Genomic DNA, 132,195 nt, shown 5'->3' on the forward strand with positions numbered 1-132,195 from the left:
TGCGAACTGCGAGTGCCATCAAGCACCCCCGACCTAAGGGGGGGCATGAAACTGGAGGGGCCTGGTGTAATTCTCACCAAGGAATGGGAGGGATGCGGGGGCATCCATGGGAACCGGGGTAGGTTCGAACTTCCCCGGGTCACTGGCTAAAGTGACCCTGCTCAGTTCAGTCTCGAAGGGGGGAGATGTGACGAACTGGGCCTGTTCTTACTGTGGTGTGTGAATGCTGACAGGGGAGTGTGGCTGGATAGTCTGCATTGGGGGATGGGAGTCTGAGTCTGCCCGAGGGCGAATACCTGGACGTGTAGCATGGGAGCCCAGGAAGGGGTTGGAGGCCAGGTGACTCCTTGGCCGGGGAAACTGAACAAAGGCTGTGGGAGGGGTCGCTGAAGGCAGAGTGCTGGAAGCGGGCTGGAGAGATGGCTGGGAGGCAGGGATTGCTCTGACCTCCCAAGGGGGGCTGGGATGCCCTGGGACCCCCAGATGGACCTAACTGAGGGGGGGCCCTGTTGTCTGTGCCTGCAAGACCTATCTTGGACTGTATTCCTGTCATCCAAATAAACCGTCTGCTTTACTGGCTGGCTGAGAGTCATGGTGAATCGCAGGAAGCTGGGGATGCAGGGCCCAGAGTCCCCCGATACTCCGCGACAGAAGGGCTTTGCCCCGGGTGCAGAGGGGGCCCCAACCAACGCTCCTGCGCTCCCCACATTGGGCCGTGCCCTGCCGCTGTGTCCCGAATTGCTGCACTGGGACCTTGCTCCCCAGCTGAAAGTCCAGGCTGTGATTGCCCCATAGCTCTGGGCACTCCTACGCACATTCACGGCCACAGCAGGAAGGAACCAGCGTGTTAGGCAGCGAAAGTCACACACACGTGCCAAGACCAGGAGACCAGAGCTGGGCAGAGGCCAAGGAGCTGGAAGGGAACACGGGGGGGGGAGGGGGGATGTGGCATCTCAGAGCTTCGTGCCCCCGGGGGCAGCACGCATTGTAGGTACGTCTAGAGCCGAATAGCTCGGAGTGAGGGGCAGATTTAGCCTGTCTCGGCACCGTGTGCACCTTGTAGCCGTACGGATAATCTGGAGTGCAAATTGCACGTGTCACTGGTCCCAGGGTCGCCCTCGGGGGTCTGCTTGGTGGAGAATTAGGACGATGATGGGTGAGACCCACCGAGAGTCTTGAGGAGTTTTATTAACGCCACAGTCGCTCTCAGCGACATCCCAGAACAAGAACAGCCAGCTAAGGAGAGCGGCCGGACGTGTCACACAGAACCTCACGTGCCCGTGAGGCTTGGGGTTGCCCGTAAGGGGAGATGAGGGCACAGGTTGTCGCCAGATCGCAGGCCTGATTACGCCGTGGCCTCAGGTCCTGATGGGCAATTCCTGCCCCCTGCACTGGGGGGCCCGACAACTGTACGTGTCTGCACAGCAAAATGGCTTTCTGTGCCCTGCCGTTACAGGGTCTGACCAAACAAAGCCTACCCGGGCCTACCCGGGCCAGACGGTGGCTCACCAGAGGATACGGCTAAATTCTCGAACCGAGGTTACTTACTTGGGTGAAATTCTATCAACCCTAATGTGCAGGGCCGGTGCAAGGATGTTTCGCGCCCTAGGCGAAACTTCCACCTTGCGCCTTCCCTGAGCCCTGCCATTCCCCATCCCCTCCACCCTGAGGCGCCCCCCTCCCCGCGTCAGCTCCCCACCCCCCCTCCGCCCTGAGGCGCGCCCCCCTGCAGCAGCCCCCCACCCCGCGGCAGCTCCCACCCCCGCTCCGCCCTGAGGGGCTTCCCCCGTGGCAGCACCCCCCAACCCGGGGAGCCGTGTGGCAGCTCCCCACCCCAGCTCTGCTCCACCTCCTCCCCAAGCACACCGTCGCTGCTCCACTTCTCCCGTCTCCCAGGCTTGCGGCACCCATCAGCTGTTTGGCGCCGCAAGCCTGGGAGGGCGAGAAGCAGAGCGGGGCGGCGTGCTCAAGGGAGCTGAGCTGGGGCGGGGAGTTCCCCTGCGTGCCGCCCCCACACACACCTTACTTGCTGCAGGTGGCCCTCCCCGCACCCCCCTGCCCCAGCTCCCTCCGCCTAAATGCCGGCGACGACCGGGGCGGCCGAAGATCTGGTCGCCACGGTCGCCGCCGAAGAAAATGCCACCCTCCAAATGCCTAATAGGTTGCACCGGCCCTGCTACTGTGGCCTCAGGCTGTTACCGGCACAGGGCCTTGGCTAAACACCAGACTTCAGGCTCACCGCAACACCCCCTTTAGAATGACCTTCACCCGGCTTTGAGGGGGGCTCATGGGATGATGAGGAGGTGGTGCTGTAGTGTCATTTGCACTGAGGTAGCAAGCGTCCCAACCCTGAGATACAAATGGTTGTAATGCCTGGGCACGGGTCAGGAGTCAAAGGGCAACCGTGCGTGTGTGTGTGTGTTTGTGTGTGTGTGTGGGCACTTGTGTGCACGCATGTGTGACTGGTGCACGTGTGTCTCCAGGAGGAGCAGCTCCTAAGAGTGTGGACCCTCCAGGCTGAGGGGGCCAATCCAGCAGGGAGTCAGTGTGCAGCAAGCAGCGTGGGGCACAGTGGGGTGTCACCTTTGAAGGCCCAGGGATTGCTCCCCCCACACACACACGCTGCTCCCTTACTATCACCACCCCCACGAGCCCCCACACAATGGTCCCCACCCTGCCCCCCATGACCCCTTCACACACATACCCTGCCCCCCCCCCCACTTCCTCCATGGCCTCTCTCCCACACTGCCCCCCCCACCCTCCCCATGACCCCCCACACAATGATCCCCACCCTGCCCCCCATGACCCCTTCACACACATACCCTGCCCCCCCACACTTCCCCCATGGCCTCTCTCCCACACACTGCCTCCCACACCATCCCCATCCCCATGACCCCCCACACAATGATCCCCACCCTGCCCCCCATGACCCCTTCACACACATACCCTGCCCCCCCACACTTCCCCCATGGCCTCTCTCCCACACACTGCCCCCCACACCATCCCCATCCCCATGACCCCCCACACAGTGGCCCCCTACCCTGTACCCCATGACCCCACAGCCCCCCATGGCCCACACACTCACACGCTGTCCCCTCACCCACACAGCCCCCCCATGCCCTCACACACACTGCCCCCCACAGTTCATACACACCTACATTGCCTCCCCTCACTGCCCGCCCCAGGGACACCCCCCTCCACACACACACATACACAGCTCCACCCTCACCTCTACTGCTCTCTATTGCACACGTACACACACACAGAGAATCTCTCTCTCTCACACACACACACACACACACAGTGTCTCTCTCTCACTCACACGCGCACACACACACACACACACAGCCCTTCCAATGTAAGCCGCCACCAAATCTCTGTCTCCTCACCTGAGCAGTTCACTCCCCAGTTCGGGTCCCATGGAAGGTTGGGCAGGGCAGGGCAGGGCCTGGCAGGAGAGGGGCTGGATCAGTGCAGGGAGGTGATGGGGCCCGGTCCTGGCCCTGGGGCTAGACGAGCAGGCGGGGGAGGAGCCAGTTATTTTATTTACCTTCGCAGGTGCAAGTGGCACCCTGGTGGCAAATAGCGCGTGGCAGCCAGGCCGCTCATTCCCCAAGCAGCTGGGGAGGCGAGCAGCTGGGCCCTGCCTGCTGCTGCCAGCAGCGTCTTCTTGTTAATGAATCATTTCCGCGCACTGTCCTTATGCTGAGCTTTACAAACAGAGCGAGGCACGCCTGGTACTCGTCAATTGGAGAGCGGCGCTGGGGCAAGAGGACTTCGGCTGGGGCCGGCTATTGCATTGCATGCTAGGGTGGTTGGCCGCCAACGGGCTGAAGGCAGGGCTGGGGGGAGTCTGACCAGCAGGGTAAGCAGATGAAAGGAAAGTTCTTTTTTGACATCATGCAGACACGGCCTGTGGAACTCTCTGCCACTAGATAGCCATGAAGACAGGAAATCGGGTAGGCCTGGACATTTACTACGGAGAATGAGAACATCCCCTGTTGCATTTGATTGGATACAACCCTGCAGCTTCAGGGCATAATACAACTAGCTAATTGACAAATTAACCTGGCAGATTTAGGAAGAAACCTCCCCCCTTGGCAGGTTGTTCCACAATGGCCCACTAAGTGAGTTCTTGCACTTTCCCCTCAGCGTCTGGCATTGGCCACTGTCAGGGACTGTTAGGGCCAGATGGGCCCCTGGAGGGACGTTCCTGGTGTGGTGGTTGCCAGGGCAGCCTGGCCACCGGCCTGCGTGACTGGGGGGCCTCACCAGCAGAACCCAGTGCCTGTGCCGGGCCGTGAGCTGGGACAGTGGAAAGGAGATACCCTGCAATAGGAGAGACCCCAGTGTGCCCCGTTTAATGCTAATTAATAAATTTGCACCTGATTGCATGGGGGAGGGTAAATCCCTACAAAGTGTAGGCGATGCCAGCAAGATGCGCCCCCATATGGAGGTCTGTGGGGTTCACAGCGCTCCCCCAGTGACCCAGGCTGGGCTCTGATGGAGCTTTCAGCCCTCAACGGGGCATGTGGGGCTTGCAACAGGGCCTGGCTGGGCAGCACCCTTGGCACTAGTGTATTCCCGCTGGCCTGGGGGAGACTTTCACATGGCAGGAGATGACCCCAGCAAACCATCTGGAAATCCAGAGCTGTGCCTTGAGGTGGCACTGTGGCAAAGGAGCAGGTGCCCGCCTGTCCCGGAGCCAGTAAGAGGTATGCCCGCTGTGCCCAGCCCAGGGAGTCTCGCCAGGAGCCCTTCACGCGCACTCTCTCCTTTTGCTCTGTTTTGGGCACTCACATTTTAGGAACCCAGCACTGGCAGTGTCTGACTCCGGCTCCCTCTCAGCACGGGGTGTGTGAGGCAGGTGTTGAGCGTCTAGGGGAGCGGCACCCCCAGGTCTGCCGCTGGGAACGGTGCCGCTGTTTGTCCCCGGGGAAAGCGGTGGAAGTGGCAGAGCCTGGGACTCAGGGCCAGGGCAAAATCCACCGCCATGCAACGCAGGAGCATGCCTGTCTGCCGGGGGCGGGCTGCCATTTACATGAAATGGGCTCGGGCTGCTGCCAGCCCTGCGTGCCGGCTTCCCAGGACAGAAGGGATCTGGGCAGCACACGCATTTCTGCCGAAAGTCCTCCCTCCCACTCTGAAACAGACCATGCCCTGGGGCCCAGCCCGCCCCGACCGACCCCCTGGGTCTCTTCTCCCCAGGTGGCCTGTCGCGTCAAAGCCGCTAGAATCTGGCTGGGAACGTGGAGATCCGAGCCCTGAAAGCCAGAGAGAGAGACTGAAATAGGCCCAGAGGCAGCGAAGACCTGGGAAGGGCCTGCAGCCTCTCTCCGCAGCGGAGTGCCCCCCACTGGTGCATGGGATTGCCACATACTGTGAGGAACCCCAAGACGCTGTAGGCGAGACAGAAATAGCTCTGGTGTATATTATTGGGGAGACGGAGTGGTGGGGTGACCCCCCGATGCAATCGAGGTGCAGGGCCAAATCCTCAGTTGGTGCAAATGGACATGAGTGGAACCACGCTGATTTACACCCACTGGGGAGTTGACCCCCCAGAATCCAGAGGCCCTGCCCTGCCTGCCTGCCCCTGAGCTAAACGGCCACATACCAGCCCTCGGCAGCTATGGAAATGAGGTCCCTGGTGTGCCAATAACAGGGCTTCTTCAAAAGGAAAGGCTGGCCCTTATCAGCCCAGATGGGTCAGGAGATTACAGGCGATGCCGGGGAGGGGGTGAGCTGGTGCCTGGAACACGGCGTCCAGTCCTGGGCACATCGGCATCGGAACGCGGCTGATAAACGGGGAGGAGTGAAGAGAAGAGCAGCAAAACGATTTGGCCCGGGGGTCGATTCGGGACACAAGATTAGCACAAGGGAGGAGGCTGCAGGGGGCCTTATCCTGAAGGCTGGGGAGGGCGGGCCAAGGGGCATTCGCTGGCAGGGCTGGAATGAAAGGAAGAAAGGCAGAAACTTGCTGCCAGTGAGTTTGAGCCCCACGGGATCATCTGCCCTGTGCAGACCATCGGCAGACGGGGAGAGCTCAATCCTGCAGGGGCTCGGCACAGGACAGGCAGGAGGGGCCCAAGAACCCGTCTCTTCCTGCTCCCTTTTCTGGCTCGCGACAGAGGAATTGCCAGGCGCTATTAGACCAGGGCCCATGTGGTCCCATCTCCTGTCTCTGGCGACAACCAGTTCCTGCTGCTGCAGGGGAAGGCACAAGAACTACCCTAATGGACAAACCTGCCCCTCAGGGCAGTTCCTTCAGCTCGTGGGCGACTTGTGCCCTGCAGTAGGTGGGTTTCCTGGTTCTTTTTATCCTCTGTAGTGGAGTTATGGATGGTCTCACAGTCTGACACTTGTGTGACTCCTACTTGGCCCCAATGATCCCCAGTAGCAGGGAGTTCCGCAGGTTGGGCGCTGTGTAAAAAGGGCTTGTCCCTCTGGCTGCTTTGGAAGTGTTGCTTGTCACTTCTGCTGAGTGGCCCTGTGCCCTTGTATAGTGAGCGAAGGCAAGTGGGAGGCCTGACTTCCCGCCCCTCCACCACTCGCGGGTCGGGTGCCCACTGCTTCGCCTCCTCTCTAGACGACACAGCCGCAGGTCTTTCAGTCTCTCCCTGTCTGGAGTCTGTTCCTGTCCTGTCGCCGATCCCCTTCTCTTGCTGCTATCGCCTGTCTGAGATGGGCAATGCCCGGTTTTCCCGGCCAGCCCACGCAGCTGAGTCATATAATGGAGCTAGGATGGTTTCCCCACCCCTTAGGCCACCCCTGGCCTTTGCTTTGCTTGTGTGACTGCACCTGTCCATTGCCCAGAGGGGCTCGTGGAGCTGTCCACCCGGGGGCCCATCTACATGGCGAGTTATTGCTTGGCCAGCCGAGGTGGGACTCTCTAGCATGCCGGCTTTCTGGGCAGCAGCGTCTCGCGTGGACCGTGTCAGCGGCGCGAAAGTCCTGGAGCGCGGCCAAGCTGCCCTATACCAGCAAAACGATCCTGGTGACAAGGCCGGAGATTGCCAGTGATACCAGTTCAGTTAAACCAAGCGTGGCCCTAGCAAACACCAACTCTCCCCTGGGGACAGTGACATGCCAGTGGAGGGGTCCTTTTCCATGGGCCTGTGAGGTCTGCTTTGGCTCCTTTCGCTGTCCAGATCGCTGGGGCAGGCAACCCCTGGTTGGTTTCCTGGCAGGCCAGGGCTCTGATCTGGCAGAATCCCTCATGCAAACGCCAAGGCAGATTGGCTTTCTTCAGACAAGCTCCCCTGGATGCCAGGTGCCTGGCATGAGCATGTCTGCTGCTGCGTGCCGCGGGGTTGGGCAGGAATGCGCCCGCTGGCATCGGATTTCACTCGCGTGGGGTCCGTTTCCTCCAGATTTATAGCCAGCGAGTCGCTGTCTTTCTTGAACACACCTGGGGGGGCAGAGGCCTGAGCCAGGGAACAGAACTATGTTCTAGGGTATAACAATGTGTGAGGATTTTATTGTGCCCTCGCCATAAACCCGATTACGCTCAACAATAAAACACCTCAATCAAAACAGGGCAAGCATTGTTAACTTGCGGGGGAGAACTGCCTATACCTTACAATCCTAGCCTCTGGCTACCTCCTTCCTCCCTCCCTCCACGGCTTGCGTGCACCAACACAAGGGCAAGGCTTGCACGCAAGAGCCTGGTGCCCCAGTGGTGCTAATCCAGTGCATGGAAACGCTTTAGGGAAAGGGAACGACCCCTTCTTATTGTAGGCAGCATGGGCCTGTGTCACGGAGTATTGGGGGACTCAGGGCCCTGCACCCCCAGCTTCCTGCGATTCACTGAGACTCTCAGCCAGCCAGGAAAGCAGAAGGTTTATTTGGATGACAGGAATACAGTCCAAGACAGGTCTTGCAGGCACAGACAACAGGGACCCCCTCAGTTAGGTCCATCTTGGGGTCCCAGGGCATCCCAGCCCAGCCCCCCTTGGGAGGTCAGAGCCATCTCTGCCTCCCAGCCATCTCTCCAGCCTGCTTCCAACACTCTCCTTCAGCGACCCCTCCCACAGCCTTTGTTCAGTTTCCCGGGCTAAGGAGTAACCTGGCCTTCAACCCCTTCCTGGGTTCTCATGTTACACACTCAGGTATGCGCCCTCGGGCCATCTCCCATCCTCCAATGGAGACTATCCCAGCCACACTCCCCTGTCAGCATTCACAGACCACAGTAAGAACAGGCCCAGTTCGTCACATCTCCCCCCTTCGAGACCGAACTGAGCAGGGTCACTTTAGCCAGTGATCCGGGGAAGTTCGAACCTACCCCCGTCCCATGGATGCCCCCGCATCCCTCCCATTCCTTGGTGAGAATTACACCAGGCCCCTTCAGTTTCACGCCCCCTCTTAGGTCGGGGGTGCTTGATGGCACTCGCAGTTCGCATGTGGGAAGGTTTATGCGGCCTGTGCCCTTTCCCCACCCCCATACCTTTGGGGCTCCAACTGGGCTGTGGTCTTCTCCCACCGCTCCAGTCTGGAGGTCTGTGCTTTGGGCTCTCTTGGTTTAGAGCCGCCCTTTTAACCTTGGCCACCCTCCGGAAAGGCTCCTCTATGCTGGGCAAGGGTCCTAAAGCTGTTTTCCCCTTGTCCCAGGCCTTCCTCCCCCTCTGACAGGGGTCACAGGATCCGCAGTACTGTCGGACAGTAACAAAGACCCCAGGCCAGTAAAAGCTCCGTAGCAGCCTCTGCTGGGTACGCCAGGTTCCCTGGTGCCCTGAGAGGGGAATGTCATGGGCCCGGCACAGCAGCTGGCGGCGATACTTCTGGGGTACCACCAGCTGCCTCCTGAACCCCCCGACTCCATTTTCCCTGGGGGAGCCCATTCTCGGTACAGGAACCCCTTCTCCCACAGGAACCTTTTCCGGCCACCTCGTCCCATGGTCTGTACCGCATTGAGGTCGGCCAGGTCCCTTATCTTCCGCAAGGAGGGATCTCTCTGTAACTCGGCCTGGAACTCAGCAGCTGGGACAGGGATGGCCACCTGCTCTTTCTCGCCCGCTGGGTCTGAAGCTGCAGCCTCCCTGAGCCGTGTCCCTGGGTGTTCCCTCCCCATCAGGTTAGGGTCCTGCGCCTCAGGCAAGGCACCCCCCCCAAGGCCAGGGCGCAGTGCCCCTCGCCGGCTCTGACTGCGGGTCACAACCAGTGCCCTTTGGGGGTTGCTTGGCCAGTTCTCCAGGTCCCCCCCCATCAATACCTCAGTGGGCAAATACGGGTGTACCCCCACATCCTTGGGGCCCTCCTTGGCCCCCCACTTCAGGTGTACCCTTGCCACGGGCACTTTGACTGGTGTTCCGCCCACCCCCGTTAGGGTCAGGTAGGTGTTGGGCACCACCTGATCTGGGGCCACCACCTCGGGCCGGGCCAGCGTCACCTCTGCGCCCGTATCCCAGTATCCACTGACCTTCCTCCCATCCACCTCCAGGGGAACAAGGTACTCTCTCCGGAGGGACAGCCCTGCGCCTACCGTATAAACCAAAAACCCTGAATCTGGAGCATCCAGCCCCCTAGAGGAGCTGGCCTGGAGCTCTCCTCCCTCCTTAGCAGGTGGTACTCTGCCAGCCCCCCTTCCCTGGGAATGCTGCCTCTCGCCGGGCTGGGTCTCTACCCAGTCAACCCTCTGTGGGTTCGGTCCGCCCAGCCTGTCCCTGAGCCTGGGGCACTGGGCCCGTATGTGGCCTTTTTGGCCACAGTGGTAGCAGCCCATGTCCCATGGGTCCCCCCGGGTGGGTCTGATGGTCCTGACACCGGATGTTCCCCTCTGATGGGGTTTTTCTGTATTTTCCCACGGGGAGGTCCCATGGTGACTCTCTCTCTGCGTTGTGGTGGGACTGTTCCTTTGGGACTCCTCCCTTCTATCTCCTGACCGGCTCTTTACAAACTCATCGGCCAGCCGGCCTGCATGTCGCGGGTTCTCTGGCTTTCTGTCCACCAACCACAGCCTCAGGTCGGATGGGCACCGCTCATACAGTTGCTCCAGTACCAGCAGTTTGACCAGGTCCTCCTTCGTCTGGGCCCCATCAGCCCACTTGCTGGCGTATCCTTCCATGTGGACGGCTAGTTGCAGATATGAGATCTCAGGGGTTTTATCCTGACTCCGGAACCTTTCCCGGTACATCTCAGGAGTCAGCCCAAACTCACGTAGCAGGGCCTTTTTGAATAGTTCGTAGTCCCCTTTCTCTGCCTCTTCCAGTTGGCGGTACAATGCCACGGCTTTGGGGTCCAGTAAGGGGGTAAGGACCCGGAGTCTGTCCGCGGGATCAACCCGGTGCAGCTCGCAGGCCGTCTCAAAGGCCTCCAGGAAGTCATCCATGTCCTCCCCCTCCTTGTATGGGGCCAGGATGCACTTATCAAAGCTCCGTGCAGTCCTGGGTCCCCCCTCACTCACGGCAGCCGGGGGTTCGCTGCCCCTCAGTCTCGCCAGTTCCAGTTCATGCTGACACTGTCTCTCATTCTCCTGTCTCTCTCTTCATGCTGATGCTGTCTCTCATTCTCCTGTCTCTGTCTCTCATTCTCCTCCCGTTCATGCTGATGCTGTCTCTCTTCACGCTGATGCTGTCTCTCTTTCTCCTCCCGTTCATGCTGACGCTGTCTCTCTTCATGCTGTCTCTGTTGTTCACGATCCTCCAGCTCTCTCAGTTTTAGCTCTTTCTCCCATTCCAGCCAATTCCGCTCCACGGATGCCGAACGTCGCCGGGAGGATCCTCTGCTGGCCGGGAGGGTCACGGCGCCTTCGGTATTTGCTGGGCTCCTCCCCACCCTTCCCCTAGGCATAGGAAGGAGGGGTCTCGGGAAGCCCTCAGCAGCCGTCTGACCACTCCCAGCTGGGACAGACACTGGTGCCTGCGCTGCATTTGCCAGGCTGCTTCCCTGAGACACAGGGATCAGTTCATTCGCGCGATCTTCCGCCTCCAGCCGGGCAATGAGCTGTTCTTTGGTGAGCCTCCCAATGCACAGCCCCCTCTGCTTGCACAGCTCCACCAGGTCGCTCTTAAGCCGCTTGGCATACATCTTCCTGCTGGCCACTCACCGGCCTGTGTGCTCACAGCTCCCCACAGTTCCCAGGGGGCCCCCTAGTGTGCCAGCCCTTCTCGAGGTCACCACCTCTCTGCCAGGGTCGAGCTGCAGACTCCTCCGCCCCTGGGACCACTCGCTGCGATCCCCCCGGGGGACCCTGTTACTGCAAAAGTCCTTCTCGCTGGTCACACACTCCCAGGGGTAATAACCGTCTCTCTCTCACTCTTCAGCACGCCTGGTCCCTGTCAATCCCCCTTCGTTTTACTGCTCCCCAGTCACTTACTGCAGGAAGCGCCGTTCACGGGGTGCAGTAGATCCCACCGCTACCACCAGTTGTCACGGAGTATTGGGGGACTCAGGGCCCTGCACCCCCGGCTTCCTGCGATTCACTGCGACTCTCAGCCAGCCAGTAAAGCAGAAGGTTTATTTGGATGACAGGAATACAGTCCAAGACAGGTCTTGCAGGCACAGACAACAGGGACCCCCTCAGTTAGGTCCATCTTGGGGTCCCAGGGCATCCCAGCCCAGCCCCCCTTGGGAGGTCAGAGCCATCTCTGCCTCCCAGCCATCTCTCCAGCCTGCTTCCAACACTCTCCTTCAGCGACCCCTCCCACAGCCTTTGTTCAGTTTCCCGGGCTAAGGAGTCACCTGGCCTTCAACCCCTTCCTGGGTTCTCATGTTACACACTCAGGTATGCGCCCTCGGGCAGACTCCCATCCTCCAATGCAGACTATCCCAGCCACACTCCCCTGTCAGCATTCACAGACCACAGTGAGAACAGGCCCAGTTCGTCACAGCCTATTGGCCAGAAGTGTCCCAGATACCTTATCTAAGGGCCTCAGAGGCATCGGTTAGCGCAGGGGAGATAGCTGGCAATCTGTCTCTAATTGTGGGTGCTGGGTGCGTGAACATCTGGCCTCTGATTGCTTGTTCCTCCAGCCCTTGCATGTTCCCTGGTGGGAGGGAGACTGGGCAGATGGTCCCAGTTCATCCCAATCCCAGTGTCCCACAATGCACTGCACAGAGGGGGAGTGGGACTGGCTTGCAGGGGGTGGCGTGTTCTTTAGCCCGGAGCTCTGAAAGGGTTCCCAAGTGGCTGGGAGCGGGTGGGGCTGGGCAGGGCTGGGTTTATGGTGGAGGAGACTCATGAGTTGGTGAGTTCCGTGCCCAAACAGGCTGCTTCCTTCCTCGATGGCAATGCTGTTTATTGTGGCTGGAAGGAGCGAAGTCCAGGGGGTGCAGGCAAGGAAGGGGATGCCTCGAGACCCAGCCGGGGAGAGGGGGCAGGGTTGGCACTAAGGTTTGCCCATAGGGATTGTTAACAAGCTGATGCCTCTGGAGCTGGGCTCATTCCGCCAATGAGACATCCTAGGACCACTTCAGGAGACCCCGGCCATCGCACAGGCTCTGGCCCCAGCCCTTCCTGGCTGGCAGATGGAGCCGGGAGCACATGGGACCATCAGCGTCTCCTGCCAGGAGGGAATGCCACACGCCCCTCCAGACACACTCCAAAAGCTGCTGCATGGGGCACCCTGGCCAGCCCATGGCAGGGTGGGTTAGCCAAGCTGTCCCCTCCCCTCAGCCAGTGCCCCCTGTAACGAACTGGGCCTGTTCTCACTGTGGTCTGTGAATGCTGACAGGGGAGTGTGCTGGGATAGTCTGCATTGGAGGATGGGAGACAGCCCGAGGGCGGATACCTGAGTGTGTAACATGAGAACCCAGGAAGGGGTTGAAGGCGAGGCGACTCCTTAGCCCGGGAAACTGAACAAAGGCTGTGGGAGGGGTCGCTGAAGCCAGAGTGTGGAAAGCAGGCTGGAGAGATGGCTGGGAGGCAGAGATGGCTCTGACCCCCCAAAGGGGGGTGGGCTGGGATGCCCTGGGACCCCAAGCTGGACCTAACTGAGGGGGGCCCTGTTGTCTGTGCCTGCAAGACCTGTCTTGGACTGTGTTCCTGTCATCCAAATAAACCTTCTGCTTTACTGGCTGGCTGAGAGTCATGGTGAATCGCAGGAAGCCGGGGGTGCAGGGCCCTGAGTCCCCCAATACTCCGTGACACCCCCTACCAGTGGACTCAGACTGGGACTGGCAGAGACGGTGCTGCTCTCGCTGGGACTGGTTCCTTATCCGGGGCCTTCCCTGGGAACTCCCTCCTGCTGCACCGTCTGACACCAGTGGTCCCTGAGTCCTGCTCTCCCAACGGTTAGCGGGAACGTGCGGAGACGGCTTTGCTCCTCCCTCTGAGACCCCAGCCCTCCGTCAGGATGGGCGCCTGCTTCTCCAACTCCAGAGCCCTCCACGAGGCACAACTCTCTGCCCCTCTCCATCTCGTCAGGGCTGAGCTAGGGCCGAGCGTGAGAGGCCCCCATTCACCTCAATGGGGTGTTGACTCTGGAGCCTAACTGTTATGTATCGCCTCGCTCTGGGATTGTGTGCACGCTCCCCCTACAAACATGTGCTCCCAGCTACGGATCGAGCCACGACTATGAGAACAACTCAACCCCAGTTCCAGCCCTGGTGCGGGGACAGAGAGGAAGCCCCATTGGCAGGGAAGTCACATGACAGTGAGGCCCTGAGGCCTGAGCGAATCCAGGGGAAGCTCGGACAGCCAGGAAGAAGAGTTGCCCAAAGGAACAGTGAATGTTGAATCTGATTTATACAGTAGTCCAGGCAATATTTAAAATGCCATCGTAATGGACGTTTGCCTGCCCAACAGTTGCACTGTGCGCGCCTTTCTTTACCTTGTGCGGCTGCGGCTTTATGTCACGACATACAGTCTGCACTGTAACTCATCCACACACGCACGCAGGCACGTTCGCGGCGTCTCTAGTCCACGCTGCACTGCAACTGCTGCGCACTTTTCAAACCAGAGAACAGCGCGGGATGATGCGGAGTTCTCTTCAAAACAGAGTATCAGAGGGGTAGCCGTGTTAGTCTGAATCTGTAAAAAGCAATGGAGGGTCCTGTGGCACCTTTAAGACTAACAGAAGTATTGGGAGCATAAGCTTTCGTGGGTAAGAACCTCACTTCTTCAGATGCAAGATGCAGATGACTTGCATCTGAAGAAGTGAGGTTCTTACCCACGAAAGCTTATGCTCCCAATACTTCTGTTAGTCTTAAAGGTGCCACAGGACCCTCTGTTGCTTTCTTCAAAACAGAGCCGCTCCGAAGGTACCATGAAAAAAGACAAAGTACTATGGCTGTTACAATGCCGACGGGTGCAAAGACCCTGACTCTGAAAACCGGCGTCGCGGGGCTGATGAATATACAGCAGAATGCATTTTGTGTCGTCAAGCATCTTCCGTTCAATAAGTCTCGTCAGTGAGTTTTCGCTGGATCTGCCATTTCCAATAGGGTGCTATTTTATCTTCTGTATTTTTACATAATGGAATTAACAAATGCACTCATGCACGCAAACATCGAAACGTATCAACAAGCCAAGTCACCTAAACCCGCTCATGCTATTTAAAAATAACTCACATTACAACTGGAGATTTTGCAATATTGTTTATTTACGCAACAGGCTTCAAATGTGACCTGATGATTCATATGACGCTCCTTAATTCCACTGAAAGTGAGATAATGGCTCTGCAGTGAATGAGTTTTAGATCACAGTCGGTCAGTCATTAGTGCCATTAGGTCATGTGACGAAACCTCCCAGAATTGATCCAACCAGAGTTGGCAAGCCTACCAGGAAGGCAAGTGCGTGTTGGCTTCGGAGCTGGATAGCGATGGGGCCAGTGAACGGGCCGGGGGAGGGGCAGTGGCTGGGAAGCGAAAGGGCCCCTGGAAGGGATGGCACAGCATGGCTGTAGCATGCTGGGTCATGGAGAAGGAGCCCGAGGAGAGGAGAGGAGGCGACAGGCATTGCAATCCCTTTGAGGAACATCTTGTATTAAGTTGACGTATCACCATGGGCCAGGGCCGTAGGCAACGGCCTGGGTTACGAGGCTCCTCCTGGAACCAAAAACAGGGTGTGTGTGGGGTTGATTAAGGCAAATCACGCAGCTTATAAATACTGCAGAGAGATGCCACCCCCCAGGGAGGCTGGCATATACTGGGTCAAACCGGCTTTTCCAGAGACCAACACCCACAGAAAGGGCTTTGGGCATAAAAAGGCCGAGTTAAAACTAACTCAAGCCCTTCTTTCGATCCAGCAAGTGGACAGGACCTTCTGCCCAAGGGGAGCCCACACAACAGGGAAGGGTTGGACAGACTTCGGCTCATTAGGGTCATTCCCGTAAGACTGAGGGTGACCTCCAGGAAACGTTCAGCAAGCAGATAGGAACTTCTTGTGGCTGTAATGCTCTTCCCCTAAGAATAAATGCCCTTGGCTTTGGGCAGGCTGGCTGGTACCTGGGGTACACGGGGGTAGCATCTGGAGAAAGGTGAACCCCAGGGAGGTGCAGAGGGACTGCAACCTAACTCCGGTGGGAGCCCGAAGCCTCAAGTGGGCGTTCTTGAGACAACCCAGGGGGAGGGTCAAAGGTGCAGTTAACTGAGCCTGTGACAGGCAATGTCCATGCGGAGCGCGATGAAATCCCCTCTGCCCCACCCCATCCCACCCGCTGGATGCCGGGGCTGTGTCCACACCAGCCTCTTCCTCTCACACTTGCACCTGCCTATAGGATGCTGACTGCTGCACGTGCCTTGCTGCCCGACACTGCCTCCCTTGCAACACCGCAGCAAACTGCCTCCTGCAGACAAGACCCAGGGCACGGAGAGAAAGCTGCCCCCAGAACCAATGCAGCCATGTCCCGGCTGCACCCAGCACCCCTGCTGTAGCGTCTTTTCTGCCTACTGCTCCCGTCTCCTGCAGGGGCAATGTCAGTGCAGATACCAAGCGGGACCTCTGCCAGGAACCACTGCAACCACCAGGTTCCTGCTGATCCGGTTCCAGGCTAGGTGCACCCCTCACCCCTCCTTGATCTGAGTGCGCCCAGGGCCAGTGCTACCATTAAGGCAAACTAGGCGGTTGCCTAGGGCGCCAAGATTTAGGGGTGCCAAAAAGCGGCACCCCCAATTTTTTTTTACAGCTTTCCTCCCCGAGCGCGTGGTTGCCACTCCACTTCTCTCGCCTCCCAGGCTTGCAGTGCCAATCAGCTGTTTGGCACCGCAAACCTGGGAGGAGAATTAGAACGGGGCAGTGTGCTTGGGGAGGAGGTGGAGCAGAGGTGAGCTGGGGTGGGGAGGTGCTGCATGGCTCCCCAGGCCGGGGGGGTGGGGAGCTGCCCCGGGGCTGCCTCAGGGAGGGGGGGAGCTGCCGCAGGGCTCCCCACCCCAGCTCACCTCTGCTACGCCCCCTCCCCGAGCACGCCGTCGCTGCTCCATTTCTCCCGCCTCCCAGGCTTGCAGCGCCAATCAGTTGTTTGGCACCACAAGCCTGGGAGGGGAGGAGAATTAGAGCGGGGATGGCGTGCTCGGGGAGGAGGCGGAGCAGAGGTGAGCTGGGGTGGGGAGCTGCCGCATGGCTCCCGGAGGGGGGGAGCTGCTGTGGGGGGGGGGCACCTCAGGGCAGAGGGGGGGGTGGGGAGCTGCTGCAGGGCGGGGGGCGGGGGGCGCAAGGTGGAAGTTTCGCCTAGGGCACGAAACTTCCTTGCACCAGCCCTGAGTGCGCCCCCTCTCTTTGGGCTGGAATCCCATGATTCTCTCGCTCTTAGATTGGTCCCAGGCCTGCAGAACCCACCCTGGTTCCCCAGCAGATCCTACTGGGCTTGGTACCTGCAATTCTCCCCTGGCTTTGGGAGCTGTGACCGGTGCCAAATACAGTGCTGACGGCCTTCAGAACCCACCTGCAGTTTAGTCATCGCAAGGAACAAAGCATAGCATTGCAGACAAGGGCTAGAAAACGCCAAGAGCTCGCCATGCAGGTGCTGCCCCACTGGAGAGACCCCAGACAGCTCCAACTTCCCAGCCACCCCAGCCTGGAGCGTGACTTCACCTTTGCTGCCCCATGCTTGAGGGCCTCCTTTTAAATCCAGCCACAGGGCTTTGTTCTCTCAGCCCAGTTGGACCCGCTGCCCCAACCCAGCCTGGGAAGCTCTGCACGGGGGCGAGCCTTGGCAGAACAACCAGTTTCTAGCTATCTAAAGGCCTGGGGGGGTTGAGGGGAAGGCCCCCCTCACATCTGGCTGGCAGGGCACACAGGAAAGGACACTGTCCTCATGCCAGCGGCCCCCCTCTGCTGCCTGCTAGCAAAGCTCCCCAACCTGGGACCTCTCACTAATGAGCAGCTCACACACAGCTCCTTGTTCTGCAAAGGGCTACTGCCAACCTAACCGACTGCCAGTCCCCTCGGCTCCAGGAATGATCCCTCCTGCTCGCTGCGCCTGGCATGTGATTTGCTGTTCCCCTCTGAAACGGCCCTGGGCTCCTTCCAGCCTGTCTCAGCCGGGGCAGGCCACATCAGAGCACCGAGCAAATGGAAGGCACCGGGAAGGGGCCCAGCGGCAAGTCTCAGCTGCCCCAGCCTACGGCAAAGGATGAAGTGACTTGGAGTCCCTGGGGGGACTCTACGGAGCGTGGAAGAGAGAGGAGGTCTCCTGGCCACCATCCCTCCCTGTGCCAACGCCCTGCTCCCATCCCGTTCGCTGTCCCCAGCACCCACGGGTGGCTAGGTGGGATACAGGATTCAGCAGCTGGGATGGAGCCAGGCCCATGGGCCTGCGGCACCTGAGTCCGGGACACGCCAGGGCATGGACGCTGGTGACCCCAAGGGGCAGGGCAGGGCAGTGCCATCTCTAGGGGGCAGGGTCCCAGAGCCCCTTCTCCTGCGCCCAGCACCCGCAGCCGTCAGCAGCGAGTGGGGCCGTGCCCGGTGGCTCTGCCCCAGGCCGGGCTGCGTGGGTCACTGCTGGCCGGCCCGCCCTCTCAGCCCTGGCCCGGGGGGGAACTCGCTCCCGCGGGCACGTGGCAGAGCTCTGCCCCGGCGCAGCCCGGCCCCAGCCCCTTCCCCGCCGGAGGCGGAGCGAGCGCCCCGGGCCCGCCCCAGGCCAGGGCGGGGCGAGCCGAGCCGAGCGCTGGGGCTCGGGCAGGAGCCGCCGGCTGCAGCCCGGGCAGCGGAGCGGGGCCGGGGCAGAGGACGGGGCGGGAGGCGCGATGGCCGCGGACGGGATGGAGGCGCGGGCGCTGCAGTATGAGCAGACGCTGGTGAGTGCAGCCGCCTGCGGCTCCCCCGGGCAGCGCTGCCCGGGCCGGGGGAGGCGAGGGGCTCCGGGGCCGGGCTCTGCAGGGGCGAGGCGCTGCGGAGATGCCAGGGTGGGAGCTGGCGGCTAGTGGGCTGTGGCTGGGCGTGTGGGCACCCCAGGAGGGCGCCCTGGGGATGAGTGAGTGCCAGGGCTGCGGGCACCCCTCAGAAGGGGTGTACAAGCCGCCCCACAACACATGGTACATTGGGAACGGGGAGGTGCCAGGGCTGCAGGCACCCCCAGGAGAAGGCTCCGGGGCTGGGTGTGTGTTGGGCACCCCTAGGGAAAGATGTGGGGTGCCAGGGGGTGAGCACGCACCATTGGCATGTGGCTGCTGTGTGCTCTGGTGGCTGCCTCAGTGAGTTGGTGTACTGGGCATCCCCCCACCCTCCTTGCCACCGCCCTGGGGCCAGCCCTGCATTGGAATAGTGGGGTGGGGACAGCCGGTTGGTGCCAGCCTGGGCTATGCCTCCGAGGGGTTTCAGCTGTTTTCCTCTTACCCGCAGGGGCTCAGCCCCTTCGATGCCTGCTCTTGGCACCCGGCTGCCCCTTTCTCAGGTGCTGGTTGTGCCACATTTGCTCTGTCAGTGCCCAGGACCCCATCTCCCACTTGCTACCTCTGCCTCCGGCACCAAGTCCTGTTAACAGAACAACTTCATCTAGTGGCTCAACTTTCTCTGTGTGTGTGTGCGTGATCTTCAGGGTCCTGCGAGGGCCCCTGGGAAGGGTAGAGGGAGCTTGGCTGCGAGGGCCCCTGGGAAGGGTAGAGGGGGCTTGGCTGCGAGGGCCCCTGGGAAGGGTAGAGGGGGCTTGGCTGCGAGGGCCCCTGGGAAGGGTAGAGGGGGCTTGGCTGCGAGGGCCCCTGGGAAGGGTAGAGGGGGCTTGGTGCCTCTAGGAGAGCGATGCCGGAGATGCGTTCCCACTATGTGCTTTCACGCCAGCCAGGGTGCGAGGTTGGCATGTCATTTGCTGGCCCTGACCTGGGGGCCAAACTGGAGGTTCTCTGTGCTCCTCCAGACCCTCCTTCATAGAAACTTGAGGTACACGTGCCCCCACTAGGTCCCCTCTCCCTCATCCCCCCTCCCCAGGGCCAGGGCAAGACTGCTCCCTGCAGTCTAGTCCCTAGGCCTGGAACAATTTTAAATATCACAAGTCATGGGGTTTCCCCTTCATCCTTGGGGGACCATTCCCTGGCCACGTCCACCCTTCCTGTGGGCAATCCCTGGCCAGATCCATTCCCCTGTCGGGGAGTTTCCCACTGATATTCAGCCTAAATTGTCATTTGATCCATTTTGTCCCCTTATACCCCCTCTACAATCCCCCATTAACACTAACACTTGCAGCCCATTCCCTTTCTCCCCCACCCCCCGTAGCGTGCTCTGCAGCCCGGCAAGGCGGATTTAGCTCCTTTAATCTCTCCCTCCGAGCCCCTAAGCGTCTTGCTGTTGCATAGCGGTGGGTCCCTGGCTCCCTGCTGCTGCCTTTCTGTTCCCACAGCCCCTGTCTCTGGGGGTGCCTCTCCTCTGCATCCAGACCCCTTCTCCAGCAAGTTCCACACTGCCCCCTTCTTACTCTTCTGCTCCCGAGGGATCGTACCCCCTCTGCCTTTAACCTTAGCTCCCATGTTTATGGTGCTAGCACTGCACCCTAGATGTCTTCATATCTCATGATTCCTGGAATGACTCCTGCCTGTACTCACCAAGTAAACAAGCGGCTTTTCTCAGCTCCTTACAGCTGAACGTCTGGGAGACCAAAGTGCGACGGGACCCAGCCTCCATCCCAGGTCCAGCCCCTCTTTCTCCTCCTCCCTCTGCCTTCCCTGAAACCTGGGAATGGAACATCCCTCACCTTGAGGTTCCCCGTCCCCCTGCAGCACTGCCCTTCCCCACCTCTCTTGCAGCACTCAGCTATGTCCCTTGCTTCCCTCCTGGCAGTTCCCTCCTCTGTCCCATCCCTCCAGACCCCAGCATGGCATTGCCATCTCCCTGGGTACCACGTGTCCCCACATCAACCCCTCCTGCTCCCTGTTCCCTGCAGCTCCCAGGGCAGATGTGCTCCTCTGGGTCCCTGGACTTGCTCCATCAAGGGGTGGGATCGGGCTGGCTCCGGAAGGCTTCGTCTTGTGCCCGTGAGCTCATCTTCCCTTAAACAACCCAACGCACTGCAGTTGTGAATATAGCTTTCCTCGAGGGTCTCACGCACCGTAGCCTGAGTAGGCCGAGCTCATGGGACACACCAGAAGCTCCTTGCATCCCTCCATTTCCCTCCTCGTAACATCTGTGTGCCACGCTCCCATCCCCCTCTATTTCAGGGGCTCCCCCCACCCCTCCTGCACACTTGGCCTGGCCTGTCTCCCATTACCCCTTCCCCCATGTGGCAGGGGTTCCGTGTTCCCCGCAGGCTGGGGCCCCCCAGAGCTGGGTGCAGCATCCCCGGTGGCGTCTCTCCAGAGCCATGTAGAGAGAGGACTTTCCCCTCCTTGCTCTAATGCCCGTGCAGCCCTTTCTCCGCTGGAAGAAGCATGCGGCACTGCACATTCCCTGCAGGGTGCGCCGCTGGCAGGATGCTCCCTGCCGCCCCATGGGCTCCGCTGTCGAGGTGCTGAAACTCCATGTGCCTGGATGGCCCTTGGAGGCTCAAGCCCCAAGGGACGAAGTAGCAGCTCACCTGTGTCCCTGCTGTCGTGCTGTGTCCTGTGTGAGCTGGACTTCCACGCTGCACCCCAGAGGTGGCTGCATTTCTGCAGTGACGTCCTCTAGGTCCCTCAGGAAGGAAGGGGCTAGCGACCCCTCTGAGGTGCAGTTGGGAGATATTGAGAAGGAAGGAGGAGGCTGTGGGGGCACAGGACTGAGGGCTTTGCCGTGTGGAAGGGGCACGGAAGGTGGCGGTGGTGGGGAATCGTGGCTCAGAGAGGAGCAGGCACCGGGGTTTGGGGCCCAGTCCCATGTGGGGCAAACCAGGGGCATCTGAGCCAGGCCACGTAGCTCTCGCCCTGTGAATCCCTCGGTGCTGGTGCGGTGCATTGAGCCCCTCTGCGGGACTAGCTGTTGGGGGTGCCGGGTGTAATCTGAGGAGAGGAGTGCGAGGTTGTGCCGGCTCTGATTCCTTCTCTAGGGGCAAACAAAGCTGCAGCCACCTCTAGAGAGGCCCAAGTCCCTGGGGCTTGCCCCTTGGGGGGGAGGGAAGGGGGAGGGTGTTGAGCTAATCCTTCTGTAGGGGCCTTTCCAGCCTGCTGGGCAGTAAGCGTGAGCTACCTCGATAACCCTGCTGTGCATTGGGTTGCTCGGTGGCCTGGGCAGCAGGGCAGGGCTGGACATGCCCGCAGGCCAGGGTGGGCGGGAGCCACCAGCTCCTGCATTGTCCCAGCTCTGATTAAAAGCACGCAAGCCTCCAGCCCTCCTGGCTGCGAAGAAAGTTCTCCAAAAGCACCCTAAGCTTAACCGACACCATGCCGCCTGCCTGAGCCTGCAGGCAGGCAGCCCTTGTGCCTCTGCTGCTGGCCAGAGCCCTGCCGAGCTGCAGCACAGTGTTTGCTGTGGCTGGTCAGGAGCCCAGCCAGTTCCATGCTGCGTCTGCTTGTGCCCAGCTCTGAGCAGCAGAGACAGGCCTGGGAGGGCACTTTCGGATTTCAGACACCTGCCAGCCGGAGGCAGATGGAGGGGGCCTAGGGGCAGCAGCTAGTGTGGATCCCAGCAGCCCCCTCCCCTTTCCATGGTGGGGGGAGAGGCCTCCCCTGGCCATTCTCACTGGACACTGACTCACCCTCTCCCCAATCTTTTGTACTGGTCTCTGGCCCAGGCTACCGGGGTTACAGCCGCTGCTGCATGCTGGGGAGGTGGCATGGCAAAGGGTCCAGCTGGAGACCCTGCAGCTGCCTCATGTGGAGCACGGTGGCATCTTGCACCGGGCACCTGCATTGCCAAGCCCCAAATCCCCACCGTGCTCATCGTTTGGGAGACCCGGCCCCGTTCATCTGCCCCGGGGTCTCTCCCGGCGGTGCCCTGCTAGGAAGAGGTCGTCTGCGGGGACACGCACGCAGGCTGGCTGGTGCCGTTCCCAGGGCGCTACAGCCCAGTCTTGGGGCGAGGCAGGTGGGGTGAGAGCCATAGGGGCAGGAGAGCCATTGTTTTGCAGGGGCTAAATAGCCTCATGGCACATCTGCAGATGGGGCAGGCTGCTTTGGGGAACGGGGCTCTTCCCAGACCCCTGTCATTGGAGCACGAGCATGCTGGGCAGCTGGTACCAAACGCCCAGGGGAGTGCGGCTGACTACTCGAAGATCCCACGCCAGGGCAGACTCCCTTCATCCCGCTGCGTTTTGGCCGACACACCAGAGATTGAACCGGGGACCTCCCGAGCTGCTGCGGCGTGAGCTAAAGAGCCCGGGCTTCGTCGCGGGGGCTGTAACAGGCTCCGCTCTTCTGCACATGGGCACACAACAAACTCCCAGGTGGGCGATGCCACCAGCGGGCTTCCCTCGGCGGACGGCTGGGCAGGGCCCAGCTCCTTAGGCGTTGGGGGCCTGTGTAGCTTTGCTGCTGGGTCGGAGGGCCGAGTGGGCCGTGCAATGGGGGAAGGAGGGGATATCAGTGGAGGCACTGTCTCTGGAATAGCCCCCCAGCTCACCTTGTCCCAAACCCCTCCATCCCCGGGCAGCTCCCTAGTGCTCCCCACCCATCTTGGGGAGAGGTGGGGCTGCACTTGTGAGAATAGAGATGGGGGGGGCACAGATCACCTCTGCTGTGCAGGGGATAGGGTCGGCGTCTGTGCAGAAGCAGCCAAGCTGCCCTCTGCCTTGTGGGAGAATCCACATGGTGGGAGGCCCTGGGGGGCTTGTGGGGTGTGAACCCCCCTGAGACATAGTGGCACCGACCAGCCCAAGTGCTTATGTGGCCCCCAGCACCGTGGTCCCTGTGCTGCACAAATGCTGCTGCCTCCCTCCTGGCTGTACCCCCGGGAGCCCAGGTTGTAATCCCCAGGTCACGCTGCATGTTGGGCCCAGTTGCTGGAGCGGGCGGGGTGCTCTGGAGACAGGTAGTGCCCCCCCCCCACATCTCTGCCGATGCCACCAGTCACAAGCCACACGGTGCTGCCTCTCGTGAGCATGTGTGAAATGGTTTCTTTCCCCCAGGCTCCCCTGCTGGCCAGGGGACAACTCTTCCCTTTTCCGGCTAACCCGGCTCCATCTCTGAAAGCCAGGGTAACCGGGCCACCACATATGCCCTCCGCAGAGCCCCCCGACAGACAGGCCTTTGTGTGAGCGGCCTGCATCGCGCTGGGCTCAGGGCAGGCCACCGTGGTCAGCGGAGGGGCGCTGCAGCTGCCTTGTGCCGGGCTGGGGGAAGCGCCTGTGGGCACAGGGCCGGCCGAGTGCATGACACTGATGCTCTGTTTTCTCCTCTGAGAAATTTCACACCCGAGCTGGTGATTTGAACCAGCTCCTTTACAACACGGGGAAGTTCAGCTCCAGCTGGGCCCAGCCGGTTTGAACGAGTGAGCTGTGGGAATCGCCCTCCCAGCTGCGTCCCGGTCCCACTCCCACCCACCCCCAGCAGGCAGCAGGAGGGTGTCAGCTGATCAGTACCCCCCACCCCCCTCATCTGCACCCTCTCTTCCCAGCTAGCCTTCTCCCAGCGCTCTGTGCCCTGTGCTTGCCCAGCGGATCAGCTGTCCTGGTCCAGCCCGTGCAGGGGACTCTGCCCCTACTTTGGGATGTCTCTGGTGCCAGATCGTTGGGACTGGATGGATCGTGTGGGTCCCCCCACACCCGTGCCGAGGGGCTCCCTGTCTTTGCAGATCTCCCACGGAAGATCTCTGCTGAGCCAGCTTCCCCGGGCCGGTGGAGCCTGCCCGGGCCGGTGGAGCCTGCCCGCCCCCAGAACGGTGCCTGTGCCCCCCGCCTGGGGGTTCCAGTGCAGGCTGCCCTAGCGGGGACCCTGAGTCTGGCTGGCTGTGGCCTCCTCACCCCATCCCCCGCTGGCTCTGCCCCACCCCCGTTGTGCCTTTCAAATCGCTATGGGGGTTCAAGTGCTCCTTCAGGAAACCGTCTGTGTGCTTTGTCCCCCCATCTGTCCTCTCTCCCCTAATCTCCCACCCCCAAAATAACCCAGTGGCCTGACCAGGCCCCAATCTCCCTCCTTGGGGCTGGGACAAGTCCCCTCCGCCCCCTCTGATGGCTCCATCCTTCTCCATTTTTCCCATAACCTTGAACTCTTATCCACTTTCCTTATCTCGATGGATAAGCTGTTCTCCCCTCTGCCCCGGCAGGCACTGCCTTGCGGGTGTTGTGCAACCCGTCACGGGGGGTGGCTCAAGGTTACCGTGGGCGACGGGACGTTTGGCTCTGGGAGACGCACGTGCCCCCACGGGCTGCCCCAATCTCCACCCGACGGCCTGGCAGAGGAGCCCGCCCTGGGGAGGGCCAAAGGCTGTACCCCACCCACCCTGTGCGGACATGGGCGGGCTCCCCCACTTCCCCCCGAGCCCTCCTGCAGGTGCTGCACGGAACACCAGGTGCTGGTCCGGCTCACGCCCGGGCTCGTGGCTCAGAGATGCGGCTCCGGGATGGAGGGGCTTACGTTTCACAAGCACCTCTTGTTCCCCTCACAACAGCTCAGGGCGATTCCAGCCGCCAGGGCGGAGGCTGGTAATAAAAGCAGCGTGACACAGATTGCTGCCGCTGTTCCCTTTGTCCCCAACGCTCCTGGCGCCCGGGGTCGCAGCGCGGCCCAGAAGAAAAGGCCTTTTCTGTGAGAAGCCGAGCGCCCCTGTGCGGAGGGTGGGGGCAGCCCCGCCATGCTCACGTGGCTCCCCAGCCTCTCTGGGACCCCTGGCACTCCCGCCTGAGCCCCATGGCCCCCGAGTCTGTGTGGGCTTGGGACAGATCCTTTTTCCAGCCCCCTACGGGTCCCTGAGATCTAGGCTGGGGAGCGGGGAGGGGCCAACGTCTTCAACTCTGGGTGCCCAAGGTTAGGGTCCTAGAGCCTGTGGCAGGCACTTGGAAGGCAGTGGCCTGAGTGCTCCCAGATCTCCCCACCACCATAGCTCAGCCCTCTTCAAATTCAGGCTGCTGCTTGTGCCCGGCTCTGGTTCCCGCAGCCTGGCCGGGGCCCCCAGGGCTGGCTGCACTGGCTCCTTCCCGTGGGGCTCTGGGGCGGGCTTGGTGCCAGATTCTTGTCTCCCTGCTGCCCATTCACATGGTGGCATCAGGGACGAGGGGCGGGGCGGCTGCTCCGTCTTCTGTGCCATGGCTGAGCTCAGGGCAGGGCCTTGGCCAGCCGTGAAGTCCCTAGTGACCGGACACGGCTGGCACACAGGGGTACCCATGACGATGGACCACTGCAGGCGGGATGGGGGGGCATCGGCACTGGAACACGACGTGCCAGTGTAACCGTCACGTGTGCCCAGAGAAGCAGCAGGCCTGGGCGCAGCTGCGCCAGGGTACCTGGGCACAAGAAGGATCCCTCCAACCCAGACTCACCCTGGCACTGCCCCGGGAGACAGCTACAGAGAGCTTCCTCCCTTAATCTGCCCAGCCTGGCACGCTGGCTCCAGAGCCAAAGAAGAGCTATGGAGCAGCGGTGCCCAGCCCCTCCCCTCTCGTTGATCTCCGAAGCCTCCTTCCTGCAGCCGGAGATGCAAATCCCAGCTCTGGGAGGGGAGTCACAGGGTGCTCCATGCCCCTATCAATGCTAGGGCATCTTGATGGGGCATTCGGGGGCTGGGTGACTGACAACCCCCTCAGTCTTCCGATCCCCAGGCCCGGAGAACTGGGGCATTTTCGCTGCACTGGGCATGGGGTGGGCCTCTTTGGATGGGCTCAGGTGCTGCCCAAAGGGGTAACCTGGGGCCCGGAGCTGAGTGCCTGCTGCCCGTGCACCCGAGGCAGGACATTTAAGTGAAAGGTCCAGGAGAGATTCCCCCTGCCCCCGTGTCCCCAGCTCCCCCTGCCCCTCCCAGAGCTGTGATTGTTCAGCTGTTTCTCTGCGGAGGCTGGAGACTCGCTGCTGTTTGTTTTCAAAAGGCCTTTGTTGAAAAATAAGCCGGGGGAAGGCGGCGAGCTGTGCCCAGACCCCTCCTGGGAGCCCAAACAAAGCGCCCGGCCATTGGAAGAGCGAGCAGGGAGCGCGGGGATGCGGCTGGGCACTGCCAAGACCACAGAGGAGAATCCTCCGTCTTAAGGGAACGAGGCTTGCCCGGGACCCCTTTCTCAGAGAGGATCGGTGCCCCCTGGGGGTGCTGTGAGCCAGGCCCTCACCCTGCTCTCCGGGGCGAGCCAGCAGGCTGGACACAGGGATCACTGCAGCTCCAGTTGTGTCAATATTTGTACTTGGGAAAGAACAAAACGAATTAAGTCCCAACAGGACGCAATCCAGAGTGTGTCTGGATCGGCCAGAGGGCGAGTGAGTGGCGGGGGTGGGAGGGTGGCAGCTGGGCATATCTTGGGCAGAGGTTCCAGTCTGTTCAGTGAGGCCTGCTCTGCCACTGCCCCTGCCCCATGTCTTGCCTGGGCACCCGACTGCCTTCCCAGAGAATGGGAGCGGGTTTGAGTCCGTTCCGGGGCAGAGCTTTGTGGGCCCACAGCCTGGGAGAAGGGAAGGATTTAGTCCACAGAGCCTAGCCCAAGATGCACCAGGGAGTCCCATTGTCCCCTCCCCAGCTGCCCTGGTGCCTGCATTGAGCATGAACTGCACCCACCCACCCCAAGCAAATGCTCTGCACTTAGCCCCCTGCAGGTGTGGCCTGTAGCTCGCAGCAACCTTGGGTAATGCACTTAGCCCACAAAGGGGAAGGTTCACTGGAAGGGTGAAACCTGGGAGCAGGTGCAGCCAGGAGAGCCCAGGAAGGGAGCGAATCAGAGAGGGGTTTGCCAGGTGTCTCGGACTCACAGGTCGTGCCCACTCGTGGTCCCTGTGCCCCTTTCAGTGAGACAGCCCTTCTCGGGGGTCCACTCTCCCTCGGGGTTGGCCCCTCCACCTCCTGGAGCTGCACCTCTCTGAGCCTTAGCACGCCTGTTTCTCGCCATGGGCCCCCTCAGGGAGTCCACTCGCTCTGGACCCCCAGGGCCTCCAGACCGGAGTGACTCTCAGCCAGTGTAAACCAGGAGGGTTTATTGAGAGTTGAACACAGCACAGGAAACTCTCAGGCCTGGCCTCCCTCAGCCCAGCACACCCCAGTCTCCCCTGCATCCAGGTGGGCTTTGCCTGCTCCCCCTCTCCAGCCCCGAGCCCCCCTGCTTCCCAGCTGGGCATTCGAGATCCCCGGCCCCAAGCCCCGCCTCTGTCCATTGTCTTCTCTCCAGGTAAACAGGGTCGTAAACAGGGTGGCCTGGGCCTCCTCTCCTCTCAGCCCTCCTCTGGCTGGAACCGGCTGGTTAGGTCACCGGGGTCCTCGGGGTCCTCTCACCACAGCCCATTGTCCTCCCACTGGCCAGAACCGGCTGTGACTCCTGCACTGGGTCTCCGGGTCGCCAGGTAACCAGTCACTAGGGTATCCGTCCTCCAGGCCATCAGCTGGGGTCCCAAGTTCCCTCTCCGGTCCTCTGCAACAACAACTCCCTCTCCCCTCACCTCGTTAAACCAGTAACACCCGGGGACACTGAGTACCATTCCCTCTGCATGCAACCCACTGCATAACACAGAAAAAAACCCAAGAAACTCCCCCACTTCGTCACACCAGGGGACATGGCAGCACAAAGACCCGACGCGGTTGCTCTGTGTAACAGCCCTGGGATGTGGCGCTCACCTCGAGCCCCCCAGTCCCAGAAAGCAGGTATTGGAGGGGCAGCTAGAGTCGAGGGCACGTAACGGTCTCCATCCTGCCGTGGCACTTGCTGGTGCTCCGAGGGCTGGCCGCTGGCGGGAAGGGGAGTCTGAACAGAGACGGCTCAGCCAGGAGAAGGACGAGAAGGGCGCTCGGGTGGGGGCCACCCTCCGCTCAGATCCTGCAAGCAGCTTTGTTTTCCCTTTGAGCAGTTCTGCAGCTGAAGTGGCTGGAATTTGGCAGGGGTCCGGCCCTCCCCTTGTTGTTCCAGAGGAAGCCGGCTTTGATTCGACCGAGTGATGAGCTGTTGGCGATGCTGTCGTGCGGCTCCGCTGGGCGTGTGTTTGGCGGGGCTCGTAAAGCGCCTGGCGGGGGCAGGATACCCAGCCAGGGATTGGGGGGTGGTTCTTCTCCCCATAGGTGTTTCTCATTTTACATCCCCTTTAAACAAGGACAAAACCCCTCGTAATGTCCCCCGGCAAAGCGCCGTGAGTGTCGCGTTACTGCTGGTCAGGAAAGGTCAAGTTTTGGCGGTGGGTGCGCCTTGCCTTGCCTGTCATGGCGGTGATCAGGGACAGCTTTGCAGGCTCCTTTCGAGTCCTACTCTGATTTCGCCACACCGGAGTGCCGCGGCCCCGAGCGTTGGCGTTTCCTGCCTGAGCTACCAGCTGGCACCCAAACAAAATAGCGCGTCGGGGAGGAGTTCAGAGACTGGCATGGAGCTGAGCAGGGGGTGCTGCGAGTGCTGTACCAGGAGGGACTGAGAGGACCTGGATTTACCTGGGGGAGGTGACGGTCCCACGGGCAAGTGGCAGGAGGGAGGGGTTGTTTACACTGGTCTGAGGGGACGTAGGCGAGCAGCAGGAAGTTGTAACAGCCTCTGTCAAAAGTACTTCTATAGCCCCCATCTCCCTAATGGGGACTTGAAAGGTTGAATGAGTTTATCCTCACCGGTGCCACTACACACGTTACCCACTGGAATGGCCAGTCCTTCACTTCAAGCTCACTAGGCTCCGGGCCTCATCGATCTGGTGGCAGGGAGTTCCACAGGCTCACCATGGGTTAGGGACAAAGACATTTCCTCAATTGTGACATGAGTGCTAAGTCCCAGGCCAAGGTCTTGGTGGGGAAGTAGCCTCATCCCACCCAGTATTGTTGCCAGCAGCCTCCTTGGGGACAGCCAGGCCTGGCTGGACAGAGATTCCCACCCAGCCCAGCCCAGCTGTTATCCCCATGGGGCAGATGGGGAGCTGAATGACTTGCCCAAGGACACGGGGAGTCTGTGGCAGAGCAGGGAATTGACCCCAGCTCTCCTGGGTCAGTGCCTGACCCCCTGTACCATCTGTCCCTACCCTTGCAGGGCGAGCTCTGGGGTTAGTGCGCGCTGTGGGGAAAGGCATGTCACGTGCGTCACAGGAAGCCGGCCAGCAGGGCCCCTCGCCAGACCTGCTGAGTTATGGGGCTAATCCCATGCTCAGGCCCTAGAGCCCCAGGGACTAGCCCCATTCATCCTGCTCTCCTTCCCCGGTGCTCTGGGGATTTCTACCCCCTGCTCCCAGGCCTATTCCCTACCCGCTATTCCATTGCTGCCCACGGGGCCCAATTCTTCCATTTCTCCCTGGCACCCCTTGTGGCTCTCTGGCAACAGTGCATGCTCCCCGCTGTGCAGCGTGGGCCTCTGCTCCCCGCGCCCCTCCTCGCCTCTCCCCCGATGCCAGCCTGCGCTGGGGGCAGGCTGCACTCCCCTGCGGGGCGAGGGGCAGCGCTGAGACTGGGGGTGGACCCAGTCCCATTCAAACCAGATGTTTCTCTTAGCCGCCCTGCTGCCACCGGGGGGTGGGGGGGCAGGACTCTGCCAAGTCAGGCCAGTCCCGGGTCCCCCCTAGGTTAACTCCCAAGGGAGCGCCTCGGGAATCCCTTTGGGTCTGACCCCATTCCCCATTGCTAGTCTCCCTGGCACTCTGAGTGCAGCCCAGACGCTAAGCAGAGCCCAGTTCTGGCCTGGAGTCTGCATGGGCCAGCGAGGAGCAAGGTGGGGCGAGTCCGGCCTGCCTTCTGCAAGTAACGGGCAGGGCAGAGCTCCCAGGTCCTCCGCCTCCTGGGACCCATCACCCCTTCGCTTGCAGGGAGAGCAGAGCCGAGCCCTGCGTGGGCTGAGCTGTGTCCGGGACTGCTGGGGCTGGGTCGGACTAGGCCCTGTGCTGCGCCGGCTCAGGCGGGCCCATCCAGCCCGGCCCTGGGACTGTGGGGGAATCGGCATGGCCCTCACGTAGCTCCTGTGCACTTAGTGCCAGAACTGTCAGGCCCCTCGGCTTTTCTTCCCATGAGCAGCCGTCTCTAGCTAAAGCCTCCCATTGTTCCTGGCACTCTGTATTCTGGCCCTGCCGGGGAGGGAGGAAGTCCTTGGCATTGCCCTTACAGTACAGGATCAATGCCCGCCTGTGCACCCCTCCTGCTGGAGAGAGAGGGCACAAGGAACTCGCGGCAGGGGCCGTGCCAGCCTCAGCCCCCGGGCTCCTGTCTCCGCAGCTCTAACCGGCCTCGCTTTTAAAGTCTCAAGTGCTGGGGCTTCTTCTGCTTATTGGGGGGAATTCCCCCGTGTCCGTCCCGCTGTGTGTTGGGGAGTTTCCCCTGAGACGCGGCTTGGCCCGTTCCTTCCAGTGCTGCCCCCTCTCTGCCCTCAGGGTGTCTGTGAATACCGCTCCTGGCCTCAGCCCTCTGCGAATCTCGGGGAGGGACAGTCCCCGTTGTCAGCTCCTTGGCCTAGGACCCAACTCTCGTATTTCAGAACGACGAAAGGAAATGGTTTTGTCCCTAAGAGCCGGTGAGCCTGTGGAACTCCCTGCCACCAGATCGGTGAGGCCCAGAGCCTAGCGATAGCTAGTACCTACCTGCAAGGACACTTAATAGGGTGAAGCTTCACCCCCGCCCCCCTCCCCCCAACTGCCGCTTAGAAACGACCTGCCGCTGGGGGTGGGTTAGTCCTTCACGCGCTGTCTTGCACCGTCAGCCCTAGCTGGATCCATGTGGTCACTTCACCCAGGCTTCTAGGCAGCTGGTGGCCGGCAGTGGCTCTCTGGTAACTGACCAGGGCTGCATCTGAGCTCCCAGAATGACCTAGCGGTGAAAGGCTCCATCTCTGGGTGTGGTCCTCAGTCACCGTCCACTGATCAGGGCCAGCACCAGGCTGCCTCACCGGTTCAGGCACCAGCAGCTGGATCAGCTCAGCGGGGGGGATGCAAGTCTGTAGCTCTGCAGGGACCCCACGTCTCGCTCTGTGCCTGCTGCCCCTGTAACCCATCCCCCGCTCATTCTACAACTTCCCCTCCTGTCACTCTGCATCTGCCCCCCAGAGCCCATGGGGACCCACTCTGCTCTACGTCTGCCCCCCTGGTCTGCCCCTGCAGCCTGCAGGGACCCCCTGACTGGGGAAGCTGGAACCCCCTATCTAAGGGAAGAGAAAAGCTCTAATGAACCTCCCCCTTGAAGACCCTTGGCAGCGTAAGAGATCGCCAGCGCTGGAGCTGAAAGGAGCAAGCCCTGGGCCCCACTCCCAGTGGGGACACTCGGAGCCTAGGATGTTGCACCAGGCCTGGGGCCCAGTGGGATGGGGCCTGCAGGGCAGGGAATTGGCTGGAAGCCCACTCGGAAAGGCTGCAAACAGCCTGCTTAGCCCATCGCTGGCACCCAGTGGCTGCCCATCCCCTTGATCGTGGGGAGGCCTGTTTGGAATCCACCACCCCCCTGACCTGGAGCTGGCAGGATGGGGAACACCCCCCCCCCCTGATGTCAGGCTGCTGCTGGCGGGTCGCTGGGCGGGCGGTGCCGTGTGCTGGTGCCAGCCCACTCCAGCTGGGCACTGGGGCCCGTTTCCTGTGCTGGTGCTGGGAGACGCATTGCACTGGGGGAACAATTGCTATTGATTGTGAAGCTTCCTTATCTGCCTGGCATTGTTCTGGCCAGGCCGGGAGCCCAGCGCCTACCCCTGCCTCTGTGTGCATGTGGATTCCCCTCTCTGCTGTGGGAAAGGCGGGGCTGAGACCTGGAGCTGGCCCCATGACTGGATCCAGCCAACGGAGAGCTCCATTTGCTCCCGTTGCTTCTTGCCCTGCTTTCCTGGCAGCGTTTCCCAATGGGAGGAGCCCAGGGTTGGGGGTCGGGACTCCTGGGTTCGAGACTCCCAGCTCCCCCACAGACTCTGATCCCGAGCCAGTTGCTCCCCAGCCTCGGTTTCCCCATCCACGCGGGGGAGGGTAGCTGTGCCCATGCAGTGCTGGGAGCCTGAAGGGCCCCATACGGGCGCCCGGCCTTGCTGTCCTGTTGCTCCCCCTCCCTAGCTGCTGTCTCATGTCTTGGCCCCGCGCCTCGTGCGGCTGGGAAAGGGCTGCAGCCAGAGGCCCCTGCCGCTGCGCGGGGTCGCCTGTGTCTGGATCTGGGCTAGGCCTGCCCCGGGCAGGCTGGGACATGTAGAGTGTCATTGCCCACTGGGCTGGCCTGTGCCCTGATTGCCACAGGCTCTGCCCGTCCCTACATGGGCCCAGGGCTGTTCAGCACATGCCCTGCCTCCATAACGCGGCTATGAGCTCAGTGCGGGGTGAGGTAAAGGCACCACGTGGGGGGGGGGAAGGAAACCCTGCAGGGCAGTCAGGGAGGTGGAGAGTAGGGGGCAGGTATGCTGCCCCTCAGACCCCAGTGTCTGGGGTGCTGGTGTGAGCAGCTGCAGTGGGGTTGGGGTGGACCTCATGCTGAACTCTGGGATGTTTGGGGAAGGGCTAAGCCACTGGCTTCTCCCCCCCAAGCTGCCAGTGCCCCCAGCTCTGCCTGTGTTGGGGGGCGAGGGGCAACCCCCTGCCTTCTCCCCCAGGCCCCTCTCCAGGGTCACCGAGCCCTGGTGGAGGTGGGGGCCTACAGGGCAGATTATCCCTGCATCTGGCCTGTTGTCCGCCCTCCTGACGCCGCGCTCTCTCTGCCAGATGTATGGCCGCTACACTCAGGACCTGGGAGCCTTTGCCAAGGAGGAGGCGGCACGCATCCGGCTGCAGCAGGAGCGCTGGAAAGCCTTCCCGAAGGAGCGTGCCCGCGGGCCGGAGCTGCTGGAGTACGACCAGAGCCGCTGCGCCCGCTGCCGCAGTAAGGAGCCCGCAGGGGACAGACACACGGGCCAGGCTGCCCCATTGCATGGGGGGGGGCTCCTGTGAAACCCACAACCACGGGCCTCCAGCCCAGTGAAATCACAGCCTCCCCAACACCCTACAGCTTCCCACAGGGAGTGCTGGCTGCACAAGTGTGTGCGCTCAGGCCTAGTGTACATACGACCACACCCTGGTGCACGCCCAGGCCCTCGTGCACACCCCAGTACATGCCCAGGCCCTCGTGCACACCCAAGTACACGCCCAGGCCCTTGTGCACACCCCAGTGAACACCCGGGCCCTCATGCACTCCCTGGTGCATGCCCGGGCCCTCATGCACACCCCGGTGCACACCCAGGCTTTTGTGCACATCCCGGTACATGCCCAGGCCTTGTGCACACCCCGGTGCATTCCCCGGGCCCTCGTGCACAACCATCACTCCCCCTTGCACCTCCCTCTTTCCACCCATCCCACTCCCTCTTCCCTCTCCTCTCATCCCTGCCTCTCTCCTCTCGTCCCGTCTGTGCAGCTGGCTCAGTGGTTGTGCCGGGCTCACAGCCCCCAGCCGGGCACTGTTGAGCTCACCAGTCCCCTTTCTTCTCTGTTTTCTCTCGCTCCCTGGCTCTGGGTCTCCTTCCAAGTCTCCATCCCGGCCCACCCCGCAGATCCAGAGCTGGGCCGTGCCTCCTGGAGGGAGAGCGGCCGGTGACCCGTAACAATAGGCTAAGCATGCATGACCTCGCCCTGTGCAACACGGGGATTTGGGCTGTGTCCTTGGCGCAAACCGGGCTGCTGGAGAAAAAATGACTCACTCGTTGTCATTGGACACTCACAGATGAGGACAGTGACACCTGCCCATCTGGCCACCAGCAGAAATGTGGCCTTCCCAAAAATAACTAGTGGCCCCTCCCTGCCTACACAGTGCCCACGCCGGGGGGGACGATTCCCCCTCCCTGCCTGTGCCCACACCGGGGGGGATGATTCCCCCTCCCTGCCTGTGCCCACACTGGGGGGACGATTCCCCCTCCCTGCCTGTGCCCACACTGGGGGGACGATTCCCCCTCCCTGCCTATGCCCACACCGGTGGGGGGGATGATTCCCTCTCCCTGCCTGTGTCCACGCCGGGGACCCAGATCCCCTGTTCTGAGCACACAGTCCCCGTCCCCATGTGCGTTGGAGCAGGGGAGATTTGTGACTTGTTCTGGCTGTTCCGATTACGCGCCTTTCCCTTTGTGACAGGAAGTCCTGTGACTCCTCACACAGCCGGGTGAGCTGGGCTCATCTGCTACACTCAGGGGGGATGAGCGCTGCTGGGCTGGGGGTGGCGGGCGAGCTGGGCAGGCGTGTATTAAGCGCAGTGTGGGTGTGGGGAAGACCTGACTGCCCTATGGCTGGGGGGAGTGTGAGCTGTGTACCTGCTTGGGGCGGGGAGGACATGGAAAGTTGGGGTGTGTGGGTGGGTGTTCTGCAGGCAGGCTCTGCTCTGAGACAGTCAAATGTAGTAAAAATCTTTAAAAAAACCAACTCAATACTGACAGGGGATTTCAACTATCCCCATATTGCCTGGGTACATGTCACCTCAGGACGGGATGCAGAGATAAGCTTTCTTGACCCCATAAATGACGGTTTCTTGGAGCAGCTAGTCCTGGAACCCACCAGAGGAGAGGCAATTCTTGATTTAGTCCTAAGTGGAGCACAGGATCTGGTCCAAGAGGTGAATATAACTGAATCGCTTGGTAATTGTGACCATAACACAATAAAAATTAACATCCCTGGGAGGAGGAAAACACCACAGCAGCCCACCACGGTAGCATTTAATTTCAGAAAGGGGAACTACACCAAAAGGTGGAGGTTAGTGAAACAGAAATTAAAGGGTACAATGTCAAAAGTGAAATGCTTGTAAGCTGCACAGAAACTTTTTAAAGACACCATAATAGAGGCTCAACTTAAATGTATCCCCCAAATTAAAACACCCAGCAAGTGAACCAAAAAAGAGCCACCGTGGCTAAACAACAAAGTGAAAGAAGCAGTGAGAGGCAAAAAGGCTTCCTTTAAAAAGTGGAAGTTAAATCCTAGAGAGGAAAATAGGAGCATAAACTTTGGCAAATGAAGTGTAAAAATATAATTAGGAAGGCCAAAAAAGAATTTGAAGAGCGACTAGCCAAAGACTCAGAAAGTAACAGCAAACAATTTTTGAAGTAGATCAGAAGCAGGAAGCCAGCTAAACAACCAGTGGGACCACTGGACGATGGAGGTGCTAAAGGAGCACTCAAGGATGATAAGGCCATTGCGGAGAAACTAAATTAATTCCTTGATTAGTCTTCACTGCAGAGGATATGAAGGAGATTCCCACCCCTGAGCCACTCTTTTTAGGTGACAAATCTGAGGAACTGTCCCAGACTGAGATGTCATTAGAGGAGGTTTTGGAACAAATTGATAAACTAAACAGTAATAAGTCACCAGGACCAGCTGGTATTCACCCAAGAGTTCTGAAGGAACTCAAATGTGAAATTGCAGAACTACTAACTGTGGTATGTAACCTATCATTTAAATCAGCATTGGTATCAGATGACTGGAGGATAACTAATGTGATGCCAATTTTTTAAAAAGGGTCAAGAGGCGATCCCGGCAATTACAGGCACACGGTAAGCCTGACTTCAGTACTGGGCAAACTGGTTGAAACTGTAGTAACAAACAGAATTATCAGACATATAGATGAACATGATTTGTTGGGGAATAGTCAACATGGTTTATGTAAAGGGAAATCATGCCTCACCAATCTACTAGACTTCTTTGAGGGGGTCAATTAGCATGTGGACAAGGGGGATCCAGTGGATATAGTGTACTTAGACTTTCAGAAAGTCTTTGACAAGGTCCCTCACCAAAGGCTCTTAAGCAAAGTAAACAGTCATGGGATGAGAAGGAAGGTTCTCTCATGGATCAGTAACTAGTTGAAAGATAGGAAACAAAGGGTAGGAAAGATAGGAAACTATTTACCTCTCTCCATTCTGGTCAGTTTTCAGAATGGAGAGCGGTAAATAGAGGTGTCCCCCAGGGGTCTGTACTGGGACCAGTCCTATTCAACATATTCATAAACGATCTGGAAAAAGGGGTGAACAGTGAGGTAACAAAATTTGCAGACAATACAAAATTACTCAAGATAGTTAAGTTCAAAGCAGATTGCGAAGAGCTACAAAGGGATCTCACAGAACTGGGTGACTGGGCAACAAAATGGCAGATTAAATTCAAGGTTGATAAATGCAAAGTAATGCACATTGGAAAACATATCAAATGAGGGGGTCTAAGTTAGCTGTTACCGCTCAAGAAAGAGATCTTGGACTGATTGTGGATAGTTCACTGAAAACATCACTCAGTGTACAGCCGAATGTTAGGAACAGAATGTTAGGAACCATTAAGAAAGGGATAGATAGCAAGACAGAAAATATCATATTGCCTCTCTATAAATCCATGGTACGCCCACATCTTGAATACTGCGTGCAGGTCTGGTCACCACACCTCAAAAAAGAAAAGAAAGGAAAGGAAGTATTTCTTCACACAATGTACTGGGGGGGCTGCTGGGCTCTGCAGGGCTGCCGGGCTCCACAGCCAGGTCTGATTGATCACCCACCCCACCCCACCCCACCCCTCCACGTCTGCCAGTGATGGTGCCAATTGTCTGGCACTAGCCAAGTGCTGACTCCCTGCTGCAATCCATTGGACTGCACTAATGGCAGTGGTCACTAGAGGGCGGACGAGGCTGAGAACCTGGCCCCAGACCCCAGCACTTTGCAGGCCAGGAGCATGGGGCTGGTGGGATCTCTGGGGGAGGCCAGGCCCTGGGGTGGCAGTAGGATGACCAGATGTCCTGATTTTATAGGGACAGTCACGATTTTGGGGTCTTTTTCTTATATAGGCTCCTATTACCCCCCACCCCCGTCCCGGTTTTTCACATTTGCTGTCTGGCCACCCTAGGTGGCAGGCTGAGCGGAGCAGCTGCCCTGGGTACAGGTGTGGGGCCAGTTGGGGCTGCCAAGCAGAGATGCTGCCAAGCACTGCGGCTCTGGGCTGTGGAGCTGCTGTGGGACACCTTGCTGTGGGCAGAGCAGCATTGGCACCAGCCCCTGCTTTGCTCAGACGTCTGCCAGGAGACCAGCTGGCTCATTGAGGGAGCCATCAGCCATCGGGGCTAAGCAGGTGCCCCATCCCTTAGGTCAGCAGACTGCCTGCTTAGCCTTGGGGCTGGCCCCTCGCTGGCTGGGTCTCTAGAGGGCACAGATGTCTGGCTGGGCAGGGAGCTGGTGCTCAGCTGTGACTGAGTCTTGCCACCCTTCTGCGCCATTCAGAGCCTCGGGAGCCATCCCTCTGGCCTGGCTCACCCTCACCCTCTCCACCACAACAATGCCCCCTCCTCTGCCCTGCTCTCCCCCAGCAGGGGGCGCCCCGGAGCGTCTCGCCGTCACAAGCTGCTGAGGGCTTTCTGTGCTGCGAGTGAGGCCGCGTCAGCCTCACTTCCCCGCACACCCCGCTCCCCGGAGACCTCGCAGGCACTTAGCCAGTGTTTAGCAGCGCCGCACTCTGCCGTGTGCGCCAGGGCTGGGAGGAAGAAACACGGACGGTGGGGACCTCGCTCCCAGCCCGTCTCCCCACATCCAGCCTCAGTGGCATCACTGGCTATGGGGCAGCCTGGCACTAGGGGGTGCTGTGCTGCTGCCCTATGGCACCCTGTCCATCGCTACACACCCAGCCTGGCACTAGGGGGCACTGTGCTGCTGCCCCATTGCACCCTGCCCATCTCCATGTACCCAGCCTCGCACTAGGGGGCGCTGCACTGCTGCCCTATGGCACCCTGCCCATCGCTATGCACCCAGCCTGGCACTAGGGGGCGCTGCACTGCTGTCCTATGGCACCCTGCCCATCGCTATGCACCCAGCCTGGCACTAGGGGGCGCTGCACTGCTGCCCTATGGCACCCTGCCCATCGCTATGCACCCAGCCTGGCACTAGGGGGCGCTGCACTGCTGCCCTATGGCATCCTGCCCATCGCTATGCGCCCAGCCTGGCACTAGGGGGCACTGTGCTGCTGCCCCATTGCACCCTGCCCATCGCTATGCGCCCAGCCTGGCACTAGGGGGCGCTGTGCTGCTTTAGCTGCTGCCCAGCCTGCTCCTTCCCCCACACCCCAGCTTGGTGTTGAGGGGCCCTGCAGTTCTCACTCTATCCCAGCACGGCCTTGGAGGGCGCTCTGCTGTGGCAGGTCCCTGAGTGATGTAAATGCCAACGTCCAGGGTTGTCTGGCTTGTGAGACAAGTGGACTGTGGGTCTCCATCTGCGGCCATCTCTGCTGGACTGTCCACAGCTCAGCTCCCATAATGAATTGGCACCAGGGGCGTCTTTGTTCAGCACTGGGAGAGTGGAGTGCAGCAGGGTCGGGACTGAGGGGCACCGGCAGAGCGGTGGGCGGGGGGAGTCCAGGGCTGGGACAGCAGGGGGCTGTGGGTCGGGATTGAGGGGCACCGGCAGAGCTGTGGGTGGGGGGAGTCCAGGGCTGGGATAGCAGGGGGCTGTGGGTCGGGATTGAGGGGCACCGGCAGAGCTGTGGGTGGGGGGAGTCCAGGGCTGGGACAGCAGGGGGCTGTGGGTCGGGATTGAGGGACACCGGTAGAGCTGTGGGCGGGGGGAGTCCAGGGCTGGGATAGCAGGGGGTTGTGGGTCGGGACTGAGGGGCACTGGCAGAGCGGTGGGCAGGGGGAGCCCAGAGCTGGGACAGCAGGGGGCTGTGGGTTGGGACTGAGGGGCACCAGCAGAGCTTGGTGGGGGAGCCCAGAGCTGGGATAGCAACAGGGGATATGGGTCGGGACTGAGGGGCACCAACAGAGCTGTGGGGGGGAGCCCAGAACTGGGATAGCAGGGCGGGCTGAGGTTCGAGGCTGAGGGGCACCAGCAGAGCTGTGGGGGGAGCCAAGAACTGGGATAGCAGTGGGGGCTGTGGGTTGGGACCAATGTTCCCTTAATTTTTTTACATCCATGTGTGGAATGAATTTTGTTATGTGCACCAATATGGAGGCGATGTGTGGCGGCGGTGGGGCCGAGGGGTTCGGAGTGTGGGAGGGGGCTCAGGGCTGGAGCAGAGGGTTGGGGTATGCGGGGATGAGGGCTCTAGCTGGGGGGGTGGGCTCTGGGGTGGGGCCAGGGATGAGGGGTTTAAGGTGCAGGCTGCTCTGGGGCTACGGTGGGGAGAGAGGACTGCCCCCAGCCCTCTCTCGTTGCAGCAGCCTGGGACTAGGGGAGAGGCGCCTCTCCCTGCCTGCGCAGCCCTTGATGGCCTGCTACACAGCCGCGCAGCTTAGAGGGAACTTAGGTCGGGACTGAGGGACATTGGCAGAGCTGTGTGGGGGAGACTCAGCACCTCCTGGAGCCCGTCTCTGCTCCCCTCTGGCCAGCCCTGTGCGAGGGTGTCCCTTCTCCTGGAGCTTCTCCCTGTGCCCTATTGCTCTGACTTCTCTCCTCCAAGCCCCATCTCTCCCCCAGCGGCACAGGCTGGAGCCCGGCCTGCGAGGTCCCTGTGGCCAGGGCAGGAGCCAGGGTGAATAGCCGGAGCGGATGGTTCTGCCCATCCCCTGTGCCCGGTCCTGAGGAGCTGGCACAGAGCTCAGTGCAGAGATCCGGGCTGCACTAACCCCCGAGAGTCTGCAGGGGCTGTGTCCCAGCCCACCTGGCAGCCTGGCGCTCCCCCAGCCCCCAATCTCCCCTCTCCCCCACCGCCATGGCCCATTGCTGGAGAGCTTGGATGGCTGCAAAGAGTCTCTGGGGGGGGAGGCAGCGGGATTGTCGATCCGTCTGTCTGAGCCGTGCCGGGTTGGGGGGGCGGGTTAATCTTGCCTCCAGGATGCCCTGGCTGGGCAGGGAGGATGGGCCCTTCCCCCCCGGCTCAGCTCCCGCGCTCTCCCCACAGTCTGCACCGTGCGATGCCAGAAGTTCCTCATCTCCAAGGTGGGCGAGGACTGGATCTTCCTCATCCTGCTGGGGCTGGTCATGGCGCTGGTGAGCTGGGCCATGGACTTCGCCATAGCCACCTGCCTGCAAGGTGAGGGGGGCCGGGGCCGGGCTGGGGCCACTTGCCTCTGTGCCCTCGGACAGAGCCAGGCAGCTGGTCTGCTTGGCACGCTGAGGGCACAGCCAGGATTGCCCAGGGCCCAGGTGGGGGGGCTGGGTACCCTGTCAGCCAGGGGGATGGGCCCAGGTGGGGGGATGGGTAGATGTCAGCCAGGGGGATGGGCCTGGGGGGGGAGGGAGGGGACTGGGTAGATGTCAGCCAGGGGGATGGGTCTGGGGGGCGGAGGAAGGGGGCTGGGTAGGTGTCAGCCGGGGGATGGGCCCAGGGGGGGGATGGGTAAATTGTCAGGGAGCTGGGCGGCGGGTGGGGGGGGACTGGGTAGGTGTCAGCCAGGGGGATGGGCCTGGGGGGCGGAGGAAGGGGGATGGGTAGATGTCAGCCAGGGGGATGGGCCTGGGGGGGGAGGGAGGGGACTGGGTAGATGTCAGCCAGGGGGATGGGCCTGGGGGGCGGAGGAAGGGGGCTGGGTAGGTGTCAGCCAGGGGGCTGGGCCCAGGAAGGGGGCTGGGTAGGTGTCAGCCAGGGGGATGGGCCTGGGGGGGGAGGAAGGGGGCTGGGTAGGTGTCAGCCAGGGGGATGGGCCCGGGGGGGGGAGGAAGGGGGCTGGGTAGGTGTCAGCCAGGGGGATGGGCCTGGGGGGCGGAGGAAGGGGGCTGGGTAGGTGTCAGCCAGGGGGCTGGGCCCAGGTGGGGGGATGGGTAGATGTCAGCCAGGGGGATGGGCCTGGGGGGGGAGGGAGGGGACTGGGTAGATGTCAGCCAGGGGGATGGGCCTGGGGGGCGGAGGAAGGGGGCTGAGTAGGTGTCAGCCAGGGGGATGGGCCTGGGGGGGGAGGAAGGGGGCTGCGTAGGTGTCAGCCAGGGGGATGGGCCTGGGGGGGGAGGAAGGGGGCTGGGTAGGTGTCAGCCAGGGGGATGGGCCTGGGGGGCGGAGGAAGGGGGCTGGGTAGGTGTCAGCCGGGGGATGGGCCCGGGGGGGGATGGGTAAATTGTCAGGGAGCTGGGCGGCGGGTGGGGGGGGACTGGGTAGGTGTCAGCCAGGGGGCTGGGCCCAGGTGGTGGGATGGGTAGATGTCAGCCAGGGGGCTGGGCCCAGGAAGGGGGCTGGGTAGATGTCAGCCAGGGGGATGGGCCTGGGGGGGGAGGGAGGGGGCTGGGTAGATGTCAGCCAGGGGGATGGGCCTGGGGGGGGAGGGAGGGGACTGGGTAGATGTCAGCCAGGGGGCTGGGCCTGGGGGGGGAGGGAGGGGACTGGGTAGGTGTCAGCCAGGGGGCTGGGCCTGGGGGGCGGAGGAAGGGGGCTGGGTAGGTGTCAGCCAGGGGGATGGGCCTGGGGGGCGGAGGGAGGGGACTGGGTAGATGTCAGCCAGGGGGATGGGCCTGGGGGGCGGAGGAAGGGGGCTGGGTAGGTGTCAGCCAGGGGGCTGGGCCCAAGTGGGGGGATGGGTAGATGTCAGCCAGGGGGATGGGCCTGGGGGGGGAGGGAGGGGACTGGGTAGATGTCAGCCAGGGGGCTGGGCCTGGGGGGGGAGGGAGGGGACTGGGTAGGTGTCAGCCAGGGGGCTGGGCCTGGGGGGCGGAGGAAGGGGGCTGGGTAGGTGTCAGCCAGGGGGATGGGCCTGGGGGGCGGAGGGAGGGGACTGGGTAGATGTCAGCCAGGGGGATGGGCCTGGGGGGCGGAGGAAGGGGGCTGGGTAGGTGTCAGCCAGGGGGCTGGGCCCAGGAAGGGGACTGGGTAGGTGTCAGCCAGGGAGGTGGGTCCGAGGCGTGGCCAGGCAGGTATGGGCTCAGTCCCGCGTTGTGGTGGCTCCCTTGAGCAGAGGCTCCAGGCAGTGGAAGGGTTTGGCCCCTTTGGATGGGGCTGTGTCATCCTGAATGGGGCCCTGTCTGTGCCCTCCCTCCCCTGGGCTGAGGGGGGCAGGGCAGCCAATGACCCCGATGCCAGCGAGCCCCCTCAGTGACCACTCCCCATCTCTCCGCAGCCCAGAAGTGGATGTACGGGGGCTTGGACACCAACATCTTCCTGCAGTACATGGCCTGGGTCACCTACCCCGTGGTGCTCATCACCTTCTCGGCCGGCTTCACCCAGATCCTGGCCCCGCAGGCCGTGGGTAGGAGCCAGCCCCTGCCCCTCGGGATCCCCCAGCCCACTCTGCGAGACCACGCCGGGGGAAATCACCCCTCCTGTGCCCAGCTTTCTGGCCTGGGGGTGGGGGGCTAGACCTGGATCTCCCCTCCCCCGCAAAGGGCCGTGAAGGAGGAGGGAGTGGGGGCTACAGCCCCTCTCTGGGTGCTCACCCATCCCCTTCCCCAGGCTCAGGCATCCCCGAGATGAAGACCATTCTCCGAGGTGTGGTGCTGAAGGAGTATCTCACCCTCAAAACCTTCGTGGCCAAGGTCATCGGCCTGACCTGTGCGCTGGGCAGCGGGATGCCCCTGGGCAAGGAGGTAAGAGAGGCAGGGGAGCTGCTGGGCCATGTCTAGAGGGGGGCAGAAGGTGGGTGCCAGGTGCGGTGGGCAGGCAGCCCTACCGGGGGGGGGCATGTACCAGGAGTGGTGGGCGGGTGGCCCTACACGGGGGGGCATGTGCCAGCTGAAGTGGGTGGGTGGCCCTGCCAGTGAGCGAGTCTTCCCACAAGGCTCACTGCTTTGAGGCTGGGTGCCCGTGGTAACCAGTTCCTGGCACTCTTCCCACAGGGGCCCTTTGTCCACATTGCCAGCATGTGCGCCGCCCTGCTCAGCAAATTCCTCTCCCTCTTTGGAGGCATCTACGAGGTGAGAGGCCGACGCTGTGTGGCCTGCGGGTGCTGACCGAACGGGTACCAGGGGCCGGGCCGGGCTGGGAATGCAATGAGAGCGGGGGGCTCTCAGGTCTGCAGAGGGATCCCCTGGCTGTGGGGCAGGAGGTTTGTCCTCTCTGACCCTGGTCTCTGGCCACGGCTGGGCAGGGCGGGGAGAGTGGCTCTGGCCGTGGCAGAGGAGAGGGTGGGCCCCACGGGGGGGGTGTCTCTGGCCGTGGCTGGGCAGGGCCGGAAGATGGCTCTGGCCGTGGCAGAGGAGAGGATGAGCCCCATGGAGGGTGTCTCCGGACGTGGCGGGAGAGGGTGAGCCCCACGGGGGGTGTCTCCGGACATGGCAGGGGAGAGAGTGAGCCCCACGGGGGGTGTCTCCAGACGTGGCAGGGGAGAGGGTGAGCTCTGGGAGGAGTCTCTCCGGCCGTGGCTGCCTGGGGCGTGTCCCCACAGGGAGCTCCCGCCCGGGCGCTGCCCTCCATCGTCTCCTGCTCTCCCTTGCCTTGCAGAACGAGTCCCGCAATATCGAGATGCTGGTGGCTGCCTGTGCCGTGGGCGTCGGCTGCTGCTTTGCTGCCCCCATTGGAGGTAGGGCCTGCCGTGCGGGCTGTGGGGCTGGACCCCGCCCGCCTCTCCCCTGGCCCTGCCCTGCCTGATCCCACAGCTCCCCATGGCTCTGAGCTAACCGAACCCTCCAGCAGGGCAGCGTGGGAGCTGTGCCTGGCCAGGGGGCCCCATCCCCCACACAGGCCTTCACACCTCGCGTCCCTAAGACCCTGATCTGGTGGGAACAGCCACCCGGCCGGGGAGGCCGGCACACCTGGGCCTGGCTGGCCATCAAACTGGCCAGGAGCGAGGCCTGGGACAGGCCACAGCCTCTGCCCCCCAAGTCACTGATATCCCCACTTGACACCCCCCATGCGACGGGGGATGGACACAGGTGGGTACTATGGGGGGTGCAGGCCAGATGAACACAGGGCTTTGGGCCCAGCCCCCCGCTTTCCTCTCTCCTCACAGCTGTGGCCGGTTTAGCCCCCGATCCCCCGCACGCTGCCCTCGTGTGGCCTCTCGCTTTCCCCTCCAACTGCAGGGAAGCCGCTCCCCCACCGCCCTGCCTATGCCCCAAGCACACAGCCCCAAGGGCACCATCCCAGTCTGTACGGGCCCCCCACCTCAATGCTGCAGGTACCCTGGGCTCCGGAGATGCTCACAGGCCTCCCGGGTACCTAGAGGGGTCCCCAAGGCTCTGTGCCCATGGTGGGGGTGGCAGAGGCCGCTGCATGGGGGGCACTCCCCCCAGAAGATGTAATGTCTCCTCCTTTCCCCTCCGCTCTGCGCTCCAGGGAGGCCCAGCTCCGGCCCCACGGCTCCCTTGCAGCTTTGCGCTCCTAGGTTGGTGACGTGTCTGACTCTTTGCTTGTTCCCTCCATGCTGGGCAGTGTCCCCGTCCGTCCGTCTGTCTATGCTTGTCCCTCCTGCTTGCCCAAGCCAGGCTGTCAGTGCCCTGCCCCCCAAGATGGGCTGGCCCCTGCTTACACCCCAGCACTGCCCACTCTTTCGCACTGCGCCCCCAGGCGGGACCCGCTCCCTGTTGGGGGTGGCTGCCCAGCTGGCTGGAGAGGGAGCCCCTTGGCTCTGGTAGCGGGTGGCTCGGGGCCGTCTCCCAGCTGGCGTCCTCACCTCAGGGTCAACCAGCTGCAAATTGCTACTGTGCCCATACGGAGCTAACCACACGGACCCACGGTGCCCACCTAACCCCAGGAGCTGCCCATGTAGTTACAGTCCAGTCCCAAGTGGCCTTGGCACATGAATGTAAAGCCTTGAGAAGAGGAGATGCCCCAGGAGGTGTGTCTGGGTCTGGTGCCCCCTTGGCCAGCCCCCGCGTGGACTGTGCGTGGGCAGGCAGGGAGGCACGTCTCAGGGCCGTGGGCTGTCTGGAGCAGAGCCCCCGGTGTGCCAAGGGGTCATGGTGGCACCGCTTCTTCCCCTCCCCTCTGCCCCTCCCAGGCATCCTTTTCAGCATCGAAGTCACGTCCACCTTCTTTGCCGTCCGCAATTATTGGCGTGGCTTCTTCGCCGCCACCTTCAGTGCCTTCATCTTCCGCGTGCTCGCCGTGTGGAACAAGGACGAAGGTACAGCCTGCCCAGCCCCCCAGGGAACCGGCCCTTCCGGCCTGCACCGGCTACTGCCCTGCTGGGATTGAGGGGCACTGACGGGTGGGGGGAGCTGGGGGTTGGGATTGAGGGGCACTGGCAGAGCTGGGGTGTGGGGGGAGCCGGGGGTTGGGATTGGGGGGCACTGGCAGAGCTGGAGGTGTGTGGGGAGAGCCCAGGGCTGGTGGAGCCGGGGGTTGGGATTGAGAGGCACTGACAGGGGTGAGGGGAGCTGGGGGTTGGGATTGAGGGGCACTGGCAGAGTTGGGCGGGAGCAGAGTCCCACACAAGCCCCTGGGGGTCTCCAGCCAGGCCCAGCCTCATGGCATGGGCCCAAGGGGCCGCAGTGCTCTGAGTGGCGAGCGTTTGCTATGGGCAGGAGCAACTGCCCAGTATGGGAGCAGGGCGTCCGGGTGCTAGGCCGCCCTGGAGGTCCCTGGGTGACACGCTTCCCCCCCCGCCATGGTGTCTCGTCCCCCCCAGAGACCATCACGGCTCTGTTCAAAACCCGCTTCCGGCTGGACTTCCCCTTCGACCTGCAGGAGCTGCCCGCCTTCGCTGTCATCGGGTGAGTCCAGTGCCCTCTGTCACTCCAACCCCACTCGGAGGGGCATTGCTGCGGGGGGGGGGGGGGGGAGAGATATCAGACTTCCCGTGTGGGACTGGGAGGGATATATGAGGGGGCTCACCCCTCCTTCTGGGCCCCCGATGCTGTGGGGGGGGCATCCTCAGTGTCTCTGTACCGCCCCCACCCCCATCCCTGACAGGACCACCCCAGCAGTAGCTGCCTGGTGGTGGCTCACTCGGCCGCCCCTCCCCCCAGGATTGCCAGTGGCTTCGGAGGGGCACTCTTCGTCTACCTCAACCGCAAGATCGTCCAGTTCATGCGCAAGCAGAAGACCATCAACCGCTTCCTGATGAAGAAGTAAGTGGTGCCCGCTGGCTCCCTCCCCTGAGACTTGGGGCCCGTTGATCCCAAAGCAGGGGGTGCTGAGTACAGCACGCCCAGAACCAGGCCTAGCTGGAGAGCAGGTGGAGGGAGAACCTGTGATGAGGTAGGGGAGCACCCGGACTGGGGGGAGTTGGGGTTGGGGAGCAGGGCACTGAGCTGGGTGGGGCGCTGCATGCTGGCTGGGCTCTTTGGTTCCCTGTGAAACAGCATGGAAGCTGCTGGGCACAGGGTGGTGCTAGTCCTTCCCCGAGGGCTGGGGGCAGTTGTGGTGGGTGCAGTGGGATCACTTGCTGTGTATGTTGCTCCCACGCAGACGCCTGCTTTTCCCCGCGCTGGTCACTCTGCTCATCTCCACGCTCACCTTCCCGCCTGGCTTCGGACAGTTCATGGCCGGCCAGGTAACCTGCTCCCCTCCCCTAGCCTGGCAGCCCTGCCCAGTGGGTATTACTGGCATTCGTTTGGAGAACCTGCTGCTCTGTGCTTGCCCCAGCTGGGACTTGAACCTGGGACCCCGGCATCCGGAGCCAAAGCTCCAGTAGTGTCGGCCCTCATGTCTCCCAGATCTCCAGCACCCAGAGGGCAAAATGCTGTGATGGGCTGGGGAGGGCACCCAGCCCCCACGGGGTCCCTGACAGGGAGCACCCTAGGGAGGGTGGGGATATGGGGTGGAGGCACTGCCCCGGGTTCACCCTGCCTGCCACGGTCCTTCTCCCCAGCTCAGCCAGAAGGATACCCTGGTGACCCTGTTTGACAACCGCACCTGGGCCAAGCAGGGCCTGGCTGAGGAGTTCGAGTACGTTGGCATCTCTGAGGCCTGGAAACACCCGCACGCCAATGTCTTTGTCACCCTGGTGGTTTTCATCCTCATGAAGGTGGGTCCCGCCCCAGGGCTAGGGCTGCCTAGCTCACACCCCCTCCCCTTCCCCCCACCAGGGCTGGGGTGTGGGAGGGGCCCGGGCTGACTGGGTGTGGTCTGGCTGGGGTGTGGGCAGGGCCCTAGTTGGATAGGTGTGGTCTGGGTGGGCATGGCCCTGGCTGGCTGCGGTCTGGCTAGTTGTGGGCAGGGTCCTGGCTGAATGGGTGTGGCCTGGCTAGGGTGTGGGGAGGATCTGGCTGGATGGGTGTGGTCTGGCTGGGGTGTGGGCGGGGTCCTGTCTGGATGGGTGTGTTCTGGCTGGGGTGTGGGAGGGGCACTGGCTGGATGGTGTGGTCTGGCTGGGATGTGGGCTGGGCACTGGCTCGATGGTGTGGTCTGGCTGGGGTGTGGGCGGGGTCCTGTCTGGATGGGTGTGTTCTGGCTGGGTGTGGGCAGGGCACTGGCTGGATGGGTGTGGTCTGGCTGGGGTGTGGGAGGGGCCCTGGGTGATTTGCTATGATTCTGGCTGGGGTGTGGTCAGGGCACTGGCTGGATGGGTGTGGTCTGGCTGGGGTGTGGGCGGGGTCCTGGCTGGATGGTGTGGTCTGGCTGGGTGTGGGCAGGGCACTGGCTGGAAGGGTGTGGTCTGGCTGGGGTGTGGGCAGGGCACTGGCTGGATGGTGTGGTCTGGCTGGGGTGTGGGCGGGGTCCTGGCTGGATGGGTGTGGTCTGGCTGGGTGTGGGCAGGGCACCGGTTGGATGGGTGTGGTCTGGCTGGGTGTGGGCAGGGCACTGGCTGGATGGTGTGGTCTGGCTGGGGTGTGGGCGGGGTCCTGGCTGGATGGGTGTGGTCTGGCTGGGTGTGGGCAGGGCACTGGCTGGATGGTGTGGTCTGGCTGGGTGTGGGCAGGGCACTGGCTGGATGGTGTGGTCTGGCTGGGGTGTGGGCTGGGCACTGGCTCGATGGTGTGGTCTGGCTGGGGTGTGGGCGGGGTCCTGTCTGGATGGGTGTGTTCTGGCTGGGTGTGGGCAGGGCACTGGCTGGATGGGTGTGGTCTGGCTGGGGTGTGGGAGGGGCCCTGGGTGATTTGCTATGATTCTGGCTGGGGTGTGGTCAGGGCACTGGCTGGAAAGGTGTGGTCTGGCTGGGCTGTGGGTGGGGTTCTGGCTGGATGGTGTGGTCTGGCTGGGTGTGGGCAGGGCACTGGCTGGAAGGGTGTGGTCTGGCTGGGGTGTGGGCAGGGCACTGGCTGGATGGTGTGGTCTGGCTGGGGTGTGGGCGGGGTCCTGGCTGGATGGGTGTGGTCTGGCTGGGTGTGGGCAGGGCACCGGTTGGATGGGTGTGGTCTGGCTGGGTGTGGGCAGGGCACTGGCTGGATGGTGTGGTCTGGCTGGGGTGTGGGCGGGGTCCTGGCTGGATGGGTGTGGTCTGGCTGGGTGTGGGCAGGGCACTGGCTGGATGGTGTGGTCTGGCTGGGGTGTGGGAGGGGCCCTGGCTGGATGGTGTGTTCTGGCTGGGTGTGGCCAGGGCACTGGCTGGAAGGGTGTGGTCTGGCTGGGTGTGGGCAGGGCACTGGCTGGATGGTGTGGTCTGGCTGGGTGTGGGCAGGGCACTGGCTGGAAGGGTGTGGTCTGGTTCGGTGTGGGCGGGGTCCTGGCTGGATGGATGTGTTCTGGCTGGGTGTGGGCAGGGCACTGGCTGGAAGGGTGTGGTCTGGTTCGGTGTGGGCGGGGTCCTGGCTGGATGGATGTGTTCTGGCTGGGTGTGGGGAGGCTCTGGCTGGCTGGCTGACCCCTGACTCATGTCTCTAGTTCTGGATGTCAGCCCTGGCCACCACTATCCCAGTACCTTGTGGAACCTTCATGCCCGTCTTTGTCATTGGTGAGTACCGGCCCCGGAGGCACTCCTGGCCTCGCCCTGAGCCCAGCTCCCAAAGGGGCAGCGCCTCCGCGAGCTACTGACCAGCCCCTCCAGGCAGAGGGGACAGAGCAGGTTTGCCCACAGTCCCCTCGTGCTGGCCATTGTCCTCCGGCAACAGTGGCAGCTCCTTGGTGTGGCTGGTGCCCCGTGAGTGTGATGGGGTCTGATGCCGGGGGGTGCCCATCGGGGCAGGCCCTTTCCCGGAGCGCCAGGCCTGCTCAGAGCTTTGGGAAGGAGCTTCAGGATCTCCCAGCCCTGGTATGAGTGGTGGTTCAGTGTTCACTAGCGCTGGGTAGCACAGCACCCCTCCCTCTGCCCTGAACAGGCCCTCCCCTGCCCCTGGGGGAGCACGCAGCCAGCACCATCCTCACGCCAGAGCCCCATCCACCCAGGGAGGGAAGCAAGGGGCAGGGAACAGCCATAGGGGATACAGATCCTAGCACCACCTTGGGCCTCCTCTCATGGTGCTGCTCCGGTTCCCACTACTCCAAAGGGGCTGGGACATCCGCTTAGCTGTCTCCCTAGGGCACAGCAGCTGGCAGCCCTGGGCAGGGCCCTGCTGTGCAGCTCAGGGCTGGGGGAGCAGCGACTGCCCCCCGAGCAGCCGCATCGCCACAGGGATGGGCACCGTGCCAGAGGCACCAGGATACAACTGATACTCTCCCCTCCCCAAAGCTGCCTGGGCTGCCCCCAGACCTCCTCTGACCCCTGTCTCCTTGGGCAGGGGCGGCCTTCGGGCGGCTGGTCGGGGAGAGCATGGCGGCCTGGTTCCCGGATGGCATCCACGCCGACAGCAACACCTACCGCATCGTGCCTGGGGGCTACGCCGTGGTAGGTAAGCGCCACGTTTCCGCGTCCAGGGAGAAGCCACCACGGGCTCCAGCCGGTCCAACGGCCCAAACAACCTACTCGTGGTGCAGGTGCATCTCCCTCCTGCCAGCCCCTGCAGTGGGCCAGGCTGTTCAGAGAAGCCCAAATCTGTACGACCACAGAGACGCATCTAGGCACCTCCCTGGAGGGGGATGTCCCCAGAGTGACGGGGCCAGGGAGCCAGAGTGGCTGGTGGCTGGTGCAGACGGGTTGGCAGAGCAGCTTGAGGGCTCCCTGGGGGTGTGCTGGGGGGGGCTGTGCCATGGGGCGTCCATACTGGTCCCCCTCCCTGGGGCTGTTGGAGAGGGGCTGGAGCTCAGTGGGGGGTGTCACTGTTGTGCAGCTCCAGGGGTCTGGCTCAGGGCCATGCCAGCCCTGCCGGGGCTCACTGTGGCGCGCTCTGCCATGCACAGGAGCGGCTGCGCTCTCCGGCGCTGTGACCCACACGGTCTCCACCGCCGTGATCGTCTTTGAGCTGACGGGCCAGATCTCCCACATCCTGCCCGTGATGATCGCCGTCATCCTGGCCAACGCCGTGGCCCAGAGCCTGCAGCCCTCGCTCTACGACAGCATCATCCGCATCAAGAAGCTGCCGTACCTGCCGGAGCTGGGCTGGGGACACCAGGAGTAAGTGCCCGCCTGGGCTCCCTTCCCCGGGGGGAGCCGGAGCCTCTGCAGGAAGCCCCTCTCAAGGCCAAAGCTCTCAGGAGCTCAAGGGACCCAGTCCAGGAGCTCAGCTCGGTGCCTAGACGCCTCTGTGGTTCCCAGGCCTGGATGACTGCAGGGACCATGCCCCAGCCTGTTCACATCCAGGGATGGGAGGCGGGATCCACCCAGAAAGGGCCCCCACGGCAGTGGTGGCGGCTAGATGAGCCGCTCACCTGCCCCCAAAGGTGCTGGGGGAGCGTAGCCTCGACAGGAGCAAAGGGGCCGAGGGGGATCCGCGCAGCAGGGCCGGGCGCTCGGCAGCAGCCCTCCGGCGCCCTGCTCAGGGCCGTGCCTTGCTCTCCGCAGGAAGTACAACGTGCGGGTGGAGGACATCATGGTGCGGGACGTGCGTTACGTCACCCTGAACTGCAAGTACCGCGACCTGCAGGAGGTGCTGTACAGCACCAAACTGAAGAGCCTGGCGCTGGTGGAGTCAGCTGGTGAGACGTGGGGGCTGCACAGGGAGCAGGTGGCGCCGTGGGGGGGGTCCAGAGCTGCTTGTGCCCTGGCCAGCCTGGGCTGTGCCCAGCTCACTCTGGGCCGTGCCACCCATGTGTGCCAAGGCCTCCTGGGCAGAGCAGGCTGCCCGCAGAGTGGCTGTCGGGAGCCCATCCCCACCCTGCACCCCCAGGCTTCCCCAGCGGACTCCCAGGTCAGCAGTGCTCTGGCACTGGGCCCGTCTCCCTGGCGAGGGGCGGGGCACTGAGATCGTCCTGAGCTTCTGCCCGTCCCTGTGCCAGCCGACTGCCTACTCCGACATTTATCTCCTCTGCCTGCCTGTCATGGCAAAGGAGGATGCTGCGTTACCATGGCAATCTGTAAAGTTTAGCGGAAACAGGAAGGCCAGTGTAGCCTCTTTTGATGGCTCCACCCTCACCCCCCTTCAGAGCCAGACGGCGAATAAACAGGTGTGGTGGGGCGGGGGAGATGGGTTTCCTTTCTGCAGAGGGTGGGGATCAGGGCTCTTCTGATAGCTGAGACCCCACAACTCGTGGGGTGGCTCCAGAAGCAGAACCTCTCAGTTCTTGCCTGTGGGCACCGGGGGGCCTTCTTGCTTGTCCCCACAGCCCCATGCCCTGTCCAAGTGTCGCAGACTCGTCGGCCTGGACCCAGCGTCCCACGGGCACCCTGGTGGGCAAGGAGCAGACCTGGGCACACAGCGGGGAGTGCAGGACCAGCTGTAGGAGACCCTGATGGTCCCTTCCCTTCTCTGGGCACTGAGCCTTTGCCCCCTCCCCTGGGGCTGTTATCTCTGGGTTGCAATAGGGGAAACTGAGGCCCGGAGATGGGAAGGAACTGGCCCGAGGTCAGCCAGCAAGCCTGGGGCAGAGCCAGGAATAGGACCCAGGAGTCCTGCTGTCTCCCAGCCCCAAGCTCAGAGCCCTGGGCCCCCCGTGTCCTCACGCTGTAGCTACGGCTTCCCAAGCAGGCTCTGTCCCATATGGCAGCTGCTCTTAGAGAGACCCAACCCGGGGACGGGGGAGCCTGGTGCCTCCAGCCTGGGTGGGGGCAGGGTTTTTCATTTTCAGCTGCTGCTCCATGGGCAGATGGGCGGACAGGCCTGGGAGCCAGGACCCCTGCAGGGCACACCTGTCCCATCCTGTCGCCCCCCACCCCCCAATGGCTTGGCAGCCTGAGTCCTCCTGCAAGGGTTGCTCTCCTGAGGGCTCAGGTTTGGGTCTCCACCCTGGGGGCTGGGGGGTGGGGGGTGAGCGCCACTCACAGCTGTGACCCCCCCAAGCTGATGGCCCCTCGGGGCTGGTCTCCTGCAGAGTCCATGATCCTGCTGGGCTCCATCGAGCGGGCCCAGGTGGCGGCGCTACTGAGCGGCCAGTTGGGCTATCAGCGCCGCTTGCAGTACATGCAGGAGAGGGCGCAGGCTGGGAGGAACAGCGTCGCCGAGAAGCCCCAGGACGAGGCCGGCCACAAGGCCTCTGACACGGGTGTGCGGTTCCAGGTGAGAGGCAGGGGGCAGCACAAGGACCCCCCGCCCCACTGTCGGGGCTGGGCTGGCGATACCCTGAGCCTGCTGCACCCCCACCCCACTGCCACGCAGGGAGCCGCTGGCTGGAAACCCCAAAGTACCCAGCGCTCCCAGGCCCTCGAGGGGCTTCTATCTGGGAGTGCCCCCCATTCCTCACCCCCATCTGCTCAGGTCTGGTCCCCTGGCCTCACATCCTCCTGGCCTGGATGGTGCACCTTGGGTCCCAGCCTACCCACCCTCCCTCCGGCCTGGGCTGCTTCCCCCTGGAACTGGGCTGGGCTGGATGGGGTATGGACGCCCCAGGCCCATGTTTCCCCATCCCACCTGGCTGGTGATGGGACATTCTGCCCCCCACACACACATCCCCCTCCTGCTGAGCTGGGGATGGGATGCCCTGGACTCGCCCCACCCTACCAGGCTCAGGTGCTGGTTCAAGCCCCCTGTACGTGCTGCCCCCAGATCAGCACGGAGGAATCGTCATCGGCCCCGCCACACGGAGAGTCCCGCAAGCCCCTGAAGCCGGCGCTCAAGCGAAGTCCCAGCAGCTTGGTGGAGAGCCCCACAGGTGAGCCCCCCGCCCCTATGGGCCCCATAGTGCCGACCAGGCTCCCGGCTCGCTGCTCTTTGCACTGACGGTTTCTCTGCTTGTCCCCCTCAAGCCGGGAGCCCAGATCACTCAGGCATTGCCCTCAAGAGCCTCTTCTGCGCCAGCACCGCCACGGAACCCGCTGAGGTGAGTGCCCCTCTGCCCCCCCCCACCCCGAGGGCATTCCCCACCGCCATGGCACCTTGGCCCCTGCTCTGTGCCCAGCCCCCACCCGAGGCCCTGGGGCGATGGAGCCCGGCCAGGATGCTGTGGTTTCCCATAATGCCTCTGTCTTCTCTCCTGTTTTTCTCGTGGCTAAAAAGGCTGAGAATTCAGCACCGCCCGAAAAGCGCAAGTCGAAGCGCGTCCGCATTTCCGTCGCAGTAAGTGTGTGCCGCGCCTCGGCCAATCACAGACCAGGCGCCGCCCTCCCCCATACTGTGCTGAGGGCGCCCCACAGCTCCACCCATCTGCAGCCTCCCTCGGGATTTCCACCTGCAGAGCTCTTCCCGGCACTCGTTAATTAATCACCAATCCGTGCCAGGGCCGGCTGTGGGGTCACCACCCCTGCTTACAGGTGGGGAAACCGAGGCGCAAACGCGGGGCGGGACCAGTCAGCGGCTGAGCCAGGGATAGAACCCAGGAGTCCTGTCTCCTAGCGCACGGATGATGATCAGGGTGGCCCAAGGGGCAAGAAGCTAAAGCATCCCCCTGTTGCAAAGACAGGCCCCAGCCGCTGCCTGCCCTGCCCCCGTACAGCCTGTCTGCCACTTGCAGAGGAAGGACAAAGGAGCAGAATTCCTATGCCCATCCCCCCGCCTTTCACACACATCCTGAGCTCTGGGGACTTTCAGCACAGTATGGTCCCTGATCTGACCCCGTCCCCCCATTTCACCCTCTCCCAGCTGATCGGGTGGGAGCCTGATAACGCTCCTTCCAGCCGACCAATCCTGCAACGATCCACTCCTACCACCAATCAGAAATCAATACCTCCTGATCTGATCTGATTCCCCTCTCCCAGCTGATCCAATGGGAGCCTTGTAACGCTCCTTCCAACCAATCAATGCGGCGACGATCCACTCGTACCAGCCAATCGGAAATCAGTGCATCCTTGATCATCGCGCCTTCCCCTGCTGATCTACCTCCCCTGCCCCCAGTGAGATCACCTGATTCACGCCTGTGGGGGCTCCCCTCGCGGCGGGGCGCCGGAGCCGGTGCCTCTCTGGCCTGGGACGAGCCGGACTGCAGAGGCGGCTCCGGGAGCCCCTGAGGGGCAGAGGAGCATGGCTGGGGGCACACCAGGCTGTGAGCAGCGAGGGGCAAAGGGGCCTATGATCTATTCTAGAGCCAGGCGCCCCCAACTACCTGCAGCCCCTTGTGAGGGGCACGGCGCCTCGGAGTGAGGGATCAGCTTTTGGGGGAGGGGGCTTAGCTTGGAATGTGCTGACGGGAGGCCGGGAGCGAGGGGGGGGCGGCCGGCTGAGAGGGGTAGTAGCGCTGGGGCTGGCTCCCGCCCGGGCAGGCAAACCAGAGAGGCAGATCCCCCTGCTTCTGCCCTTGACCCAAGAGCAGCTGAGCGCTGGATGGGACCTGAGGCCCAGACTGACAAAGGCCCAAACCCCCCGAAGGTATTTGGGCTCTGAACCGCCATTGCCATGGATGGGAGCTCAGTGTCTAAATACCTTGGGCATCTGGGCTTGGGGGACTCTCCAAAGGGGAGTCTATGGCGGGGCAGGGACTAGAACCTGCAGCTCCCAGGCCAGGGCCTGAACCCCTCCACCCAGGGCCGATGCAAGTTTCGCGCCCTAGGCGAAACTTCCACCTTGCACCCCATCTCCCCCAGCTAACCCCTCCCTCCCGCGGCAGCTAACCCAGCCCCCCACCTGGGGAGCCTGCCACCCCCATCCCCCGCAGCAGTTCCCCCCCACGGAAGCTAACCCCGCCCAGGTAACCCGCCTCCACGGCAGCTAACCCCGCCTAGGGAGCCCCCCCCGCCGCGGCAGCTAACCCCGCCAGGGGAGCCCCCCCCCCTCTGTGCCAGCTAACCCCGCCTGGGGAGACCCCCGCCTGGGCAGCCCGCCCCAGCTCACCTCGGCTCCGCCTCCTCCGCTGAGCACGCCGGCGCCGCTCTCATTCTCCTCCCCTCGCAGGCTTGCGGCGCCGATTGGAGGAGTCTTAGAGCAGGGGCTGTGTGCTCAGCAGAGGAGGCAGAGTGGAGGTGATCTGGGGCGGGGAGCGGTTCCCCTGTGCGCCCCCCCCATTACCGCGGGCGGCCCTCCCCGTGTTCCCCCCGCCCCAGCTCACCTCCACTCCACCTCCTCACCTGAGCGGGCTTCTAGGCGCCCCCATCTAGGCGCCCCCATTTAGGCAGCCGCCTAGTTTGCCTAAATGGTTGCACTGGCCCTGCCTCCACCCCCCTTCCCCTGAGCCATCTCCCAGCCACGCTGTCACCCCACACCCCTGGGCCTCGGGCAGGGCAGGCTGGGGGACCGCTCCATGCGGCAGAGGAGTGAGCTCTGGAGCAGCGTGGGAAGAGCAGGTGTCTGGGGCGAGTGCCTGGAGGGGCGAGGGGGGAGCTGGGCGGGGGGGCAGCCTGGCTTCTGTGATCAGCAGCGTCCCGCAGAGCCGGAGTCAGGGGAGCTGGGATGGAGGGCATGGGAATGGGGGGGGAATCCAGGCTCAAACGGGGCACTGTGAGGGGCCTGAGACAAGGCAGGGTGAGGGAGCTGAGCTGGGCTAAAGGGTGGAAAGTGGGGAGCTGGGCGCACTCCTTGCCCACAATCAGCACTGTGCTCTGAGCTGGGAGGCTGGAGGGAGCCCCCAGCTCACTTGGTCAGTGCCCACTCGGGCACTCTCATGCCCACCTGGCTCCATGGCACACACCGGCTCCACGTCCCCACAGCCTGGCTCACACTCCGCCTCCCTCCCTCTCTTGCAGGACCAGTACGAGCTGCCTGGCGAGATGAGCCCCTCCGAGGTGAGTGCCAGCGGGAGCACCATGTGCCAGCCCCTGCCACTCCGGCACCCTGCAGAGAGGGCCTGAGCCCTTACCTGGGGGCCTGGCCAGCCGGGCCCCGTCCCTCTCCAGGGTGAGGGCCATACTGGTGGGATGCCCAGGGCTAAGTCTCCCTCATCCCTTGATCAGGAGCTGCCCCGGGCCAGCTGGCACAGAGCAAAGGGATCCATCGGCCCTGCTCCCCTGGCTCTGCTGAAGCCCACACTTCCTGGGCACAGCAAGGGGACCCCCCAGCTTGCGGGCCGCCGGGCCCTGGGAAGCCTGCTCAGCCCTGCCAAGTCCTCATGGCACCGCCCGTGTCACTCACCCAGCGAATACGCCGCCCCCGCCATTCCACCTGCCAGGAGCTGAGAGGTCCTGCTCCCCAGGGCCTCTGCCCAGCACGGCTCTCCAGGGGCCTGGAGGCAGGCCAATCCCTCCCCCTGGGGAGGGGATGGGGGGAGGCAGCAGTGGGGGGACAAGGAGAGGAGGTGGGGAGGGGAGAGGAACCGGCTGGAGAGGCTCAGTCAGTTGGGAAAGGATCTCCCCAATTCCCTCGCATTGAACGTTGTCGGAGCAGCACCTCCATGGGCAAAACCGGGCCAGGAAGGGCCCAGGGGGAGGCCCCGGGCACCGGGGATAGGAGGAGGAGCCCCCCAGGTGTGGGGGGAGTGTCCCCACCCAGGCCACTCTGCTGCGAGGCTCCCGTGCATGTGCCAGGCAGGGCCTGGCATGAGCAGAGCCGGGGGGAGGCGTTTGCTGCCAGGCAGAGGACGCGGCTGCCACTGCAGCAGCAGCTGATGGCAGGGCTGGGCTAGAATAGCCCCCGCGGGGGGGGGAAGCCGCAGGCGCCACCCTGCTGGGCCCTGGGCAGCACGGCCGGGATGCCCCCTCCCACCAGGGAAGCCCGCTTCCCCGTGCAGCTGAGGGGGAGGGAGCTCTGCCCCTGGGCCCTGCAGCCTTGGCCTTGAGTTGAGTGGGGCCAGGGAGTGCCAGTCAGGCACCTACCAGGGGGACTGTCGAGCTGGGCACCCAACCCCTGGTAACCAACGGGGTCTGCCCACGTGGGGCCAGCTCCCAGCCGTCACCCCCTAGAGGGGGCATCCTCTTCCCCATCCCCTGAGCCAGCCAGTCCCCCACCCTGGGGCCAGATCGGAGCCAGCATCCTCTAGGGGGAAAGGCCCCGTGTCCCATTCCCTGTCCCCCAAATCCAGCCTGTCCCCCGCCCTGGGTCTGGATCACCTCTGTGTGTTCTGGTCCCTGCCCCCAAGCCAGGCAGTGCCCCCCCCTTGGGCAGGGCATGGGGCTGCAGGTGGAGTGTCGGGAGAGCAGTGGGCTTTGGGCTGCCCTGCCCGTCTGTTGAGGCCCATGCCAGGCAGGGACCGCTCCCGGCTCTGGCGCTCACGGCCCCTCTGCCTTTCAGCTCGTGGCGTGGGAAGAGCAGCAGCTGGACCAGCCCGTGAACTTCAACAACAGCAAGATCGACCCTGCTCCCTTCCAGCTGGTGGAGCGCACCTCCCTGCACAAGGTGGGGCGGCAGGGGGGCCATGCTCCTTGGGGCGCACTGCAGCTGGCAGGGGTGCATTGACAGCCCAAGCCCAGCTGCCCTTCAGGTGTCCTCTGCCCTGGGGCCCGGATCCCCGCGCTCATCAATATTGCCTCTTCCACCTGTTGGTGTGGCTGGTTCAGCTCTGAACCCTGCAGATCCACCCCCCACATCCTCTGCAGTGTGCGTGGGGCTGCGTCTCAGCAGACTCCCCATCCCTGGGGCTGCCCCGTGGGCTGTGACCCCCAGTGGGGGGTCCCCTCTGGCTCTCCCAGCCCTGCGGGCCCCAAGCCCTAGTGGGATCCTGGCCAGCTCCCCGCCCCGCAGACCCTGAGCACCTGTCCCTGTTGCAGACTCACACCATCTTCTCGCTCCTGGGCGTGGACCACGCGTATGTGACCAGCATTGGGCGCCTCGTTGGCATGGTGTCCCTCAAAGAGGTGAGTGCCCCACAGCTCCCAAACACCCCCCGGGGGGGGGGGGGAAATCAGTCCTATGGGACTCGTCACATGGAGGCAGGAACAGAACCCCAGAGCCCTCCTGGGCGGTGAGCAATGGTGCCTTCCCCCCACCCTCAGCCCTAGAGCCTATGGTGCCACCAAGCTCTGGGGAGGGTGTCTATGGAGACCCTCCTGCACCCCCCTCCCTGTGCTTTCTGCAGCTGGGGGTGGGAGAGAAGGGCCCCAGGTGCCCTCATGCAGCTGGGGACATGGGGAGGGAGGGTGCCTCATGCTGCACTGCTGAGCCCTGTCTGCCCCCCAGCTGCGCAAGGCCATCGAGGGGTCAGTCACTGCCAAGGGCGTGAAGGTCCGCCCGCCCCTGGCCAGCTTCCGGGACAGCACCGCCAGCAGCAGTGAGACGGAGACCACGGACATCCACCAGCTGTGGGACCGGCGCCAGCGCCTCTCCATCCCCCGCGAGTCCAGCCCCTCTGAGACGGACGACAAGTGCCAGTGAGGGGTGGGGCCGGCGGGTAGAGCCCGCCCCAGCTGCTTACGGACATGACAGACACTGCCAGCCCCAGTGGCGGTGGCGCCGGTGCCACTGCCCCTTTGTGCCTGCAGCCCTGACACCCTGCACGGCCGGACTCGCCGCCTGCCACCAGGGGAGGAGCCAGAACCCCAGCAAGCCACTGCCATCAGCCCTGCCCCAGGGGCTGCCCCGGCAGCCCGTGTGGTGAAGAGGAAGGGTCCAAGTCCAGCCCCTGGCCTCCGCCTGCGAGGTTCTCTGGGCCGCTGGCGCAGGGCTCCTGGGGGCAGAATGCAAATATCCAGCTTCCTGAGCACCACCCCCAGCTGCCAGGGGCCACTGGTTCCTCAACCAGCACTGAGTTCGAATCCCCCCTGCCCCCCAACTCTACAAATGCCTCAGCCCCGAGCCCTCCAGCCCCAGCTCCGCCAGTGCCCCTGAATCCCGCCCCACAGCCCGCCCCCTTGGCTCGACCTGCCGGTGCTCCTCAGGCCTGAGCCGCAGGCCCCCCCCTCGCTGTTCAATCATGCTACCTCTGGGGGTGGTTTGTGGGACGATGGGGCAAGGGAGCATTGGGGGAGGGCAGCTGGGTTTAGCCTAGACCAGAGGCGAGTTTGGCTTGGAGCCCAGGGTGAACAGCTCAAGCCCTTCCCCTCCCCAAAGTCTCAGTGAGCCCCGCCCCCTCCAGCATGGCTGCTCTTGCCTGGCCCTGGGCAGGGTCCCAGGGGCTCGGAGCCGGGGGGGCAGCGACCGAGGCTCTCTGGGCCCTGCATTGGCCAGAATGTAAATACAGAGATTTTTATATTAATTTAATAAAAGGACTTTATCAATAGAGCAATAAAGTAACCCAAAGAGCGGCTGCTGCGTGCCAGGCGCCTCTGACGCGCCTGGGCTGGGGATGGGGCACATTGCTACAGCCTGGCATCAGCTGGGGCATAGGGACCCAGCCAGAGCCGGGCACCAGCAGAACGGGCCTGGGGGTCTGCGTGCCGCTCCTACCCCAACCAGCCACTGGAGGGAACAGCTGGGGTGGGAACGTGCAGCCCCCTCCCCCCCACCACTCTCCCAGGACGGTTGGGAACAGGCCTGGCCTTCCCACTCTGCTGTGGAGTAGGGCTCCCTGTCCCGTCACTGCCAAACGAGGAGCCTATGGGGCCCTCCTGGCTCTGGCACTGGGGTCAGGCTGCTCATGCACTCCCCTGCCCGGCTGGCCCCGCTCCCGTGGCCAGTGCCACCCAGCAGCGGGTTCAGGGCGTGGCCAGAGCATGCGGGGGGGTGCAGGGTCCTGGCGAGTCGGGGCAAGGGGCTGAGCCATGAATCACTAGCACAGGAGGCTGCTGTGCTGGGCGAAGGGGCCAGTGGGGAGGGTTAACGCCCAGCGTGGGGGGCTGGGGAGAGACGCAGGCCGCGAGGAACAGCCCAGACCCAGCCTTGGGTGGGAGAAACCTTTATTCCAAACAGGAGTGGGGGTGAGACACCAGCCAGGTGCTGGGAGCCCCACAGGGCGGCAGGCAGGCCCAGGGACCCCCGTGCAGCGAGGGGCTGGGGTGAGTGACTGGCCCAGGGCAGCCCTTAGCGCTCCAGGAACAGCTCGCGTACCCAGCCCCGCAGCTGGGCAGACCCAGGGCGCTAGCGGGCCCAGCATGCATTGCCCCTTATTGGGCCAGCCTGCCTTACCGCAGTGCATGCTGGGACCCGACAGGCTGCCCCTGCCCTCAACACACATGTGGCCCCAACTAGCAGCGCACATGTGCCAGGGTGAGCTCCCAGGAGCCCTGGGGAGGGAGGGGTGGTGGGCAGCTGCCCGGCTCATGCCTCAGGTGTGGAGGGGGGGTGGCACAGCTCTGCCCAAGGGTGTCACAGCTTGACCTCGGTGCGGTACAGCGGTGGGGGTGTCTCGCCCGCCTTGGCAGCCGTGCCGCGCTTGGCGTTGATGACCAGCAGGCCTGCGTCGGTGAGGGCGCAGCTGACAGACATGGGGTCCATGTCCTCGGGGAGCTGGCACTTGTGGGTGAACGTGTTGGAGACGGTGCCGTCCTCTGCCACCTACCAGGGAAACAAACCCCCCATGAGAGTGGGCACAAGACAGGTTCCTGCTGAGCACAGCCCCGTTCAGCCCACCCTCTCCCAGGAGGGGGCGCCATAGGGAGTGGGGCAGGAGTGCTGGCGGGGGTGGGGCAACTCCTTACTACTCCGGTCCCAGCCACCTCATTCCCGCGGTGCCTTGTTCCGCCCCGCCCCCCGCTCCCTATTCCTCACCTTCTCGGCCTGGATGATGATGTGGTAGTTGTACGTGGTCACCACCACGTCCTGCGGCTCAAACTGGCTCACGTCGGCCGTCACCTGGTACGTGTCGCCCCCGGCTCGCACGTTGCTGCCCAGGCTGCAGGGGCGCATGGACCCCGGGGATCCTGCATGGAGCGGGGCAGTGAGGGGGAGGGGTGCGGCCCCCCCAGGCTCCACAGAGGCACGGGGGCTGCACCATGTGGCAGGTGCGGAGATGGCCTGGGGAGCAGTGGGGGGTGATGGCGTAGTGGGGTGGGTGGTAGGAGCTATGGGGGGGTCGCAGTGGGGTGTCAGGGTGCAGTAGGGGGTGGCACCTGCCAGGCAGGGAGGAGCCAGGCCGCCCCTCTCCCATGGGGTGGTGCTGGTGCAGCGAGCGTGGTCGGTGCTGGCTGTGACACAGGCCGAGTCTGACACCCCGAGGTGCCGTCGCAGGGGGGGCCAGTCCCTTGACTTTGCTCAGGACAAACGCAATTTGTAGAGCAAGCATGTGGGAGGGGCTGCCTGCTCATGGGACTTTTTGGTAGGGGTCTGCTGGCAGTCGGGGTTGACTCAAGGGGGGATTTGACTAGCAAGCCGGGGGGGTGTTGGAAGGGGGGTCTGGGTAGTGGGAGATAGGCGGATTGATGGGGCGTCTAGCTGCCAAGCTAGGGGGCTGGAAGGGGGTCTGACTAGCTGGGGGTTGGACGATTGCTGGGGCGGGAGTCTGGCTAGCACAACAGGGGATTGGAAGTGGTTCTGGCTAGGAGTGGGGTTGACTCAGGAGAGGGGCAGTCTGGCTAGCAAGCCATGGGGTCTGGCTAGTGGGGGATGGGAGGAGTGAGTGGGGGGGGTTGGTGAGCAAGCCGGGGGACTGGAAGGGGGGCATGGGATGAAGAACCCTCACCCCGATGCTGGCAGGTGCTGAACCACGCCCTGACCAGGCAGTGCTCCCACCCTGGACCAGGGACGGCTGTCAAGGAGCTTTCCCCAGCCCTGTGGCCACTGCCCCCCGGAGAAGCAGCCCCCCCACATCTCCCCGAAGGGTGAGCATAGCCCTGGGGCTCCGAACACTGCAGAGCCTGACTGGCCACCCCAGACCCTGTGGGGTCTGCCTCTCCCTCCCCTCCCTGGGCTGGGCGTAAAGGCAAGGTCCTGCCTGGGTGGTCAGGGGCTTTGAACCAGGCCCATAGTGCTGAGCACAGACCTCGCCCACTCGCCCAACAGGAGGGACTCCGGGAGCTGGTAGCAGTAGTAGACTCTCACCTTCTTAGGCCCATGAGCCCCTCCCCACTGTCCTGCCCCAGTGCAAGCAGTGGCTGTAGCACCCCGAGGCGTGTGCGGGGTTGGGTCCCCCCACACCCATGGCCCCCACCTGTGTATCCATAAGAGTCACGGGCCCGCGTGGCGAAGGGGCCGTGGCGCAGGGAGCTCCTGTCCCCCTCCTCTCCAAAGCATCCCCGGGGCTCGAAGCAGGGCTCGGCCGGGGGGGCGTTCTGGCTGTAGGTGCTGATCCGCTCCGAGCGATAGGTGGAGGACGAGCTGACGGACGCCATGGCGCTGGTGCCGGCCCGCGGAGGAGACGGGTCACTGCTGGGAGAGGGAGCTGGGGGAGGGGCGGGAAGGCGGCCGGAGCCTGGAGATGCCCATAATTAGCAAGGTGTCCGATGGCACCGGGCCCTGGAATGCGAGATAAGGTGGCCCTGTTCCCAGATAGCATGGGGGGGGGGCAGCGTCACCATGGCCACCGCAGCCCCCGGGGATGGAGAAGGGGCTGGATCCCCTTTGGAGCAGGGAGGGGGAACCTCGGGCAGGATTGGCCGTGGTTGGGGTACGTGAGCAGGCCCCTATGGAGCAGGGGCTGGATCCTGGGGTGCCATCCCCTCGAGAGGTAGTAACCCTGGCCCGTGCTGGCCATTGTCCCCGCCTGGGTCGGGCCCCTCGGGAACGCAAGACGCCAGTGGAGGGAAGCGGCTGAACCCCACCAAGGAGGCGCCCACACGGCACTGCAGTAACAAGACTCGTTTTATTAGAGGCCTGGCAGGACGGCCACAGGCAGCTGGGACACAGGACAACAGAGAGCGGCTCTCAGCGGCCACAGGGCCAGGCCGGCGGCTCACGGTCCCCAAGCACAGTGCGAGGCCACGCGGCTCCGGGGACGGCTCCTGGGGAACCGAGACAGGGTCCATGGGACACGCCTCCCCGCTCCCAGCCTGCTGCCCGGCTACGGGCTACACACACACTCCGCCCATCGCATCCGTGTGTGTAACCACACATCCCTCCCCTCATGTCCGTGTGTGCACATATCCCTCCCCTCACGCCAATGTGAGTATACACACACACACCCCTCCCCTCACATCCGTGTGTGCACATATCCCTCCCCTCACGCTAATGTGAGTATACACACACACACAGCCCTCCCCTCACGTCCGTGTGTGTACATATCCCTCCCCTCACACCAATGTGAGTATACACACACACACACACACATCCCTCCCCTCACGTCCGTGTGTGTACATATCCCTCCCCTCACGCCAATGTGAGTATACACACACACACCCCTCCCCTCACATCCGTGTGTGCACATATCCCTCCCCTCACGCTAATGTGAGTATACACACACACACAGCCCTCCCCTCACGTCCGTGTGTGTACATATCCCTCCCCTCACACCAATGTGAGTATACACACACACATCCCTCCCCTCACGTCCGTGTGTGTACATATCCCTCCCCTCACACCAATGTGAGTATACACACACACACACACACAGCCCTCCCCTCACATCCGTGTGTGCACATATCCCTCCCCTCACACCAATGTGAGTATACACACACACACACACAGCCCTCCCCTCACGTCCGTATGCCTTCACACACGCCCCCTTCCCCTCACATCCGTGTGCATACACACACACACACACATCCCTCCCCTCACGTCCGTGTGAGTACATACATACCCCTCTCCTCACATACGTGTGCGCACACACTCCTCCCCTCATATTCGTGAGTACACACTTACCGCCCCCTGACATCCATGTGTGAACATGCCCCCTTCCACTCACAGCCGAGAGGGCATACGCCCCCTTCCCCTCACATCCGTGTGCGTACACACACACACCCCCATCAAATCCATGTGAGTACACACACCCCTCTCCTCACATCTGTGTGAGTACACACACATACCCCTCCCCTTATATCTGCATGTGCACACACCCTCTTCCCCTCACATCCATGTGAGTAGACACACCCCCCTCCCCTCATATCCATGTGAGTACACACACCCCTCCCCTCACATCCACGTGCGGTCACACCTCCTTCCCCTCATACACACACATCCCTCACTGCAGTGTGTACGCACACACCTCCCCTCACACCTGTGTGACACACACACACGCGCACCACCCCTCACCCATGCCTCACCTCCAGGCACACACACACATCTCCCCTCCCATCCATATCACATCCGGATATGAGGGGAGGGGTGTGTGTTTACTCACATGGATGTGAGGGGAAGGGAGTGTGTGCACACGCAGATGTGAGGGTAGGGGTGTGTGTGTGTATGAGGGGATGTGTGTATATGAGGGGAAGGAGGTGTGACCGCACGTGGATGTGAGGGGAGGGATGTGTGCACACACAGCTGTGAGGGGAGGGGTATGTGTACTCACACGCACCCACCTGTATGTGGGCAACACAAGCACACATGTATGCACACCGCACCACCACATGCCTGCACAGCCCCTTCACGTGAAGTACAATTGGAGTCACTCACTCCTGCCGCAGGCTGGGGAAGGCCCAGGGACTAGTAATTGCCCAGCGCTGCTAGCCAACCCCTCCTATTTGCTTTTCTCCTTCCAGATGTTGCGTTATTAAGTTCTCTGGGGCTGTCCGGGGTGGGGGGGGCAGCCTCTCTGTGAGCCAGGCTCCCTAGGAGAGCGCATGCTACAATGGGTCGGGTAGATGTCTAGGGGTCAGGACTCCTGGGTTCTTTTCCTCATTTGGGCAAGCCACTTCAGCACAGATCCTCAAGGGTATGAAGGAGACTATCTCCCATTGAAATCAATGGGCATTCAGTGCCTAAATATCTTTAAGGATCTGGGCCGTCCCCTCCCCGTGCCTCTGTTTCCCCAGCGCTCATAAGGGGGTGTTGCCCACGGCACGGGCGGGGTTAAAGTGGGCATGTTTGTGAATGTGCCCAGAGTCTCTCGGATGGGAGGGGCTAGCGAGCCAGCATGGTCTCCCACCGCCTCTGCCCCACGGCTGCAGCGTGCGAGCCTCTTGCACGCTGGCAAGGGGCCACTGTCGCCCGCTCCAAGCAGGGAGCAGGGGCTGGCGAAGCTGCCTTATGTTCCTGGGGGAAGGGGCGTTTCAGACCCCTGCAGGCAGTGCCCAGCTGTGTGCCAGTGTCTTCCAGAGTGAGGGAGGTGATGCAAACACCTGCTCCCTGCTGGGACCAGACTCAAACTCCTTGCTCGGGGGGCTGCCTGACAACAGCAGTGGGGAGCGGCCTGTGGGCACTGCCGGTGTGGGGCACAGTGGGGCATGGGGAGACCTGGGGTGGGGAGTGGCCCAGGAGAGACTGCTGCCAAGGGCCCATATAGACCGTAGCCTGCCCCAGGTCTCCCAGGGGGTCCCATTGGCTCCAATGGGAGGGAAGATTGAAGGGGTCCTTGGCAGAGGGTGGGGGAGGAGCAGGGCAGTTTCCCCTTCCTCCCCCAAATCCTGGGGTTCCCTGGCTGAGTTAAAGAGCCAGTTGCTCCCCCATGCCCAGCGAGGAGAACCACCTCCCCCCCACACACCCTGAGCACTGAGATCTAGCAGCCACTGCCAGCTGGGGAGACGGCGCCTGGGGAGACGCTTCCAGCCCGGCCCGTTAGGGGTGTAGGTACGTGGCTGGGGCTCGCAGACGAGCAACCCCGAGAAGGCACAGAGCTCGCTCGTGCTCACCTCTGGGCCCCATCCACAGCCTGGGGGAGCCATTCCAGTGACTTCAAAGGGCTTTGACTCAGACCTTGTGCAAGCAACCCTACAATAACAAGGCAGCATGCTCGGCCCAGCACTCATCAGCAACCCTACAATAACAAAAGAGCATGCACAGCCCAGCGCTTGCAAGCACCCCTACAACAACAAAGCAGCATGCATGGTCCAGCGCTCTCAAGCAACCCTGTAATAACACAGCAGCATGCACAGCCCACAGCACTCATGCGACCCTACAATAACAAACCACCATGCACAGTGGAGAAAAACCTAACGCCATGTCCCGTTGCTGTCTGCTACAAGGTCACTGCAAGCGCTAAGCCTGTGCCAGCCATTCTGGGACCCCGTCCCCAAGCCCTCAGGCCCCGCTGCCTGCCCCTGGGTTGTGAGCAAGCCATGCGCCCGTGGGCGGAAGCGGGTTTGGCCCCATGTCACCCGGCTGGAAAGTCACTGCTACCTTAGGGGAGCAGCATCAGCTCTCCAACTAGGGGCACGTTTCCTCCTCAGGCCCATGGCCTAGACAGGACAACGGCACCGCCCGCCTCCCGGGGACAGGCAGCGCGGCAGGAGCCACTTTTGGCTTTGTCCAAGTGCTCTGGGATCCATCCCTGGACTCCAAACACGGACTCTCTGGCCCAAGAGCTTGCTAACACCCTCCCACATCCCCCCGCCCCAGCATCCATCTCTGAGGCAGGCAGACGCTCTGCCAAGATGCAGGCACAGACTGGGTGCTCGAGAGCCCTGGGGTCGGATGCAACCTCCCCTTGCCCGGAGTCAGTTCCTGAGGAGCTCCACGGGCCGGGCTTGACCCCTCTTTAGGCACTTGATCTGCTGGTTGAATTCCGGTAAAGCAGGAGGGGGCAGGCCCTGCTGGGCGCTCCGGGGAGCCGGGGGCGGCGCAGGGTGTGCACGGGGCCCCAGCCCGCAGCATTTCTTAGGGGCTCCCGCACCGGCTCCTGGGGGAGGAGTGTTTGGCACATTTGGGGACCGCGTGAAGTGAGGGGGAATCAGGGACTGGGGAGGAGAGGGTCCGCCGGGTGCCTCACGGCTGGCACACCTGTTGCTGTAATGAATTGCATTGGTAAACATAGCATAGCAGACACTAGAACTGGCCAGGGTGCACCAGGCCATGGAGGGGGGAGACAAGCTATTGGGGGGGGGGGACAGGGACCGGCCATAGAGTGTGTGTGAGGGGGCATTGGGCAGGTCAGTGTGTGGATGGGGAGGAGAGGGAACAGGCTACAGTGTGTGGGTGTGGGGGGGGATGGCCAGGCAATGTTGTGTTTGGGAGGGGAAACAACCCACTATGGCATGGGGACACAGAACAGGCCATTGTCGGGGTGGGGGGGGAAGGTAACGCCAAGCCATAGCTTGTTGGGGGTGGGGGGACACAAGCCATTGGGTGCATGGGGGAGGCCATGGGGGGAGGGAATGACAGGCCATTGTGTATGTGTGGGAGGGCGGAACAGGCCAGTGGGGGGATGGGGGATGGGACAAGTTATAGCTTGTGGGGGGAGGGGAACACAAGCCATGGGTGCATGGGGAGGCCATAGCGTGGGGGGGTGGCCAGGCCAAACACACCAGGGCCTAGAACTGCCCATGGGTACTGGGGCTCCCTAGGGCCCGGGGTTTGGCTGGAGCAGGAGGGGCAGGAGCTGCGGCTCTCACAGCTGCCCAAGGGAGCCCCCTTGCTTGGGGCCCTTCCCTGTCCCTGGGGATCGCTGCTGGGCGCAATGTAGGGCGAGCAGCGCCATCAGGACCCAGCCAGTCTTTCTCCAGCTGGCAGTGCCTGGGTGCTGCCCCTGCAGGTCATGGTCCAGACCCCTCCCCACCCCGGGGCACCCACACAGGCCCAGGGACGCTGCCCTCCCTTCCTAGCCAGCTCCCCATCATGGCCCTCCCTGTGAGCACCAGCTAGCAGCCAAGCAGGGCCCTTAAAGCTGCAGGATCCCTTAACCATGAACAAGCTCAGTTTGGGGGTGGCTGCCACGTTGGCCTCCCCACCCCACCCGGCTTTGCCCTTTCTCCCCAGGCTGTGGGCACATGCAGAGCGCGGGATCTCTGATGCCCAAGGTCTCCCAGGGTCACATGTGGCACCATTTAGCGCCTGAGTGAAGGAGCACAGAGGTGAGTCATCGCCTAGCCCAGCCCAGCCCCCCGCGCCTTTGAAACATCAGGGGCTGGTGCCTGCTGGTTTGTTGGAGCTACAGTCTGAGGTGGGGCAGCAAATGCTGTGGGGTTGTCACAGCCACGAGAGCATGGGAGAACCTGCAGGGCGAGGCTGAGATCCCCCCAGGCCCAGCCCCACCCCGCCCCTGCATTTCCACTGGGTTCCAGGCTCAGCATTCCCGAACCGTAAGGCGAAAAGCTGCAGCCGCCGGGAGCCAGCCTGAGCCCCTCTGCTGGAGGGGAGGGGGCTCCCACCTGAGCGACCTGGTGCACTCACCACAGCTGGGACTTGGGTTTTGTTTCCCACTGGCCCGTGGCAGGTGCCTGGCGCGGTCGTGTACGCGCGTGCGCTCAGATCTGCGTGTGCACCCCGGCGCTGCACAGAGCTAGACCAAAGGGCTGTCGGGGCTGGATTTGGGGGGTCGGTTTGGGGGATGAGGCTTTGCATGAAATTCCAGGAGATTTCAGCCGCGGCCGACCCAGAAAACAGCCCATTTCGATCCAGCCCCCAACTCAGACCTGGCAGCAGGAGCAGAGGGTCAATTCTCCAGGGCGGGAATGGGGGTTGTAAAATGCTGGGCACCCTCAATGGCACGCCGTGAACAGTGGGGGAGGGTCTGTGTGTGCCCATGCGTTTGTGGGCACACGTGTGGGAGCGCAGGTGCATGCCCGTGTCTGTGCATGCAGAAAGTATCCCTGGGATCGGTCAGATTTACTCCAGCACGGGGAACATGAGCTCTCCCCACTGCCCAGCCCCAGCGGCAGCTCTGCGGAGGCCAAGCTGTCCAATGGGTAAGTTAGTACTTCATTGCCGAGGCTGGGCTGGCACCAGTCCCTGCACCCCGTCTCCCTGGAGCGTCCCCCAACATTCCCGGCCAGGGCCACACAGAGACAACATACAAAAATATAGAAAAAGATCTGCTCTCGCGCTCCCCCCAACTCAGCCCGTGCCCCCTCGTCCCACCCTCCCCCACTGCGGGGAGTCCCAGCAGAGACGGCGATTCCTGTCCGGCTCCGCCCCGACAAACCTGCTCTGCCCTCGGCCGTCTCCTTGCCTCGGTTCACGATATAAAACCCAGTACGATAAAAGCAAAGAGCTGGTTTTGTGCCAAAGGGTTGAAAAACGACCTCCCAAGTCAAGTACAGAGCAGCCCAGCACACTACGCCGCGGCACCGGCTCTGAGCCGGGGCTTGGGGGGCCAGGGCAGGGGGTTAATCTGCGTTAGGAACAGACACGTGTTGCTTTAACAGCACTAGCCATGCCACCCGGACAGCGAAAGGCGCCGCCCCAGGGGTTCGGAGGCAGGGTGCAGGACATGCTCAGAGCCGTCCCAGATGGCGTCAGGTCCAGTCGGCTCCGATTCAGGGTTTTTTGTTTTCCCCAAAAGACTCTCATGCAAAAAAACAGACGAGGGGAGAGAGAGAGAGAGAGAGACGCAGCAAGCAAATCCATCCGGCGGCCGGCCGCGAGGCCTCAGGCTTCAACAGTCTCCGCCAGTGGGGGTGCTGGATTTTCCTTCCACCATCCTCCCCTGCCCGGCTAAGGCTCACGCCATCCCCAGACAGGACTCGCCCACAAGGAGAACAGACGGTTCTGGGAACGGGGCCCGGAGGTGGGAGTGGGGTGTCACGGAGTGGGACAGAGATGGCAGGTGAAGCATGCCACAGACCAAGCCCAGTTCACTGCTCTTCAGCCTCCTCCTCCTCTTCCTCATCCAGTGACACCACCCCCGAGGAGGCCACGTCGGAGACTTTCCTCCTGACCCCGCAGCTGTCCCCGTGCAGCTTGCACGCCGTGTGGTAGTCCTTGCAGGGCAGGCTGTCGTCCTCCGTGGGCGAGAGGCAGGACTCCGTGCAGGACATGGAGTACATGGAGTCCTGGCACTCCAGCTGTCCCAGGCTCCGGAAGGCACTTTCTCCAGTCTGAGGGAGCAGCTCCTCCCCTCCGGCCAGGGAGCCCAGCAGCTTGGCGGCCAGTTCGCCCGGCGAGCCCAGCTCCTTGAGGAGCAGCCCGTCCTCCAGGCTGCACAGACTGGAGCACAGGGTCTCCGGGGAGATGGTCTGGGAGGAGTCGCTCTCGGGCTCGCAGGAGCCCTGCCGGACGCTGAGCTGACACAGACGGCTGTGGAGGAGATCCTTCAGGAAGGAGCCGGGCGGCAGCTGGCCTGCAGCATCTGCAACACACAACGGGGGAACTGGCTTCAGCAGTACGGCTTCCCCCTCCCGGCATGGCCTCCCTCTCTCCCCACAGCGCCATGGACACTGGGGGGAGTATCCCAGCAGCCGGCTAGGCAGTGCCAGGCAGTGCCAGGCCTCCTGCATGCGCCCGAGGGGAGAAGTGGATTAAAGCGGGTCTTCCCCCCCACACCTTGGCTGCTTCCCCTGGCCCTTTCGCTCCCCCTCCCCACATGGCCCCCAGGGAGGGATCTTTCTGTCCCATGCACTGTAGCCTCCTCTCCCATTAGCTTTAGAGACGCCCTCCCCTGCTCCAGCCTGGCGGCCTCTGTCTCTCAACAACAGCTGCCCGCAGCCCCTCTTGCAAACAGCGGAGAGGTGGTACCAGCTGCAGCCAAGCGGTGGGTGAGGGAGGGAGCTGCTGCCAAGACAGGCGCAGCGCATCATGCACCCAGGACATTGACCAGGCCAGCAGTCGCCCCGGACGGATGGGACTGCTGGCAGCTGTGGGCATCCAGCCAAGTAGCTGTGTCACTGTGGAGAGCCAGGAAGTGACAGCATTACGGCTGACCCACGCCTGGGCTGGGCTGGGCTCCCCCCGCCCTGAGCAAGGCCTGGCCTTCGCAGATCCCACAATGGCTAGAATAACGCCACAGGCCCAACCCCTGGGAAGCAACTTGTAGAAAAGGGTGCCTCAAGGAAATGCAACAGAAACAAACGCATCCCAACGACCTGAGCGTGGGCTAGAGGCCGGGTTGGGCCCCAGCCCCACGGGGCCCATGCCTTTCAGCCCCAGTGAATACTGCGCTCCTGGGCATCCTCTGACCCGAGCCAAAGCCCTGCTCTCCTGCAAGGACTAAGGTCCAGGTTCTGGGCAGTGCCCAGCACGCTGGGTGCACAGCGCCTTGGAAAATCTGCCCCAGAGCATCCCCGTGGGAGCTGTGGGGCACAACAGGAACCCTGGCAGAGCTGGCGGGGGAGCTCAGGGGTTCTGGGGGTCGGGACTGAGGGGCACTGGCGGAGCTGTGTGTGGGGAGCTCAGGGGCTCTGGGGGTCGGGACTGAGGGGCACTGGCAGAGCTGAGGGGGAGCTCAGGGCTCTGGGGGTCAGGACTGAGGGGCACTGGCAGAGCTGGGGGGGGGAGCTCAGGGGTTCTGGGGGTTGGGACTGAGGGGCACTGGCGGAGCTATGTGGGGAAGCTCAGGGGCTCTGGGGGTTGGGACTGAGGGGCACTGGCAGAGCTGTGTGTGGAGAGGCCCCTTTCCAACCAGCGTTCACAGGGCCCGCTCCCCAGCCATGCAACCCTCTCACCCTCCCTGCTCCTGAAAATCCAACCAGGGACTTGGTAAAAAATAACTTCTAAAGGTTTGATTCTAACACATGAATTTTGCACCGAGTTTGGACATTGGGGCTGCAGCAGGAATCAGTGGGTTGCCCCCTGCCCCACAAGTCGCCTTCTGTTGAGGCTCAGAGCCCCAACGCCCCGGGAGGGCTGAATCCCAGCCAGGTCCCTCCCAGGAAATGCAGCCCGTCAGTACTCCCAGGGGTTGGGGGCACGTTTCAGAGCGTGACGGGGGGATGGGGCCACGGGACCAATGCCCGCGGTGCCCCATGCCACGCCCATAAACCCAATCAGGCCCCGGCTCCCATCCACCAGCTCTTCCACTTTCCCTCTAATTACAGAAGAGCAATTAGACACTTCTCGGGATGGAGTGTGGGCAGATTACTGCTGACTGCCTTTGATATGCAAATTGCCCGAGATTAGAGGGCATCTAATGACTGTGAGAAAGCACCTTTGTTTGCACAGAAGGACACGGATTACACGCCTGGAGAGGACACGTGCATCGGCCTCTCCTTCCTTTTTGTTTGCCACAGCGGCAGGGGCTGATGTAGGGGACGCGCCCTGAGGTCCCTCTCAGGCTGGCCCCCCACAAAGCCTCGGAAAGGGGGGAGCACTGGCATGCCCTGCGCTGCCCACTGAGACTTGTGCAGGTCCCCTAGGCTCACAAGAAGGGGAGAGGTGAGGTGCTGTGCCTGGTAGACGCGGGCGGTGGGGCAGAAGGCAGAGAGGAGTCAATGGCCGACTTGCAGCCTGGCCCAAGGTTTGCGGGGGGGGGCAAGGGCCCGTGGATCTGCCCCAGGCTTGAATGAATCACCTGGAAAAGGGGGGAGCAGTGAGGCAGTTCAAAGGGCCGGGGACACACGTATCTAAAGCTGTAACCAAAGCTGCAGAAGGCTGCGAACGTCTTCCGGCCCTGGCGGAGCCAGGAGAGCGGGCAGCGCCCTGGTAGGGGACACGTAACGCTGGCGCTTTGGAAGGGGAACCACTCAGCACCGCCTGGCGCTCTCAGGGGAGGGACCCGGGCATCGCCTGGCAGTTCAGTGAGCCCCTGCCCAATGCAGGGCAGCCGTCCATGAGGCAAGCCCGGTGTGCGGCTAGATGGGGCTCCTTCGGCCCCCAGCCCTGGGGCTGGGCTCCATGCCCATTGCCTGCATGCTTTTCTCCCTGCTCCCCATGGGCCAGTGCCCACCCAGCCCAGTCAGCCCAGCTCTGCCTGCTTCCTTCAGCTCCCGCTCACAAACACCCGCCCTCCGCAAGGCCGAGTCGAGGGGGAATGACCCATGCCACACTTGCTCCACCGCAGCTCGGTGCCAGCCCCCCTGCTTGCCTGCACAGCGCCGCGCGCGCCGAACAGAAGGGCTGGAGCCGCCAGCGGTACGGTGCGCCCTCCCTGGGAATGATCCAGTCAGCTCTGGGCACCGCACACCCAGCAGACCCTGGGGAGCCCCTGGCCTAGGAAACAGCAGGGTCATCCTGTGTGTATGAAACGGGGGGCTGGGGGCTGAATTGTGGAGATCTATCCCTGTCTCTGCCACTGACTCTAGGCCTTGGGCTCCCTGCCTCAGTTTCCCCATCTCTGTAGAGGGGATATCTCTATTTAGTTACCTACTGGCCAGGGGTTGGCCCCACGGTGTCTGGCACTAACCCACACAGATCTACTCAGTCCAGTTTGGCACCCAGGGACCCCATAGCCCCCCATCTTCTCTCCCCTGTTCCGGCACATGACACAGGTGGGGAGCTCCTGCCCCATTGCCTGACATGCATGGAGCCTCCTGCTCCCCAGAGGGAGGGCCCCTGGGTGGGTGAGGGCCCCTGGGTCCCCATGGATGTGGACAATGCCTCCTGCTCGCTCACCAGCTGGCTGGGTGCTGTTGGTGTTTGTCCCAAAGTCCTCGTCGTAGGATTCGTCATTGGAGTCTTCCCCGTCCACGGAGGACCAAGCCTTCAGCTTGGCTTCGGCAATGGCAAACTGCTCGGCCACACCTGGGGAGGCAGGGAGGGAGACCAGTGAGCTCTCAGGAGGGGGAGCCGCCGGCCCCTCGCAGGTGCAGGGTAACACTGGGTGTCCCGTCCCAGCATGCGGGGCAGGGACCCCTCGGGGTGGGTACTGCTGCACCGGGAGAACCAAGGCTGAGCACCACATGCCATGGCCACCTAGCCACAGCCTGGACTGGACTCCTGATCACTGGCTCATCAATCCCAGAGCGGGTGTGTAGGGAGCGGGGGGACCCCACATCACTGGCACGCCCTGCCCTGTCCACTGAAACCTGTGCAGGCGCTGGTTCCACCGGCCGCAACTCCGGATCCTCGTGTGTCACTCGGTCCCCTGGGCCCAGCCCTGTGCTAAGAGCTGGCTTCCGGCATGCCCGGGCCCAGCAGAGCACCGGTGCTCCCCGATGGGAGAGCTGAACGAAGACCAGGTGGTCCGGGAGCAAGACAGAGCACCCCTCTGTTCTCACTGAGGGCCTGACACTGCAGCCCACGTGGGGGCAGCTGGGCCAGGGGAACCAATGGGAGCTGAACGGGCACAGCACTTCACAGGGTGACCGGCCTGGTGGAATCAGTGGGGCAGAGAAGACTCAGCACCAGGCAGGACTGGGCCTATTGGAGTCAGTGGGGGATCAGGCCCATCTCAGTCAGTGGGGCTGAGGGGGGCTCACCACTCTGCAGGATCGGGCCCATTGGAGTCAAAGGGGGCTGCGGCAGGGCTCAGCGCAGGATCGGGCCCATCGGCGCCAATGGGGGCTCAGCACCACACAGGATCGGGCCCGCTCTTTTTTAATTTTGCTTGTCAGCGAACAACAAACCCTGTTGTTAAGAGCAGCTTGTTTGGTTAATTCCGGGCTGCAGCTGCCGCCGTGCGTCACCTTCCCCCAGATGCCAGGGAGGGGGCAGCTCCCTGCTGAATGCGCCAGCTCTCCCGGGAACCAGCCTTAACTCTTCACTTCTGCCAGGCTCAAGGATCTGCCACCACCCAGGGAATGCAGCTGACGGCCTGGTCGGCCTCCTGCAAAGCCCGGTCCACTGCCAGGAGAAATACCTAGGCTCCGCGGCGGGGCTGGCGGGGGTGGGGACGGCTGGGGGAGCAGGGTCTTGGGTGCTGAGTCAGACCCAGGCTCAGGGTGAATCCGCAAACTGCGGCCAGTTCCTGATACCGCCCAGCAGCTATGAACATACCTTTGCAGCCCCCACCCAGCCCCCAAGGTGACTCCCTGCTCCCTCCAGCAGCCCTGTGCCCCTCGCCGGCCAGGTGTGACCCCCGGAGCCAGCGGGGCCCACTGTAGGAATGTGCCTTCGACCCAGCGAGGGGGCTGGCTCAACCTCCCGCCCTGGCCCTGCCACCAGGGCTCTGGGGAAGATTTGGGGCCCACATTGGCTACTTATGGCACTTCCTTCAGATCTTGTCTTTCTCCACAACTTAGGGTCCCCCTCCCCCCCAAGTCCAGCCCCATCTGCCTCCCTGCCTGTTGTTCTTTGCAATGCAGCCTGCACGGCAGCGAGGGGCTCGTTAAAATCTACCCTTCACCTGTCCCATGTGGGGTATTCACCCTGGCCTCCGACCCGAGGGGGTGCCGCTCCTGCAGCCTTCCCACAGCCAGCAACTTCCTCAGCCCCCACCTGCCTGTCTGCCTTCCCCACAGCCCCAGGGACTGCACTGAAGACCAGAGAGACCCCCACAGGGAGAGGCGCTAGAGAGAGACGAGGGAAAGACCACATTGGGAGGGGGAAGGGTGGTGATGGCACAAGGCTGGGGCTGTGGGTGGGGACGAAGCAGGGGGTGATTTACAGCAGCAAAGGCAAGGGCTGGAACGCGGCTCCGGCCCGTCTAGTCTGTGTCTCGGCACCAGGCAGCAGCATGCTCCGGCCGTGCAGACAGACTCTGTGCCTGGACTTTTAAAGAGACCAGATCATTTGATAGCCACCAGGACCATTTCTCTAGAGAGGATCATTGGAGGGGCGAGCAAATGCCAGGCTGCCAGGGCAGGGAAGGCGATGGTGGGGGGTGGGAAGGAACGCTTCCCTCCCCCTACCATCAGCGTCTGCAGTGGAATGGAGGTCCTGGCTTGTTACCGAGTGGACTGAGGCTGGATTTGGCTAGGAGCGCAGGCTATCTGAGGTCTGTATAACTCGTGCATTGGCAGCCAGCCTCCCATGTAGCAGCAATGTGGGAAGGGCAGGGTAACTGTCTCCCTTACACTGGCTTGTGACCCCCAGGTTGAGAGCCCAGGGATTAGCAGAGCTCCTGGATGGGGCCCTTAATAAATGCAAAGGTTGCACCCCCCCCATGCACACAATTGCACACCCCGATGCACCACACTGCACGCCCATGTGCTGCCAGCCAGCTGAGAGGGTTCCCCTCCCTGCGAAGCGATAGGGTACTGGCTTCTCCCGCTGCCAGGGGCAGGCGGTTAGATTCTGTGCTAGACAATGAGCTGATCAGATCTGACAACATGCGTGTCCTTGTGCCCCTGCCCCCTCTTTCTGCCAGTGAATTCTGCAGCCCGCGGGGCTGGCTGGCTGCCTTGGTGACACTCACATGACAGGGCTCCGCTAAGCAGGCACTTGCCTGTCCCGGGGCAGCGGTCAGGGTGGTGCTGCGGGGCTGGGACGCTGGGCGGTCAGCTGAGACGGGTGGCACTCAGAGCTCAGCCCCTGCCTGCCTGGGGCGGGGCGGGTTAATGATTCCCTCTCTGGCTCCGCTCCCTCCTTCCCACTCGCTCAGTGACTCAGCTCCCAGCCTGGTGCTGCAGGAATCTCCAAGGACAGAGCCTGCCGGGTCCTGCCAGCTCAGAAGAGCCCGCCCAGGGGAGCAGAGAGCGATAACCAGGACACAGGCCCTTCCTCGCCTCCCTCCCTGGCAGGCCGGATCCCCTCCGGGCTGTGGCAAAACAGACCCACTTGCCAACAGTGCTCTGTAAAGAGCTGGCGAGCAAAGCCCACACGGGCGCTTGGGGTGAGCGCAGAGCCTTGGCTACTGTCTGTGCCGTCTGCAGACCCTGGCAGGGCGGGGGCACGCTCTCCATGTTGCCTTGCTGTGGCCTGGCTGCTGCGTCCATCCCAACAGCGCGTGTGGAGGCCTCACTGAGGCGTCAGGGCGAACCCCCACAGCGGGCAGAGGGGGTGCCCTACACGACAGCGCCGCCCTGCTGTCCCCTGTTCCCCGGCCGAGCAGGACCCAGGTCTGAGCTGCAGGGATGGGCCAATGGGGATCGCTACCAGCAAGGGAGTGGCACCGAACGGCCCTGAGGGCGGAGCCGGTGGGAAGGGCGTGTCCCTCTCTACCACAGCAGGGGAGCGAGCCGTGCTCAGCCGGGGGCTAGGGCGTGCTGTTCAGAGTTCAGCCCCACCACCTCTAGGTTCTGCAGGGGGAGGGGACCACACCGGGGTGCTTCACAACGCCCCAATGAAGGGTAACTCCACCCTCTCCCCCAATGAGGGGGGTGTTAACCCCCCCTCTGCCCAAACCGAGAGTGGGGGCTTAGTCCTCATTTCTCCTTCCCCGCATTTCTCTGCTGGGTCCCCCTGGGGAGCTCTGTGGGGCAGGGCCCCATTTCTGTGATGGGCCTGGCAATAACCCTCCTGCCATTCCTCTAACTGGGGGGAAGCCTCCCCTTCATCACCCTCTCAAGGGAGCCTCTTGGGGTCCATGCGCCCGGGCCCCTCGCACCGCTCCCACCTGCTGCGAATCTGGCCTCCTGCTCCCCTTCGCTCAGGTCCGAGTAGGAGTTGAAGGCGCTCTCCAGAGCCACCGGGGAGTCCGTGGGCTTGCACCAGCCTTTCCACTCGATGAGATGCGCCACCCTGCCCTGCGCCATGGCCGTGGGCTTGGTGACATGGTCCTTCACCACCTGCGAGATACCTGAACACACCGGGCAGCATCAGGGACTGCAGCGGGCAGGGCTCCGGGGGAGGGGGGGCTATGGAAATCCAGCACCCACCCATGTCACCCCCAATGGGACACCCCCATCCCCCAATGAGATATCCCTGGGGAACCCCCCCATGAGACACTCTCTGTCCCCATAAGCTCGTCCCACAGATGACACAAACCCCAGTGAGACATCCCCACCCCCACTCCAAATCCCATGAAACTCCCCTCTTCTAGTAGGATACCCCCCAATGGCAGACCCCTCCAAGACACGCACACGAGGCCCCCTGGTATTACCGTGCAGGGAGGACCGGGCGAGGGCAGCAATCTCCTGGATTGTGAGCGCTCGCCGGGACTTGGGTAACATTTCGACAGTGTCTTCAACATTTACCTTCAACACAGAAGAGAAGTAGGTAAGTCCCCGCCCCAGCACTCTGGGCACCTGCCGTTTGCTATCCCTTGAGACAGAGATCCCATATGGAGAGAGAGGGATAGAGCCATCAGTCAACACTCCCTGACTCAATTAACCCCTTTCACCACAGAGGAACCCGAGTCCAGCTGCCTCCGAGTCTCCACCCTGAGTCCAGGACAGTGACCCTCTCTCTGTCTCCGGCCCCACTGCACTTTATCAGTTACAGTTTAAAGGCACTTGAGGGAAACGCAGCCGGGGGCTTGTAAGACACACCCCATTCTCCCAAAATGTTTGGTACAGCCTGAAATCTCACTTGAAACATTAATATAGATTGGCTTGAACATGGCCCGGCCCACATAGGCAAGAGATTATTCAGAGCGTCCTGATAGGTGCTCAAATATTTGCAGTGGCAATGGAGACCAGATAGACTGATGGCTCAAGACTCATTGACGTTCTGTAGGAACAATGTGCCTAAATGTCATTTTGCCTTTAAAAATCTATACTATATATTATAGGTGGAGCTGAAGTGATGTGTATAGTTAAGTTTACCTGACAGTTATCATTATAGGTCCCTGTTTTCAGCTGATTATTACTTGCCAAACTTTAACTGTTTGGGTTGAAATTTTCCATGCCAGGTGCCTGCCTCAGGCTGAATATATTCATATATTTTAAATTTTCAGCTAAAATGATTCAGCTATTTCCAAGAGCAAAGTTAAGAAAAAATACGTTGTTTTGCATTTGCTACAAAATATTCTGACAACTTGTTTTCTTTGGAAGCTCCAGCACCCCCATCCTTTGGAGCAGGGGGGTCACAACATTTGGCAGGGGCATCACCCTGGCGTCAGAGATGTGCTTTTTCTGTTTCCAGGCAAAACCGCCCAAATTTGACCAAGTTATACATCTCTGAAGAAATCTGTGTGTACATGCTCAGTAGAGACTTGTTAGAGTTTGGCAACTAAATTCTCTGACGAGACTATCCCCTCAGCTCCTAAGTACAGTAGAACCTCAGAGATACAAACCCCAGACAACCACACACCACATTTGGAACGGGAGGTACACAATCAGGCAGCAGCAGAGACCAAAAAAAAGCAATTCAGTACAGTAACTCCTCACTTAACGTTGTAGTTCTGGTCCCGAAAAATGCGACTTTAAGCGAAACGATGTTAAACAAATCCAATTTCCCCATAAGAATGAATGTAAATGGGGGGGTTAGGTTCCACGGAATTTTTTTTTTGCCGTACAGTACAGTACTATAGTTGGGAGGTGCCCCCGCCTTCCCCCACACAGGCACAGCCCACTGGCACTGGAGATAATGAGGCAGGTAAGGAGGCTGAAGATGCTGTAGGCTAGGAGAAGCACGTTGCGCGGCAGCAGCGGCAGCTTCCCCTACTCTACAAGCACCAGGGGCGGGGGGCTCAACCCGTGGCCCGCCCACTCTGCCCCTTCCCCCAAGTCCCACCCTTAACCTGCTTCTTCTCCCCCCCCTTTACTCCGCACGCCGCATTCTCGCTCCTCCCCCAACTCCTGCCCACAGTAATCAGCTGGTTTGTGGCGTTTGGGAGGCAGGGGAGAGAGAGGGAGCCTGCGCGCCGAGTCCTCGCTCCTCCCTGCTCCCTCCTGAATGCTGCAAGCCAGCTGATTGCCTTGGGGGGAGGAGGGGGAAGGTGCTGATCCACGGGATCTGCCGGTGGGCGGGATGCGCTGTGCGAGGGGGCGTAGGGGAGCTGATAGGGGGGCTGCCAGCTGTGGACAAAGCAGACAGCAAAACGATGTTATAGCAAAGCATTGCACAACTTTAAATGGAGCATGTTCTGTAATTGAGCAGGGTTATAAGATAGAAACAACGTTAAGCGAGAGGACGTTAAGTGGGGAATTACTGTCCTGTATTAAACATAAACTACTAAAAAAACCCAAAGCAAAAACAGGACTTTTCTTCTGCATAGTCAAGTTTCAAAGCTACATGAAGTCAATGTTCAGCTGTAAACGTATGAACCAACCACCAGAACGTTTTGTTCCGTTACAAACATTTCAGAGTTACGAACAACTTCCATTCCCAAGGTGTTCATAACTCTGAGGTTCTACTGTATGACCAGACCATGCACGCACCATCCCCATAGAGCAACTGAGCATGCTCCAGCCAGGGGCTGCACTGCAGGGCCTGAGCAGAACTTCCCCCGCCATTGCTTGTCTCTGCTGGGGACACCACCACAGTGCCAGGCCCCCGAACTGAGAGCAGGGAGGTTGTCTGTCCTATGCTCTCAGTGCTCCCCCAGCAGGCAGAGAGGAGATGGAGAAGGAGGAAGCAGCCGCAATGGAATACAGTGGGCTGAAAAACAGATGGGAATGAGGGAGGGGGTTGCAGGAGCTGGAGGGTTGGATAGGAGCAGAGGGGAAAGGGAGAGGCTGGGGGCTTGGGTCAGAAGGTGAAAACTCCCCTACAGACTCTGGAATGGAACCAGGAGTCCTGAGTCTCCTTTGCTGTCTGAAAATAGCTATAAAACCCACCGGCAAAGCGTGTCTCATCCCGCCTCTAGTAGACAGAGGATAACAGCCTACTACTGCTACCAGTTACTCTGTAAGCATATGTCATCACAGTCTGTGCTGTGGATCTAAAGGTCTGAACCCTGCTGATGTGTCCAGTTGGGGTCCGTATGTTTCCACATGATGGAATTTCTTTTCTTTTTCTTCTTCTTCAGGTTTGTTTGTTTGTTTGCTTTTTATGTTAGGAAATTATGTTTAAAATGTTCAAAGAATAAGGTTGCAAAGGCAAGCACTCAGAAGCTTGGAAATGCCAGAATGTAGGTTACCTGTGCAACCTTAATTCGCCCCCCTCTTGTGCGTATGCATTATTCCCTGATTCACAGAGCAGAAGGCCAGAAGAGACCATTATAATCATCCAGTCTGGCATCCTGTGTAACGCAGACCGTAGGACTTCCCTGGATTAATTCCTGTTTGAATTAGTGTGTATCTTTGAGATAAACATCCAGTTTTAAAATTCCCAGTGATGGAGTCCCCCAGGTCCCAGGGCAGGGCCGGCTTTAGGAAGTGCGGGGCCCGATTCGAATAGAGATGACTTACCCGGCGGCGCTCCAGGTCTTCGCTCTGGGTCTTCCGCGGCACTGAAGGACTTGCCGCTGAAGTGCCACCGAAGACCCGGAGTGCCACCAGATGAGTACAAATTAAAAAGGTGCCTAAGTTAGGCACTCTTCTTTAGGGCGCGGGGCCCTCTTAGGCGTGGGGCCCAATTCGGGGGAATCCGCCTAAAGCCGGCCCTGTCCCAGGGTAAATTGTACCAATGGTCAATTACACTCACTGTTACACATTTGTGCCTTAATTCCAGTCAGAATTTGCCTACCTTCAACTTCCAGCCATTGGATCTTGTTATAGATGAATAGATTGCAAGGCCAGAAGAGACCTTTGTGATCCTCCAGTCCGACCCCCTGTATCATACAGGCCAGAGAACTGCCCCAAAATAATTCCTAGATTATATCTTTTAGAAAAACATCCAATAGCGATTCAACAATTGTCAGGGATGGAGAATCCGCCACGGCCCTTGGTCAGTTGTTCCAATGGTTAATTCAGGGCTGCCCAGAGGAGGGGACAAGTGGGGCAATTTGCCCCGGGCCTCGGGCCCCACAGGGGCCCCCACGAGAATGTCAGAGGTTCCCCCCGCCTCCGCCTTCACCTTCCCCCATCCCCTGGCGCCTCAGCGTGCCACGTCCAGGAGCAGCCCTGGACAGCGCTGCAGCGGTGTGGCTCGGGCAGGGCCTGAGCTCCTCCCACCCGGAGCCGCGTGGTAAGGGGGCGGAGCTGCGAGCTCCGGCGGGCCGAGCGGCAGGAGCTCCTGGACGCGGCTCGCTGATGCTCTGTGTAAGGTAAGTCCTTTTGAGCCGGGCATCCCCCCATCCCTGACCCCCAGCTCTGAACCCAGCCCCTCTGAGACGGGCACCCCCCAACCCCATCTTCCCACCCCCAGCCCTGACCCCAGCTCCGAGCCCAGACCCTCTGAGCCGGGCACCCCCTGACCCAGAGCCCAGCTCCCACCCAGCCCTGGGCAACCGTCGTGCCACCCCCAGGCAGCGACAGCCCATTGGCACCAACCATCACCATCACCCAGCGACAGCCCATTATGTAATTGCAAATGTAAACATACCATTAAAGCATTTAATGTTTCTAAATAATGTACTTTGTGTATTTTCAAATTCTTAAAAATTAATTTTTGAATGTATTTCACTGGTTATTTTTTATATTTCCAAATACATGTTACTATAGTATTGCAACTTTTTTTTATGGAAGAGGCCCCCGAAATCGCTTTGCCCCAGGCCCCCTGAATCCTCTGGGCGGTCCTGGGTTAATTACTCTCACCGTTAAAAAATTACGGTTTATTTCCAGTCTGAATTTGTCTAGCTTCAACTTCCAGCCATCGGCTCACGTTGTACCTTTTTCTGCTAACTTGACGAGCCAATAATTAAGTCTTTGTTCCCCGTGTAGATACTTACAGACCATAATCAAGTCACCCCTTCACCTTCTCTTTGTTTAGACCGAGCTCTTGGGGGCTATAAGGCAGGTTTTCTAATCCTTTAATCTTTCTCATGGCTCCGCTCTGATCCCTCTCCAATTTATCAACAACTTGAACTGTGGGCAACAGAACTGGAAACAGGATTCCAGCCGCGGTCACACCAGTGCCAACTACAGTCACATTTGTAGCCCTCTCTCTTAGCCAGTTTTTAATCCATTTAATGTGGGCCGTTTTAATTTTGTATCGTTCTAGTTTTTTAATCAAAATGTTGTGTGGTATCAAGTCCTCTGCCTTCCAGAAGGCTAAGTGTATTACATCAACACTATTATCTTTATCAGCCAAATTCATAATCCCGTCCAAAAAAAAGACATCAAGTTCGTTTGATAGGCTCCATTTTCCATAAACCCATGTTGATTGGCATTCATTATATTATCGTCCTTTAGTTCTTTATTAATTGAATCCTGTATTAGCCACTCCATTATTGTGACACAGTCTTTCATTACATGATCACACACTATTTTCTCCACTGGACCCCTCCCTCCCTCAGTGGATGAGATAGATCTGCTCAGGGATGAATCATGGTTGTATAGTGAATGAAGCTGTTGTCCGCAGGACGGCTGGTTCGTTTGTCACAGAAATTGGAAGGTGGCTAGTGACAGAGAGGGGGAACTGAAGGATGAGAAAGGATGGCTCCTGGGTAAGGCAGCTGAATGTCACCTTGGAGAAGTGGATTCTAGCCCCACTTTTGCCTGTGTAATTCTGGGAAAATCACGTAATCCAGCCTTTTCACAAATCACTAATTGCGTGAGCCCCTTTTTCTGACTTGAGACTGGGCTCTTATGTGCAGAAATGCAGCGTGCTCACAACCGCAACTGAGCGGAGCTGTGCTTTGAACGTATCAAGTGTTATAAAACTGCTAAGTACTCAGTCAGGCGGCCCTCGCTGTCTCAAGTGGGCATGCAAAGTTAGTGGATAGTTGGCCTTAAACTCTGTCTCTCTGCTCCCCGTCTGTAAGCTGGGGATCATAGTCACCCCAACAGAGGGGAGTGGTTAAGAGAAATTCATTAACGTTTGTGAAGCGTTCGGATACTATAATGAGAGCACCTTAGAAACACCACTTAGGAAATGAATAGTTTTGTATTCAGTGCAGAGTTTGGACGGGGTGTGGTAAATAAGATCTGGGGTCAAACAGTGAATGAGGGGATAACAAGAAATATTGAACGAGGCAGGGAAAAAACGTATGTGATCATGTAATTAAAGACTATTTCATAACACACAGACACAAGGGGGCCACATTAAGTTTGCACAGGCTTTTTGCAACCTTAATATTCTTTTACCATCAGTGACTGCAGTACATAGAGCGAGTGTGAATGATTTGCAAGAATGGGTAAAGAGCGTGTAGATTCCGCTTGTCAATGACACTCACTGGGGAGCTGTTGCAAACTCGAGATGACTGTGAAATAGTATGGGGGGGGGGGGGGGGCGGCTTGCAGGAAACAACAGCATCAGCGAGTCCTTGAGTCCTTTTGGGGAAATACAATTGGTGTTTGAGGGGAAAGCGACCCTCAGTACAAAGTCAGCGTGTAGGGTGATGTCACACTCAGGCAGTTCTTCCCGGCGTCGTTCCTGAACATCATCCCTTTACCATGATGATGGAAACCCTTTTGCTTGAGTCAGCTCAAACCAGACTAGACAAAGTACTGGAGCAGAATGAACCTGCCTTGGCCACTGGGGAATAACCACTAGGCCTTAAGTATCAGAGAGGTAGCCGTGTTAGTCTGTATCCACAAAAACAACGAGGACTCTGGTGGCACCTTAAAGACTAACAGATTTATTTGGGCATAAGCTTTCATGGGTAAAAAACCCACTTCTTTAGATGCATGGAGTGAAAATTACAGATGCAGGCATATTTATACTGACACATGAAGAGAAGGGAGTTATCTCACAAGTGGAGAACCAGTGTTGACAGTGCCAATTCAATCAGTATATTTATACCTGCATCTGTAATTTTCACTCCATGCATCTGATGAAGTGGGTTTTTTACCCATGAAAGCTTATGCCCAAATAAATCTGTTAGTCTTTAAGGTGCCACCGGACTCCCCGTTGTTTTCACTAGGCCTTGACCGCCTCTGATGTCTGTAATTCCACAATGGCGCTAGGCTGTTTTTAGGCCCAAAGGTGTGTAGATACGTGTATATTTTATACACACATATTATCCCACTACACACACTAAATATACACATACATTCGCACGCTGTGCACACTGTGGGGATCTATATATTACACACACGTACTGTCAGTAAACACATTCTCCTACGTTACATGCATATGTATGTGTTGCGGATTGTGGGGGAGTCAGGGCCCTGCACCCCTCTTCCCGAGATTCACTGCGACTCTCAACCAGCCAGTAAAGCAGAAGGTTTATTTAAGGACAGGAACACAGTCTCAAGCAGAGCGTGTAGGTACGACCAGACCCCCTCAATTAGGTCCCTCTGGGAGGTTCAGGGAGCTTAGACCCCAGCTTGAGGTTCCCTGCGTTGCACCACCCAGCCCAAACCGAAACTAACTCCAAACTCCTCCCGCTGCTCCTCTCCTCCGTCCAGTCTCCCGGGCAGAAGGTGTTAATTCTCCCCACCCCCGTTCCTGGCTCAGGTTACAGCTCAGGTAGCTTCCTTCAAGGGAAGTCCCACATCCCCACTGCAACCCCCCTGCAACATTCCCAGGTCAAATCTGCCCTGCTCCCTGCTCCGTCACAGTATGTATGCACTCACACTATATATACACACACATTCTCCCACTATAGATATATATAGACACACACACTCATACTGTATATACACCTACACACATTCTCCCACTACACATGTACATTCTCTCTCTCTCTCACACACACACACACACACCCCCGGCCTCCACCTCCCCAGCAGGAAGCCGTGCAAGTTGCTGAAGGAGAGCATTGATTGCATTACCCTGTTTAACTAAGTACAGCTGGTTGCTCTTGTAACTTTGCGGACTATATTTCATCATTCGGGATAAATATTTTCTTGGCTCCTGCTAAGGCCTGGAGTGGATTTCCCCGTGGCAGGATTGCAGGGGCCGGCCTGGGCCCGGAGCGACAGCCATGCTTTCAGGAGCTGCAGGTACTGGGTGAAGTATGGACCAGAGAGGGAGACGCGAGCAGCGTTTGTGCCAGCTGGGAGATCTCGGGAGGGAGCAGCCGGGTATAATGCACAGCACGTTGTCATCATTTTATCAACACCATTAAGAAAACAAGGAAATCTGCTCCGTGCGGGAGAGCAATCGTGAGTGGCAGGAGGGAAAATAAAAGCAAGATAATGGATAATGGTTCCGAATGTTTCAGTCATTAACGCCCCGCAGCCGCCCTGGCAATTAGCCGCACGCTGGGACCGGGGAAGTGCGCGCCGCCCACCCCTGCCGAAAGCGCCTGCCATTCCGCAGGAGAGGAGGGGAGAAGCCTGACGCAGGACGGGGCTGGGCCTCCTGGTCTTCACCCTCAATACAGGGGGCCGCACGTGGCCTGGAACCTGGCAGCAGCTGCTGGACTTGCTAACCCCCACGGGGCCTGCTCATCCAGAGGGGAGGACCGGGAGCCCTGAGCCGATGATGGGCAGTTCTAGAGTGGTGGGAAACGGAGGCGCCCACCCCGAGCAGAGACACTGGGGAGACCAGCCCAGAGAGTTAACCCCCCTCCCCTGAGACCTGCACCCACCATGCAGGGATCTATGGGTGGGGTTTGCCATCGGTGGACCCGGGTCTCAAGGCTGTGCTAACAAGGCCACACTGCACTGAGCTGCAGCCACCGCTTGGCCCGGGGTCTCAGCAGGTCTCGGGCTCTCGGGCCCTGCGTGCTTGCTGACCTAAGTCGGACTGGCTTGTGCACGGACAGAAGAGGGGGTTGGGCTCAAAGGTGAGTCAGAGCCCGGGCTCAGTGTGCAGCATAGACAGACCCTGTGAGCTACATGCAGTTCGGAGCCTCTGCAAACACTCCTGCAACCGGTGCCAGGCATGGGAGAGGGACTTCAGCCACACGCCGGTCAGATCCCAGCAGGGGAAGGAAGAGGAGCGGCAGCGGCTGGGGATGCATTTCCCACAGCCAGGGACAGTAGGAGCCGATGCAGCTCCTGCCGCGTGTGGTCCCTGGGCACAGTGCCAGCACCACCCAGAAGCGCAGGTTCTGCATAGTCTTACCTGGCACTGCCAGCTGCCCCCTGCCTCCCTGGCAGCAGCCCTAGACCCAGCCCCAGCGGCTCATAGCCAGTGGCTTCCTAGGAAGTGATTCTGGAGTTGTAGCTTGCAACAAGGTGTATTTCCATGGCAACCAGTCACCAACCATGGCCTGATTTCTCCCAGGATACAGGCCTGACTTGGCACTGACGTCAGTGCAGCGCGGCAGGAAAAGATACCACGGAGCTGGGGCTGCAGCAGGGCATGGGGAAGGGGGCAGAGCGGGGGGTGTGGAGGGGGCAGGACCCCGCCTAGCTCCCAGGCTGCTGTCTGCACAGGACAGGCTCAGCGGAGCTCATGGGGAAACCTCCATGTGCTCGGGCCAGGCTGGGTGTCAGGGCTGCAGGATCAGCGGGAGGGGAACGCTCAGGGCTCACTTCACACTGACCACGGCCACGGAGGGCTCCTGGCGGCAGGGGCAGCAAGGAGAGGCCTTCATGGCATCGGTGTGAGACAGATTCACCATCACCGCGCCAGCCTCAGGGATGGGAATTTGAACAGCAGCAACAAGGGAAGAGAGGTGCCCCGGCCAGGCCAGCAGAGAATATCAATACCCCGGCCAGGCCAGCCGGCAGTCAGGGACCAGGGAGTATTGATACCCTGGCCAGGCCAGTCAGGAGTCAGGGACCAGGGAGTATCGATACCCCGGCCAGGCCAGTCGGGAGTCAGGGACCAGGGAGTATCGATACCCCGGCCAGGCCAGTCGGGAGTCAGGGACCAGGGAGTATCGATACCCCGGCCAGGCCAGCCGGCAGTCAGGGACCAGGGAGTATTGATACCCTGGCCAGGCCAGTCGGGAGTCAGGGACCAGGGAGTATCGATACCCCGGCCAGGCCAGCAGGGAGTATCAATACCCCGGCCAGGCCAGTCGGGAGTCAGGGACCAGGGAGTATCGATACCCCGACCAGGCCAGCAGGGAGTCAGGGACCAGGGAGTATCAATACCCCGACCAGGCCAGCTGGGACTCAGGGACCGGGGAGTATCGATACCCCAGCCAGGCCAGCTGGGACTCAGGGACCAGTGAGTATCGATACCCCGGCCAGGCCAGCAGGGACTCAGGGACCGGGGAGTATCCATACCCCGGCCAGGCCAGCTGGGACTCAGGGACCGGGGAGTATCGATACCCCGACCAGGCCAGCAGGGAGTCAGGGACCGGGGAGTATCAATACCCCGGCCAGGCCAGTCGGGAGTCAGGGACCGGGGAGTATCAATACCCCAGCCAGGCCAGCTGGGACTCAGGGACCAGGGAGTATCGATACCCCGACCAGGCCAGCTGGGACTCAGGGACCGGGGAGTATCGATACCCCGGCCAGGCCAGCTGGGACTCAGGGACCGGGGAGTATCGATACCCCGGCCAGGCCAGCCGGGAGTCAGGGACCGGGGAGTATCGATACCCCGGCCAGGCCAGCCGGGAGTCAGGGACCGGGGAGTATCGATACCCCGACCAGGCCAGCAGGGAGTCAGGGACCGGGGAGTATCAATACCCCGGCCAGGCCAGCCGGCAGTCAGGGACCGGGGAGTATCGATACCCCGGCCAGGCCAGCAGGGAGTCAGGGACCAGGGAGTATTGATACCCTGGCCAGGCCAGTCGGGAGTCAGGGACCAGCGAGTATCGATACCCCGGCCAGGCCAGCAGGGAGTATCAATACCCCGGCCAGGCCAGTCGGGAGTCAGGGACCAGGGAGTATCAATACCCCGGCCAGGCCAGCAGGGAGTCAGGGACCGGGGAGTATCGATACCCCAGCCAGGCCAGCAGGGAGTCAGGGACCGGGGAGTATCAATACCCCAGCCAGGCCAGCTGGGACTCAGGGACCGGGGAGTATTGATACCCCAGCCAGGCCAGCTGGGACTCAGGGACCAGGGAGTATCGATACCCCGACCAGGCCAGCTGGGACTCAGGGACCTGGGAGTATCGATACCCCAGCTGGGACTCAGGGACCGGGGAGTATCGATACCCCGGCCAGGCCAGCAGGGAGTCAGGGACCGGGGAGTATCGATACCCCGGCCAGGCCAGCAGGGACTCAGGGACTAGGAGGTGAGATGGTCAGTGGAGGGACACTGCATAGGCTCCCCTGGGTTTCTCCGGTGCTGCGTCCCTTGGTGCAGGGCACATGCTGAGCGCCCAGCCCTTGCTGGCTGAGCTATGGGCAGGGGCTGTTACAGGCAGTTCATTGAGCTAAGGCTAAATTGCTCCTTGGTTCTCCAATATCCAGACCCCACTTCACCGCCCAGCACTTGGGCCTCACCCAGGGGCCAGCAGGCTGGGGGCACTGAGCTAAGAGCACCCAATAATACAGTACCGGGCTCAGGGCACCGAACAGAGCAACTAACCTGCGAGCTCGGCTGCTCACTGCCCCGGCCCGGGACATGCCACAGGACTAGTCGCTGGTGTCCTGTGCACTTGTATCACTGCAGCCCCTTGCACTGGGCACGCCACGCACAGGTGTGCAAGAGACAGGCCCTGCCCTAAAGAGTTCCCAGTCGTGTCCCGCATTCCAGGGGGCACAGAAGAGGGAAGGGGTGTAATGGCTGGAGCCTGAGTGAGGAGGGGTGGCGAGGGTGGGTGAGGGGACTGATGGGGGGTAGGCAGAAGATGGAGGCTTGTTTCAGAGGCAGCCATAAGAGAGCAAACAAGGATGATCCAAAGGACAGTTTCATGCTCGACGCCGCCCTTGGGCTCTTTGGGCCCAGACGCTCTTTGCAGCCCGCTGAGGGCTCGCTCTGTTGATTATGAGCCCAGCCCAGCCCAGTCCAACGCCAATCCCCTGGCACATGTGTGGGGTTCCCTGAATTCTCTCTTTGTTTAGACACAGACCGTCCCGTCCCCCCCAGTGAGCCCAGCGCTTGATCCGCCCCAACCCCGGAGTGCTCCGGGAGCCAGGTCTGTGCTAAGCGGCACAGTCAGTAAAGCAGAGGGTGTGTGTCAGCACCAGCCGGGCCCTGGGGAATGGCCACAAGAGACGCGCTGGGTTTCTGGGGGTAAGGGTGATGCCAGGAATGCCTGAGAGCCCCAGGGCAACCAAGCCCCCAGGGACATGGTCCAAACCCCCGGGGCGCACCATGGTTCCTCCCCAAAGGCCCATGTCTGCTCAGCACAGACACCCCACCCGCCCACGGGCAGGGGCTCTGGTTACCCAACTGAGTGGGTGAGGCTGACCAAGGTGCTTGGCTACTGCTGGGGAGGCATGCCGAGGCATCTACAGGTGCCGAGACCTTAGTCTCCTCTGGGCTTTGAACGCTGGGGCGACTCCATGCTGGGGATTAACCCACGGCTGTCCTGCCCTGATCAGCAGGGCGCTGGAAGGCTCAGCCCCTTGGGACTGGGATCCCCCTATTCCCCCACGCTCTGCAGCCTCCAAGCCCATCACCCCAGAGGGGCAGGGATGGGGCAGTGTGTGTATGGGGGCCAGAGTGGGCTGTGCACTGGAGAAAGGAGGGGAGGGACAGGGTATGTGGGGTGCTGGAGTGAGCGGGGGGGTTGTGTTCTCAGTCGGTTGTGGAATGCCAATGCCCAGAGCCCCGGAAGTTACCTGCATATAAACCATGTGGGAGGTTGTAATCCAAGAACCCCTCAATGCCAACGGGTAAGAGGGGTTCCAGGCACGTCCTGATTCTGGTGTGTCCATTCTGGTTCACCAAGGACCGTCATGGGAGGTCTTACCGGAAAGCCGGGCTCACACTGCTCATTACTAGTGGTGCGAACGGCATGTACAGACACTACGCGAGGAGTTATTACGTGTACAGCAAACAAGGGTTCGCGTCTGTCTCAAAGCCGAGTTGACAAACAGTTTTCTGTCAGCCAAGAGATGTTTACTCACCTGTCTCTCTGCTGAGCTGTAAATTCAGCACTCTGAGCAAACACAATGGATGCTGCCTTCTGCTTAGCTCCCTGGTTACTTTGGGGAGACACCCCATCAGCCTGCACTTCGGAAATAACCGGGCTGCGTGCGGACAGCCATGAAAATGGGATCACAACCAGCCTTGGTTGAAACGCTGCAGAGGACTTTGGGGGGGAGGTAAATGGCTTTAGACGGGAGGTCAGCCTGCCCCCCCAGAAAGCACATTACACATTTGTTTCCAATATCCTTCCCCATGCACTCTTGAATCTTTGATAGTAAACATCTCCGTGGCCCACTCTGACTATCTCAGTGCTGCGATGTTAAGCAAGGAGCCGATCCAGAGCTGAATCCTACCAACTGGGGTGTGCACTGGCCCCTTGGGGACAGCAGACCTGCTGTTTCTGGGGGCGTTCAGTGGATAAGGGGCTGCACGCTACAGGGAACCCTTCAGAGGGGCTCCGGGAGCGGGGTGCACCTCTCGTTAGCCTGCAAGACAAAGGAAGGGCTGGCGTTGCCCCAAGGAGGGTGCTTCGGGGGCTACCAGGCTGGAGGCATCAGGCACAAGCAAATACCCCCCTACCTCCAGTGTGAGGGAGAACAGGGGGACTCACTGCCCTGGGTACCTAGAGAGCCATACCAGACGCATCCATTAAAAGGCTCTGCCTTGCTCTGAAGGGGCTTCATGCACTGGCAAACCTGGACACTCAGAGCTGGACCCTAAAGCCACACTTAGACCCCTGCACCAAAGGGGGAGATGATGAGCACTGTGGAGCACCCACAATCCCACTGAAAATCATGGGGACTGCACCTGGGGGAAAGAGACAGACTTCAGCCGCTTCCATGCTCCCAAGATCTCTCGGCCTGCCCCAGCCCCCGCTGGGGGCGCCGTGGTTAGCCCTGCTCCTCACAGGAGAGCAGAAAGGGTTGCTTTCCCCACGGCTGAACCAGGGGGTTGCTGGGTGCAGAGCTCGGTGATAGACCCACGTTCAGAGCTCAGCAGGGTCTCTCCCCTGCTCAGAAAGGAAATCTGGCAGGACACAGGTGCAGACTTTACCAAGTGCCGGGGGGGCTCGACCCCCAGCTCTGCCCCGGGCCCCGCCCCCATTCCACCCCTTCCCTTAGGCCCCACCCTGGCCCTTCCCATCCCCTCCCTGAGCGTGCCTTGTCCTCACTCCTCCCCCTTCCCCAGCCTCCTGCACGCCGCAAAACAGCTGATCACATGATCACAGCGGGTGGGCGGCACAAGAAGGGAGGGGGAGGCACTGATCTGCGGGGCTGCCGGCAGGCAGGAGATGCTGGGGGGGGGGCAGGGAGAGTTGATGGGGGGCTGCCGGCCGTCAGTGCTCCAACCCCGGAGCACCCACGGAGTTAGCGCCTATGTGGCCGGAGCAGGGTGCTCATGGGCAGCAGAGAATGCCCCTGGGGCCCACCCACCGCTTGGGCATTCACTTTATCTACCATCTCTATAGCCCTGAGCCTGGTCTGGGACTCAGAGGACAAAGCCGCCTAGAATCCAGACTGATGAGGGGAAACGGGAAGCAAAGAGGCTGAGCCATGAAGTCCAGTATCCCCCTAGTAGCTCCACGTTTATGTATCTCTCTCCCCCATCCTCCTCCTCCTCCTCTCCCTTTGTACTCCATGTCAGAAGAAAAGGATCTGGAATTCTAAGGGATCAATGTCGTAACAGATAAAGCTCAAGGCAGTAGTTGGTGTCTGCTATACCCCACCTAATCCCACTAGATCACACTAGGAAACAGGACGACCAGCTCCTTATGCACCTATCTATACGTGTGTCGGAGAAAAGGCAGCATGATCACCGTGGACTTCAATGTGAGTGACATATGCTGGAGCTCCCGTGCTGCCAGTACTAAAACATTCTTGGAAGTTCTAAACATTATAGCTGACAATTTCCTAACTCAGAAATTGATGCAGCCAACATGGGGGGATTCTACATTAGACTTTCGTCCTAACAGATAAAGAGGAACTTGTCACAGAACTAAAAATTAAGGTTAGCCAGGTACAAGCGATCATGACTTGATCACATTTACAATTTACAAGGAATAAAGTCCAGATCAGTAAAAATATATACACATATATACACATACATATATACATATTACACACACATACACACATACTTGATGCTTTAACAGAGCCAATTACACAAAGCTGAAAATAATTATGAGCCAAATCAGCTAGGAGGAAGACTTTAAGCAGAAAAATGTGAATGATAATTGGGAATCATTTAAGAAGACCTTACTAGATGCCCAAAAAACCACAATCTCACAACTGAGGAAGAAGGCTCTGGTGGTTTAAAAAAAAAAAAAAAGACCTGGTTCAGAGGGAAGTGAAGGCAGCTATAAAAATAAAATTATATATCGCAAATGGAAGAAAGGGGAATCCGATAGTAATGAATATAAATCAGAAGTTAGGAATTGTAGAAAATTGATAAGGGAAGCAAAAGGACACAAGGAGAAAGGTATAGCCAGTAGAGTTATAAACAACCAGAAGGTTTTGTGGTTTTGTTTTTAAAAATATTAGGAACAAAAAGAATCCTGGCAATGGTATTGGTAAAACGGTAAAATTATCAATAATAATGCAGAAAAGGCAGAAGTGTTCAATAAATATTTCTCTTCTGTATTTGGGGAAAAAAACAAATACAGTCTCATCATATGGTGATAACACTCTTTCCATTCCTGTATCTGTGGAGGATGTTAAAAAGAAGCTACTAAAGTTAGACATTTTAAAATCAGTAGGTCCAGATAACTTAGATCCGAGAGTTTTAAAAGAGCTGACTGAGCAACTCACTGGAGCATTAAAGTTGACTTTCAATAAGACTTGGAGCACTGGGAAGTTCCAGAAGACTGGAAGAAAGCTAATGTTGTGCCAATTTTTTAAAAAGGGTGAACGGGATGGCCCAGGTAATTATAGGCCTGTCAGCCTGACATCAATCCCAGGCACGATAATGGAGCAGCTGATATGGGACTCGATTAATAAAGAATTAAAGTGGGGGGAGGTGTTCATGTAATTAATGCAAATCAACATGGGTTTATGAAAAATAGATCCTGTTAAACTAATAATGTTTTTTATGAGATTACAAGTCTGATTGATAAAGGTAATATCAGTGTTGACACAATCTGAAGAAGGGAGGTTTTTTACCCACGAAAGCTTATGCCCAAATAAATCTGTTAGTCTTTAAGGTGCCACCGGACTCCTTGTTGTGTTTGTGACAATATACTTAAGACTTCTCTAAAGCACAACATTTTGATTTAAAAAACTAAAACAATATAAAATTAACATGTTGCTCATTCAATGGATTTTAAAATGGCTAACCGATAGGTCCAAAGTGTCAAATCATCCACAAGTGGGTGTGTTTTCAGTGAGGTCCTGCAGGGATTGGTTCTTGGCCCTACGCTATTTAACATTTTTATCGATGATCTGAAAGAAAACAAAGCCATCACTGATAAAGTTTGCAGATGACACAAAAATCCAGGGGAGTGGTAAATGACAAGGGGACTGGACACTGATTCGGAGCGATCTGGATCGCTTGGTAAACTGGATGCAAGCAAACCATATGCCTTTTAATACTGCGACATGTAGATACTGCATATAGATCTGGGAACAAAGAACAGAGGCGAGGATGGGTCTCTTGCCTGGGAAGCAGAGACTCAGAAAAAACTTTGGGGGTTGTGGTAGCTAATCAGCTGAACGTGAGCTCCCAGTGTGACTCTGTGGCCAAAAGAATGTGATCCTTGGATGCATAACCAGGATAATCTTGAGGAGTAGAGAGGTTATTTTAACCTCTCAATTTGGCGCTGGTGCGACCGCTGCTGGAATCCTGTGTCCAGTTCTGGTGCCCACAAGTCAAGGAGGATGTTGATAAATTGGAGAGGGTTCAGAGAAGAGCCACGAGAATGATTCAAGGATTAGAAAACATGATTTATAGTGAGAGACTCAAGGAGCTCAATCTATTTATCCTAACAAAGAGATGGTTAAGGGGTGACTTAATTAGATGGGGAACAAACATTTAATAATGGGCTCTTCAATCTAGCAGAAAAAGACACAACACAATCCAATGGCTGGAAGTTAAAGCTAGACAAATTCAGCCTGGAAATAAGGCATAAATTTTTAACAATGAGGCTAATTAACCATTAGAAAAACTGACCAAGGGTCATGGTGGATTCTTCATCCCTGACAATTGTTAAACCACCATTGGATGTATTTTTCTAGCAGATCTGCTCTAGGAATTATTGCGGTAAGTCCTCTGGCCTGTGTGATACAGGAGGTCACACTAGATGACCACAATGGTCTCTTCTGGCCTGGGAATCTACGAATTACTCCAAGGCAAGGGACCGGATTTATTGTCAAATCAGGAGAGTTTTCAGCAGAGTGGGGGGCATGACTGGATCCGGGGGAGGGAACTGCATGGAGGAAGGTGCAGAAACCAGAGCAGAACAAGGACACCCAGATTTTGCTAGCACTGGTCCAGTCACGGCCCATGCACCTGCAGCAGTGCAGAGAAGCCACGCTGCATGTCCTATTTTTATACAGCATCCATCTGCACATGTTGATGGTTTTGGCTGGGTCTGGGGAGGAGACATTCCCTTCCTTCCCTGACCTAGCGCAGTTGGGGCCTGGGGGGATATATTGCTGCTCAGGGTGGCAGGGAGGAAGAGTGTTGGAGCAGCAATGGGGGCTAAGTGGATTTACAAGGGGATCAGGGGCAAGGACCCTTCCCCACTCTTACTTTTTCAGGTCTCAGTAGCACAGGGGATACGGCTGAGGCTGTCCACGGGTGGTTCAGGCAATGTAAGTACATTGAGGGTGTGAGTGTCGGGGGGGGGGGGGGGGAGTGTGTGCAGACCCACTCAGCCTCCTAGCTTGGCCCAGATACCCCTGATTTTGGGCACCTGTTTCTACACCCCAGCACTCTAACCATAGAGAGGCTGCTGTGACAATCAGGGGCCAGACACCCCAAGGGGAAACCAGGGGGTCTGAACTCCAAAGAGTAAGTCACTGAACCAATGTATTGCACACAACGTTATTGTACTAGAAAAGTGCAGCCGGTAAAGTCTTTTATGAAAGCCGGTGGTGTTCTGAGCCTGATGGGTATTCTAAGATATGGATACAGATTGTGTGATCAATCTATCTAAATAAAGTACTAAACTCATGACTTGTTCTACAATTTCACACACACCTCCCAGAAGGGGGGGCTTCTCCCAAGCCAGATGTTGCCACAAAACTGGCTCCAAGCAATGACCCATTGTCCAGCCAGGAACAGACAATGGGGGGCCATTCAAGTTAATTGAAAGACATTGAAACTGACAAGAAACCCCCAGTCTTGGAAACCTAAGGAAGGAGGGAGTTTACTCGGAATAACAGAGTCATCATGCCAGGAGAAAGAGGGGGATGGGGGGGGGGGAAAGCCTTTTCAAATCAGGCTTGCGTCTGAGGGTTTTTATCCAGAAACGATGAGGATGAAGGGCAGCCTCTAAATAGGAAGCTGGAGAAAGACGGGATCCCGTCTATCAGACAGGCACACAGGAGGGGGAGGGATATGCTCAATGGTTTGAGCATTGGCCTGCTAAACCCAGGGTTGTGAGTTCAATCCTTGAGGGGGCCATTTAGGGATCTGAGGTAAAAATCTATCTGGGGATTAGTCCTACTTTGAGCAGGGGGTTGGACTAGATTATCTCCTGAGGTCCCTTCCAACCCTGATATTCTATGAAACTGTGCAGAGGCAATAGATAACTTGTATTAGAAAAGAGACTTTAACTAACACAGAAATGTAAAGCTTGGAGTTGCGTGTCTGTTAATTGCCTGGGTTTGGTCTTCCTCACTAGCTCGTCTTTGAACCCAGGATTTTCTTTTTATTTTTACGTCTAGCAGCTCTCCTTTGTGCAAACCGTTTGGAGCATGTGTCCCCCAAAGCGAACTGAGCACTGGGGGCCGGTGAGCCAGAGGGGAAAATAGGAGGGTCTGGTCATTAAGAACTCAGGTGAGATGGATCTGGGGAGACTTGGGACCGGAAGGGCTGTTGGGGTCACCCCGCAAGGTGTAATGAGGCCGGTGGAAGCCAAGATGTGACCTTTATACTTGTGGACCAGCTGTGGGTGTCAAGCTCTGAGCCATAACTGCAGAGCAGTTCAGCACCCAAAGTTACAAGACGGGTGGTGACAGAACCCCTTATGGGTGTGGGTGATCCCCAACCCATCACAGATGCAAGGAACAGAGCCCTGAGCTGCAGATATGGCTAGAGACCGGGCAGGGAGACGGACAGAGCAGGACTCACTCATGGCCACAGGCAGTGGGGACTAAGCCCTAGGCAGGGTTCTCTAGGGTCACTGAGCACAGGGAGAGGGACAGCAGGGCAGAGAGGAGCCAGACTGGGGGTTGGGGGAAAACTTGAGTGGGGCAAAGGGGAGCAAGACAAAGACATGGGGGGCAGAGAGGAAATACGGGGGAAATTCAAGGGGCACCAAGTTGTCAAAGCAACCACTAAAAGTGGGACAGGAGCATTGTGGAATTGCGCCGGGAAGCCCGACTGGCGCTACAATGCCTGCTATTCCTGGGCATGCTGGCCCTGCAATGGTGCCGAGGGACATGGCAGTGGAGACAGCTTTGCTCCCCAGAGTGCGCGCAATCGCCTGGTGACGTGAGCGTGGTGCACGGTGCGCTTGGGAGCTGCAGTGGTGCTCACAGTGGCAAAATACTCCAGCAGACAAGGTCAAAGGGGACAGCCTGGTTGGACCTGGTCACAGCAGCGGGACGGGGACTATCATGAGGCCTTGGATGGACATCTCCACTGCTATCGTGGCCTAGGTTAAAGCTAGCACAGGGATGCCTACCCGTGCTATAAGCACATCTTCCCGTGCAGTGTAGACACCACCTCAGCAAGCCCCAGGGATACAGCAGCCTTAGGTGGAAAGTTAAACCAGGCAGCCGTGAGATGTGGGAGGCCCTGAAATGAAAGGCCAGGGGAGGAGATGACTGGAATTCAGTAATGTCCCCCTGCAGCCAGCTCCTCCCTGCCCAAAGGGCCTACCGTTGCCTGTCACGCCAATAAAGATTTCTGATGTATCACACAGTCGATAGTTACCCTGGGATCTCCGAGCCACGCAAGGGTCGACTGGTGCTGGGGGGGCAAAGCTGCACGCTCTGGACCTGACCTTGAGCAAGTCTCTTAGCCACGATTGCAAAACAAGCCACTGATATTTGGATGCTACGGTGGAAAACGGGGGCCTTATTCCCTCCAGGCCTCCGTTTCCTCTCCTCCAATATCGGCCTACCGCTGCCACCGTGTCCCGGGGGAAGGTTGCAAGGTGAGGCTCGTTCTCGGGTTGCAAAGCACTCTGGGATCTTCAGCTGCAAGGCACTGGCAAAGGGTGAAGTGTTGCTATTGTGGGTCTATCCTGATGGTAGCAACCCCGGCCAAAGCCCAGGTGCTGTTTTCATCCCACAAGGCCTATGTGCCACGTAAGTAGGGCTGAAGTGAGACTTATGTGATCGATAGGCCTGACTCCAGCAGCTGGGGCCTTAAGAGAACCGCTAGCTAACCGGCAACTGGCTTTCAATTGAATCGGAAAGGCAGAGAAGCTACACACATGGCCCTCCTCCCCATCTCCCCCTGCCCCAAACAGCTGCCCCATAGACCCACATGCCCACTCACAGCTCATTTCATCTATGGAGCACCCCCCGTCCCCAAAGGTAGAGGGATGAGAACCGTGGCACCTCGAGAGAGTCCTGGCTGTCCACTGAGCTCTGCCGAACCAGCCTGTGGACCAGCGACGTCCTGGTGCTCCCCAAGGGCGAGAGGGCAGGCAGGGCCTTCACCTCATTCCACTCCACATGCAAAGTCGTGTCCACAGCCACTGCGGGGAGAGCACAGAGAAACGTCAGCCTCCGAGAGCCTAGCCCTGCTGCGGGGCCCTCTGCCCCTGGGGACTCTAAAACTGCACTGCTCCCTCCAGGAAAGTGACTGCCATGGGCAGGGCGCTGGCTGTGTCCCCTCTGCTCTGCACCACAGACTCCAGCTCTGTGCTTTCTGCTGGGACCAGATCACTCCAATCCTGGGCAATGGCGGGGGTTGATTCTTCCCTTTAAGGAATCCCAGGCTATGTATGTAAACATCACCCCGTTGTTACTAGCGAGCCTCCTTCTAAGGTCTCCGAGCACCATCAGGAGGCGGTGGGCAGTGACAAAGAGGGGTTAATGATAGTCATCCCAGTGGGACCAGAAAAGCACAGAGGGGGAATTCCTTTTTGTTTCCCGGGGGCATAGGAGCAATGAGAAGAGGAGAGGAGAGGCTGGTTTAATGTTTTAGTTCAAGTATTAACAGGCACTAAACCACCATGGAGGCCTGGCTGTGTCTACACCCGGAGACGATACCGGCATAGCTAGGTCAGCATAAGCCTGTAGTGCAGACACTGCTGGGGAAGGGGGATGGGTTTTTCCATCCGTGTAGGGACACCACATCCCCGAATGACCATAGCTAGGGGATGATCTACACTACAGAGATAGATCCGCTTCACTCCCTCACTCAGGGCTGTGAAAAATGGGATGTAATTAAGCTGACCTAAGCACTGGGGGAGACACCCCTAGGTAAAAAAAAAATTCTTCCATCAACCTGGCTACCACCTCTTGGAGTGGGGGATTTACAGCAGTGACCCAAGAACCACCTTCTGCGGCTGTAATATAGCTGCTCCGCTACAGCGTTTCTCGTGTAGACAGAACCTTAGTCGATGGAAGCCTTCTGTCTTCCATTAACAAAGCTGCGTCTACACTGGGGCCTAGGCCAGTATAAATGTGTCATCAGTGGTGTGGTTTTTTCACAGACCTCCAACCAACGTAGCTGTGTCAATCCACCTTCTAAGTGTCCCTCAAAGAGGGACCTCTGTGCACGGACCTCCTTGTGGGTTTCAGCCCACGTGTTAAAGGGGGTGGGATTTTGCACTGGTATTTGCAGCACGGAATCCAAGGCTGTTCTTTTGCATTTCCCCAGGGTTATCCCCCCGGATTTTGTGAGTCCGTCTGGTGAAGTTCACCCCAACGCAGTGCCGTGTAAGCCCCAGAGCAGCAAACCCTTAACATGGGGGGCGGTGTTGTGCGTGGAACCTTGAACAAACCTGCCACTCAGAGGGAGTGAATTCCTCTCTTCTAGCAAAAGAGAACAGCATAAAGGCCCTACATGTGCGAAGGCACACGCACTCACACGCAGGCTGCCGTGCACAGACACACCCGAACGGGGCTGCCGGATTTCCTAGCAGACACACTGTCGGCACTAATTGTACTGTTCTCTCTTGTATCAACCGGATGGAACGTAACCGATCAGGCAGCTGGTGCGCTGCTCATCCCAAACGTCTCATTGTTCCCCTGTCCGCCTGTTTACTGCAGCCACCTGTTGTCTCTTCCGCTTAGATCGGCACGCTTTCGGGGGCAGGACCCTCCCTTTGTTATATGGTTGCATAGCACCTAGCGCAGCGGGATTGAGGCCCCTACGCCCTACCGTAATACTTATAATAAAAGGCATTTGTGACAGCTGCCATCCTGGTCAAAACACCAGGGGTCGAACTGGGACCCTCAAAGTTACACATGCAACTAGATTCCGGGCTCCCCGGCGGGGGCTGGAATAGGCTCCCATTCTTCGTGGATCAGGCACGAAAGGGGACTGACCATGCACTCACCCACCAGTGGGTCACAGGTGTTTCTATCTCAGGAGGGCCACGTAGCTCTACTAGGCCACAGGGCGTAAGCGGTGAGTAGGCGGTGCACTGGCCCTCTGCCTCAGGGTGAATGTCACCCCGGGGTCTGTGAGCCAGGCCCTCCTCAGTATGTTATTCCAGCAGAGACCCCGGCACACTGCCATCCCAGCCCCATCCTCACGCTGCCTGCTTGGAGCTTTCAGAGGCGCTGTGGTTTTGGTTGGGGGGTTTCTGTCTCCGAGCTGTGTCCACATCAATGGGTGACAAGGCACCACCCAGGTCAGGATGGACTGGAATGCCATACTCGGCACGCTGTGGCCAGGATTCTCTCCAGTGTGTCTGAGACCGTCCCAAACTCACTGCAAGTGTGAAATGACAAGGGCCTGATCCTCACACTCACTGCTCTTTGCTAAAAAGGCATGAAGTTTGGGGTGGGGCTGCCTCCCCCGACACACAGAGGTCGGATGCTGGGCTCCCACCAGGGGACAATACTACATTCTCTTATTTACAAAGGTGGTTTGGAATTGGTTTTTAAGCACTTTAAGGCCCTGATTCTGCTCCCATTAAGAATTTTGCCAGTGACTTGAACAGGTTCCTGTTCATGGCATCTGTTACACTGCAGAACAAAAGGGCTGAAAAACCCATGTCCTCTCTATGTACCTGCCAAGACCTGACTAGAAGGGCTCTGGGTTCCCCTGCAAGAGCTGTCGTCATCCCAGACCCCCTCAAATGAACCAGGGGAAGCCTCCAGCTTAGGCTGCGGATGTCATCACAGGTGGCAGGAAAACCCATGGGGTCCAGACACAAGGACTTGGCAGGTAAGTAAAGGAGGATGGGATTGATGGGTTGCGTACCCTCCCCCTCCGCTCCATGGGGAAGTCTCCATCCTGCACGGGCAGGGAGCAGAGCAGAATCCCAGCGTGAGGCTTCCCCAGGCAGCGCCGAGAGCAGCCCTTTGCCTCCGCCTGCTGCATCTTAGCGTCATGTGGTTTCTGCCGGTTAAGGGGGACTTGGGGCCAATTTTGTGCGTTCGTTTACAAAGCCGCCTGGGTCACTATGTAAAGCACAGAGCCCCCAGAGCACAAGCAGAGTTTCCCTCCCTGGAGAAGTGCAGGGAACATTGTACCTGACACTTCGGGACTGTTTGCTGCAAACCAGGCCAGTAATTCTGGGGAGTAATTCACCCGGCACAGAGGGGCCAGCACAAGTCATAAGCGGTGCCCAGGCCTTGTGCCTCCGCTCCGCGCCCGGGATGCATCTCACCCTGCAGGCACAAAAAGAGACCTACAGATAGCAGGCATGAGCCATGGGAGATTAACCTGCCCCACGGCCTGACAACACCAGTCTGGTTTTCCTAGTGTTAATTCAGCCCAGGCTAACGCCTTCCCTGATCTGCTCTGGGAGGTCACTACTCCCTGCTGACCGTCTCACCCTTCCTCCCTCCTCCTGCTCGACACAGTAACGGCCCCCAGCTTTTCACTGGGTTGTAAATTCTTCGGGGCAGGGCTGGCGTGTCTGTGCAGCACCCAACACCATGGGACCCTGATCCTGGCCGGAGCCTTCGACACTCCCACAAAGCCAGCCACGCAGTCAATGAAGTCCTTGGGGAGGTGCTGCAGTGACGTCTCGGTTGAGGTCTGCCCCACTAGCGCGGCACATCTTCCACCCAAGAGGCAAAGGCCTGGCTTTATACAGCAGTGAAGAAGGAAAATCTAGCTATTCCCCGCTCTGGGTCTGTCTTGCTTAGAGTCCCAGAACGCTGCATCGGGCCAGCTGCAGCCCACACCGTACTCCAACGGGGCCCACAAGAGAGCTCAGCATGCATGGGGAGCTGTAACCCAGGGACTGCGTTTCCCAGCATGCACTGCTTTCACTTTGTCCGCGCAGCCCGGGGGCACCCCTCGCTGGAACGTTTAGACCCACAGGCCAGGCAGAGCAAGAGGAAGGTTCTCATCCCAGGGCTGAAGGCGAGACCCCAGCCCCTTCCATTTCACCAGCAATGCCACCTTCACGCCCAGATTTGCCCGCTTCTCCCACAAGCACCGACACGCTTTTGTCCATGTTATTAACCCTTCCTCTTTTCCCGGGCTTGGCTCCTCGCAGTGACACCAGTGGGGTCACTCCCGAGTTACCCAGGCGAAAGCAGGAGCCGATTCCAGTCCTGTGCTCAAACCACTAGACAGCACTGCCTCTTAGAGCAGCAGTTCCCAAACTTTTTACTAAGGTGACCCACCGGCCGCGTTGTGTCTTTTTGGGGATCCTATTGACATATACAGAAGGAGAAAACAACTAGGGCTTGCTAGGAGCTGTCATACCAGGCTGCAGAGCGCCTTTAAAGTGGGGGCCCTCCGGCCCCCCCATCTCCACTCCCCTCCCCCATCCTCCAACCCCCTGCTCCCCACTCCCCTTCTCAGCCCAAGCCCTGTTTGGCTCTCCCCAGCCATGCCCCCAGCTGGGCCATGATCACTGCCGGGCTGCTGACTGTCCACTCCCTGGCACCCGACACGTCCTCTGCACAGCTGCTGCTGCACAGGGGCAGAGGGGGAAGAGTGCCTTTGGGGCACACACGACCCACCGCTGGGGAGCTGCTGTACTAGAGGGGGGAAGAGCAGAGGTGCCTGGAAGCTGGGGAGGTGGAATTGCATTAGCCAAAGCCACGTGCTCCCCTTTTCCCAGAAGCTCGGCTGCATCCCACAGGAGCAGCAAAGGGCTTGTTGCTTGGGTTTTGCTGCAGTTCCTGGCCTCCTGGCAGGCGACCTTGGGCACGGATGGCCGTGGCTGGGGTATTTTTTTCCCCCCGGGGCGTTACCGCTCCATGCTACCGTGGCGAATCAGGAGCAGAGCCGAGGACCCTGGGCAGGTGCCATGCTGGCTGGCAGTGCCCCGGGCTCACGGCCCAAAAGAAAGGAAGGCAGGCAAACCACCAGGAGCACATCTGCGCTAAGCGGTGCAGGCCTTGTTGAAGTTTGGATGGGAGACTTCCAAGGACCAGCCCGCTGCAGAAACAGGGAGGGGTGACTCAGCAAAGGGCACCCTTCCATTCAGTCGGTGCCCCCAGCCTGGCGCTAAGAGGCACTGGCTAGCTGGACAGCTGGTCACTGGGGCAGTATCTCCACAGACCCGGCCAACGCCCAGCTCTCCTAAGGGTAGCCTGTCTGCTTCAGGATACAGGATTCTTCTTCACTTCCCCTGTTCCACCCCAGCAGTGGCTGCATCGCACTAGTGACTGGGGGTGCATGCCGGCTGGGATGCTAGGGGCTAGAGAGATGGGGTTGCCATGGCAGGCGGGGAGCAGGGCACAGCCAGAGCTGGGGGTCAGGAGCAGAGCAGGGAGGGGTTGGGTGTTTTCGGCAGAAGTTCTGGGGACAGGTCTTGATTTGTCGTGTGCTTGATCCTAGACAATCCTGCGCCCTGAACCGCCTGTTCATCCCATTCAGGAGAGGGGCTGAGCCCTGCAGGCCATGGAGAGGAAGGGAGGGGAGAGAGGAGGCACCAAACACTATGGGCAGCAGGAGAGGGGAGAGAGGTCCTGAGCCCTGCAGGGTGGGGATGGGAGGATGCACTGATCTCTTGGGGGGAGGGAGGGAGGGAAGAAGCTCTGAGCCCTGCAGGCCATGGCGGGCTGGAGGCACTGAAGATGTGGAAGGGGGAAAAGATGTACTGAACCCTTTAGGAGAGAGGGGGGGCACTGGGCCATGGGGGGGGGAGTGGAGTGAAGGAGGGAGGGGTGACAAGACACTAAGCCCTGTGGGTTGGGGCAAGGAGAAGGCAGTGGGGGCAGGGAAGAGGCTCTGGGCCTTGCAGGTGCGGTGGGATGGATACAGTGGGGGCTGGGAGGAGGCTGTGGGCCCCCCAGGTCAAGGGTGAGGGGCAGCCTCACTGCATGGGGGCAGGGGGAACGTGCCTTCAGCCAGGATTCCTTCCAAGGAAAGTGCATCCTGCTACAGCCTGTTCCATTCGAGGGACACAATGTTCCCACCACGGAGCCATTAATATTCCAGGGGGGCGACGGCGCCTCCGGCGCAGCAAGTTTTTCTGATGAGCACACGTCAGGGCGGTGACAGGAGACGGCCTCCTGCCCAGTGTCGGGCATGAAGCGGGTGCCAGTTCCCACAGGCCTCCTCCCGGGGCAGCCTCCCCGCTGGCACAGCACAGACAGCCCCAGCATCAGAGATTCTGGTCACGTGTGGCCAGCTGGAGCTGGGTCAGGGACAGCAACGTGCATCAGCCGATGCTGGAATCACAGCAGCGTGGAGAGCAGAGAGGGCCAGGGGCTGACCCCAACCACGCTGCAAAGGTGACCTTCCGCTGCTGACACCGGGGGAAGAGAAGAGAGGCACAGAACGAACGGGCCGAGGACGGGAAAAGTCTCATTTGGCCCCCACACTGGTATATCAGAGCCAAGATGCTGGGGAGGGGGTGGGCAGCGGGACAGAGCGCAGGGAGGCACTGGGACCCTGTCACGGAGTGTGGGGAAGTCTGGGCCCCGCACCCCTCTTCCTGCGATTCACCGTGACTCTCAGCCAGCCAGTAAAACAGAAGGTTTATTGGACAGTAGGAACGCAGTCTAAAACAGAGCTTGTAGGTACAACCAGGACCCCTCAGTCAAGTCCTGCTGGGGGGCAGGGAGCTTAGACCCCAGCCTTGGGGTTCCCTGCGTTCCACCACCCAGCACAAAACTGAAACTCCAGCAGCTCTCTCCCCGCTCCCCCCAGCTCCTCCTCTCCTTTGTCCAGTCTCCCGGGGCAGAAGGTGTCACTTCTCCCAACCCCCCTCCTGGCTCAGGTTACAGCTCAGGTATCTTCCTTCAAGGGAAGTCCCCCATCCCCAATGTAACTCCCCTGCAACATTCCCTGGTTAAATCCGCCCCACTCTCTGTTGTGTCACAGACCCCCCCCGCCCAGCACTGCCCCAAGCACACGGAACATGACAAATTCATCTGGAACACACCTGCCTCCACATTCACACGCCTACTTGGAGTCACTCCTGGCTACCCCACTCCTGCACCACCCTCCAGCCCCAGAGCTGGTTGATTCTGGCCAGGAGCGCCTCTCAGCCAGGCAGAGGCACAGTTCAGTCTCCATGCCACATCAGAGGAACCACCTGCCTTGGTCGCTGCTCTGGGCCTACAAAGCTGCAACCTTGATGGTGTGGACCTGACCCCTGGGCACCGGGGCTGGGGACAGATCCCGTAATAATGAGGTGGGATCCTTTCCTGTCTCAGACCTGCCATTACAGTGCCAGTCCAACGGCTGCCAAAGACCCAGAATGGGGCACCCGCTATGACTAAATACTGACGGAAGACACCATGTACCCATGACCCCCGGCGGGTATCCAGGCTGCTGCTACATTAGTGAACGTGGATTTGATCTAACTGTGGGTGCAGTAAGTGTGCCGTGCTAGTGAGCGTGACTGAGTGTGGCACGTGTGAGCAAACACCATACAGGCGTTGTGACGTAGGCAGGGGCTGGGCCAGTCGGGAGGTTTCAGCGTTTCTGTGTTAGGGGCTGGATCACTCATGGGACAGGGAGATGAGAAAGGGGCAGCCTCCTTCTCTCAGAACAGCCTGTCCAGTAAGGTCCACACCCCAGCCAGCGTTTCCCGACCCACGCCCCAGCCGGAGGTTCCCCTAGATGAGGTGTCTAGCTCCCCCACCAGGCTGTATCCTGCTCTCCACCTGAAGTCCCTGGGAGTTGTACCGTTGATTTCAGTGGGAGCAGAATCAGGCCCTTGCCCTCAGACTCCACCCAGCCAGCCGTGTGTCACTCCCAGCGTGCATTGCCTTGTGTGGGGAAGCGTGACAATTCCAGAGGCCAGGCTAAGAGCACATGGCGAGGCCCGGCCCTGTGCCAAGCGAACGCCAGCTGTCAGCTAAACGGAGCTCGTAGCAAAGGGAGTGACAACTGGCCAGATGCTAATGCTAGAGTAGAAGCTTAAGGCCAAAAAAGGGCTTAGCTGGAATGCTTGCCAGGGGGGAGCAAAGCTCATCGCTCATGCCTCCGCTGCGCTGCGTGGCGAGATGATAAAAATCAATTGGATACGGTGACGACTCCAAACTCGACAGGAAGGAAAGGTTACATCAGCATGGGGGAGGGTGGCGGGGGAATCGCTCGCTACCTAACAAGGAACCCAAAGATTATCCCACGGTGGGGAGATCCAGGCCCCGAGTAGAAGAGATTCCCTGCCCCGGAGGAGCCTGTCCCTTTGGTTTCAGACCCAATGCAACAAGTGAAACAAACCAACAGACGGGGAGGGGAGCGAGTCACACAGCCTAAGCTTACCAAAGCGGACACAGTTCGGTTACAAGTTGCTAGGTAACAGGAACCCTCCTGGTCCGGTAGGGGTCAAGCTCCGGGACTGAGAGCGTCTAAGCAGCAAACGCCGTGGGTACAGTCATGCTAACAGGCGATTTTAATGACCACGCTATTACCCGGCTGAATGGCACAACGGGGAAAATGACTGGATGACGGCTTGTGAGAGCAGCTTTTGTTTGGGAGCCGACAAAGGGGAACGCAACCAGCCTTTGATGGGAGTGTGGGAGACCCACTGAGCACCAGAGATATAATTAGGGCCCCATCCTGCAGTGTGCTGTGCACCCGCAATCGCCACCGAAGTCAACAGGAGCGGAGGGAGCTCAGGCCCAGCGAACTGGTGTAATAACACCCTTAAAGAGGTGGGTGTTTAAACAGGGTTGATTTTAAAGGGGCAGCTTTTAAAGCCAGGGAAGGAGCCGGCTGCGAGGCTGAATTGTGAGCTCACAGCACAGAGTCAGGCCGGAGGCTACCTCAAACATTGTATTAGAGGCACAGCTGGGGCCTAGACCTCGGAGCAAAGCAAACAGCGAGGCACCGAGTTAAACTGGGAGACGCAGGAGCGTGCTGGGCCTTTCCAAAGCAGGGATCCTTCCTCAGAGCCCGAGCCGGCGCAGGCTGGGTGCGCGCTGGAAAGAAAAGGCCCGATCCTGCTCCCATTGACGTCACTGGACAAAAACCCACATTGACTTAAGTGGGACCAAAACAAAGGCCCTGAAAAAGCAGCGAGAGGCTGAGGGACTGGTCATCAGAGCCGGATATAACCAAAAGGGTGGGGATGCATTCAGTGTGACGCGGTTGCCTGGGGTATTGTGGAGCCCTAGGCTGTCCAGGGGGTGAGGAAAGGGGATGGCGAAGGAGGGTAGCACAGACTCTGCCTAAGGCTGTGTGACACTGAGCGATGGGGACACCGGTGGGCCGGAGGCACATGCGGTGGCAAATCCGTGAGGCCTCCATAGAGAATGAGAAAAACACAGGCCTGGTCTCCACCTAGGAAATAGATTGGCTTTGGGACACCCTCAGGGCTGTGAAGCACTCCGCACCCCGAGTGCAGACCTAACCCCTGGCACACATGCAGCTAACGCAACGGAAGAACTCTTCCAGCCAGCTGGCTACCGACTCTCTGAGAGGTGCATCGGCAGAACCCCCCCGCCCATGTAGGTGTCCCCAGGACAGTGCCCTCAAAGCAGGAAGTTGAGCTGAGGAAGCTGGAGCGCAGGGACTCCTGGGCCCAGGCTAGGGGTCTGCAGGAGACAACGTTGAGGCACCAGGTATGCAGTATTGTGGGGAGGGGGGAACGCTTGCAAAGAGCTGGACGAGGCCTAGGCATCACTTAAGCCCCACTCAGGCCCTTACGGGCATGAGTCTGAGTCCAGGGCTTTATCCACAAGACCAGTGGTCCCCAACCTTTCCCGGGGGGGCGGGCGCTGGACGACGAGCCACCAAGGACCGTGGCCGGCAGACAAGCATCCGCCGAAATGCCACCGAGAAGCAGCAACATCAAGAGGCGTCACCGCTGAAAATCAGCGGCATTTCGGCGGATGCTTGTCCACCGGCCAGTACGCGGGCGCACATAGACGCCCCGGCGGGCACCATGGCACCCACGGGCACCGCTTTGGGGACCCCTGCACAAGACCATCCTTCCTCTCAAAAACAGGCTCGGCGAGAGGAGACACGGTCTCCCAGAACAGCTGCTGCCCAGGGGTGCCAGTGGGGTTCCCTGGGGCAGTCCGCAGCAGCCGCTCACCCACCGGTAATGTGAGTCCCTATTGCTCTTGGAACGGGGCCTAAGAGAGCAGGGAGGAGGAAGGGGGGTGTCTGGGTCCGTCTGCACAGGGACAGAGGCTTGTGCAGCACCGACACTGTAAGAGACCCCGGGACCGGTCCCCTCCCCCCGGGGGAGTACACCCAACCCAGGCAGGGGGCAAGGGAGCTGAGCACGGCTGGGAACCACTGTGGTTTAAACAGGGACTAGGATCCCCAGGATTCAGAGGTAGGAGCGTTTTGAAGGGGCTGCAGTATAGGGTGTCCGTATATAGACAAGCCCCAGCTGCCCTCCTGGCTGGGGCTGGCCTTAGCTAACAGCCCCCTGTGCTGGATGGGCTCAGTGGCATTTCCCCTAGGCCCTGGCCAGCCCACCTGATGGACTCTCTCCCCTTGGGGCCAGGCCCTGCCCCGGGAAGGGCTCCCCACAGTCCCAGGGGATTCACCCCCATTGCAGGGGGCCCTGGAGCTGCACCTGGGGAAGGGAAGTGCTGGCCGGAGAGCAACAAGGCAGGCCCCAGGAGCACCTGGACTACCCCTGCCCAGAAACCCGGCTGTGGGGCTGGCAGAGCCGCTGCTGGGAGCCGGGTAAGCAGGGAGGCAGAGCCCGCAGGAGGCGAGAGCGGAGCCGAGCCAGGCTCGCACGGGGAGGGGAGAGCGAGCTGTGGGGCTGCGCGCTGGGGCAGGGGGTGGGTCGGTCACATCCAGGCCGGGGGCTCTCTCCCCGCAGCGGCCAAGGCAGAGCGCTGGGGCCGGGCCACCTCCCTCCGAGCAACTTCGAGCAACTTAGCGAGCGGTGCAAGCTCAGGATGGCGGCCTGGGGCCGATGCAGCGCAGCACCCCGGGGCCCCCACTCCTGCCAGCCGGGCACAGCGACCCCCAGCGCGTCTCGCCCCGCTCCCACCAGCCAGCCCGCTCCGAACCAGCGCCGAGCCGAGCCGGGCTAACCCTGCCCCGCGTCCCCGCCAGCCCCCTCCCGCAGCCAGGGCCAGGGCCAGGAGAAGCTGCGGCCCCGGCTGCGCTCCACCGAGGCGTAGGGGGGAGGGATAGCTCAGTGGTTTGAGCATTGGCCTGCTAAACCCAGGGTTGAGAGTTCAATCCTTGAGGGGGCCACTTAGGGATCTGGGGAAAAATCAGTACTTGGTCCTGCTAGTGAAGGCAGGGGGCTGGACTCGATGACCTTTCAAGGTCCCTTCCAGTTCTAGGAGATGGGATATCTCCATTATTTTTTTTTTTTTTTTTTTTTTTTTTTTTTTTTTTTTTTTTTTTTTTCCCATCGGCGCGGCCGCTTCCTCGCTCCGGGAGCGGATCGGGGGGAAGCTGAAGGTCTCCTAAGGAGACTGGTGCCTTGGCAACGGCCCTCCCGCCTGCATACTAATCGCTCCGGCTCCCGCCCGCCCGCCAGCGACCCCCCCCCGGGCTGCGGCGCGGCCCCCTCCCCTCGCTGCATCCCGCGGCCGCGGGGTCCCCCCGGCTGCTCCGCTCGGTGCATCCCCCGGGGCCCGGCCGAGCCCCGCTCCGCGCGCTTACCGAGGGTGCCTTTGGAGCCGATGCAGCCCATGCTCGGCCGGGGCGGCTAGGCGGGGAGCGGGGCCGAGCGCAGCCCGCTCGCATCGCCGCAGACCCGCATGGGCGCCGCCGGACACACGCTGCCGCTGCCGCTGCCTGGCCCTGGAGCGGCGGGCGGCGGGCTCGGCTGCACGCCCGGCGACGTCAGCGCAGCGCGGCTGGGCGGGGCGGGGCTTCAGCACCGGGGCCAGCGGCCCGGCCGGGGCCCGGCTCAGCACGCTGGGCAGCGCCCGCCGCTCGCGGGTCCCCCTCCGACCGACACCGCCCAGCCGGGGCACCCCCCAGCCAGCCCAGCAGGGAGCTACAGAGCGCCCCCAGCCAGCCCCCAAGGGAGGGGGAGGCTGGTGCCCGGGGGGGGGGGTCTGCACCCACCCACACCCCCCTCCACAGACCCTAGTCTAAACAAAACCGTCAGCACCCCTGGCCCAGAGCAAAGCCACCTCCCCCGCTCCTTGGCCCCCTAGAACAGCGCAGAAACCAAGGCCAGGGACTTTGGGGTTGCCAGGGGCTCGGCCCCCTAAGAGAGCTGGACATTGCAATGGACCAAGTTTCTTCTCCTGCTCCAGGGAGTTTGCTCCTGCTGAAAACCAGTTCAGCCCAGTTTGAACCTGAAATGGTCCCAAGCAGAGGGGCCCTCAGCTCAGGTTTGGCAGGGACTCCAGTAGAGCAGTCATTTCATCCCTCACGGCCCCAACAGGCACCACCGCCTTTGCCTGCCCGGGGATTCACAGCCCAGGAGCTTATCCAGAAGGAAAGGAGCCCACGTTGAAAGAGCCCTGAGCCAGGCTGGGCTGGCCGGCGCTGAGCCACCGCAAGGGGACCTGTAGTTCCTCGAGTACCTCCCTCTGGTGCAAAGGTCACAAAGGTCCGCCCCCGCTCCGGCAAACACGAGCCGTGTCACCTCGCTGGAGGTTTCATCCCACTCTTTGTTGGGTCTGGCTGCCTCGCCGGGTCAGTGGAATGAGGAGGGACTCAGGAGATCTAGGCTCAGTTCCTGGCTTTGCTGCACGCTGCCTGTGTGACCAGCTCTCTGGCCTTCAGTTCCCCATCGGCCAGGAGAGGATGCACCTTCCTTTCTCCCACCCACTGTCAGCCCTTTGGGGCAGGGACTGGGTGTGTGCAGCTCCTAGCACCGTGGGGCCCCGATCGAGACAGCGCAGCTGCGTTGGGAGTAGCTGTGCCCTTCCCGAGTATTCGTACCAATCACAGAAATGGCAGCACCCTGGGATGGCAGCTACACAAAGGACACCGCACACAGCACCTGTCACCGGGCTGGGCTTGGGCTCCCAGGACTGGAGAGCAAGCTGCACCCATCTTACAGCCTGACATTGCCTTGTCAGCAACGTCTGGCCCTGCGGAGAGGTGGCTACAAATCATTCGGCGGCATCGATCACGCCCCCAGTTCAATGGCTCCTCATGGGAATGTTGTCCCCGGTATTAGCTGTGAGTCATAAATCCCGGCTGGCTCAGGGTGTGATCGATAATGGGTTATGGAGCCTTTCAGCTGCTGGTTCCCATCCAGCCAGGCTCACCAGTGACAGGGAGTTTTTGTCATTTGAGAGTAGTGGGGGGAGGGGATGGGGGACGCTGGGCCCAGTTTTAGCAAGCAAGGTGTGCCCATCACAAACCCCAGGGTAACTGGCACTCACGGGGCATCCCAGCTGGCAGGCCCAGCAGAGGCCAAGGAGTAAACAAGCACGAAGGCGGAACACTGCTCACTCCTCGAATGGTCCCTCCGGTTTAAGATTGACGCACATTGAGGGATAGTTCCGGGGCAGCCGGGCCCTTCTGATGCCTACGCTCTGCTGGCGCTGCGGACAAACAGCTGGCTCCAGCCGTCTTTGCTCTGCATTTCCCCCGCAGCCATCACACTCCCAAAGAGGCACCAAGCCCAGCCCCTGCCTGTGTATTTATGACAGAGGTGTCACATCGGTGACCAAGTGTCACATGATGAAATGGCCTGATAAATCCAGGCAGCAAAAGGTCGGCAGACCTAAGAAATGAAATGCTGCAGAACAAAGGGGCTGGGAAGAGGTGCACCCCCTCCTTCCTGCCGCCGCCCCCCCGCCCTGCACTCAGGCTGCCTGACACAATGTGCAGGAAATTGCTGTTGGGGTGATAAAAATGTCTGTTTCTAAGCAAACCAGCTGACGTGTGGGGGGCTGATCTTTGTGGATGAGGTACCTTTAAATTCCAGTGGCTTCAATGCTAGCCTTATTTGATGAACTCCTCTGCAATTCCTTCACTCTAGCAAGGCTACGGGGAGACCTTGTGCTTCATCTTACGAACGCTACACGGTACAGGCCTTTTCCAAAGTCCGCTGAAGCCAATGGGAGTCTTTTCATGGCATTTCAATAGCTTTTTGGATCCGGCCCTTGCAGCAGGCTTTCACAGCCAGTTAGACTGTGGTGGGCTCCCGTGGCCAGAGCATTGGGAACTAGACTGTAAAGAACCCTCCCACGGGGCCCTGCTTTGCACCAGAGGGGACCTGGTCCTCAATGGATCGAGCTTCCAGGCTGTCGGCTCTTCGAGGCAGGGCCCATCATTAGCTCCAGCCTCCTGGAGAGCTAAGCGCTTGGGTAGTGATTAACAGCTAGGAAATGATCCCTCTGGGTTTCTCTTGGAAAGGGGTTCAAATACATGCATGGGGTTAACGTCCCTTTCTCCCACCCGCATCTGTCTTGTCTATTTCGACTGTCAATTCTTCAGCCTCTTATCCAGCATAACGGGGCGCCTGACTCACCTGGGGCCTCTTGCTGCTACCATAATACAAACAATTTGCAATCAATCTAAATAGCCCTGACGCCCCGAACATCCCCTTAGCCCAGAACAGCACCACTTAGGGACTCCGTTAGGGGATGTTTCTCATGCACAATTGCTGCCGAGCCTCGTAGTGAAAGCCTGCGAAACAAACAGGAAGGAGCGAGCAGATTGGGATGCAGGAAATTTCTGCTACGGGGAAGTCTGCATCCAGCCAGAAAGCCCCTTGCAAAGGCCTTGTTTTGGACGCTGGAGCCTATGCCCAGGATGTGCCCCATAATTAATTCATTACTCACCCATGTCATGTGCTGGGGTGGGAGCTGCAGGAGGTAAGTGGTCTTTATATGACCTAGGAGTATTACATTGGTACTCAGCCTGGGTTCACTGTGAGCGAGCTGGAGGCTAGATTAGTTCTGCTCAGGTCGGGGCAGGCTGCCAGGGATTTTGGCTTAGCCCGAACGGAGTCCCTTCTGATTTGGGGTCAGTCAAATTGCCTTCTAAATCCAGTGGCAGAGCCCTGACAGGAGAAGCAAGGGAGAATTGCGGGCAGGGGGAAAGAGAGAGATTTCTGAGCCAACAGCCACTTCTTCCTGCTATTAGTTCATTCCCTCATGTGCCTGGGAGGAACACATAAAAGGCAGGTTATTGTGCACTGCAAGCATGCACAGCAAACAACTACCCCCTCAAACACACCGGCCTCCGGGCAAAGAAGGGCTCAGCCTTGACAGCATTCATTTGAGTGATGCAAACTCTTCCTGTAGGTATTAGCTCTGCCTACTTTGGAAGAATGCCCTGGGAAGAGACTGCCCAGAACTCCCTCCGCCCCCAAAGTGACTGGCCCAGTGATGGATTCCTTTGAAAGAGGATCACCTTCAAACATTTGCCTCTCTCCCTGCCTGGCTGGAGGGCAGCCCTTGGATCTGCAGCCAGATAATACAGCTGAGTGGGTAAGTGAATCACTCAGGAGAGACAGCTCATGGGGAGACATGCAGAGAGGCTCTCAGAGGCCTGCACATTTATCCAGCCCACACCAGCACATTTATCCGGACCCCCTCAGGGTCCTGCCAAGCAACAAAAGAGAAGGAGAATATGAGCATGCCAGAGCTCAGGAGTGCTCCTGTCTCCCCACTGTCGGCTCCAAGTGGTTCATCTCTTTGGGGAGAGTCACTGTCGTGACTGTTCATTACCCAGGGAGAAGGCAGAGAAGGAGATGGGTGCTCAGGTACCCTGGTGATGGGTGCCTTAGATAGACCTAGATGACATTAGGTCAGCGTCTGGGGGTCTTTGACCTGGGAATGTGAAGCAAAAGCTTCTGCTGAGCCTGATGCTAACTGCACCCCTTTGAACATCAGAGCCCACCTCACTGATCAGACATTGCACGGCCAAACAGGATTAGTACCTCCTATACTTAGCTGCCAGGACCTGCAGGGGGGGGGGGTCATTCTGCCGCAGCAGCAGTAACATAGAATCCTGCACCCAGGTCCTGGCAGATGACCCTTGAAGTTCCCTATTAAAGGAACCAGATGTGATGTTCTCCAAAGCCAGCTGAGATGCTACCAGACCTTCATCTTCTCCACACGGGTGTGCTCAGAGGAACAGATCCTGAGGGTGTATGAGACCAGGAGCAAGTGTAGCTGGGTTAGAGCAGGGGCTGGGCTTCGGGAGCCCGGAGATCTGTTCCCATCTCTTTCACAGACCCCCTGTGGGACCTTGGGCAAATCACATTCACTCTCCATCTCGGTTAAATGCCTGGTCAAATGGGATGCCCAATACTTGCCCACCTTCTTACAGTCTCACGGCTACGGGGCTAGCTGTACCTCGTCCGGTCTCTCGGAGAGCACCCCTCAAGTTCATGGTCTCTGGTCCTTCCCTGTCTCACGGTGGAATCCCCTGATTTTGCCACTCTTAGCCCAGGACCCAGCTACATGACCCCAGGTGCCGGCTGCTTCTCCCCTGCAGGCCTGGCTGGGCTTGGGCACCTGTGTTCCCCTCTTTGGGGCACATGGCCGGTGTTATGCTGACCATCGGCCTCTTGGAAACAAACTGTTTTTATTTAGCTGGGGGACAACAGCATTAGAGAAGAAGGACTGTAAACCCTAAGCAGCCTCTGCGCGTAGACAATCTCCACTAGGCTAAGTGAGATCAATTTTCCTCTTAAATTACAGGAACAGAACAGAACCAGTTGACATTCTCCCAGCCAGTTCAGATGCTCCTGGGCATCTGTGTGGGACTCTTAATCAATCTGTTTTTTCAGTCTGACCCACTCTGTTCCACCCGGGTTCATGCTCTGCAAAAAGACTGGGCTAGAACCATTAAGCCTAGTGCTCTGGCATTGTCTCTTAACAACCCTTCAGTGGACGCTATTAGATGACCCTTAGAAACAGAGCCGGGGACGGTGTTGAAACTGTCCGATCCCAGAAGTCAAGCCTGTAAATCACATTTGGGGATAAAGAGTGAAACGTGCACTTAATACAGGTATGTACGGTTACATCTCCGCCCAGATCTCCTCAGGCAAATAGCATTAAGAGGGAAGCACAGGCAGAGATTAATGCAGCTACAGGAGCGGGAGGAATGTTGGAAGGCAGAGAGCCCAGTTCAGACAGGGTTTCACAGTGCCTTTTAGGGAGGCTACTGGATTGGTAGTTGACAGTTATCCAGCCCTTGCGTGGGCACAGCTATCACTGTCTGCAGGACTCTCACTCACCGTCAATGTGACTTCAGACAACAAACCCTCCAAACTCGGGGGCTTTAGAGCCAATGGTGACCTACAAGAGAAAGCTCTGATTGGGGCCTTCTCTGGATCAGTCAGGTCCACTGTGAATGAGCGAGCTAAATCCCAGGCGTCTAGCTCCATGGGAACATGGGAATCCATCATGTCACTCAGTCACCTGGGTCTATTAGCAGGCAATGGGGCGGAGATTCCCTAAGCCACTTTGAAAATCTCACCCAAATTCACCTTCCACTCCCACCACTTCCAAGCTGCCTTCTATACTTGGTGCAATACTGCGGCCCCCACCCCCAAAAGCCCAATAGGAAAGGCTCCTCCACCTTCTCCTCATTTAAATCACAGCTAAAGATTCCCACCTTCCAGCAGCCTATAAACCCCTGTCCATGACAACCCACAGACCTTTCTCCAATCCCATCCTATTGCAAACGTTAAATCTAACCCGGGGCCCTTCTCGGGGTTGTCCAGTGCTTCGTATCTCCTGCTCTGCAAACTCCTCAGGGCAGGGTGACGGGTAAGCCAAGCACACGGTCAGGAATGCTCTATTCTTGGCAGATCAGTGATAGCCAGAGGGGGGAAATCATCCCTGTCTGGCAACTTCTCAGAGCTGGATTTGACAAATTAACCCTTTTGGGGTCCCTTGTCTTAGTCCTGCTGCAACTGCCTAGGAGCACCGTGGGGTGGATTAGTGCCAGGTGGGAGGGAATAGGTCAGTGTCAGCAAGCAGGGGTGATGGCACCACGTGTTGCCCCATGGGAAAGAGAAGGGGGCATGGTGTGTCACCCCCTGAAACCTGGAAAAAGGCAAGAAGGAGCCATCCTTGGATGAAAATGCTGGTGGGATTTTGGGGGTGGTTTTAACCAGTTTGGGAAGTGCTCCCCTACCCAGATCTATTTCTGAACTAGACAGCAGGGAAGCACTGGTAAAATCTGTAGCCATCCAGAAAGCCCACAAAAACAACAGCTGCGTTCCGTTCCGAATCATAGCACACGTGTCCTGGGAGCTGGTCCGGGCAGCGTAAGATGGTTTTATTTTTTGAAATGTCTTTGCGCTAATAGCTGGTGGGCACTTGTACAGGCAGGGGCGCGGTGAGGCAAACATTCCCCATCGGGCCCCAGCTCGGTCTGGGGGTCTTGCATAAACATCCCAGCCCATAATAAGCGCTGTTACCTTTGCACCTTGCTCTGGGAGAGATAAGGAGGGGGAGGTAAATGTCTTTCACTGGAGCTTTGAAGCTCCACCAAGCTCATGCCTTTAGAACCATTTAGAGGGATCCCATTAGTGGTTGTGAAGAAGTGGGGGATTATCTCGTTTTTTCCTTGTTTTTCCTTGTTTGCATGCAGAGGGGGTGAGACTCAGTTTCCCGGGGTGTTACTCGTTTCACAAGGTGATGGGAGGGGGAGTTGTTGTTACAGAGGACCAGCGAGGGAACTTGGGACCTCAGCCAATGGCCTGGAGAATAGATACCCCAGCGACTGGTGACCCAGAGGCCCAACTCAGGAGTCGCAGCTGGTTCTGGCCACTGGGAGGACAATGGGCTGTAAAGAGAGGACCCCAGTGACCTAACCAGCTGGTTCCAGCCAGAGGACAGAAGAGAGGAGAGGAGACGAGACCCAGAGAGGGGGAGGGATAGCTCAGTGGTTTGAGCATTGGCCTGTTAAACCCAGGGTTGTGAGTTCAATCCTTGAGGGAGCCATTTAGGGAACTAGGGTAAAAATCTGTCTGGGGATTGGTCCTGCTTTGAGCAGGGGGTTGGACTAGATGACCTCCTGAGGTCCCTTCAACCTTAATAGGCTATGATTCTATGACCCTGTTTACTTGGAGAGAAGACAATGGACAGCGGCGGAGCTGGAGAGAGAGAGAAGGCAGAGCCCACCTGGATGCAGGGGTGACTTGGATGTGTTGTGCCAGAGGGAGGCCAGGCCCAAGAGCTCCGAGAGTTTCCTATGCTGTGTTCAAATGCTCAATAAACCCTCCTGTTTTACACTGGCTGAGTGTCCCTCCAGACTAGAGAACAGGGTTACATTATTACCTTTGGGGAGTGGAGGCCCTGGGGGTCTAGAGCGAGTGGACTCCCTGAGGGGGCCCACAGCGAGAGACAGGCGTGCTAAGGCTCCGAGAGGTGCGGCTCCAGAAGGTGGAGGGGCTTAACCCCCGAGAGAGAGTGGACCCCCGAGACGGGCTGTCTCACTGAAGAGGGTTCCCCGCCCGGGGCCAAGAGTGGGCACAACCTGTGAGTCTGTGACGGTCGTCCCATGCCATAACTACACAGTTACAGGCATAGTAGTAGATGTGTTCCCAGCTTAGCAGCAGCTGATTTTTAAAGACACCTTAGCGTTGTTCCTGCTGGTGTCACTACAGCATCCCCATAAATCTTTCTCTAGTACAGGTGGCACAGCCTATACTTCGGGTTGCCTGACACTTCCTGTTCCAAAACCACGTTTTCAGTTGCTTAGAACTTTGCCAGCCATGTTCCTCAGGACGAGATGAGGGGAAACGTGGCTGTTTTCGACCCCGTTAAAACAAATGCACAGCTGAGTGGTTGGGAAGCTCTAGTGCCTCCATGCTTTGGAGGGGGGACTTGAAATTTGGCAGGGGGGTTGCCCTGGTGGCAGGGACGTGCCTTTTGCGGCCCCAGCTCAGCCAAGTTATAAACCTCTGAAGAATCTGTTTGCACGGGCTCAGTAGAGACTGGTTGAATTTGGCAGCTAAATTCCCCCCCAAGACTCCATCTGAACTGAGCATGCTCCATCCCCTCACATCTCCTAGGTGCTGGCTGGACTGTTCATGGGCCATTCTCACATTCTGTTTCTCCTGTGCTGTCAGTGCTCCCCCTGCTAGGCCCCAGAAAGCCTACAGCGGGTGGAGGAAGCTCCCTGACTGGTGGGGTGAAGAAGTGATGGGGGGAGGGGAAGAGATGCGGGTGGGGAGACAGGGACAGGAGGGGGGCAGGGGCAGAGGAGGACAGCAGACTGGGAGAGGGAGAGGAGCAAGAGGGGAGAAGGGCAGGTGCAGAGGGAGTTGGGGGGAGAACCATAGGCAGGAGTTGCAGAGTGGGGCAGGAGGAGAGATAGAGGGATGGATGGGGCAGAGGGAGGAGGATAAGGACGGGGGCAGGAGCTGGGGGGATAGCAGGAGGGGACAGGTGCTGGAGCTGAGGAGGGAAGGATAGGAGCAAGGGAGAGGCTGGAGGGATTGGCACAAAAGGGTACACGCCCAAAGAGAGCCTGGAATAGACCCAGTGCTCAACACTTCTTTGCTGTCAAGCAAATAGCTGTGAAACCCACTGGCAAAGTGGGTGTCTTGAGGGGAAAAAATAGTTATACCGTCTTGAAATACATGCTCATATCATAATGCAGACCCACGATGGGACCAAATTAAGGTTGCCCCGGCAACCTTCATACTAGCATTTCCTCACTTTTGACTGCGCACCATTAACATTCTTGCAGTGGAGTCTTTGGGGGTGTAATCGCACGCACGCACACGCACACACAGAGCCCCACTGGTCGTGCGAATGGAACGGCTGCCACCATCCGATGAGCTGTTGCACAAGTCGATCTCCCAGGTTAGACTGTGGTCCCTTTCTCAGGGACAGGGTGGAACCTATTACAGGGTGAGTCTCTTCAAACTCTTCCCAGCGTCCGGCCCCCTCTTGCGGTCAGCATCTGGGACGATCCAGGCAGTGACTTTGGGGGCAGAAACATTCAAGCAAACAGAGATGAAGATTCCCACCATTCCAATGTGAACATTTGCATCGGAAACCTGGCTCTCACCCAGTTAGGTCACAGAACCATAGTCAGGTGACCTAGGAACCCAGTGAACCAGCTCCTCCGTCAGCTATTCACAATCGAGCTGTAGCCAAAGGATGATCCACAGGCAAATAATTCTGAGTAATTACAATAAAAACCAAAGAAATCACCCACAGCTGGGGAACGATTCATGACCAGGAGAAAGTGCTGGTCACTGAACAGATTATTCCCTGGGGTGACTCTTAGCTCCAGTGGAAACCTCAATGCGTGGGACAATGGGAACCCAAACACCCCGTACAGTAGATTCCTGCATTGGCCAATGGGCTATGGAATAGATACGGCGGAATAGGGCTTTGTTAGCTGTCTATTTCCTGGTTGTCTTATCCCCACGCTCCTGCCAACAGTGGCAATGGAATGGCCCATCGTTCGTTTCATTGCACAGGATGGAAAATGTAAACCAAGGGGGCCTAGAGAAGGTTGGAGACACAAGCAGGCAACACCATGAGATTCAGCTTGGGAAAATACAGCTGAGCCGTCAGTAGGATACTGCCCGTTTCTAGACAGGGCAGGCTAGTCGGTAAATGTGTGGCCAGTGCACCTTAGAGCAAGCACGAGCAATGGTGGGAAGGCCAGATCCCATGGCCATCTTGGGAAGGTCAGATCAGCGAGAGATCGATTTCAGTTCACTGGCACTTGGCGGGCTAGGCAAGCGTTGCCAAAGTGTGAGCCAGAGACAGGCCCCGCAGGTGGCTGTCAGAGGCAGGTAAGATCTGCCCAGGCTAGGGCTGCAGTCAGTGCACATATGCATGGGGGTGAAAAGTGGTCACATCGGGCATCCAGAAGGAATGTACCACACGTGCCCAGTGCAGCATATCAAGGCCGTTAGCCGCTGCCCCTTGTCCATGCCCACGGTGTGAGAGACGGAGCAGCTCTCCAGCCGACCGACTCAAAGGGGGAGACAGCTACAGAGACCGCAGCTAGAGGCCTCCCGCTCTGTACTCTGTCAGCTGGACAGAAGACATTACTGGGCTCTCTCGGCTCTAGCATTGCACAGAAAGGTCTCTGAGCTCATTATGGCACAGGCAAAAATCTCTGAGGTCATTTAAAATTTGGACGGTCACCTTGTTCTAACAGGGCAATCTTATCACCACGGCATAAAGGGCTGGCTAATCTCTCTCTCTCTCGAGGGACATTGTCAATGCTGGCTAGCACTGCGCTTGCTAGCCACATGCCAGCTTTGTTTGCTGGACAGAGTGTTCCAAAGGGAAACTGGCTCCGTGTTGTAAGTCGGGAATTACAGTCATTGCTATAGAGAGGCTCTGAAAATGTCAGGGAGCAGCTGGCTACAGCGTTTCCTAATCACACTCGGCCTCTGTTGGGTGGCCCAGCTCCACTGAGCTCCCGCTGCCGCTAGCACTGGAAGAGCAGAACTGGGGCTCGCCAGGGGGAAGAAATTTGTTCTGTGTTCCTGCTGCAGACAAAGCCAGGGAGCGATTGCCAGCCCCACGACAGGGCAGGTCGGGAGGATGAGGCAGGGGTGCTATGAGAAGAAGTAGCGTTGTATCAGAGGTGTAATTCACATTGGCTGCATCGTTATGAAAGACACTGAACTGGGCGCTATCTAAGGTGCAGGGATGCTGGTATTGCCCATTATTATCTGCTCTGTTCAATCCCTCTGGGGTACCTGGTATTAGCCACTGTTGGAAGACAGGATACTGGGCTAGATGGACCTTTGGTCTGACCCAGTCTGGCCGTTCTTATGTTCACAGCTGGACACTCCCCTTCTAGCACAGAACTATTTTTCTGCCAAGGAAATAGGTTCCTATTCGAAGAGCGCATGGGGCGTTTGACCCTGCTGCCCTCCAGGTCCCAGCTCAGGGGCACCTGCCTGCAAGATCGATTGCTTGGAGACATCAGGACCGTGCAGTGCCAGTTTAGCACCCAGGATGCCCTCGAGTCCCCAGAGGCATCTGCATATTCTGGTGTCTGAACATCTTCCCAGGAGCTTTGTCTTTTGTGAGGTTTGTCCAGGGAGCTATTGGGACAGAAAAGCCAGGCACGGTCAATGCACTCCTCAGCTGGGCTCCTGGCTAACCCCACCTCCTGAAAAGCTGGAGCCCTGTCATGGCTATCCTGAGATGCTGAGTCCAGCCCAGGCTCTATAATGGTGCTGGACTAACGACTGCATGACAAAGTTCTGCCCTACTGCTGGTGTGGTGGGAAGCACCCGGGCTGGAATGTGGCTGGGGCAATCCGGAGACCAAAGGTGAAGACCAGTCCAAGGAGAAGGGCAAAGGACTTTGTTTTGGACTCAAAGGCGATGTGGATTGTGGGCGGGTCCTAGAGTCCGAATGAGTCTGGCTTTACCTCGTCTGCCTGGCATCTCACCAACCCGAAGCACAGGGGAGACAGGACATTTTGAAGCTGCACTGACTTTCTAGAGTAGCCTGGGTGCCAGAGATGCCCCGGCAAGCTCCCCAGGCAGGTGTGTGGATCCCCAAAGCCCCTCTGGTTTGCTCTCATCAGATAGTCACTGTGACGTTATTGATATACTCTGGGACCATATAGATCATTGTTGCAACCAAGGTCCTGTAGTGGCACCCAGATCTTCTATAAAGGGGGTCAAATGGGGTGTCTAAGACAAGGTTATGGTTTACTGGTTATAATTATGCTGTCTATATGTATGTATCAATTTTGTAGTTGAAGTTAAGAATATTGGCTCTATACTGTCTGTATTTCAAACTTATGCTATGCTGCTGGGTGACATCCCAGACAAACTGGTGTTAGCTCTGCCTAGCCTGCTTGATGGCCCATTAAGGACCATCAGCTATACAATGGACCCATTGAGAGAAGGCAGATACGCCTTGTAACTCAGCAAAGTATGCAGGGACTGGCCCATGTGACTCCAGGCTCCATTTTGCTGTAATTTTCCACAGTAAGAACAAAGAGGTGTTCTTACACCTGGAAAAGACTATATAAGGCTGATGCCTCATCTCCATTTTGTCTTCAATCCTGCTTCTTACCTCTGGAGGAATTTTGCTACAAGCTGAAGCTCTGAACAAAGGACTGAGGACCCATCCCAGTGGGGGATGTATTCCAGAGACTTGATTTGAACCTGCAGTTTATTCCATCGATGCTGCAAGCCTGAACCAAGAACTTTGCCATTACTGTATGTAATTGATTCCATTTAACCAATTCTAACTCTCATCTCTATCTTTTTCCTTTTATGAATAAACCTTTAGATTTTAGATTCTAAAGGATTGGCAGCAGCGTGATTTGTGGGTAAGATCTGATTTGTCTATTGACCTGGATCTGGGGCTTGGTCCTTTGGGATCAGGAGAACCTTTTTCTTTTATTGGGGTATTGGTTTTCATAACCATTTGTCCCCATAACGAGTGGCACTGGTGGTAATACTGGGAAACTGGAGTGTCTAAGGAGATTGCTTGTGAGACTTGCGGTTAGCCAGTGGGGTGAGACCGAAGTCCTCCTAGTCTGGCTGGTTTGGTTTGCCTTAGAGGTGGAAAAAACCCCAGCCTTGGGCTGTAACTGCCCTATTTGAGCAATTTGTCCTGAGTTGGCACTCTCAGTTGGGTTCCGCCAGAACTGCATTGTCACAGTCACGTTTTGAGATAGGTCTCAAAGGGGTCTCACTTTAGCCAGGACCTCCCCGCAAGATCTGTGATGACAGCAAGAGACAGGGCACCTTCCTCAGCCACTGGAACTACCACGTTGATCCTCTTTTGGTGCCAGTCTTGGAAACTCCATTTCACCATTGCCAGGTAGTTCACAGGCAGGCGTGAGTCAGGCGTGGCACACTGCAGGCCACCACTGACGCTCTGTGTCTCACCCAAAACTCCTTGGAGAACGCCAAGCGAGATGATAAAACTGTATCCTGTAAGAGATGCCGGAGAATAGTTACATCTCCTGGGACGTCCCAACCATCTCTGTCCACCAGAGCATCCACAATGTAGAGACACAGCTGGTGGGACACAACAGCAGCATCACGTCGATCCGCCTGCTGAGGGTCGGCACTGACTTGGGCACCAGAAGTGTTTGTTGTCGTGCCCCAGGCAGATCATTTTTTGGCTGATGAATGTTGTTTGTGCAATAGAACAAATTACAGATTGCAGGATCCCCACTAGATTCTCTGTTCACCACGTTTAGACCACAGTGTGCACAGTAGAGGTCCCGCACAACAGAACATCACCACCACCGAGCACCCGCTCATGGCACCAGCTCCTTCAAAACCCAAAGCCGCTTGTCCCCTGAGACTTGCTGCCACGCTTCATAGCTTGATATCTTCTCTGCTAGATCCCTCCCAGGCATAGATGTCAGTGAGCCGGAGGGTGTCTCCTCCAATGACACCAAGTTCCTTGAGCAAAGGATTGTTTGTGCCTTCCCCGCCCCATCCACCGTCTCATCTGCCACCACGGTCACCAACTCCAGCTTGCGGAGTCATTTCACGACTATCTTATTTCTGGACGTTCAATCTGCGGAATCTGAATAGCTTGGCTTGTGGGCTGTTGGCCCCCCACCTTAGCTAATTCTTCAGCCCCTTGTGGCCAACAACTGCGCAAAGCGACGACTCTGTCCCTCAAGGCAGGGAGCATCAGGTTGGGAGGGGGAATTTGGCCATGAACTTGACTGGGTGCTTGAGAGCAGACATTGCCGCCCATGTGATTTGAGGGGGGGATCTATCCATTCCTCTCCGTCTTGTTACGATGGATCTTGCTAACCTGGCTGTACGTATCAGACCGGACAGAGGTGTCACCCAGGACCCAGCAGTATTGCACGACAACACAGCATTCAGGTCTGATGTTCAAGGACAGGCTAGCGTACACTCGAGCCAGTGCTGAGCACAGGATTAATGGGACAGGTTGGCCAGGCATTTTGGAGCACTATGGGCAGGAGGTGAGAAGCAGAGCTCAGCTGTTGAAGGTGGAGGAGATGCTGGAGCAGATGACCCACGAGGCAGCCTTGGCACTGAAGCGGAGACAACCCCAGAGGACAATTCATGCCCTGAAAGAGGAGCAGATGGCAAAAGAGGCTCCTCATCTGGTCCTATGGCTGCACTTCTGTGGCACAGGGCTGAAGGGGAAGCCTCTCTGCAAAGTTCATCTTTGCCCATGGCTGTGGTTTGCTAAGGGGGGGAAGGAGGGCATTTCATTACAGATCAGCATGACGCAAAGAAAGCAATTTCAAAGAGGGTTGGAATGAACTCAACTCAATTTTCTGTTGAAAAGCCTCATTGTCCAAGCCACATCCTTTTAGAAAAGAAAACCCCACCTGGGAAAATTACACTTCCCCTTGTCAAACAAACGGTGATATGGCATCTGGCTCTACGGACACGCAGCACCGCTTTGCTGACTCACCCTGCCAGCCAGACCAGCTGTGCCTTACGAGGGGCATGGACAGGGTGGAGAGTCCCTCAAGGCAGGGAGCATCAGGTTGGGAGGGGGAATTTGGCCATGAACTTGTGTGTAAGCCCAGTTCTGCACAGCAGGACACACACACGCACCACACACACACACACACACACAGAACCCCGCCCTGCTAACAGAAACAGCCAGTTTTCATTGTCACTTGAGAAAAGACAGTTACCTTTTCCGTAACTGGTGTTCTTCGAGATGTGTTGCTCATGTCTATTCCACAATAGATGTGCATGCTTGCCACGTTTACCAGTGCCAGAAGTTTTTCCCCTAGCAGTACCAATAGGGGAGCGCCCCTAGCGACCCCTGGAGTGGCGCCTCCATGGCGTGGTAAAAGGGGCTCTGCATGCTCCCCGTACCCTCAGTTCCTTCTTGCCAGACAACTCCGACATAGGGGAAGGAGGGCAGGATGCGGAATAGACATGAGCAACACATCTCGAAGAACACCAGTTATGGAAAAGGTAACTGTCTTTTCTTCTGAGAGTGATTGCTCGTGTATATTCCACAATAGGTTATTCCAAGCTATATCTACTGGAGGTGGGAAGGAGTTCACAAACTCTCGGGACGGAGAACGGCCCTGCCGAACCCGGCGTCCTCCTTGGTCTGGGAGACAATCACATAATTCAAGGTGAACGTGTGAACTGAAGACCACGGGGCAACCCTACAAATATCCTGAATGGGAACATGGGCAAAAAGGCAGCCAAGGCCTGCGCCCGAGTCGAGTGTGTCCTCACAATTGGCGGTGGTACCATTGGGCCGGCCACGGGGCCCAGTGCCACTGCACCTGCTGTGACATTGGCGGAGCCGGCTGTTTGCCTGGCTGGTCTGGCCCGGCCCATCGATGGAGGACTACGAGGGGAGGCCAGGCTGACATACAACCTGCCGCTGTCCCTGGACCGGGAGGAGCGGCAGCGCCCGGAGCAATGCCGACCACGGGACCGCGATCCCGACGTGGAGGACCGGTACCATCAGTAACAGCTGCTCAGCAATCGGCTCCGGCGGGCGGACCCGCGACGGCGAGATGCCGGTGATCGACACCCGGGACTGTGGAGGCGGTGCCATGGCGGGGTCCTGGAGCGGTACGCTGAACTTGAACAACGTCAACGTCCATGCCATGACTGGCTGCGATAACCCCTCCGAGACGAGGACCTTTGGCGGCTCCTCGAGATGGAGTGGTGCCGAGAGTCTCGATCAGATGGAACCCAAGCAGAGAGCCTGGTGGGCGTTGAGGGTGATCCACATGGACTTTGCTCTGAACGGTCGCTGGGCGGCGAACGGCGTTGGGAACGTTCCCTGGACCGAAACCGCTTGCAGTGACCCCCGGCTCGGCGAAATCCCAGCAGTGGCTTGCCTCTGGAGTGTGGGGCTGATATCGGTGGTGCTCCTGGTACCAGCATGGACATAACATCCCGGGCCGCCTGCAGGGCCTCCGGTGTGGAGGGCATCTGGACATCCGGGGAGGCCTGCTCCAAATGGGCCGGGCTACTCCGCTCGACTTGAGTCGGAGGCCTAGAGGCCGGTGGGGATCGAGGACCGCCCAATATGGGTCTAGCCTCTGTCCCAGGTTTACTCCGGTGCCACGGCGAAGAAGGCCTCTTCCTAGCCTTCTTGGCATGCCCCGTAGACGGAGAGTGGTGCTGACTAGTCGATGGCGCCGAAGGGTCGCCAAGCACCGACACCGTGGTGCCCAGTGCCGACTCGGAGCGGCGCATCGGAGCCGGGGTCAGCGCCGACTCCACCAGAATAGCCTAGAGCCTAATGTCCCTTTCTCTCTTGGTCCGAGGCTTAAACGACTTGCAAATCTTGCAGCGATCGCTGAGGTGGGTTTCCCCCAAACAGCGTAGGCAGTCCGCGTGCGGATCACTCAGTGACATAGATCGCTTACAAGTGTCGCATGACTTAAAACCTGGGGCACGGGGCATGCCCCAGCCCGGGCGCTCCAGCTAAACTAAACTAACTAACTAACTACAAGTACACTGAACGGACAAGCAGTTTTGGGGACGAGCCACAGCAAAGCTGGAGCAAAGCAATTCTGAAGCACCTTTGCTGGCAGCAAGAAGGAACTGAGGGTGGGGGGAGCGCGCAGCACCCCTTATACCGTGCCATGGAGGCGCCACTCCAGGGGTCACTAGGGCGCTCCCCTACAGGTGCTGCTAGGGGAAAAACTTCCGGCACCGGTGCACGTGGCGAGCACGCACACCTACTGTGGAATACACATGAGCAATCACTCGAAGAAGCAGCAAAGTTGCCTCCTCCTGCCCCCCTCAAAAAAGTTCCACTGAAAATGAGAAACTCCATTTGGAAAACAGCGTGAGAGGTTCCCCGTCAGAGACCAATGGAGGCAAGAAAAGCCCAGCAACACAACCAGCGAGAGCCCAGGGACCAGAACGTGTGCTCGCTCTGCTGTGAACGCCGAGGGAGATCAGAGCATGGCTCTTCCCACAGGGCCGTACTGCGTTCAGAGCCACTCTGAAACGAACAGGGCTGCTCACGGACCAGTGCATGAGGTGGCAGAATCCGGCCCAGAGAGCTCACGGGCAGCTCATGGCCAACATGATGAGCGTGTCTATACCAACGACACTCTCCACTGCACGCAATAGAGGAAGCTGAACATGGTGTAACGGCACATGTAGACCGTCCCTGAGTTGGCACCAAACATGGGCTCGTCCTGTCTACACTTGCAATCAAAATGTAGTCAGCCCCCGGTTCTGATCTCCCGGTGTCAGCAAGGGGTAACTTCTCTAGCGGAGATGAGCTTGGTGTCACGCTGAGGCAGTCACCTGCAATGCATGCTAATCAGCTCCTGGCAGACAGACCACCCCTCTGGCTTTCCCAGGCACTGGAGACAGGGTCAGCTCACCACTGTGGTTCCCAGCCCAGAGCCTTTTTCCTGGCCACAGCTCAGGGCCTCTGCCCAGGTGCTGCTGTGGGGAGAGAGAGCTGGGGGGAGTCCTTTCTCCCCGACGTAGCTCCAGGGCAGCCTGCACCCCAACCCCCTCATCCCTGGCCCCACCTGAGCCCGCACCCCAGCCCTGAGCCCCATCCCGCACCCCGAACTGTTCGGCCCCACTCCCACCACATGAATTTTGTGATGTGCGCCCATATGGAGGGGATGTGTCACACATCCCCACCATATTGGTGCACATAAAATTCATGCTGCACACGCGTGGGGAAAATTAGAGGGAACACTGCCCACATGCTCACCTCCTAGCTCGATCCCAGAGCCCCGTGCACTCCAGACCCCGGCATGCCTGCTGCCCCGCTCCTGGCCATTCAAAATTCAGCTGCTCAGACCCCTCCCCGGCTCCCACTGCTTCTCCCGATCACACTGAGGCGTCCTGTCCTCCAAGGCACGGCAGAGCTCTGCTTTTCCCTATCATGCCCCCTGCTCCCCACTCTGCCAACCACGCCAGCCTCCTCCCACAAGCATCTCTGCTCCCTTCCCCACCCTGCAAAGCCACTGGCGCCATCCTCCGCTCCTTCAAATCCCCACTCCAGAACCTCCTCTGCTAGGTGCCTCGGGGCAATCAGCCAGGCAGTGACAGCTGGGTCCCAGAGCCTAAAGCAAACAGAGTTACAGACTGGACCCCGTGGCCTTTCTCTCCCCCACTCCCTGCATGACTTTTGCTTCTCTAGATTGGAATGGGACTCTCCCTTGTTCTGTCCGTGCACCGCGGGGTGCTGTCCCTGCCTGGGGCCACTGGGTGCTGCTGGAAGAGACACTGGCCTGCTTTTCAGCCAGGACACTCCTAGCAGAACTAGGACTCACCTCTTAGACCCCTGTGTGAAGCACAGGTCCAGAGGCTCCTCCACTGCTGGAGAAAGAGGGAGCGAGGCCCCACCACCACCATCAGCGCAGGGTGGAGAAGGATCCGGCGGGAGGGACCTCTGCTGCGTGGCGCCATGCTAGGGGGCTGGCGAGACAGCTGCCTCGCCGCCCAGGAAACGCAAGAGGAGCGAGACCAGCACTTGGCATGTGCCCAGCCCCAGCCAGGGGGAGAGGAAACAGCACGGAGATAAGAAAGTTAGTGTCCAAAGGCCAGTGCCCACACCCCCCATGGCCCCACAGCCACCTGCCAGGAGGTGTCAGCCTCTTTCGCCATCTAGTGGGCGAAGGCCACATTGCTGCACCCGAGGCAAACCTCTCCCTGCGGCCACGCCCCAGCTGGGCGTCCTGGGACGTCATCCTTGGTAGTAACTCTGATGCTGCCACCCCCAGCTCCAAAAGCAGACTCCAGAGCCCCCATGAGACAGCGACAGCCCAGGCGACCGCTGGCCGGTGGCCGAGCGCCAGGGCACGGTGGCTCCCTCAATAGAAGGGCAAAGGGAACAGCCAGAGCAGGGCTGCGGTTTGACTCATGTCTGCGTTGCAGGGCACTGCCCAGACTTACTGCACGATGGTCTGGCGGGAACTCCCCGGTCTCCCCCCGTGTCACTGCCATGTCCCATGCAGAGGGGTACTCCGGGGGACAGGAAGCCTGGCTTTCCAGGCGGCTGTGCCCTGCAACTCCGTGGAGAACGTTGGCTTTAATCCGACGAGGAGCTTTTTGCAGCCTAACGTTTCCAATTGTTAATCTCCCAGTGGTCCGGCTCAGCCGGCTCAGCCTTTAAGCTGAGGAACAGCTCCCCAGTTAATTAGTGGCCGGCTTGCTGGCCACTTCCCAGTAAGGAGTCCGCAAATGCAGAACTGGCCCCAGAGCCAGCCAGAGCAACCAGGCAAGAGCAAGGACGCTCCTTCTTCCGTTTGATGCAGAGTCCTGTCACAGCCCCCATCCCAACCCCCTCCCCTTATCTGTCACCGCCGTTTCACTCCCCTTACCATGCATCCCCTTCATCTCATGATCTCACAGCACTGGACTCCATCTCGGCACTGGACCCTTTCATCTGACGCAACCGGGCGGGAGGGGATTGATCTGGCCACACCCGGAGCAATGGTACCCACAGCGACATGGCTGGAAGGTCTACGTCCCCACACAATGGCCGGACACTCCTGATCATCAGTTGCAGCGTTTATTTTTCAGGGGAGAAATATCTTGCTCCAATACACGGCGAGCTGCCTCCCTGTCAGGGCCGGCTCCAGCTTTTTTGCTGCCCCAAGCGGCAAAGGGGGAAAAAAAGATAAAGCCGCGATCGGCGGCACTTCGGCGGCAACTCTAACGCGCTGCTTCATTGTTCGGCGGCGGGTCCTTCCCTCCAAGAGGGACTGAGGGACCCCGCTGCTGAATTGCCACCGAAGACCCGGACGTGCTGCCCCTTTCCACTGGCCGCCCCAAGCACCTGCTTCCTGCACTGGTGCCTGGAGCCGGCCCTGCTCCCCTTTTGTCACTGGTCTGCAGCAACCCAATGGGTGGTGTGGGCTTGCCAGGCCGGATCTCCACCGAGGGCCCAGTTCAGTTCACAGGCGGCCTGTTGATGTTCAGTGCAATCTCCTTTGTGTGGCTCTCTTTGGACACAGCTCCGGGATGGAGCTACCACAAGGGACGAAGCTCCCATAACACTTGGCCATCCCATTAAAGGACCGAGCCGGTCGCCTGCTCAGGGGAGTGGGCTAATTCTTACTAGCCTCCACCGTTGCAGGCTCCTGTTTAAAGCAGCCCCGCCCCATTCCACGCCCCAGACAGGCCATGCCCCCTTCATGCTTCTCCACCTTGTCCGTCCGTCCTGCAGCCTGAATGTGGTAGAGCAGCAGTTCTCAAACTGCGGGTCGCCGGGGCCAGCATTGGACTTGCTGGGACCCAAGGGCTGAGGCTGAAGCCCGAGCTACCACCCCCACCTGGGGCAGCGGGACTTGGCTGCGGCCCCCTCTCATGGGTGGTGGTATCAAAGGCCAGGGCAGGCTAAGCCTCTTCTGACCCAGCCCTGGCCCCACCCATGTTCTCGCCTGAGCCCGCCTCCCTCCTCGTTTCCTGAAGCTGGTGGGGACTCAGCTCCATGGGGCCAGGGGCAGCGCTGGGGCCAGCCGAGGGAGGGGTGGGGTTGGGTCGGGCCAGCGGCCAGCACGGGCAAGCTGGTGCTTCATCAGCATGGGAGGGCGGGGCCTCAGGTGGAAGGGGCGGGGCCTCGGCGGGAAGGGGCAGGGCCAGTGGGCTAGCTGCCCCAAAGTGGGGGTTCACCCGCCACCCATGCCCCCTTTCCCCCCACCCAAGGCAGTAGGGCTCAGGCTCTGTCCTCCACCTGGGGTCATGTCGTAACTTTGTTGTCCAAAGGGGGTCACGCTGCAGTGAAGTTTGAGCTCCTCCCCCCAACATGGGGAACATGCCCCCCCAGGCCTGACCTAGGAAACAAATCTCTCTCCCCCGCCCCAGCCAGCGACCGACATACAGACACTGAAAACTAGCTGCAATCCCCTCCAGGCAAAAGGTAAACCAAGGCGTGCTTAGAGCCTGCTCAGGGGATAAACGCAGAGTGTGGTAAAGTAACATGCCCTGCACTCCCCAGCTCATCTAGGCTCTCAGCAGGCCTGGCCATCGGCTACCTGTCAGACACGGAGGGCATGAAGCTGTCTATAACGCCATACCATCCGACAGTCCCTCCCTTCTTGGGTGTCAGCACCCGGGCAATGCCCATGCGCTGCGAGGAGGCCGAGTTACCCCCACCGCCAGAGATGTCCTGCTCCAGGCTCTGAGCACCTTTCCCAGGGGCTGGAGGAGGAGAGCTACTAACTGGACCCCGTCTCCACCCAGTGGACAGCAAGTGAGGTGCAGCCAGGGTGCTGGAGAGGTTTGTAACCCTGCGGCCCCTCCATGCTGGCTGTGTGGGGGCCAAGCGCTCAGAGAGGGGGCTGGAGACCAGCAAAGGGGCTCCCCTCTCCCACATACTGCTAGGACCAGCATCTCCGTCTCGCTCCAGTTCGTTACGTTCCCCCGCTGGGGTGACTAGAGAGCTCCACCCTATAGTTCTCCTCATCCGACTGGCGTATTCCGCCACCTGGGCATGAGCCCCGTAACTTTGTCCCCTCATCCACAGCCCTGGGCACCACGCAGCATGGCCATGCCAGACCTGCCCTCTCTCCTAGGCAAGCCCATGAACTCTACCACCGCTTCCCCACTGGGAAGAGGCCTTACCCTCCCACTCAGCCCCCCTTAGATGCCACAGGGGGAGGGAGGGGGACAAAACCACCCCCTTTGAAAAGATGACAGAGCTCTGCCCCCTTTCTATGAAACGCGAGGGGGGCAGGTGGCTGGGTTCCGGCTCTCAGCCCCAGCTGCTAAGAGGGACCAAAGGAGGGTTGCAGACACCTTGTCCGCTATGCCCTCGCCCAGGAGCACAAGGGGGCTCAGGTCACGTGATGGCCCAGCAACCACGTCTAGTTAACACCCTGATCTCACACCCCCGTAGTGGGATCTACACCGAGAGTCGTGCGTGGTTCCAGGGGGCTGGGCCAGCCGTTTAGACACTCGAAGGCGACAGCCCCAGAGTGCACCCTCCAGCCCTGGCTTTCCTGGGATAGTCCTTCCACAGTGCAGCATACCCCTTCCCCAGGCAGGGCACTGGTGTGGGCACTCCATGCAGCATGGGCAGAGGAGGAACTGGGAACAGAGACGCTGCTGCCAGGGGTGACTTGTTCCCCTTACGCTGCATTATCAGCAACTGGTTCTTGCAGACGGGGGCCAGAGACAGGCAGAGGACTGGGCCTGCCGTGCTGCAGAGTTGTTGGGGGCAGGTCTCACAAACAACCTGGGCTGGGGCTAGGGGAGCAGGGGCAAGGAAGCCGCTCTGCTGGAGCTAGCCTGAGCAAGGCCCACACGGGCAAAGACTCGAGCCCACGCTGGATCTCGCTCCGGCCACCAGAAGTCTGTGCCCCAGCTGCCTGGCCTTCGCTCTGGGGCCGGTTC

The 132,195-nt window shown here is 59.8% G+C and overlaps 3 protein-coding genes across 14 annotated transcripts; 1 reads left to right on the forward strand and 2 right to left on the reverse strand.

Annotated features, from left to right (window-relative positions):
* Positions 1-18,067: 18,067 nt before the first annotated feature.
* CLCN2 (chloride voltage-gated channel 2) lies at positions 18,068-59,381 on the forward strand. Of its 3 annotated transcripts, XM_054040515.1 has the most exons (24): positions 18,068-18,174; positions 32,947-33,103; positions 40,054-40,185; positions 42,197-42,325; positions 42,529-42,662; positions 42,912-42,989; positions 43,516-43,594; positions 45,014-45,139; positions 45,644-45,728; positions 45,984-46,085; positions 46,426-46,510; positions 46,829-46,984; positions 48,781-48,850; positions 49,614-49,724; positions 50,173-50,386; positions 50,774-50,907; positions 52,240-52,424; positions 52,911-53,016; positions 53,111-53,184; positions 53,361-53,420; positions 55,976-56,014; positions 57,456-57,560; positions 57,932-58,018; positions 58,341-59,381. In XM_054040515.1, the coding sequence occupies exons 1-24, from the start codon at positions 18,124-18,126 to the stop codon at positions 58,533-58,535; spliced, it is 2,694 nt and encodes an 897-aa protein (XP_053896490.1). In that variant the 5' UTR covers positions 18,068-18,123; the 3' UTR covers positions 58,536-59,381. The 3 variants fall into 3 exon arrangements, with proteins under 3 accessions (XP_053896490.1, XP_053896491.1, XP_053896492.1); XM_054040516.1 differs by lacking the exon at positions 53,361-53,420; XM_054040517.1 differs by lacking the exons at positions 18,068-18,174; positions 32,947-33,103 and having other exon boundaries at positions 40,096-40,185; positions 42,202-42,325.
* A 597-nt stretch (positions 59,382-59,978) lies between these two features.
* LOC128843589 (heat shock protein beta-7-like) lies at positions 59,979-62,413 on the reverse strand. The gene is made up of 3 exons (XM_054040518.1): positions 62,185-62,413; positions 60,807-60,958; positions 59,979-60,593 (listed from the first exon to the last, which is right to left on the reverse strand). Exons 1-3 carry the CDS (start codon positions 62,363-62,365, stop codon positions 60,405-60,407), a joined length of 522 nt encoding a protein of 173 aa, XP_053896493.1. The 5' UTR covers positions 62,366-62,413; the 3' UTR covers positions 59,979-60,404.
* A 403-nt stretch (positions 62,414-62,816) lies between these two features.
* Positions 62,817-109,796, reverse strand: FAM131A (family with sequence similarity 131 member A). Of its 10 annotated transcripts, XR_008446318.1 has the most exons (7): positions 109,659-109,766; positions 98,084-98,223; positions 77,635-77,728; positions 77,149-77,331; positions 73,326-73,454; positions 64,447-70,128; positions 62,817-64,094 (listed from the first exon to the last, which is right to left on the reverse strand). XR_008446318.1 is itself a non-coding variant. In XM_054040574.1 (6 exons), the coding sequence occupies exons 1-6, from the start codon at positions 109,687-109,689 to the stop codon at positions 69,635-69,637; spliced, it is 1,071 nt and encodes a 356-aa protein (XP_053896549.1). In that variant the 5' UTR covers positions 109,690-109,766; the 3' UTR covers positions 62,817-69,634. The 10 variants fall into 10 exon arrangements, 9 of the variants coding, with proteins under 9 accessions (XP_053896549.1, XP_053896557.1, XP_053896550.1 ...); XM_054040574.1 differs by having other exon boundaries at positions 62,817-70,128; XM_054040582.1 differs by lacking the exon at positions 109,659-109,766 and adding an exon at positions 101,180-101,243 and having other exon boundaries at positions 62,817-70,128.
* Positions 109,797-132,195: the final 22,399 nt, after the last annotated feature.

The sequence above is a fragment of the Malaclemys terrapin genome, chromosome 9 (assembly GCF_027887155.1).
Source record: "Malaclemys terrapin pileata isolate rMalTer1 chromosome 9, rMalTer1.hap1, whole genome shotgun sequence".
NCBI classification, from domain to species: Eukaryota; Metazoa; Chordata; order Testudines; family Emydidae; genus Malaclemys; species Malaclemys terrapin.

Coding starts and splice junctions, on each gene's coding strand:
- CLCN2 (XM_054040515.1), top strand. CDS start 18,124: ATGGCCGCGGACGGGATGGAGGCGCGGGCGCTGCAGTATGAGCAGACG. Junction 43,595..45,013: donor CTTTGCTGCCCCCATTGGAG/GTAGGGCCTGCC, acceptor TGCCCCTCCCAG/GCATCCTTTTCAGCATCGAA. Junction 53,185..53,360: donor CCGCCACGGAACCCGCTGAG/GTGAGTGCCCCT, acceptor GTGGCTAAAAAG/GCTGAGAATTCAGCACCGCC.
- LOC128843589 (XM_054040518.1), bottom strand. CDS start 62,365: ATGGCGTCCGTCAGCTCGTCCTCCACCTATCGCTCGGAGCGGATCAGC. Junction 60,959..62,184: donor TGACTCTTATGGATACACAG/GTGGGGGCCATG, acceptor CGCTCCATGCAG/GATCCCCGGGGTCCATGCGC. Junction 60,594..60,806: donor TCATCATCCAGGCCGAGAAG/GTGAGGAATAGG, acceptor TTTCCCTGGTAG/GTGGCAGAGGACGGCACCGT.
- FAM131A (XM_054040574.1), bottom strand. CDS start 109,689: ATGGGCTGCATCGGCTCCAAAGGCACCCTCG. Junction 98,224..109,658: donor CGGCTCCAAAGGCACCCTCG/GTAAGCGCGCGG, acceptor CTCTCCCCGCAG/TGGCTGTGGACACGACTTTG. Junction 73,455..77,148: donor GGAGGCCAGATTCGCAGCAG/GTGGGAGCGGTG, acceptor CTGCCTCCCCAG/GTGTGGCCGAGCAGTTTGCC.